Here is a 127,791-nt window from a genome sequence, read left to right on the forward strand (position 1 = left end):
ATATTGTGGCTAATCAGTGCATATTCATAATATGTTTATATAAATATTTTCTTGATATATAGCCATTTTGCATATTTAAAAAACATGATTAAACAAATGTGTGTGTATATACAGTATATATATATATATATATATATATATATATATATACACTCACCTAAAGGATTATTAGGAACACCATACTAATACTGTGTTTGACCCCCTTTCTCCTTCAGAACTGCCTTAATTCTACGTGGCATTGATTCAACAAGGTGCTGAAAGCATTCTTTAGAAATGTTGGCCCATATTGATAGGATAGCATCTTGCAGTTGATGGAGATTTGTGGGATGCACATCCAGGGCACGAAGCTCCCGTTCCACCACATCCCAAAGATGCTCTATTGGGTTGAGATCTGGTGACTGTGGGGGCCATTTTAGTACAGTGAACTCATTGTCATGTTCAAGAAACCAATTTGAAATGATTCGAGCTTTGTGACATGGTGCATTATCCTGCTGGAAGTAGCCATCAGAGGATGGGTACATGGTGGTCATAAAGGGATGGACATGGTCAGAAACAATGCTCAGGTAGGCTGTGGCATTTAAACGATGCCCAATTGGCACTAAGGGGCCTAAAGTGTGCCAAGAAAACATCCCCCACACCATTACACCACCACCACCAGCCTGCACAGTGGTAACAAGGCATGATGGATCCATGTTCTCATTCTGTTTACGCCAAATTCTGACTCTACCATCTGAATGTCTCAACAAAAATCGAGACTCATCAGACCAGGCAACATTTTTCCAGTCTTCAACCGTCCAATTTTGGTGAGCTCGTGCAAATTGTAGCCTCTTTTTCCTATTTGTAGTAGAGATGAGTGGTACCCGGTGGGGTCTTCTGCTGTTGTAGCCCATCCGCCTCAAGGTTGTGCGTGTTGTGGCTTCACAAATGCTTTGCTGCATACCTCGGTTGTAACGAGTGGTTATTTCAGTCAAAGTTGCTCTTCTATCAGCTTGAATCAGTCAGCCTATTCTCCTCTGACCTCTAGCATCAACAAGGCATTTTCGCCCACAGGACTGCCGTATACTGGATGTTTTTCCCTTTTCACACCATTCTTTGTAAACCCTAGAAATGGTTGTGCGTGAAAATCCCAGTAACTGAGCAGATTGTGAAATACTCAGACCGGCCCGTCTGGCACCAACAACCATGCCACGCTCAAAATTGCTTAAATCACCTTTCTTTCCCATTCTGACATTCAGTTTGGAGTTCAGGAGATTGTCTTGACCAGGACCACGCCCCTAAATGCATTGAAGCAACTGCCATGTGATTGGTTGATTAGATAATTGCATTAATGAGAAATTGAACAGGTGTTCCTAATAATCCTTTAGGTGAGTGTATATATATATATATATATATATATATATATATATATATATTGTAGATTTAAACTAAATATTAGTGATCAGTGCAATCTGTGGGATCTATTCTGTACACACACTATGGCAGGTCATACTGAAAAGCATCTAAGTGCACTGTTGTGAATCCATTCAAGCTGAATTTAATTTGCAGAAATAATCCTGCACTAACTATACTGTTTGAGTGAAAAAAAATACAGTTTAACCTTAGTTTAGCCAAATTACCTCAAGTTTACCAGGAGCAAAGGACAGGATTAGTAACAAATGATCTTTTAAAAATAGCACTCTCTGTAGTCATCAAGCTGCACTTTAAAGTTGGACATGTCAAAAACTGTAAAATAAAAAATGAGAGTAATACAAAGATTTGGCCTTTGGGATATGTTTATTTTATGGAGGAACATTGTACCAGAGATGACGTTTATTATTTAGTATCTCAGAAAATATAGCCACTAGCACAAGATGAACCATTCATTTGAAAATGCATCGGTGTAATGATTATCAGCTTTTACGGTATCCCACCCTCATCATATTAACCCGTATCAGCAATAAATGAGGTGTTCAACAAAGTCACCAGACTCTTCTTGTTATTTAAATTGATTAAAATGAAATCTGGTTTTATTATTAAATATTCTGCATCTTCAAAGTCAGAAGAGATGGAGTTCATGATTTCTTGACATCATCTAAAGGCTCTGGACCTTTGATAGACTTCAAAGACATCTTCAAAGACAATATAGAGTATCAGAGATTTCTAGATACACTATTGGTGTTTTGGTTGCATAACCATGATTTGTCAAAAATTTGCTGACAATTTTTAGAGGCAGTAAGTGCACAAAATGATATTCTACATCTAGATCTGGTGACACTGCAGATTCTTTCTGAAAATAAAATGTTTTTAACATGAAATGTTGAAGGGTACAAGACAAGATGTGGAGGAGTTCAGAAATCAAACTCATACTTGTCTCCAAAATACAATGTAACCATAAAATATTTCCAACATTGAAGAATCCTTTCATGTTCCATAACTGTTAAGTAATTAATAAAACCCATAAAGGAGTAAGACGTGAATTTGGACAAAAACATTTTTAATGACCAAGTAACATTTAATATAAATTATTAATGTGTAACATTAGTAGTTGGTCTGTTGGCATAAATGACACGTTAGTACAGTATTGTGGAATTTAGCTACATCACAGACAAAATACAAAAAACTATAATCAAAACTGGAAACGGTTTGTCTGCAAACCAAAGTCTAAAATTGAAAAGGTACATTGTAAATGATTGGACACAGTAGTGTGCTTCGGAGTCCTCAGGTAATGGTCAGTCGTAAGTCCGTAAATTGCATTATATACAGTATCTATGGCAATGAATGTCAACACACAAAAAACACAATGATCAGACATGCAAAACTCAAAACGGGGAGAGACTGGGTACTTTTATATTGATGTCCCCGATATTGATGTTACGGGGTATTTCAGGAAGGTTCATATTTTTCACAGCAGAAACAGCTCGTGCTGGCGCGGCAGACAGACCACCCTGCCAAAAACACCCACACAAAAATATTTATTATATGTTATTAGCCTCAAAATTCAAGTTTTTTCATGAACTGGATTTATTCAGCATTAAACTGAAGCCCAAACTTGGCCTATGAACAATATTCTGTAACCCAATCTCATAAGTCCAGTGAAAAATTTCAGGCTAAACCTGCCCCAAAACAAAACATGATACAATTAAAATAAAAGAAGCATTACAAAATTACAAACACAAACTCAAAGTTATACAAGAAAAACTACATGACCCGGCCTGACCTCAACAGAACAGCTAAACAATGCATTTTGTTGTCAAATTTCAAAGTACGGTAGAGTTTATGAACCACCACCATCCTGTTTCTTCGGTCTTTAACCAAATGTTGTGGATGGATGTTACTTTGGTTCTCTTTAATGTGTTTTGTATTGTCTTATGTAACATTTCCTCATTTTAAACCCTTACATAAGAGTACGTCTAGTGTTGTTATTATCAATCACCTCGACTCCAGATAGAATATCAGGAACACATTGACTGTGAACCACTGTTATCGGCTCAGATACCTTTCACCATTTTAGGCCTTTCATCTTTAATAAACCCAAAAGATTTGCAGGGAAAAAGAAAGTGATGCTGTACAAGATTAATGAAAATGTCTTTTGAGATATTCATGTTTTTCACAAATATTTCCAAGGCTCTGTGTCAACCATGCATCTAAAAATAAAGTTAATGTGTACAATATTATTTAACCTGATTTTTGTTTTTGTTGTTGTTAAAAATTAGCATGTATCTTTCACAGAAAACTATCTAAAAATGTCCCTTCCTGTTTGGGTTGAGGCACAGCAATGCATGTAATAGATGTCTGAATAAACTGGAGCGACTACCGGTTACTCTGTCAATGTGAACTCACCTCCGATTTCTCCATTCTGTTCTGTAGCTCCACTTGGGCAACTATTTCATTCATGTTAGTTTCCAGAACCATCCCACCCATGACAACTTCCTGGAGAATGTAATGAACCTGGAATAAACAACAAAAACATCAACCTTCAAACCTTAGTTTTTCATTAGTAATTTAACAAAATAATGACTTATGACTAAACAACCTGAGTAACAAAGCACATTTCACAATTTGATTATGTTTTATTGGGGTATATTATATTCATTTTTTAAAATATATTTATTCAAAAGAACCAGTTCGTAGGAGCCACTTGTTCAGGAATCCAGTTATACTTACTTACCTGTATGCTTTAACGTACTAAATTAAAAGAACTGCTTCAAAGGAGTCATTTGTTTGTGAATCAGATGTAAAAGGCGATACATAAAATCAATACTTTAACACAAACAGCTTAGCTGACCGAATCAGAGCACACATGCACAGGACTACTGATGCGCATTATCAAATATGTTACATATGGCGTACTCAGACAAGTTACCATAAAGCAATGCATTGCCATTTCCAAGTAATTCCATCCACTCATAAAACATTTTTACTGATTAGATAACTAACAAAAGCAATGTAGTGTACACTTCTATCATGAACAGGTTTTACAGTGGTGCCATAATCCAACAGGCAATTATCAGAAAGAGTATACTGACCAACTAGAGTTATTTTAGTATCATGATATACTATTATAATTTTTAGTAGTGTTTTATTGAATTGAAATTTGTTAGCCTGTATCTATAGTTCTTACTCATTTGTAGTTATTTTACTATTTCAAGATAGATTAAATTTTTCTAAATAAAATTTTTTTGAAATGATGCCTTGCTGAAATATGTTGATTTTTAAAAAATATATATTTTCTCTTACTTCAGTTAACATTTTATTTCAAGTAACAAAAATTTTTTTTTTTTAATGGTTTTAGTTTCATTTTATTTTTCCGTTAATGATAATAAATCTGAAAACTGACCTTATCCATGTGAAAGATTAAGTCCAGTTCACACACATTCTCAAAGCATTTGTCCAGGGTTTCCACAAAGACCTGCAGGACAAAATGATACACAATTGTGAATAACAACATGGTCTTTCAGCGAGATTTTCAAAAGTAACGTTTCAAAAAAGCAGCAAATTAACTACTCATGCAAAAAAATAAAAAGGTTCTATGGCATTACCATTCTGATGGTATTCTAATATATAACATACCAAACGAATGGTATTTACACAATACTTACAGGTGATATGGAATTAGTATGGTCCAGTGAGAACTTATGCATCCTGATATGTTAAACGGCCATTGCACTAAAACAAGTGTTTTAAACTCTGAGTTGTCTTTATGTACATCTTCAATAAAAAGTTGAAGCATGAATGGAATATGAGATGCATTAACCACCCCCTTGTGGTTGTAGGCCAGAACTACAGCATGTAAAATGCAGTATGTTCACCTGTATGAGATCTAGAATCCCCAGCTCGCTCTCTGATGAGTCCACACAAAACACAAAGTACAGGGTGGCATAGTGTCTGTAGATCAGCTTGTAGTCAGAGCCTCCGATCAAACTAAAAGTGAATAGAAAAACTATTTTATTAAGCACCTCAATATAACTTTTAAGATTTGTTGAGTATGCATCTTTATACAGTACAATATAGAGATACGGATGACAATCATAACAGTAAGCCCTTATGTGTAACATTATTATGCATATTGTCACCTTCCGCCCTCCAGAAAATTGCAGACATTGTCATCTCTTTTGGACACCAGATGAAAGGTCTCCCTAATGATCTGTTGTTGCATGTCTTCTGCCTGTGAAAGAAATATGATAAATTACACATAAACTTTTCAATTACACATTAAAATATACAGAGGAATGAATGAAACATTAGTTGTTTAACATTATATAAAAATGACTACTATGAACATTAATATAAATTATTACATTTATATAGATGTTATATAATTTACACACACACACACACACACACACACATATATATATATATATATATATATAAGCAAAAACAAAATGAGGACCTGACTTTCGAGTAAGAAGCTGACAAAACATTTATATTCTATAACACAAAATCTAATATTTATATACAATTATTTTATCTGAAGCTGTATGTTCATCTATGATATATTGAATAAAAGACAATTAATTAAATTAATCTGTATAGTAAGAATGGCAATAGCTGCCAAATGCAGTTTCAGTGTCTTTTATGCGCTCATCTTACAAAATATTGGTAGAATCTGATGAGCCTGGGTTTCCCATGGTTGTTAAAAATGAGAATAGCCTTGATCATCCTTGCCGTTTGATTATTTTTATGTGGTTACTCGTATTGTTTTATTTATTTATTTTTTTTGCTAAGCTTCAGCTTGTCAATGAAAACGACTCAAGGTACTTCCATGCCACGTGACATTTGCATTATAAAAGTATTGCACATTGCAATATTTGGCGGTATTTGTTAGCATGCATATACAAATCAGTTTTACAGATAATCCCGTTATACTTCACAAACTATGACTACCGTGGTAATTTTTGTAATAATTCATGATTTTTGTAATCAATTTCCACCTGCGTTCAATGAACTCACATTGACGAATTGATGAGCTGAGGACTTTTATTTTGACGCGTTCACAGCACGTTGCGTGACCCGGAAGTCCAGCATTTCCTCTTGTCGCATCACTCGTGTATCGTGTCTGTCAGGTAGCTCTTACTTATATAAACAACCCGAATTAAAATATGAAACACTTGACAGGAGAGTGACAGTAAACACGCACCGCATGAGGAATGAGACGGCATTAATTTGCTCACGCTTGTAAACTGCAGTAAAGAAACGCTGCTGTTTAACTTGCATGTATACAATCTGAAATTGATATTGTGAAAGGACGCTTTGTATTTGTTGGTAAGTGCATCCTCGTGAGCGTTTTTATCTTTGCTTTATCAATGCTTTAAATTTAATACCGTATAATTTTATTGTAGCCATTGTTTGCTTAATTAAATGTGTACTCAGTGCAATTAATATGATTATTTTGTTATTTATACTATAGGATGTGTCTCTAAGAGAAATAGATCCAAATGGAAGTGAGTTAGAAAACATTGTAAACGGCAAACAACAGTGGCATTTGTAATCACACTCCTCTTAACTGACCTACATTCCCTTAGTTATGATTCTTAAGAAGTTAATAACCATAATAATACTCTTAGATAAGTATTTTGGGTTGTGATTTGTAACAGGATTCATTTGAATAATTATTACTTTTGTGCTGTAAGTTAAAATGATAAAAACCTTTAGTAATGGTATCATGTGTGTCTTTATTAACCCTTTATAGGTTAAGAAAAGTAATAATGCATTGGCATTCGTCGCTGATAGCTATATGGAAGTGATTTAATCCTACTATTTTTATTATTTTTTTTATTTTTCCCCTATAGCTACAAACTGCTTAATTTCTTTTCTGTCTTTAATTCCAGCTCAGGACGGACCATCCGTGAATAATCTGCTTCATCGCTTCGTGAGTTTCATTCCTTTGTTCAAGCCTCGATTGAAGTCATATGATCTGTACATCCTGGAACGGGTTTAGTGAGCCCTTCAGTGCTGTTTGCAGTGATGGCTGTAACCAGGCGTTCGGAGGGGTGTGGCAGACATTTATGTGCTTCACCCAAGACCTATTTGTTCACTTTTGAAACTTCCTTATAACCAACAAAGCTTTTATAACTGCAGGTTCAACTCAAGTTCAAAGCACTTACAAGAGTTTAGGGCTTATGTTACTTTAAAATGGGAGCTTCTAATGTGAAAAAAGAACATAAGGTAACTTTATATTATGCCTACTACATGTTTTATAGGCACTTGTGGTCTAGTCTTAGTTGAACAGGATTGCAACAACTGTTTTGCAGGTAGAGCAGACGAAAGTTCGAAACTTTTCTTTGTAGTGTATTGGAATTTGTACTAGATGGCGCAATTGAATCACATTTGTTCATTCTCATTTCCTTCTCTGATACAACTCGTATCTATCTTTCTATTAACTAATGTATTTAAAAATTCATATTTGAGTTATCGTTGTTTTTGTTTATCCCACAGGTGTTGGGGATGTGACCCTCTCTCACATTATGGTCTCAGCCACTCATGTGATCATGATTGTCCATCCCGTCCTGGTCCTGCTGCCCATTCTGGGGCTCCTTGTGCTTCCATGTGCACCCTTGCATTTGTTGAATGGCCTCAGGATAGTGGCTAATGTGACTGTTAACAACACAATGGATTGTGACCTGAAATATTGTAAGTCTATCTCTACTGCACCTCAAATATCCTTTTGATTCATTTAAATTGCATTTCAGTAATTGTTTTTTTTTTATAAATGTAATACTTCTGAATAAATATTCTTGGATTTCAATAAAATATTTAGATAAAGGTAACTACAAAGGATGAGCCATGAGGTTCTCTAGTGTAAAAGGTATTTAAAATGTTATGCTTTTAAGAAACTGTTCTTTTTATATTGTTTAATTTATTTGAGATAGCATTTCCCAGTGATGCGTGAGACACAGCAGGGCTCAACAGAACAACACTCACAAGTGATTCTTTACAATAGCATTTTTGCTTGTCTGTCTTATTGATAGATTTTAGTAGGAAAGAAAGACAGGAAATCAAGAGTTAAGGCTACTACTCTGACAGATCTTTGCAGAAAAGAACATTTTCTCATATTTTATATTTACTAATAGGTTTTACTTTATTTTTCATTTCATGTAAATCTTTTTTTTTAACACAAAGAAACTATTTAAAAATGAATAATTTTATGCAAAATACGATGGAACCATTGAATAAATTGTATTATGTATGTATATGTGTGTGTGTATAATGTGATAAATATGTAATATTACATGGATAATTTTTCACAAAACTTTAAGCATCTTTAACTTCTACCTTTTGTCATATCTTCATCAGCACAGTATTCAATACATGAGATTGATTTTAATTTAATTAAAAAACATTTTAAATGGATAATTCACCCAAAAATAAACATTTTGTCTTAATTTACTCCCCCTCATGTCATTCAGAACCTTCTGTGGATACAAAAAAAATATTTTAAAGACTCAAACAACATTGGACCCCATTGGCTGAGTCGTTGTTCAAAGTGTTTGTGAATCTTCTTTTTTTTTTTTTTTTTTTTCTTTATGTACATGATCAACTAAGTTCTGTCTTGACCGTTCCATCAACTGGCCTGAAACTCACAGGCCATCCTTGTTGAACCCTGCACAAACATAATTGTTTGATTTATTTTTCCATTATTTCCAAGAGTTAAACCAGCATGTTTTTCTTTGTTTCTTTGAGGGCTTGAGAATGAAATGCAATCTGTGTGCTACCTTCAGAGATAAAACGGGGTACCTGTGGAATATCATATTTAAAAAAAAAAAAGTAAAGCCATATGTTGTGTTTTGTCTTTTTATACATCACATTTTTTCCTTGAAGGACGTGCGCTTTCAAAGAAGGCCATGTGTTTCGCATTTAAGATGAAAGGGAGGCCTGGGTTGGCTGTTCTGCTTATGCGCCAGGCGTTGCTTCAGTGGGCCATACCCTTCTACAGTCTTCGTCAAGACATGCTCTTTTTCTAATTAAATTGCTTTCTTTTTCCCCCTCTCGCTTTGACCACACACGTTGCACTTGACTATCTCGCCACCTCTGTAAACACGCAGACAGCCGAAATGACCCCAAGGCATGCTGGCTTTGTGTTCGGGGGTAGAGCGACTGTACGTTGTCGGTATTGAGTTTCCATCACGTTAACCGTACAGAGATCGAAAGCAAGGTCAGAATCGCCACTGCCATCTGGAAGTCTGAAATGTTTGGAATGATGGCGAGCTATAAATATATAAGCATTCCACTGCAGGGAACGGTGTGTTTTGGACACGTCAAAGACTAAACTTACTACAGGGCAACCTGTGGCGACTGCAAAATCAGGCCAGGTGCTCTACTATTTCACACCACTCTGCTTTCGCCTTTGGTTTTGTGCGTTTTCTGCTTCAAACAGCTGGAGAAGTGTTTAAAAGGAAATAAAAATACTCGCAATGCAGCTGGCCCCTCGATTTTAGTGTGTCAGCGCTGACCAAGAGATGATTCAACCGGGGGTTATCACTTCACCGAGGTTGGTTATTGATTCACCTGGAGCTCTTAAACGCTGGATGATTGTACGTTGGCAAGGTCCAAAAAGGGAAATGGGGGCATTTGAGCATTCTGCAGTGCCAGCGCAAGCAAATTCTTTAAAGCCCCGTTGGTCCTGCCGTGCTGCAGCCACCTGGCTAAGTAATCAGGGGAAGTGGGAATAAGGGAAAGAGTGGAGACGGATGTGGAGGTTGAGGTGTGCTGTACCTAACGCACACATGGCTGCTGGGAGGAGATCAAAGAGAGGTGCGGCAAGGTCTGTTTTTCTTCCCAGACGTGGCTCGTTCCTTAAGACTGCAGAGCTCAGGATATGCAGTTTGACATCCAGTAATGAGCATTCGGGGAACGACTCTGTCCTAATGAAAACAACCAACTTTGAGTCACAGATTGCACTGTTTTATTTCATATTTTAGAGCGAGCTGTAAAATATATTTGGCCATGACACTCTTAAAAACAGCCTTTAGAAACTTGTGTTTGGGTTATTTGTTCCCTTAAATTTGGGTTATGGTTGCACAAAGTGTCCAGTTTTGCTATTTGATGATTTATAGATTGGAAATGTTGATGGCTCAGAACATTTTTGTATTAGGTCCAAATTGGTGTAATATGTTTGTACCTTGAATTTCTCAACTCTTGTGAAAAATATTTGTATTCGATTTTGTTTATTACCTCCTATTTTGTCAGGATTCAGACGGATTCAAACCCTTAACTTGTCTACTTTTTTAAAAGATTAATTCAGAGCTGGCCCATAGGAGTCATTTATTTGTGAATCAGATTAGACTGGTCTTTTTAGCTCACCAGTCAATTCGGTTTAACTCTCATTCACAATCCTGTTAAAATAAGGTTTCTTTTGCCGTGGCACTGATTCATTAGCAATTGTGTCTGTTCAGCAATCTGATGTAATTTTGAAGTCCATCGAAATTGACTGCAAACGAGGTTTATTTCAAGTAACAATATTTGATTTTTCGAAGAGAAAGTCCTGTTGATTCCTTTTTTTCTTCATTTTTCAGGTCCTCAAGATGAAGTCTGTACGAAGGCTATTCCTAATATAAATCAATCTGTGTGTTTTGTGATCAGCTGCCTGAATAATACCCAGAACTATTCTTGTGAGAATATCACAAATTTCGAAGACATGTTCGCGAAACCAAGTGTGAACACAACTGGTAATACCTCTCCTTGGTTTGCCTGCTTTTTTTTTTTTTTTTTTTTTTTTTTTTTTTTTTGTGCTTTAAATTATATAATTTTTAATCTCTTGCAAGTATGTTTGTATTAGTTTAATTTAATTAACTTATCCTCTTACTTTGAAATGATTTGTCACACTGATTTTTAAAAAAAAAAGTAAATTGTGAGGTTATGTGAATATTAGCCCGCTGTCACCATTTATCAACCCAAACTTTGTTTTTGCAGACTTTATCAATGTGGGCAAAAGTCAGACTGATAAATCAGCGCTTCACCATCAGTCTGCTGGCACCAACTCTTCAACTAATGTAACACAACTGTTGCCAACTAAACTTAACATCTCAATCTCCAGGACTTCCACTACCACAGATCTGTCCACTTTACAAGTCCACTTTACAACTATAGCAACCTCCAACCTGCAGACCACTCCAACAGAGAAAGCCGCCACAACTGATGCAGTGCCAAAACCAGCGATCACCACAACCATTCCGACAACACCACCCGTGACATCCACCACCACAACTACACCTAAACCAACCACAACCAGTCCTAAACCCTCGCCAACAACTACCAGCACAACCACCACCACCATAAGAGTTGCACAAACCATAACTCCAAAACTGCCTTCACCGTCACCATCAGGGACCAATATGTCCGCCAGCATCTCACCATCAGTGCCTACAACACCATCCACTCGTTCCACAAAACCAATCCAAACTTCTGCAGCATCATCGGATGCGAAGAAGCCTTCACAGACCATGCCAAAAACCTCATTGAGCCCCTTAGTAGTGGCGTCTGCACTGCCTAAGTACATTCCCGAAGGGGACCAAGCCTTGATTGAGGTGGCCGGGGACCCTTTGACCAGCCACCTGTTGAATACAAGCTCCTTGTTGGCCGTTCTTCTATTTGGCCTCCTCTTCTTCGTGGTCACAGTAGTGCTGTTTCTCAAGCAAGCGTATGAGAGTTACAAGCGGAAGGACTACACTCAGGTTGACTATCTCATCAATGGAATGTACTCTGATTCGGGGGTCTGACCAGGATTGCGTGGTTTACATTTCAGTATATTTCCATTTTCAAAGGTTGGTAGCAGATTGACTTTGGTTTGAGACCCCTTGGTAGCACTCAAACGCTCGAAAGTCCCTTACGACTTCTAGATATGAGAATCCAGCTGGTGCTCGAGTGATTTGGTATGATGTATCTTTTGTTTCTATGCAGATTTAGCTTCCACGTAATTCTTGGCACATGGGGCTGAAGCCTTAGTATTAACTTAGCCCTCAACTTTCGTTCAACGAATGTCATTATAAGGGATTCATAGTGCAATACATGGAAATGTTTTGTCTAATCTGTCATGTCCAGTGTTTCATCTGCGGCTGATGAGTTGGCTGCAATAATTGCCTTTTTTATGTTTGTCGGAATGGTTCAGGAACATTCAAAGAATTGTCTGTGAATTAATGCCTTTTTTTTTTGTGTATGTGTGTGAGGAAAAAATGCCAAACCAGGAGTTGTGACACAGAAGCACATTATTGTAAAGCCAAGGGAATAACTCAGCCATTGTGTATTTAGTGTCTGGAACAAAGAACAGATCAGAGGAAGGGAAGAAGTATGATAGTTTGATATGTGCCAAATTGATTTTGAAAGTCTTAATAGCTGCACTGTTAAAAAGATATATAATAAAGAAAAATCTTACTTTGCACTCTGTGTTATTTTATTGCGTATAAAGTGTCTATCTCTATTTGATGTTTACTTAACTTTGATCCATGACCAGGCTCTTGTAATCTGTGCATCTGGTTTCCGCGGAAATTTTAACTTTCATCATCATGGAGTTTCAATGTGTTTCACTTATCTTAATTTAATAAAGGTCACCCCCCAAAAATAAGATGGTCAGCATTTAACGAGCACATTAACAAATGTGTCAGGGCTTTGAAAAAATTTAAATGATACGTTTAGGAGCCAAATGACAAATTTACAACCATGCTAAGCAATAGCTAATATATTTGTAAAGTATTTCAATGTGTTTTGTTTATATGTGTATATACAATGCTTAATTGACTGCAACAATGTTAATAACTGATAAACAACTCTCGGTTTAGTGAGGGACTTGGATGTGAACTCACTCAGTAACTACTCCAAACGATTCACAGATCTGTGAGTCTGATTCAAGTTGATTTGGAGACTGTTTGATGAATCTTTTTAAAGTACTCGTGAAAAAAGAACCGGTTCATATCATTTGTTCATGAATCAGCCATCACAGCTTACATTTTGTTCGTTCGTTGTCGCTATGATATTTGAAATCACACATGGACACAAACAGCCTCCCAGCTAGGTTACATTTTAAATGGTTAGTTACTTTTTTTTTTTTTTGTATTTTCGACCATTTTAGTCGCAGTTTGGGGTCGTGTAATTCTTATTCGCTATTGAGTTAATTCTTTAAATGTTTTGGCTAACTTAATGCGTACAGCTGGTCCTCTCAGCTCTTATTAACACATTTTACCATATTTACAATGGATCCAAATCAGCATGGAAAATTAGAAATAACCTGTTGATGACCAAGCAGAAAAGCATGTGTAAGTTCAAGGGGTCCATCACCTCGCTTTTGGAGCCAGTGGGCCCCAGGTTTCCCATGGTTTCAAATTGTTTTATGAGTAGTGTATATCAATCACTCTTTGGAGTAAACAAGATGCCACACATAAACAAGCCACATCTGTCGGCCAATAATTGCACCTTGGAAACATGTGATGCACATTGTCTAATTTTAAAGGTCTGGAAGTTTAATTGGCAAGGAGGAAAATAACGAGTTGGAGGGAAGGTGGGCCGACACCTTTACAACAAGCTCACCAGGGGACGGTTTTGTTTTGGGGGAAACAAAGTTATGTGAAATTTGGATTTTATTAGAGAAGCACAGGACAAAGTTTGGAGTTCATTGTTATCTTCTGCAGGCGGTTGTGCAACTAGTTGCTGACCTGATCTGGCCTTAAAAAACAAAATCCACAACCTATGATTACCACATTTCTTGTCGAGTGCTGCATTTCTGTCATTTCCAAAGGAACCGTCTCAAGCCTCAAAATTTCCCAATCTCTCGCTTTCCTTTAGCATTTGACATCCTAGATTTTTACTTCATGCCAGAACAGAAACATTGCCGACAAATTTTCCAATAAAAACGTTAATCTCACTCTCCAAACAAAACAGTGGACCTCTCATTTGTTTGGATGGTTTGGTATTGATACTAGCTATTAGCCATTTATTTGCTACAACTTTCAACAGAATATCCTTGTTTTCCTTGGTTGTGTAACTAAGTGGCAGACACATTTTTCACCACGGCTTCAGGCCGACTATGAAATCCTGACTATGAATTTCCAGTGAGAAGTAGGTAGCAACCAACAGGGTTAGAGCAAAGCACATTGACATGGTGCCTCTATAAACCCTTTGTTTTAAGAGGACTTGTTCCAGATGCGATCTGTTACGCGCAAAATATGTCTTCCATTAAGTCTTGGACACATTAATACAAAGTCTAATATTCAAAAGTAACAACAGGCAGTGGAGAAAGTGTTTTTTTTTTATTTGCGCGCAGTGCTCGGCGGATCAAAGAGAACGCTGAGAGCTATATTGCACAGGTGACTGTAAAGGCAGGTTTCATTACAGCATATTTCTCTAGGCCCGGGAATTACTGCCTGCTTCGCTCACACGCACATATGCTTTCACTTTGGATTTGGAGTCGGTTGCAGAACTTTACCATTCAGCCCAATGAGCGCTTTTAGTCCGTCAGGGGTTTCGGTTTGATCCTTGATGTTTACAGCACCTCAGGACTCATGAAAGAGGCCGAAAAGCATTTGCATATTGTATTTTTCTCTTTTATAACATAAGCTTTTATACGAGCATGAAGAAACATAACAGACTATTAACAAACAGGAAAAACTGTGCCAAGCTTGGCATGTTTAAGCTGATGTTTTTTGAAGTACAAAGAAGAATTGATCTGTCATTCACTTACAAAGAAGATTGTATGCAAATGAAAGCTTTTATCTCTCCCTAACAAAGCAATATCTTTTTAATATCTCAGTTGTTTATCAGATTGTTCTCCTGAGAAAAAGACTACAGAAGGCACCAATGTAAAGTATCATATTGTTTCAGAACTCATATTTGAGAATCTGCGTTCAGAGAACTCAAAAATGTCTGATCAGACCAAATGAGATGTCTAATATCTCATTAAATTCTCCTGCTTTTCAGATTGTTCTCCTGAGAAAAAAAAGATTCAAAACACTCATATTTGAGAATTTGCATTCAGTCTCAAGTTCTCCCAAGACCAAATGAGATATCTATAGAGATGTTATATCTCATTCATTTCTCCTGCCTTTCAGATTGTTCTCCTGAGAAAGACTTCAGAAAACACTAATCTCACATTTGTAATGTTTCAGAACTCATATTTGACTATCTGCAATCAGAGAACTCAAATGTCTCATCAAGTTCTTTCAAGACCAAATAAGATCGTTTTAATATCTCAATCATTTCTCCTGCTTTTCAGATTGTTCTATTTAAAAATAGACTTGAGAAGACACTATCTCACATTTGTCTCTTAATATGTCAGAACTCATTTGACAATCTGTTGTTAGAGAACTCAATGTGTCTCATGAAGTTCTCCCAACACCAAATTGTACAGCTCTATAATCTTTCCGCATGTTAACAACTGAATCATGTTGATCTCTTTTTACTTTTCTGATTTAAATTATTATGAAACATTGATGGTTGCTTCAACTGAAAATCCCCTGAAAAGTACTGAAAAATTCTACTGAAAAGTACCAGAATATAAAGCCGCAAAAGTTCTGAGTATATGAAATTGGAAGACTGTCTTAGTGTTAACCATAAATTACATATAGAACATAACTTCACTTCCATTCCAGTTAAATGACACAACTTTGAATTCTCACACCTTATTTTAGAAAACAAAAAACAGAAATGAAACTTTGGTGATATCATGTCCCTCACCTTCCACTGGGGTTGATGAGTATGCTATACCATAGTTAACCTATAGTAGGCTCCCTTCATCAGGACCCAGTACAAAAGATCCCATTGTCCTTCATTGTTGACAACCCATGGTGTATATATAGATGGTCCTATGATTTAAAACATCACAATTAAGCATTGTACATTATTAAATCTAAACAATAAAAAGTGAAATGCACTGATTTAACAACTATGTCCTGATCTGCTTACATTACCAGGCCAAGTTGTCACACTTTTTATTCCAGTGAAAATTTTTCTGATTTGGTGTATTCCTGAAAGCCAATTTCTTTATAGACACAAGCAAGCCTAATGTCTTGCTTACACAAAAGCAATTAGACATTTCGAACATTATTTGACAGCGTTGATGCAGGTTGACTACATTTTTTTGGCGTCTCCTGACAGTATATGTCAGTAAATCTTATAATGTTAATATTCCAGTCTGTTTGAGTGATTAAAATCTGTTTGTTACTGTAAAATCTACTGATAACAGCTTTGGCTGCCCACATGATGCAAGTAGGGCTCGCTGCAGCCCACAAGATCCAGAGGGCGTGGTTGGATCCACATCTAGGGGGTGGAGATTGGTAAGTTTAGGTATACAGGTACATCTCCAAAAATTTGAATATCATGAAAAAAGTCAATATTTTTGTCACATTTCAGAAAGTGAAACCCATATATTATATAGATTCATTACACATAGAGTGAAATATTTCAAGCCTTTATTTCTTGAAATTTTGATGATTATGGCTTACAGATAATGAAAACCCAAAATTCAGTGTCTCAGAAAATTAGAATATTACATAAGTAAACAGAGATGTCAGGCTTCTGAAAAGTATGTTCATTTCTATGCACTCAATACTTGGTTGGGCCTCCTTTTGCATGAATTACTGCATTAATACGGCGTGGCATGGAGGCAATCAGCCTGTGGCACTGCTCAGGTGTCATGGAAGCCCAGGTTGCTTTGATAGAGGCCTTCAGGTCATCTGCATTGTTGGGTCTGGTGTCTCTCATCTTCCTCTTGACAGTACCCCATAGATATTCTATGGGGTTCAGGTCAGGCGAGTTTGCTGGCCAGTCAAGCACAGTAACACCATGATCATTGAACCAGCCTTTGGTACCTTTGTCAGTGTGGGCAGGTGCCAAGTCCTGCTGGAAAATGAAATCAGCATCTCCATAAAGCTTGTCAGCAGAAGGAAGCATGAAGTGCTCTAAAATTTCCTGGTAGATGGCTGCGTTGACTGTGGACTTCAGAAAACACAGTGGACCAACACCAGCAGATGACATGGCTGCCCAAATCATCACTGACTGTGGAAACTTCACACTGGACTTCAAGCAACATGTATTCTGTGCCTCTCTACTCTTCCTCCAGACTCTGGGACCTTGATTTCCAAATGAAATGCAAAATTTACTTTCATCTGAAAAGAGGACTTTGGACCACTGAGCAACAGTCCAGTTCTTTTTCTCCACAGCCCAGGTAAGATGCTTCTGACGTTGTCTCTGGTTCAGAAGTGGCTTGGTAGCCCTTTTCCTGAAGACGTCTGAGTGACTCTTGATGCACTGACTCCAGCTTCAGTCCACTCCTTGTGAAGCTCTCCCAAGTGTTTGAATCAGCTTTGCTTGACAGTATTCTCAAGCTTGCGGTCATCCCTGTTGCTTGTGCACCTTTTCCTACCCAAATTCTTCCTTCCTGTTTACATAAGACATTTCTGTTTACTTATGTAATATTCTAATTTTCTGAGACACTGAATTTTGGGTTTTCATTATCTGTAAGCCATAATCATCAAAATTTCAAGAAATAAAGGCTTGAAATATTTCACTCTATGTGTAATGAATCTATGTAATATATGGGTTTCACTTTCTGAAATGAGTGACAAAAATATTGACTTTTTTCATGATATTCAAATTTTTTGAGATGTACCTGTATACCTAAACTTACCAATCTCCACCCCCTAGATGTGGATCCAACCACGCCCTCTGGATCTTGTGGGCTGCAGCGAGCCCTACTTGCATCATGTGGGCAGCCAAAGCTGTTATCAGTACATTTTACAGTAACAAACAGATTTTAATCACTCAAACAGACTGGAATATTAACATTATAAGATTTACTGACATATACTGTCAGGAGACGCCAAAAAAATGTAGTCAACCTGCATCAACGCTGTCAAATAATGTTCGAAATGTCTAATTGCTTTTGTGTAAGCAAGACATTAGGCTTGCTTGTGTCTATAAAGAAATTGGCTTTCAGGAATACACCAAATCAGAAAAATGTTCACTAGAATAAAAAGTGTGACAACTTGGCCTGGTAATGTAAGCAGATCAGGACATAGTTGTTAAATCAGTGCATTTCACTTTTTATTGTTTAGATTTAATAATGTACAATGCTTAATTGTGATGTTTTAAATCATAGGACCATCTATATATACACCATGGGTTGTCAACAGGGAAGGACAATGGGATCTTTTGTACTGGGTCCTGATGAAGGGAGCCTACTATAGGTTAACTATGGTATAGCATACTCATCAACCCCAGTGGAAGGTGAGGGACATGATATCACCAAAGTTTCATTTCTGTTTTTTGTTTTCTAAAATAAGGTGTGAGAATTCAAAGTTGTGTCATTTAACTGGAATGGAAGTGAAGTTATGTTCTATATGTAATTTATGGTTAACACTAAGACAGTCTTCCAATTTCATATACTCAGAACTTTTGCGGCTTTATATTCTGGTACTTTTCAGTAGAATTTTTCAGTACTTTTCAGGTGATTTTCAGTTGAAGCAACCATCAATGTTTCATAATAATTTAAATCAGAAAAGTAAAAAAAGACCAACATGATTCAGTTGTTAACATGCGGAAAGATTATAGAGCTGTACAATTTGGTGTTGGGAGAACTTCATGAGACACATTGAGTTCTCTAATTGCAGATTGCAGATTAAACTTTGCATTTAATATGCTTTGATACAGCACTCTGTAAACAGCCACACCTTTCAGTAATGACCCTCTGTGACTTACCCTCTTTGTGGAGGGCATCAATGTTCGTCTTCTGGATCATTGCCAAGTCAGCAGTCTTCTCCATTATTGTGGTTTCAAAGAACAGGAGATACCCAGAATTTATACTGTAGGGATGGTCATTAATTGAAACTCAAATGTAAATATTCTAATATTTTGATACAGATTTTTGACTTTCATGAGCTGTAAGCTCCAATCATCACAATTAAAACCAAAAAACTTTTTAAAAGTTTTACTTTACATGTAATGAATCTAAAATATATGAAAGTTTCACTTTTTGAAATAAGTTACAAGAAAAAGTAACTTTTTCATGATATTCAATAATATTTTTTTTTAGATGTACCTGTAAGTAAGATGGGAGGAGTTGGATCTGTATCCAGCCACGCCACCTGGATCTTGTGGGCTGCAGCTAGACTAAAAGTTCATCAAGATTCAAGATTCAAGATTTTTATTTGTCACATACACAGTTATACAGAGTATAACCAGCAGTGAAATGTAAGTCAGGTCCGCTCCAAGGACAGTGCAATTATATAGAATACAAATATTAAGTAAAAGAAAAGTAGAAAAAATAAAAGAATAAAATAAAAGATAAAAAAAATATAAATGTGCAGGTCAGTATGTTGTTGTTGTCAGATTGGCCTCTCCAGCAACTGTAGCCACTAATAACATAATGAAAGAGTATATAAACACAAAACATAAAACACCATCATGGAAACACACATAACGAACAAAATGCAACATGAACCCCTATAGAAAAAATACAGATTTACTCTTGAAGTAAATATAGGCAAATTTTATCCACAGACTGCATTGTTAAAATAAAATTGCGATAATGACCGGCTGACTGTACATTTATCCCCGCAGTTATCCATTTACTGTAGTATTTTACTTTTTCAAATTGACCTGCAGTTTACACTGTGCATCCTCTTCTCTTCCAATGGACTCGAGAGGCGAGCGCGCGCCACGGCGCCACACAATCCCACTTGATGACGTCGATCAGTTTCCGCTGTCAGTCATTCCCCTCCTCGTGCCTCCTCTACTATCGGCTAGAAGAGTCGCTCGGGCGAAAAAAAAAGTCCGACTGGTCGACCTACGGACTACAAACTTTCTCCTAACACCAATACCTCGAAGAAATGGAGCTGGGATTATGGAATTAAAGCAAGGAGCGCTTGCGATGGAGATTTTATTGCTGGAACTGCTGCTTTGTTGTAGTCTGACGGTGATTCGTGGTGAGTAAAATAGTTTTTGTGGAGTTTTTCCTTCGGCTCTGAGGTGTTGCAGTCATTATATCACCGCGAACAATGTGATACAAAGTACAACGCACGAGCGCGAAAAAAAACTTGCGCCCGGTCGGTTTCGCGAAACGTTGGCGTATTTTGTCGTGTTTCGCACGAGCGTGTATTTTGATCGTTTACATATTTAGAAATTCAGCTGTAGTTTTGAGAAACTTTAGAGAGTTAAGTCTGCGTAAAATTGAGCTGGTTTGAATTAAATTATAGTCTGCGGTGGGATTGTTGTTAACCGAGATGTGCACTTCTGGAAGTTGAGCTTTAAAGCTAAATATCAACTTTTTTGATAGTGTTTGACATGTTTGGTCGGAGTTTTTAAGATCACAGGACTTGTAAACTGCTCTGGTTGTGTGTTATGGAGGCCTCGGTGGTGTCGGATGTCAAACAGCTTGAAAAACAGTGCAAAATTATTAAATTGACTTTAAAAACTACTTTAAAGACGGCTATTTTACCTGACCTTCATCCGAAGTGTTGCTGACAATTTGGCGGATAAACAAACGTTGCAATTTCAACAAAAACAGTGCTGAAGTTTATTAGGAGTAAAAAATAAAGACTCCACCAGCTCAAAGACCCCCAGTATAAAGATTTTCATGGAAACACTTTATAATAACATTCATAACCTAAACAAATATTACTAGTGCTTAACAGGTAATTAGTTTGATATAACAAACATAGTAAAAGTCTATATGGGTATTTTTTGTTTATTTTTTAGATTAAAATGTAGATGTATGAATGTTATGTCTGTCATTAACTTCCACCATATTAACTAGTTTATTCAAAATGGACCTGCTAAGTAATAAATCGATTCTTAAAATTATAAAGTAAAGTAATAAATGCTAAATGCATAAAAATGACAAAAGAACACTTTTTAATTTTGTATGAAGTATATCAGCTACTATATATGAGCAAAAATAAGTATTAATGGAAATATCTATTTTAAAAACCCTACATGCGAATGATTAATATCATATAGTTTCATAGTGTTATAGGGAAGCATCGCTGAAAACTTTCCTGTGACAGTTGCTGGTGAGAAATTGCCATTCAAACAGGCCTGTGCTTAAATATTTATAGTTTTAGCACCATGTACTCATTATTGGTTTGCTGGGATGTTTGTATTCACGCCTAGAGAAAGAGAGAGATTGAACTCTGGTTTGGTGTTATTTCTGGGGCAAGGAAGCAGAACCGTGTGAATAGTTTAATTCAGATGGATTGAGTCATATTATGTGCCTTAACTCATATTTGTTTATCTTCTATTCAGAACTTTTACAAACATTTACCAACAGCTACATGGTCCATTTTGTATTAGACTAGTCTTCTAACTCAGTCCAACAAACTTTATTGCATAAATAATCCTTCTAGACTAGTCTTCGAACCCATTTTAACTAACTTTATTGTGTGAATATTTCTTAAGATGATTAGTCTGTATTAGACTGGTCTTCTAATCGAATAGTTTTTGCATAAACAATGCTAAGACAGTCAGTTAATGTGCATCGAATAGTAAGAAATGCTTAATTTATGCTTTCAGATTTGAATGTTCATGAACATTAAGCATTATTTTTATGGTTGGTGAATGAACTCACATTAAAAGTTATAATATAGTGTTACTAAGTTGTTAGAGCAACGTAAATCCAATCCAGTCCTGTAAAAAATAAAGGTTCCTGTTAAATCCAAAAAGGTTTTACAGCCTGATTCTATTGAAAAACCTTTAATAAGTTCCACAACAAACAATTTAATTGTCTTGTTCCGTGGGAAACCATTTATATACGGGTGCTTTGGAGAACAATAAACCAAATTGAAAAGCTGTAATGTGAAGAAATTACTGGCGTAAAGAACCATCGAAGAACCTTTATTGTTAAGAGCGAGGGAACAAAATATACTTCTCCCTGGATGAAATGTTCTGATTTTATATATAAATTATTGTAGGCTTGCATTGTTTGTGTGCAGCTGCTGTTGAGTTATTACAAGCTATTATATTGCAATTTTGAGAACAGACTGTCATGTTATTTCTCTTTGGAGTTTGGGCATGGTGTTCTTAAATGTTTCTTGTGAAAAACCATATTTATTTATTCAGGTCACGTCAATAGCGAGTGGTCCATTTGTTGACATGTCACTATGCAAGGTTGGAAATGTCTGCCAGCAAGCATCACTGCAAATTTCAGAGCCTTGTCTCTGGAGTTTTTCTAGCAGTATTAATACAGATTTAGAAGTTGTAACCCGGTGTTTTTAAACCTTTTTCATTTTTGTGTATTCAGAGATGAAAGTGATAGAGTAAAATCTCTTGCATGTAATGCTAATTAAACACACGCGAACCACAAAAGGCCTTGTTGAATTTTAGCATAACAAAAACCACAAAACTTTTGATGCAATTGTCAAGCTCCTACTGCCAATGTCAATCACTTCTTAAGATAATTAAACAAGTTTGCATTTGAATGAAAGGATTTTACAACCAGTCCCTTATTTTTTTTATCCTGTACTTGCAGGATTCTTTTGAGTTTTAAACTTTTAAATGTGTATAGGCAATTTGGACCTGATAGATAGATGGGTGTGAGTTATTTTATCAGGATCATAGGAAGGTGTCTCAGAGTTCACAGTTTTAACAAAATGTTTGCATACTTGTGTGTTTTGTTTAACACAATCTCTCGCTTTACTGTATGGTCTATTGCTGATAAGGGTTGGAGGAAGTGAGCGACCAGTTTTGATCGTAATCAGGTAGATCAGGTAGGTAAAGTGAGATTGAGGACAGAGGAAGAAAACGGAGATAGTGAATGCGCTGAGCAGATTTTCATTTGAAGCTCTTTTACCCACTTTACAGGACTCTTTACGTGTTTGTAGACCTCTAGCCTCCTTTGTGCTCCTCCCTTCTGAAGACGGTTAATTCTGGTGACAAGCTCAGACTCCTTCAGCTGTTTCTTTGTGCTCTTCCTCTACAAAGGAGGAGCCCGGTGGGCCCAGGTGCTCTCAACTCCCCCTCCTGGCACTACAAAAGTCAGAGAAGAGCGGAAGTTCCTAAGTCATATGGGTGCTCGGGTATAGACTGGAAATGAGTTCTCCTAGGAGCGTCTGTTTAGGGAGATTAGAGATCTTCACTCTGTGGCTGAAATTTATTGCTGGACTTTGACTGATTTTGTTTCCTCTAGTAAACCACAGTGTTTAAATGTCCATTGAAACAGGGCTCGCTTTGCTTTTGTCCTCTAGATCTCTGGCACGTTGCCTCTAAAACCATTACAATGTTGCTGGAGTTCATCTGTTTTCCCTTCTCTTTCTCTTAGTGAGCTCAGATGTGCTCTGTAAGAAAGATTCGTCCACAGAAGTTGTGAACTTGCAGAAATTTCTTTCAGGAGCCTTTGAGTGGCTTCTAATCTAATCTTCTATCTATAAATGGCATCTACCCATCTATGTGCCTGTCTGTCTGAGGTGGATATCAAGGTTCTAAGGTTATCTGTCTGTCTATCTGTCGAGCTGTCTGTCTATAAATTACATCTACCTATCTATTGGCGCTTTTCCCCACTGCGTGGTACGACTCGGCACGGTTCGGATCAGTTTGCGTTTCCACTGCAGTTTAGTACTGCTTTAGAATGGGCAGGATTATTCACATGTCGTTATAGTTGTGCCGCCTCTACTGCCGTGACTCCTGAAAAACTTTCGTTCCGCATCGCTCCATCAAGCTCTCGCTGGATCCGCTCCTCAGCTATCAACGAGGGGAACGTCTGTACTTCCTCAACAGACAACAAAATATCCATTTTTGGTTGTTAAAAAAAGGTGCGCTCATTCAAAACGGCTGCATTCAATCCTTCGCTGTCTGTGCTGATTTAAATCTGTGTCTCGTGTCGCAAGTTCAGTGACGCAGGCAGGCCAATCAGTAATCAGCAGAGTTTACACGTCACGTCTGTGTCTGTCTGTCTCTGTATTTCTGAATCTGTTTGTCTGTCTATCTATCTATCCGTCTATCTATCTGTCTGTCATTCATTCAGTCATTCTTTGTAGATTAATATGATTAGTCTATAATGAATGTCATGAAACTTAATCTTTTTTTAAAAACAATAAATTTGAAAAACCTAGAATGAACATCAAGAATGTTATTTACCTCCAAACAAACATAAAGTAATAAAAAGAAAACCCTAAGACTGAGAGTCTACTTTTCTTGAACTATAGCTTAGCTATCCATCAGCTAATGTGTTTGGTTGTAACTGTAGTGGGTAATCTGGTCTATTTGGGTGGGAGATTGTGCTGGGGGCTGCTTGTGGTTCTTCTGCATCATGCTGGTGGTGGTGGTGTTTTTTCTTGCACATTTGGGCCGTAGAGATCTGTGTGATCTCATAAAACAGTGCAGCTGTTGGGACGAGGTTATCTTTTTAATCCCCACTGCTCTGTGCTCGCCGAGGAAGGAGGTATCAGAGTCCTCTCAGGCTCTGCTGGACCATTCCAAAGGCTTTTCTGTGCAGATGGAAGCATATGCTGCAATTATGCCGCTTAAATGACATGTACTTTGCCAATAGTCCCACCAAACTGTGGAATATGTATATGCTTGAAGAACCTAGCTGATAAGAAGAAAGAATAGACCTGCATCTCCTTTTCACAGTGATTCGAGTACATCTGTCTTTGTAGTCGGAAAGATGGAAGAAAGGAGTGAAAGAAGTGGACTAAATGATTGAAGAAACAATCTGTGGGCCAGGCGGAATGAGGACAGCCGATTATTGTTTGATGTGTGGGGTCTGTTGCTTACGCAGCCTGTGTACTTCACGCCTCTGTCACTGTTTAGTAGACAGAGTGCTGTGTTTGTATGAAGTGTATACAACTGTAAATCACGCTAAAGTTGCATTTAAACCTGACAAATAATTGCAAGACACTTCTTGTGGTCATAGCTGGGCATTTAGTTTGCGATAACTGTAGGAAAAGTGGAGTTCAAAAGTTTGGTTTTGCATTTGGTAATTTGTCTTGGAACTAATGACCTTAAATAGTTTTAAATGAACCAGGAGAGAGGGAAGTATCTATGAAATCTGACTTCTCAGAGTGTTTCTATGTGGCAATTACTAAATATGCATACAGTTGTGGTCAACATTTACATTACATGCACTTTGCAGTATCTACAAAATGTTAATTATTTTATCAATAAGAGGGATCAAAATGCATTTAGTACTGACCTAAATAAGATATTTCACACAAAAGACGTTTAAACGAGGGCTGTGTGATAAATCGCATTCGATTATCATGCGCATCTCATAAGCCAGTTCTGTGATTAGTAGCAAATCTCCATCACTGACAAGCTACGCATTATCGCATTCATAATCGCCTTCAATTATGAACCCAATATTGTCATTGTCATTGAACTATGCTCGGTGTATGAAATGCCGCTCCATCTGAAAGCGCTCAATGGAGATTTGCTACTAATCACAGAACTGGCTTTACTGACGAGATGCGCATGACATTTGCATGCGATTTATCGTACAGCCCTAGTTTAAATACAGTCCACAAGAGAAGATCATAGTTGAATAAAAAAAAAAAAAAAAAAGACCCCGTTCAAAAGTTTACATATGCTTGATTCTTAATACTGTGTTGTTACCTGAGTGATTTTTTTATTTTTATTTTTTTTTATTTTTTTTGTGATGGTTGTTCATGAGTTCATGCTCCAGAAGGGAAAACCATGCATTAAGAGCCTCGAGGTGAAAACTTTCTGAATTTGAAGATCAGGGTAAATTGAAATGATTTAGTCTTCTGGGAAACATGTAAGTATCTTAATAACAAGCGTATGCAAACTTTTGAACGGGGTCATTTTTATAAATTCACTATTTGACATTTATTTAGGTTCAACCTTTTAAGCTATTTTAATAGGTCTGACAATTTTTAAGTAGGCATACAAAATGTTCATATATTTAAAATAAATAAACAGGTACTAATGCATCCTGACCTAATGTGTTTTTAGTATTGTACGTTTTACATTTTCATATAATGTGGAGAAAATAGTGGTTAAGGATGCCTTATCTTTTTTGTTTGTTTGTTTTTGTAAACTTTTTTTTTTTGGCTAATATTAATTGTATGGCCATAAAACAAACTGTTTACTTCTGAATCCACTTTTTTTTTATCAGTCACAATAATTATCTGAAATTACTTCATTTGTAATGTTTGGTGCCACACGTTCAATCTATGAATGACTTATTTATAGTTGTCTGTAGTTGAAAGACCTTGTTATATTATCTCAGCTGGCCAGTGATTCATAAAGTTAAATGTGATGACTCTTAAATGTAGGAGATCTGTGGTGGTTCGCTAGCACTTTTTTTTCCTCAGAGGATCTTTACAGGACACTTACATGCTGGTTTTCCTTCCTGGTGGTTGCTGATAAAATAACCCTCAAGCCAAAAATTGCTGCGGTGTTTGCCTTCAGATAACACCAAATCACATGTCGTGCACTGTTTAGTCTCGTAAGACTGCTTGCTTGGTGGATACCGGCCTGGGCAGAAAGCTACGATCACGTGATGGAAAATACCACTTTAGGATCGCAGAAATCTTAAAATAAGGCAAGAATTGCTGTTACTTTTGCTCATACTTTAGGTTGGCCTCTAAGCAAACCTCTAATCACAGATATTAAACTTTGGCGCGTAACTCATCCTGCAAAGTTTGTGCTACAGACATGAATGATGTCTGAAATCATGTGGTTTGTTTACTTTTCTAAATGATCATACTTACAAATTTTACATAACATCTGATACAATGGGTGAGGAAAAAATCCTGCAGACTTGCACTGAATGGCTCAAAATGTCATTAACTTCTACTAAGAGATTTGAACACTTTCTTTGAAATAAAATCAGTTTTATTTTGATACATCAGGCTCCTACAGTGTGATGTAGGAGAATATGGATCTCATAATTGATGCAGTGCAAGTTTAGAATGATACTAAAAGGTAAACAATTATAGTCTATCAATCAGATGACAGAAAGCGTGTAGTAGATTGTGTACAACAGGTTTTGATCATGTTGATAATTTAGAGCCCTTCAAAATTAGCTTACCAGATATAGTAATATTTACTATATGAGGAGTTTTACATGTTATTATTAATAGCAGCTCTGCGAGTAACAGAAAGCTGCAGTTGCTTATTGATGGTGACATGGTTCTTAGTAAAGTGGCATGCTGGTAAACCACAGCAGGACATCCCAACCCTCAGCACTCTCACCATAGTCATTGTGTCTGCATCTAATGACATCGTATATCCTCTCCCCCCCCGCACCCCCTGGAAGTTATTGACTGCAATGTGAGTGGCACTTGCTGGCACATGCGGATGGGCCCAAGGTGCCAACTGGCGTTCCCTGTGGAGATGTCTGGGTGCCAAAATGAAGGGCAGACATTTCCGTTGTTTCCTCTGCTATTCATTCCCCAGAGAGCGTCACATGTGCCTCTCATTTAGCTCGATGAGTTCATGAAAACACAGATTATTTAGAGACAGGGAGCCTGGGTTGCTGCAGACCGACGGAGTGGATTACGAAGCACGTTTTTTGAAATGGCAGATTCTTTGGTAGCAGAAATACAGAGTCATAATTTGTAACGAAAATGTTATTGTCTGTTCCTCATTTTTTTAAGGATTATTATTATTACATATAAGTGAAATGTAATCTTGCCCATATTTTTGGTCACATCCAACTTTTGCCTCCAGGTTCTCCCTTGCTGCTCTTTGCTAACCGGCGGGACGTCCGGCTGGTGGATGCAGAGGCGGGGCGGACGGAGTCCACCGTGGTTGTCAGTGATCTTGAGGATGCGGCCGCAGTGGACTTTCTCTTCTCGGAGGGCCTGATATTCTGGACGGACGTCAGTGAAGAGGCCATTAAACAGACCTACTACAACCTCTCTACTATCTGTAAGATCAGAGTTTCGTGGTTTGGAATTACTGGCAAGGAAATTACTGTAGAGGGCAGTCTAGAATTTTTTTTTTGTTTGTATTTTTTTAATTTTTTTAAAGGAATAGATTATCTAATATTTTAAATATCTGTTTATCTAATATTATTTTAAATATTTTTGAAAAATGTCTCATGCTCACCAAGGCTGCGTTTATTTGATCGAAATACAGTAAAAACATTAATATTGAGAATTATTATTACAAAAAACTATTACAAGAGGTATTTTATGTTTTCATGCATTTTAAAATGTTAAAATTTATTCCTGTGATGGCAAAGCTGAAGTTATCAGTTAAGTCACATTATCTGTTATGATCTATATATTTTTGTGATTCTGTGGTCAGGATTGTTGTTTGATGAATAGAAAATAACAGGATTTATTTGAATTGTAAATATTTTGTAACATTATTATGAAAGTCTGTCACTGTCAATTTTGATTATTTACTACATGCTTGCTAAACTTTTTATTAGGAGTGTATGTAAAATAATAATTAAAAATAATAACAAAAGTAGTGGGATCTTTGATATCCCCCAAAGTTAGCACTAGATGATGAGAAAAGTAATCTAAAAATGGGCAAAAATGTCAGCGGCGCTAGCCTCATGGGCAGCGTGCCGATATATATGCGCTTCGGCCGTCCCAAGTTCGAGTCCCAGCTCTTGGACCTTTCCCAATCCCGTCTCCCCTCTCTCTTTCCCACTTCACTTTCTGTCAACTAACTGTCCTATCATAATAAAGGCAAAAACGTCAGAAATAAATCTTAAAAAAAAAAAAAAAAAAAAAAAGTCAAAAGTGAAATCAATTAAATATCCAAAATCAGCAGTTAAATAGTTAATGTTGACAGACAGACTGATAGATAAATAAAAACAATATGGCCCGGTTTCACAGACAGGGCTTAGAATAAACCAGGATTATAGTGATTGACCAATATTGATTTTTTTATTACCGATACCAATTATTTGCATGTTTATGTGCCCGATAACCGATATGCAGAACCGATATTTATTTACTGTTATAAAGTAAATAAATGACTGCGTGAAGTAAGTCCATACTTCACTTTGGTTTTTCCTCCTTTCAGTCATCTTAACAAAAAATGTTTTGAGAATTAGCAGTCTTTCATGCAGGGCTCTAGACTCATTCTTCCCACTGATCTCACGTTTGCCACTAACTTTCTCAGTTGGTCGCACGAGCACATATTTTGGTTGTAATTTGTTTAGTTTTTTTGGGGGGGGGGGTTGCTACAACATTTGATTAACCAATGCATGCTGATGAACTTTTATCATAGTTTATTTATATGGTAATGAAAGTGTTCAACATTCAACTCGTTCTTTTTTTATCAGTATTATTTGTGATTTAAATTTTGTGAAGAGGAATTCCTTTTTTCGTGAGCTTTCACTTTCAAATTTGCGATCTTGGTGTCACATTTTACAAGAAAAGATAATTGTCCGTTTTGCTTACATCTACACACCTTTCACTTTTTAAGACTAAAACAAAAGATGGATTAATTGTTATTCTTAATTAAAAAGCACAACAACAATAAAACAGTAGGTTACAATGACAAACTAGCTTACATAACATTTATCAACAAAAACTAATAAGACCAGGCATGGCAGGACACATCACATGCTGTATTATATACGTCTAATAAATTACAGAATGCTTAGCAAACACTGAGGAATCAAATAATAAAAATATAAAAAAATTAAGGAAAGCCTCCATAGCGTTACGTGGGGTAAACAGCAAAGATAACAAGCTTCTCAAAACGAAAACAAAAAGAAAAGTAAAACTAAACTGGCTGTCGCTGACAGGACTTGCATGTCTTTTCTACAAGAATACCAGCATGTTCACCTTCTCTGGTTTAAGAAGCGGCCTTTTACTTTAGTTTGAAAACAAAATCCTCCGTTGCGCTCCGTCCGCGACGCGCACCTTTGCGCTCGTGCTGACGCGGCGAGTATAAACCAGGCACTACCCACGAAGCGCTCGCGCTGAAAGCACCTCTCTTCACATCTGACTCCTGCTATAATGTGCCTTTGCTCTGCAGCGCGCGCTGTATGAAGCAGGCGCTTTGGAGCAGCGCAGACCATGCACTCGTACAAATGCGACCACGTCAAATTTTTACTCACAAAAAATTATCATTTTGGTCGCAGTCTAGAGCCCTGTCATGTTAAATTTAATCTTCGTATTACAACAATAAAAAACATTTTATATATAAAAAGCTTTAGCAGCAACACTAATATTAGCAGAAAGCAAAATAAACATAGAATGTCTAATGTTTTCAAATGGAGAAAATAAAGGACAGGAGTCATATCAACTTCATTTTTAACTACAGTTTTAGTAGGTTTATAAGCTGTTTAATAGGCTAAAGAGTGAAGAATAATTCACTGGATAATGTTAATTCATGGAATAATATTCTCTGGAATATTGGAATATAACAAGCATTGTATTTTATTGCATTTCTCAACTGGCATGCTCTAAATTATGCTGCTGACAGCGCGGTTTATCTATGCATTTACATAGAACTATAGGCTACTCAGAATTTCCATAGAGTTGTATTAATTTAGATGTTTATAAACGAAATAATGGTTATATTGTAAGTGTTAATACAATTTAGGGTGCTTCAAAAAAGTGAATCTTGTTAAAAGTTACATGCAGTGGCCATGCTGGAGCATTGAGCATCAATCGCTGAGTGAACTGCAATATGAAAGCAGCTTCACGAGACTAATGATGAGCATATACAACAGAGAGAGAATTAAATTCAATGCTTTTATTTCCAACATGTAATCATTCATGGCTATATTATTTAATTCATGGAAAGTTACGTCTTTATTGGGAGAGGACTTGACGGATTATCTACGTAACTCCGACTTCATCAGACTAGTGATGAGCATATAAACAACAGAGAGAGAATTCAATTCAGCGCTTTTATTTCCAACATGCACTAATTCATGGCTGTGTTATTTCAGGCAAAGTTATATCTTTATAGGGACAGGGCTTGACAGAGTATCTTATTTATCGTATTTCTTAGAGCCAGTTTGCATAAACTACATATCAGACATTTATGTAATACATCTAATTTGTGCATTAATGACTGTAATATTAAATAGTTTACTAACTACAGCAAATCAAGTACCTGCACACCTTTGTTGTTATCTCGTCTTCCCTCAGATGCGCTGCAATTGCGATCCTGCGCGCAATTCTCAAAACACCCACAAATAATATCGGGGAATCCGATATTACAAAACCGATATCCGATTATGGAAAATGCTTAAATATCGGGGAAAATATCGGTACATCGATATCGGTCGATCTCTACAGGATTAGGCCATAGTTCAGATAGGACATTTAAGTACTTTTTATAAACATTCTTAGAAAATAACATTACTGGTGTCCATCTTGAGACAAAACAAAGGCACTGATATATTTTAAGATCAGTCAGTGCAAGTTTATTTCAGTTGAAACAGCTCAGATTTACATTTTAGTCTAGGACTAGGCTTAAGCCTTGTCTGTGAAACCGGGAGTATAAGTAATATTGGCAAATAAACGCAGTGTTTCCACATATTCAAACTATGCATGCATCATTTGGCGTCATTTCTTAGTCATGTAAGACTATATTTTAATATTAATTCATTTTTGAGGGCAGCAACCCTACTGTAGCACAGCAAAAATGTTGTATCATTATCTGGAGGCAGAATGAAACATTTAAGGAATGCTTAAACTGATAATACTGTTGTGGAACTGAATGGAGGCCTTGTTTTTCAGCTATGAAGGAGGCCACACTGGGCAGAGGGCAGACGGTGGTGGTATCAGGTCTGGATTCTCCCGATGGCTTAGCCTGCGACTGGCTAGGACGCAAACTCTACTGGACCGACTCTGAGACGAACCGCATTGAAGTGGCCAACCTGGACGGCACCTCTCGTAAAGTGCTCTTCTGGCAAGATCTCGACCAGCCCAGGGCTATAGCGCTAAACCCTGCTCATAGGTGAGTCCCTTCCTCTCTGCTCTCATTTCCTCTTTCTCTCGTCCCCATCCTCCATTCAGTGGGTGGTCTTCGCATGCGTCCTTCCACCCTTGACCCCCAGCGTTCATTAATGTGTGGCCTGGTTGTTTATTTATAGGCCATTAGAACTTCCCCCCCGAATGGGAGATTGGGATGCAACGTAGCATTCAGGCTGTTTCCTGTTGTTGTGCGGTGTGTAGATCCTGCATGACAAACCTTCACTCTTCTGGTGCCGTGTCCAGCCCGAAGTAGATTCCACTTGTGTGTCCGCTCCGACTTTGCTGGCGAGTTGGCGTGTTTATATGCAACATGTAACTTGAGTTCTGAGAGATCGCTCTCACTCGCATTACTTAAGCCCTGGCTTAGCTTGTACGCACATACTTGGCTTGAGACATGTTAGGTAATGTGAGTCACTGTCTGTGGTGTGTCTTATAGTTGTGGGATTGTAACAGTTTTAAGAATGATATCAGCGAATTACATTTTTAAGGCTTTTTTGTCTAGTTTTTATTGTGATTTATTCGATTTTTGTCAGTGCAGTTCACTGCTGTCATCGGTCAAATAAAACAACATCAGTAATAATAATAACAATATTAATAATTGTATTAATAAAGTAATAATATTTTATTATTAAAATATTGCATAGATTTTATTTTATATTTTATTTTATATTATTTTTAATGTATATTATATATAATAAAATATAAATTTATATAAATAATAATATAATAACACACACACACACATATAAACAAACTGATTAATTAAGCATGTATAATGTGTATATATAATAAATATGTATTGAATGTATTAAATTACTAAATATTTTATTAAATATAAATTTTATAAATATATAAAGTATAATGACATAATTACTAAAATAATCGCTAAATATAAAAGTAATAAAGATTTATTAATATATTTGTCCAATGTCAGTTCACATACAATTCTTAATTTGTGTGTCACACACACACATTCACATTTGTGTTTATATATGTATACACATCTCAATATTTAAATTTGAATCTACATTACATACTATGAGAAGGCAATTTTTTTTATATTTATAATTTATGTTCTTTAACCTTGCTTTTTTATGTTATATAGAGTATGTATACATTTAGCATACACTCTAAAGCCCAATCCCATTTCTACCCCTTAGTCAGGGGGAAAGGCCAGATAGGGGAAAGGGGAAGGGCCAGATAGCCCTTCAAACAAAGATTTTTTGGCACCACACTTCAAACGAAGGGGTATGAGGATTGTCAGCATAAACTGGCTGCAGTGGCAGCATGGCGAACAAAAAGACACATAAATGTAAGCATTATTTGCATTAACCCTCTGGGCCCTGAGGGTGTTTTGGGGGCCTGGAAAACTTTCAACATGCCCTGACATTTGTGCTTTTTTCAGTTGCTTATAAAAATATAAATGGCTAAAGTCTAATAACACTGTAAACAGCACAAACAGGGCTACACTAATATGTTAGCAGCATTTATGTACATGATTGTGTTTTTGAGAAAACAACGTTTATGCATGGTTAGTGAAAAACTAAAATTTTGAAGTCACCGAAATAAGACCATAAAACACATACAGAACAATTGTTTACAAGACTTTTGAGAACCGAATCTTGTAGGCTAGAATTTTTACTTCACAATTATGTGAAAATCATTCTGCTTACTCATTCACAGAAAACAATATATTGATTGAAATTTTTAAAGACATGTTTTGTGATCGAGAGCCAATATGCGAGGGAGTGGTAATAGTCTTGAATAGTAAGTGATTCTCACCTGAGAGACAAAGGGCCCTCCCCTAAAGGTGCTAATGGCCCATCAGTGTGACTGTGACTGAGGCAGGTAAGACAGAGAGTGTGAGGAGACTGAAAAAATGGGTTTTTAAATGATTTGTATTTTATTTACAACACAGTATAATCAAAACATACATAATGAAGGTCAAAGACACATTATTGTGCACTGATCTAACTACAGAGATGTGAACAGACTTTGACTCGTTCCTGCAACAGATTCTGAACTTCTGATGTTGCTGCAGCGAGGAAAACAGTTGGAAGAGACTGAAAGTCAGCAGGATTCATCTGTGGTGCAGGTGGCTGATTCAATAAAATACAAACAACCAAAAAAAGAGAAAAAACATTTGTGAGCATGTTTATATCAGGAGCATCTATATATATATACACATTCAATCAAACATTTTAGTCAGGAATTATAGTTTGGGGAAAACCCAACTATGATTTTGTAGTCATATAGCCATCCTGAACATCATGTATGATTTTATAGTATAGAGGATATGATTCTGCAGTCATAAACTCAAGCATGCTTTGTACTATAAAAGGATGTACTTCGTAATATAAAAAAGGATATTCTATATCTGATAACTAATTGTTATCGTTTAGCACACTATTCAAATATATTTGTGAACAGATTATTAATAATAAACATGGTCTAAACTTTCTTAGATGCGTAGCATTCATCGTGTTGTAATTTGGGAACAACCCATCTAGTGATGTGTTCAAGTTTATGTCACAATAACAGTTAACTAATGCAAAACATAAACATTACTTACTCATTAGATCGATCAGCAGCCTTTACTCAGCGCGTCTTCTTCCAGAAACTAACAGTATATCAGCGATGAACAGTCTCCGTGTTTGTTGTTGGGCGTCTCCAAGCGCGCGCGCGTCACGTGGTTATTTGCATGTGAACGCGAGGGGGCGGGATCTCATTAGAAATAATGAGTTAGACGGGACAGACTGAACATCGTGTTGGTTTCATACGGATTACTTCATCACAGAATATTTGTTTTCGATATGACTGACTTCATGTGAAAGAAGACACTTCAGGCTTTCTATAGAGATAACTCTCATGTCTGTGTGTTGAGTATTCGCTGAGTTACACTTCATTTTAGTGACGCATTTCTGAAAACAGATCGCGGAGACGGAGAAGACAGAGAGCGCACGCTGTTTGTTTTCTTTATTCTTCAAAAGCACAAAGTTTAGTTGTTATTATGAGTGAATACAAATAAAAGAAGACCCCTTACAGATTCGAATGGTGTATTGCTCTTATCTGAACGATCAAAAATGGCAGAGTAATTCAAGCTCATTTCTGCCTTATCAGGAAAATCTGCCCCAAAACGCGTATTCGCGTTTGTCGGGCTCAGAGGGTTAATAAAGATTTTAATGAAAAGTAATCATTTGTTACATACAATCTTGAGTTCATATTTACGGTCATGTTATTCAAAGAAATGTTAAAACATTATTTTCATGTCTGATCAGGGCGATAACCACTATAGACATTGAGGGGGGCTTACTTTAAAAACAGGGGTTTTATCCTCTCATTGCTGGAAAATATAATGTAGCGATTCAATATGTAAACTGTTATTAATAAAAGTCGTGGGGCAGCGTTGACAAGTTTCTTTGCCCCTGGATGTGTGAGCAGCATGATCTCGTGTGTGTGTGTGTGTGTGTGTGTGTGTCAGTAAGCAGCGCATTTATATTGAACGGTAAGGCTCTAATGCACACTAGCACACCAGTATAGGTGTGTATTGTAGGAGCTAGATGACGTGTGACTGTATCGTAGTGGTGTCCCAATTCTTAGGGGAATATTTTCAGCTCTACCCCTTGACACTCAAGGGACAAGTGGAAGGGATAGGCGGAGGGGTAGGGGAAGGGGTATAAAATAGAATTGGGATTTGGGCTTAAGACAAGTGAACAAAAACAACCTTGATAGTCAGTCTGTTTACGGTCATGACAGCCCGAGTTGAGGTTAAAAAAATCTAAATGCACTGCTGCTGAACTGTTTCACATTTTTATCGTCCACCTAGTTGCGAACACAAGGCTTTTAGCTCATACTGTATTTATGACACCCAAGAGCTGGGACATTTTTTCCCCAGAATGCATTTCACTTTGTGCGGTGTATGATGAAGACATTAAAAATGGAGCCAGACACTGTTCCTGGCCTGTAGCCTAAAGAAACACATCTATACCGGTTACTTTTTTTCAAAACATTAGCTGCCTGTTTTGTGAAGTTCATTGCATTTAAAATAAATTTTCAGACAGAGAGATCTGTTCTCCAGTTACACTGCAATCCGAAAGTTAATGTCTGGCGTTTTTGAGCAGACATACTTATTATAAGCTTCATGCGTTTTTATTTTCTTATTGTGACCGCCTGAGAGCTTTGAGTTGAGATTAACCGTGGAGATCCAAGACCACTGTCGGGCCCCTGCTTCAGATCACAGAAAGGAGGGGCTCTACTTTTTTACAACCCCCCCTCAGAGTGAGAGCAACCGCATGCAGGGGCCCCTAAATTATGTTTGTCAGTTCTCAAGACACGTTCATTGTTTTCACATTCTCCAAAAGAGGCTTGGGAGGAGTGAAAAGATGAATTACCATCAGATGAAAAGAATGGATATTTTTTATTTATTGCCGTGTTAAGTTTGCTGACTCTTCTTGAATTTTAAAGTACGACCAAAAAAAATACAGTTTTTATAGCCAGACAGGCATGGCACATCCAAATATCAGACAAAAGGGTTTTATGTGGAGTTATATAGCAAAGATATACCTGGTATTTAACGTTTGGAGACATTCTGCCATCTTCTGTAGACATTCCACAGTCTCCTTTCATTGGGTGTCTCCAGTTGATATTCTCTGTTGCGTGGCCAAGCGTCAGGTTTATATCTGTGTATAACACAGACAAAATCACAACAAACTTGCTTGCACGCACTCCAGAGATGCCAACGCTGGTTGTTTATCTCTACTGACATCTTTGCATGAGATTTTTTTCTTTAATGTGATATCTAGTTTTGGTAGCAACAGCAAAATTAGACTTAATTTGTTTTCTAGCACTGTTAAACTGCTTTGCCTAAATGTTCATATAGATTGACAAAATTGTACTCTAAACAGTAAAATATATAGAATTTTGGTTATTATGGCAAAAGTGTTAAATAGAGCTGAGTACTACACTCTTTGTGTTAGCATTAGCTTTCTGAGGAACTCTTACCTAGCTTTTAGCAGTAAAACTATGAAGTGTTTTTAAAAATGTGCTGATAATCATATTAACATGATTATATACATGTAATTTTATAAGCTAAAGTTAAAACTGTAGCTTCCTAAAGATTTAAATCTGCTGTTAGCAGTATTAGCCATTGTGTTAACTTCTGCTAGACGTAAGGTGAAATTTCTGTGAAATTTCAAACCAAGCAACTTGCTGTTGGTCAATGCAGCGAATTCATCTGACCAACTTGATCCCGTGGGGAAATTTCACCCTTTTGAAAGCAAACATTTGACAAGAAAATGATAAATATGCACCTTTAGCCATTAAATTATACCACATAATTTCTCCTGTTATCTGTAGCTGTGGTGCTTTAAAGGCTATACATTTAAACTTCTCAGAGAAGTTTCTTAGACGGTTGGTCAATTAGCCAACCATTCTGACTCATCCCTTGCTAATAAGTTGCTAAATTTGAATTCAAAGTCCCAGTTATGAACCTCGCTACTGTGTGACATTCGAAGAGTTATTGTCCTTGTTACAGCCTTCTGCAAAGCCATCTTTCAACCGTCTCTTTGTTCTGTCAGCCATCAGATTTCGGCAGCGGTGTAATGCTGAAGTTCCTAATTGAGAAAAATACAGCACAACCGTTGGAGCCACAGGCAGGCTAATAGGATGCATCTCAGGGGAGGAAGGGCTGGTTGAGTTTTCATGCTTGGTCTCCCTGCTGGCATGAGATTTGATAAGTGTTTCCGTTGGCGACACGCTTGCTGTCGTAGCTTGTACGCTACAAGTAATCACAGCTTCCCTGGGCGAATGCTTCCCCTTATGCATATTTTATTTTTGTCAGTTGTCTTTTTTCCTTTTATTTTGGTCTTCAGTCCCCATTTTTTCTCCTTTCATTTCAAAAAAGTTAGCTTTTTTGTGTTGATTAGACAACTGGATGGCATTTTGACACACAATATGGATATAGTTTAGCTACACTTCTGTAATATAATTTTTCAGTTGCGTCATATTCCCTCACAAATAGGCTAATAGGCTATACGTAACCTACAAAAACGGCTAGATTCATACACAAGATTCTTCACAGCATGAACAGGGCATTGTTCTGGTTAAGGAAGGCATAAAACAACTTAGCCATTGCTGATAAAGGCAGTCCATACCATTTAGCAGTTCACTGAAATGTCATAAAGAAAAATACAACCGTTTCTCAACTGTGCTTAAGTTACAAAACAACATGTAATTCCATTTTGCGAGTTTAGTGTGCCCTTACCTATGATAGTAGTTGTGTTTTTAAATTAGCAGTTTACTCAAATGTAAATCATCATTTACTCACTCTCATCTCTTTTCTTCAGAGGTACACAAAAGGAGAATCGAATTGCGTTTTTTTAAAATAAATATGATTTTGAGAGAGAAAAAAAAAAATCTAATTTCAACTTTTTCAAAAAATCATGTAATGTTTCTGTGCTTGTTTGTAGAGGCGCAATATAATAAGTATTATATTATATACATTTTTATTAATAATTAGCTCTCCCGTCTGTCAGTGGATCACCAGCTTCCTGACAGACAGGCAGCAGTTAGTAAAGCTTGGTAAATTCACATCCAGCACTCATACCATCAGCACTGGAGCTCCTCGGGGCTGCGTACTCTCCCCACTGCTCTTCTCCCTCTACACCAGGGGTTCTCAAAGTCTACATTCAAAGGTCCAAATCTGAATTTTCATCGGTGTCAAAGGTCCGGAACAATTGGTTATTACAAAACGAGTTTTTAATAAACATACATAACATATAACAAATAAACACTCATTTAAAAAAAAAAAAGGTTCCCTTTGCATTCAAAATACTTTAATAACAAGTGCAAAAGTGGCAAAACAATTAATTTAAGTGTGAGCAGTAGAAGTCGACCTATAATGTTTTTTCTCTGGCCAATCCTGATATTTAGAAATCAGGGCAGCCTATGGCCGATATATGATGCTGATTTTTTGGGCCGATTTTCTCTTTTTTTCCCTTAATATCAAAAGAGAGTTTGCGTAAATGGTTATTGCAGGGCACAAGATAGTAATAGTAGTAGTAGTAGCCTAATTCATAGTAATAATACATGGCTCAAAACAGTTCTGAAGCATGCTTTTTTGTTTATGTTTGCTGACAGACACCAGTGTTTCCCGCAGACTAGCAAATGCAAGTTGATTCTCTGCCAGCAGGAGGCCCTGTTGGAGCGTGATATATAGCTGTTTCCCCGGTAACGACTGTAATCAAATAAGCGCTACTTTATCAGCCAATACAGGAAAGACCAAATTAAAATTGACATCAAAGCTTTTCTGAAGAAAACGGACGGTTCTTTTAAAAGATACATTCATATAAAAACACCTGCGCAGCATTTTATTTTTGAAACGCGCAGTGCTCAGTTTATTCAACAAAGTATAAGCCTTTTGCAAAATCTATTTGTAGCGGTCAGTTTTGATATTGTGACAAGCCGCCACAAATAAATGTATACACTGGGCACTGCTATAAGACAAATTGCCATAATATAAGTGATAGCAAAACAAAACAAAAAAATTAAAATATTAGCGGTGAAATGTCGCCAGATTACGTCAAACGTCATACGCTCACTGGATGTCATGATGAAAACGTCATGAAGGAAAAGTTTCAATATCTCGCCTGCAATTTCGGACCTTCTCCAAAAGACATACAAAAATAAAAATAATAAACAAATGATTTACAAGTTTAACGTGCGTTTATCAAAGTAGGAAATGTAATTAGTGTTCTTGAAATATGAAATAGAAGCGGGTCCGGATTGAATTCCCTCCGGGTCCGGATCCGGACCGGAGTCCGGACTTTGAGAAGCACTGCTCTACACCAACGACTGCACTTCTAAAGACCCCTCTGTCAAGCTCCTGAAGTTTGCAGACGACACCACACTGATCGGCCTCATCCAGGACGGTGACGAGTCTGCTTACAGACAGGAGGTTAAGGAGCTGGCTGTCTGGTGCAGTCTTAACAACTTGGAGCTTAATACGCTCAAAGCTGTGGAAAATGATCAGGGACTTCAGGAGAAACCCGCCTGCTCTCTCCCCACTCACCATCATGAACAGCACTGTAACAACAGTGGAGTCATTCAGATTCCTGGGAACCACCATCTCTCAGGACCTGAAGTGGGATATTCACATAGACTCCATTGTCAGAAAGGCCCAGCAGAGGTTGTACTTTCTTCGCCAGCTGAGGAAGTTCAACCTGCCACAGGAGCTGCTGAAACAGTTCTACTCTGCCATCATTGAATCCATCCTCTGCACTTCAATAACTGTCTGGTTCAGCTCAGCTACCAAATCTGACCTCAGAAGACTACAGAGGGTAGTTCGGACTGCTGAGCGAATCATTGGTATAACCCTCCCCACTCTCCAAGAGCTGTACTTATCCAGAGTGAGCAAAAGCGCTGGTAAAATCACTCTGGACCCCTCACATCCAGCACACTCCCTCTTTGAACTGTTACTGTCTGGTCGACGCTACAGAGCTCTGGGCACCAGAACGACCAGACACAGGAACAGTTTCTTCCCTCAGGCAATCCATCTCATGAACACTCAACAATAAATGTGGAACACACAACTATAATACATTATCCATTCACCACACTCACTTATTTTATTTTTATTTTCTCATTTCTAATTTGCACATACTTGACCTGTACATAGGCCTACATAGTTGTCTATATTATATATTGTGTTTTTGCTGCTTCATACATTGCCTATTTGGATATTTGTATATTATTCTTTTATTATCTGTGTCCTGTCCTGTTGCTGTCTTTCTGTTGCACTGTGGAGCTTCTGTCACTACAACAAACTCCTTGTATGTGTAAACATACTTGGCCAATAAAGCTAATTCTGATTCTGATTACCAAAAAACTAAATAAAATAATAAATATTCCCATCATAATATTTCATGTGTGGAGCAGCTTGTACTGCAAACCAAGCTGCTCTGAGAAACTGAAAACAATGAATTGTGAGCTGCTTGTGTGTAAATGAATACTGTGACGTGCTTCACTCTGAAACATACAGCACATATATTTATGTATATGATTATTTGAGATTTGATAATGCCAAATCTGATAAACCATATCACAATTTTGGGTTGTGTATAAATTCATCTTGCAGCTCTAGATTTATGGGTGAACTATCCCTTTAACACTGTGTTTATATATATATATATATATATATATATATATATATACATACACATATACATACATATACATGCAAACTGGAATTGACTGATAGTATTCCTGAACACATAAAGGATTTTTGCCATCAAAAAAAGTTTGGAGTTGAGCATGTGCTTTGGTTGCTGTGTTGTGTTTCTCTCATATGAAGTGTTTCAAGCGAGACGGGCTCTGGCAAATATAACGCTGATATGGTTTGCTTTGAAAACTGCCTGCTCTTGAAACGTTTGTTTAGTCTAACTCCAAATCCATGTTGCCTAACCTTGAGCAGCTTCCAGTCAATACTTAAACCGTTGCAAACATCTCCATGTCATGCTGTACTTGAGTTTGTTTGCTCTTTGTTACTGATTGCATGTTATACTTCTTGCAAATACGGATCTGAATACTATATTTTTCATCGTCTAGTTGGAGGGTTGACTGGTTCACTAGTTTTCACTTTGTTTTCTCTGGGATAATGGGAACCAGCTGACAGACACTGTTTTTTTTTCTTCTCAGGTACATGTATTGGACTGACTGGGGGGAGGAGCCAAGAATAGAAAGGGCGGGAATGGATGGTAGCAGTCGACAAATCATTGTCCAGAAGCAAATCTACTGGCCCAATGGACTGACCATCGACCTCGAGGAGCAGAAACTCTACTGGGCGGATGCCAAGCTCAGCTTCATCCACAGGGCCAACTTGGACGGAACGGCTCGGTCAGTTTCCTCATTCTTTCACACTTATTCTCAATTCATCTCCTTGTATTTCTTTCCCATCCGGATTGAAGCCGAATGGTATGGAGTCTGTGGCCCAATCCAAACACTCCCTGCACGTAGGCCCGGTTTGAGACCCCCTCCCTACTTCTGCCCACTCTTAACTTGAGATGACCTCCGTGCCATATACCACTGTAACCCAATCCCGCCTGGCATTATGGGTATGATTCTGGCCCCCAAGCCAAAGGGTTACATTTCCTTTTGTGTGTGTAGGATTTCGTAGCAACTTCAATAAAGAAAGGTATGTCAGACCCTCTGCTATGTTAAGATTTGCATTGCTAGTCGATCTGCAGGTGTCGAATGGTGTAGATAGGCCTGTAGTCCAGCAGACGTCATTGAAGGAGGAACCTGACCTATATCTGGAGATCAGAATATCATGGAGACTTGACAATTGATTCCTTCATTGTTTTAGAGTAGAATTGAATTAAATTAAGTGTCATTCCTAGTATACCAAAAAGGCATCAGTTTAAAGCCATGTATTTATTTATTTATTTTTTGTTTAAAAAGAAAATTTAAATACAATTTTAGTTGTCTTTGAGTCTTGCATTTTTATTGGCATAGTCATTCCTATAGTTGTCAATCTGAAAAGTTTTTTTTTTTTATAATTGATTAAAATGTTAAATTAATGCATTTATAATTTACATTTTCAGAATTTCAATAAATAATTTATGTAATGATATTATAATATTAAAATAATAATTGTCAATCTGAAAAGTATTCTTTAAATTATTTTTATTTTTTAATTAATAGTTGGTTCCTTCATTTTCAAGTCATATCCAAAGTCTTCAATACAAAATTTAGTTTTTTTCTTGTTGACTGCTTGTTCACAAAGTTTCATGTTTACTCTCAAGTAATAATTTACTTTGTTTGGTTATTCTTTGCCCACATTTGTTGTGTAACCTGAAAAACAGCGCAGAGCATTAGTGTAATTCTGTCAAAGGTCTTTTGGGCTGAATCAAACGTGAGTAATAGCAGTTGTCGTACATCTGTGGATCAGTGGTGCGTATTTTATTCCGGCCTCTTAATAACACTTGTAGCATTAAGCAATTCGTTTAAGGTTCTGCTGTCCTCACACAGAATTGGCTGAAGAATAGACGCTTTGGAGGGATTCTGCTCAGTGTCACTTCGTAATGTAAATTTGTTAGCAATTTTCTTCAAACACTTACACTCGGTTGGTTTTAAAATAAAAGAGCCTCAACACCTTTGTTTAATAGCCTTTTCAGTTTGCTGGCTTCAAACATCTCCGACACTACCAAGAGTGTGTCAAAAGTTGTGAAAAATCTGTTTGTAATTACCTTTCCAGAGTGCTGACCCCCCTCCACCACCTATCCCCCATTCTGCTGTTCATCACACGCTATTAAAAATCGGGAGGGTGAACAATGTCAAGTCCAACTCTTCCATGCACGCTCACGCACACCGACTCCCCCCACCTAACCAGGAAAATGTATCCCCTCTCAACCCACTACAGCTCTGTGATTGATGAGCGACACTTCTCTGAATACTGCGGCACTACGGTTCTGAACACTTGTTGCTTCGATCCACTCCTGTTTATTTATGTCCGGTGGTTCAGAAGGCCGCCGTTCGGTCGGACAAACGCGACACGTGGCGCTCCGATGGACTCCGAGGGAACTTCACTTGATAAGGGCAGCTGTGCCGTTACAGAATGGGATGACTCCCTACTAACGATCGAAACAGATGCGGTCTTACAGGTCGATGACAGCCTGATTTGTTTAATTCCCCCCTCTTCTTGGAAAAGAAGCCTTATGGGCCCCCCAAAGGGAGTGGGGGGAGTGGGGGGAGGGGGGTTCAGTTTCGCATGAGCTCCAGATTTCCTCAAGGGTCTAAAAAAGTCCTCAGTTGATGTTGTTGGCCTGTTGTTGTGGTCTTAAATTCCCTTTCTATATGCCTTTTGGAAAGGGTAATACCTGTAGGCCTCTTATGTCTTTGAAATTAAGACATGCAGGACAACCAGAGTCCCTAACTTACATTTACTGGAATTAATTCCTATATAAAGAATTCCGACTGGATTCATAAAGTAAGCTGGCTTGGAATGTGTGTTCTCTGCTGAAAGACTAGACATTCCAAACTGGTCCAGGCTGGTTTATACCCATCAGTGCTGGTCTAATTTGTGAATTTTGGTCAACCAGAGTGATTATGAACACATGAAACCAGCTGACTGATATATTTTATTTTAGGATATTTTTGGAAACTGATAAATCTTTTCGATTCTTTGAATAGAAAGTTTCAAATAACAGTTTTTTTTTAAGTAGAATTTTTTTGTAACATTAATAAAATATCTTTACCGTCACTTATCTGTTTAAAGGAGACCTATTATGCTCCTTTGTACAATATGTAATATAAGTCTCAGGTGTCACCAGAATGTGTCCGTGAAGTTTCAGCTCAAAATACCCCACAGATCTTTTATTATATAATTTTGAAAATGCCTATTTTTAATGGAAGCAGAAACACGCTGTTTTCGTGCATGTCTCTTTAAATGCGAATGAGCTGCAACTCCCAGCCCCCTTTTCCATAATAGGGCTGTGCTTTTACAGCTCGTTCCTCAGATACTCTGCTGAAAAACACAGTCTGTTTGGTTTTGATTATCATGTATATCGCCCTGAAATCATGCGTTTTAAAACATATTTGTTTAAAATTCTTATACGGTTTTCTGAGTGCACACATCTGAAGCATTCGCTTAGAAAGCGGCGGTCAAAAGACATTTGAGTACTAGGTACTCTTTCATGTCTTATCGTGCTTAAACTGTCAAATACACACAAGTTTATGTCTGTTATGGACTGCTACACTATTGCCATTTGCGAAAACGCGTCGGGGGGGTGGAGCGAAGTTTGAGCGGCTCATTTTTTTTTACAAGCTTGCAGAGAAGGGCTTACCAAAAAAATTACTGGGGGGTTCTTGTTCACATTTTCTGGGTTGGTACATGCACTGGGGACCCGATTGTAGCAATTAAACATGGAAAAAGTCACCTTTAATGCTTCCTTGCTGAATAAAACACCTCAAAATTTTTGAGCTGTCATGCATCACTTAAAAAGCATCTAACAACCAAAATGCAACATGTTTGTCATTTAAGTGGGGTGTGTATTTACATATGTGTTGACTCTTACAGGGAGGCCGTTGTGGAGGGTTCCCTCACTCACCCATTCGCCCTCACTCTTTATGAAAAGACGCTCTACTGGACAGACTGGCAGACCCGATCCATCCAAGCCTGCAACAAATATACTGGAGAGAAACGGAGAGAAATTCTCAGTGGCATTTACTCGCCGATGGACATCCAGGTGCTGGGCCAAGAGCGGCAGCCCAACAGTGAGTCTACTCACCTCAGGAACTCACAAAACTAGTTGATAGATGGTTGGGTTTTTATCAAACCAGAACAAAATACACATTTTATCCCAGGACCCATGAGGTTTAAGTGCTGGCCCTAAGATTCAGACTGATTTGAAGCTCTAATACACATCAAATTTTCACAAACCATGTTTGTGAAGAAACTGTAATCTTCAATGTTGGGCTCAGGTCAGTTTCCCTCAAGAGATCCTTCACATTCCATGTTTAATTTTTTTAGGTCGTTCTTTCAGCACTTACTGTACTGTCTCTTTGTAAAAGTGTCAGCCTTTTGGCCCGTGAGGCAATCTGGGGAGAATAGTTATCAGGGAATGAAATATTTCAAGTGTCCTGCATTCCACTCTGAACAAATAAACACAGTTCCTCAGTGGAGACAGGGAACAGTCCCAGCACGATCCCACCCCCACCTTACTCTGTGTGTGTGAGGATGTGGGTGTGGATTGCTCCGAAACATTTAACAGCCTGCAAAGACCCCACTAGGTAAGTGTTTGTTGTGTTGGAGGTAAGAAGCAATCATCATGCAAACAAACAGTGAAGATCAAGACCAATGATTTCAACCAGGGTGGTTCAAGCAGGTTCCAGTTAAACCTAAATATCTAATATAACAGATAAAAGCAGTTATAAAATATTCATAATACTGCTAATAAATTAAAAAGACAAAATAACACATTGTGAAAATTGTTTAAAAGGTTTTTTTTTTTCTTTTTCTAAAGTCTCTTATGCTCTCTAAGGCTTCATTTATTTAATCAAAAATACAGTAATATAATAGAATAATGTGAAATATTATTGCAGTTTAAAGTAACTGTTTCTATTTTAATATGTAATTTATTCTTGTGATGGCAAAGCTGAATTTTTAGCAGCGATCACTCCAGTCTACTTGATCATTCAGAAATAATAAAATGCTGATTTGCTGCTCAAAAAACTTTTATTCTTATTAACGTTGTGAAAAACAGTTTTGTATACTTATATAATAATATATAAAAATGTCTAATATTGTCACTTTGATCAATTCAGTGCATTCTTGGAGAATAAAATAATTTCTTCAAAAAACAAAAATCAAACAAAAAAAACTCAGTAGTGTAAATGTAAATTAATTTAATCCTAAAAAACATAGCAGAATGTCATAAAAAAATTGATTAATGTTGTAATTAATTGTAGAGCATTATTTCTTTTAAGAATATTATAATGTATGAACTACGTATGTTTTGTAATTTGCTAAGATGTAAAGAAATGTTTGTGATTTATTATTAATTATTTTGTGAGGATTACACTCATAGCAGTATTTGAGTAATAATAAATAATATAATTTCTAGTTAATAATAATTAATATTTATTTTTTAAATGTATGTATTTATGAGTTGCATAGTCAAGCATTATACTTTGTCCTCACAAATGTGCCTGTATTGGTATTTTGTGAATTTCCTCATGTGTCCTTGAGCTGTGGACCAGTCATCAGTCAGTGTGCTGGGCAGACACCACATCTGCAAGCAGCATGGAGAAGAGGGGGATAACAAGCTTTGGGTCAGGGCCGCCTATGTTTTCCTGATGGAACAGATGCGTTTTCTGAGAGGCTGCGATAAGCAGAGCGTGACCTGGTGGAAATGGAAAAACCTGTTACAGGAAATAAAATGTTTTGCTACCACCTGCTTTTGTTCAGTGGATGCAGTTTTATTTAGGAACTGAGCAATGCTATTTTTTTTTTACTTATTTTCTAATCTGTTGTCTAAAGGAGTTTCGTAGGTGTTCATCATTTGGTGCCAAATAAAGCATGCGAGCGAAATCTCTAAAATAACAACATGTTAAGTCAATGAAAAAGTAAAGTAAAATCACACATTAGATCTCTTTATTTTACTATCCCCTAGACATCAGTGTTAAAAAATTAAGGTTGTCTCCTTTTGAGATTTTCAGGTTTGAAAAACTTAACTGTTAAGTTTCCTGATAAATAAAAGAGCAGGGTTAATGCGTTCAAGCTGTGGTTATTTATACACCTGACCTGTATTTACAATATAATTCAGTGCTCTGACACATTAATTACCCTATCTGATGAACTTTCTCAAATTAAGGTGGGAATTTGGTGAAGCATTCACACACTCTTTAGATCACTGTGTTTTCTGTTAATTTTTTAACCAAGAGGTCGTTGCTCTTTTCAGTAATGTCTAATAAACAGCAGTTTTATAGCTTTCCTCTTTCCCTGTCATTGCTCCACAGTTCAAACTCCATGCAGTGAAAGAAATGGAGGCTGTTCCCACCTGTGTCTCCTCTCTCCCATGCCGCCCTTCTATAGCTGTGCTTGTCCAACTGGGGTTAAACTCAAAGAGGATGGAAAGACTTGTCGACCAGGTAAAATAAAAAAACATTGTAGCTTTAATGCTTAAAAAGACCCAAAAAGTATACGATAGATAGATAGATAGATATGAAGGCTTTTCTATGAAGAGCATGGAATGGTTTTGTTGCATTTGTAATTTTATGATGTTCCTGCTCTCGAGCATAAAATTAGATTTTTATGAACTGTGGCCTTTCATGGGCTGGTTTTTGTATGAGGATTGGCATACTGTGGATTTATAAAACATTTGCATGCCGTCCTGCACAGAAGGCCATGACAGAGATTAATGTTTGACAGATGGTGGTTCATTTGAGTTTACAATTTAGTCAAAATCACTCTCCTCTGATTCAGCAATCATGAATCATAACCTTATTCCAGAACAGCTGACACATTTTACTTATTTTTCTCTTTGTAATGAGAGTTTTAGATGAAGAGCTGGTAGACCTAGTTTGGGGCTTTGGTGGTCCCATGTCAAGGTCGCCTTTTAGTGGCTGACCGGGTCAGTCCAATGTTTGTGCGTTTAGGTCCAGTTCAGTTTGGTTGAATTACTCATTGGTTTGTATACATTCCCTCATTTCCAGACTCCTCAAGGAATGCCCCTCTTCTGGTTGTAAATTGGTAGTCATTATGAGGTCCTTGGAAATACCTGGGAATTTAAAAATTACATTTGCCAGGTCTGGAAAAGTCATTGCATTAGATACAATATTAGAAGTCATGGACATGATCCTTTCAAGTCAAAAATGTAACTTTTAATAAAAATAAGTCTCTGGAATTTATTGGGGTAACTTTGTTGGGACTGTAGAAATTGTAGTAAAGTACATTGAGGACAACAGAAAGATCCAGGCATATTTGTATGTCCAAAAAGGACTTTTCTTGTACAAAAGCAAAATGCATTCGACTAATTAAATTTGAATGCATTTGTCTTTTTATTTTTGATGAGGACGTACATTAAGCATTAAGGGCTACTCTAAAATTAGGCTTCACCCCCTGGCTTGCTTGAGGTTTTTTTATTTCCCAGCCTCTCCAGAACAGAGTTGTCCATTGTATCTGTGTTCAAGTTTATTTGTGTACCGCTTTTTACGATACAAATCGTTGCAAAGCAGCTCTACAGGAAATTAAGTTTCCACAATATATTTATATATTGCAGAACCTTAATATATTTAACTTATGGCAAAATTTGGTAATTCTGTATGTATTAGAGAAGATAATGCCCATGTTGCTAGTCATTTCGTCTAGTTCATGTGTATTTATGGGTTCACCTAGCAGTTGAGATAAATCAGGCAGGTTATTTGTGAATCTGTCTTTGGTGGCTGGAACAATAGTTCTGCCCGGACGATAACGCGGAGCCATATAATTAATATCAGTAATACGCAGCATGCACGATACAAGGAAATGATCAGTAACATCATCATTTTGAGGTACGATGTCTATATCGCTAAGATCAATTCCATGAGATATAATTAAATCTAGCGTATGATTAAAACGATGAGTGGGCCCGGTGATGTTTTGCTTGACTCCAAAAGAGTTTATTAGGTCATTAAACACAAGTCCTAACGCATCATTTGTATTATCAACGTGAATGTTAAAATCTCCGACAATTAGCACTTTATCAACATTGACCAATAGATCTGAGAGGAAATCTGCAAATTCTTTTAGGAAATCTGTATATGGCCCTGGCGGTCTATACACAGTAGCCAGAGCAAGAGACAGGAGAGATTTCTTTTGCATATCTAACAGTGAAACATTAAGCAGAAGTATTTCGAATGAGTTAAACCTCCTGTATCCTGTTTTCTGAGTAACACTGAGAATATCACTATATATTTTTGCCACACCGCCGCCACGACCAGTCTGACGGTGCAGACTGTGGAGATCTCGAATCTTGCCATTTAAGCAAGTAACAGTGAAACAATGGTAATGTGTGTGAATAGAGTATTAGCAATCTAAGCGAGATTAGCGGCAGCCATGCTGCCGATGCTAACAGGCTATAAGGTAATGGCAGACTCGAGAAATCAAAATAAAACTAGTGATAACAAGGCACTCTGATTGGTTTTGTTTTAGAATGCTATAGGGGATATATTCACACGTTATAGAAACGAAAATGATAGTGTATAAAATTGTTTTTAAGATAGAAAATAGACGATAAAGAATCAACTTGATGGAGCTCAAACTCAAAACACGCAGTCAATGAGGCATCAATCTGTGCACCCAGCCTGCTATGACAGACTGGTCTTTTATTAGAAAAAAATACATTCACCCCTTCCCAAGTTGCTCTGCCTTTCTACTTGATTTTATAACTCCTTCAAATTTGAGGCAGTGTATTCCCAGGCCAGGAAACAATGAGAAGTATTCTTCAAGCTCTCATTCCAGTGGTGCAATTGAAACATGGAGCTGTTCAGTGTTGCGTTAGCAGAGGAAAGGGGAGGTTGTCTGGCCAAATGAAACATTTTCCCACTGACCTCAGGATTAAGCAACTCTCCTGAAAAGTTGACAACTAATCAGAACAAACAATAGCCCATTGTACTGGACTTTGATTAGTGGCAAGGCAAGGGCACGAGTGGGTCCAGTAGGACAAAGGATTAGCATGAGCAAACGTCCACACCTCATACTTGTTTAGCTTGGATGGCTAAATTGAAGGCATTTGTTTTGGTTTAGTCAGACGTCCACTCGCTTTGATAACATGCAAGGCAGAACGAAGGACAAATTAAAACCAAAAGAAGTAAAAAAAAAATTTAAAAAAAGCCCAAGAAACCCTAGTGGAGCTGTTTTTTCCTCCTCTTATTGGTGTCAGCGCTGATGGATGTTACTACTTATTGGGTGCCGTGGACCGCAGCTGGTGTTGTGGGTACTGGAGCGTGCTCGGTTACAAAGAGAGATTAAATAAGGACAAGGTTGGACCTAATTGCTTCCACAGATTGGGTCTAGACAGATTCTACTGTTGGTATTTAAACCTGGCATGCGGTTTTTGTAATGGAGCAATGTGATCTTGCAGTGCACTGTCTGCAGGGACAACTCTGCAATTCATGCTACTAATTGCTACTGTCAGACTCAGTTTTCTTTGACGAGTTGAATCTGTGCCCTAGGCACAGTAGTAGTCTTAATTCCCATATGTGTAGACCTTTTTGCGAGATGCTTTTAAGTTACTGCAGTTAGTCATTGCAGGTCAAAGGCCAGGCGATCTCTGGTCCATGATGGGTCTTTTGCAGTAGCAGATGTCTCTGTTGTTTTCAACCGTATGAGCAAATCTCAATCTTATTACCAGGGGCGGAACAGGTGCTTTTACTGGCTCGCCGTACTGACCTTCGGCGGATATCCCTGGACTTACCTGACTTCACGGACATCGTCTTACAAGTCAGTGACATCCGGCACGCAATTGCCATCGACTACGACCCGGTGGAAGGATATGTATACTGGACGGATGATGAGGTCAGGGCCATCCGCCGTGCCCGAATGGACGGAAGCGATGCCCAGACTTTGGTCACCAATGAGATCAACCATCCCGATGGAATTGCGGTGGACTGGGTGGCGCGCAACCTTTACTGGACGGACACTGGCACTGATCGCATTGAGGTGACTAGACTCAACGGTACTTCTCGACGCATCCTCATATCCGAGAACTTGGACGAGCCACGAGCCATCGCTTTAGATCCCATAAACGGGTATGGAAGTTATGTAATTCATTTCTGAGATCTCTAAGAAAATTCCTTCTGAATTAGCATGTAATTTACCTTTTTCTTGTTGCTGTTATGCAGATACATGTACTGGACTGACTGGGGAGAGATGCCCAAGATTGAACGAGCAAACCTGGATGGAACAGACAGGCTTGTGCTGCTCAACACCTCCCTGGGTTGGCCCAATGGTTTGGCCATTGACTATGTTGCAGGAAAGCTTTACTGGGGAGATGCCAAAACGGACAAAATTGAGGTAAGTCAACTAACATTTTACTTTAAAGGTGGTGTCACCTTGTTGCGATGTTTGCTCATTAGATTTCCTTTCTCCAGAAGCGTATGCAAGTAGCTGTGAAATTTTATGGTGTTCCATGCAGGACAATAGCTGAATTGAGACTCGAGCTTTGGTGCTGATTGAATAGTCTGAGTATGTGGAGTAATGAGAGGGAGACCTGAGGACTGCTGGAGAGTACAAGGGTGAATTCTTTGTAGAAAGTGAGCAGCTAGTCCTTCAAGTACTTCCCTGAAGTGATCATCATATGTACATTTCGCTAATGGCCTTTTAGAGGGCATTTCTCGAAAGGATCCAGTTGTTGTTTTTTTCAAAACAACCATTTCAATAGCGTCATCTTCCTGCAGTGAGCAAAATTGCAGTTTGGAAGATTCTGAGAGTCTTGAGATCCGTGAGACTCGAGTATATTGAGTGCACATTCTTCATTGACATTGAAGATTATCAAGATGTTGTTTCAGTGTAAAGTGTATATCAGAATGGAATCTGATACTGATTGTGTAAAAGGGACACCAGACATCCGGTCAGTTCCCGCACTTTTGTTTTTGCTTGAAGCCTTAACCATTGTGAAACCTCAAGTATATTTGAAGGGATTACTTGTGTAATGTTTCATATTTACATGGATTATTTTCTGTTTTTGCGTTCTAACTACAAATGTCTTGATTTATTCTGTCGTAATTTCTCTCTGTCTGTTTTTGTTTCAATGTCTGTTCTTTTGTGGCACAGGCTTCGTGGTCTGGGCGTTTTCGTGGTTTTGGCATTGTGTAATTAGTCAGCTACCTGTAGGCACAGGTCCCTGGGTGTCATAATACAGAGGTTTTTCATTCAGTCAGTATGCCTGAAAGCCTGGCGTGTAAACACACAAGAAGCTAAGGAAACATCCCCCTCTTATTTTCTCGCGCTCGTTTGCTTTTCTTCTCACGCTGACTCTCAACAACCACTCCAAACCTGGCTCTCTCAATATCTTTCTACACTTTGACTAATAATCTCTGATATGTAGACATAATTTCTACAATTCTGTGAAGAAAAAAGTTACAAATGTGTTTTTATATGTATACATTAATATTAACCTTTATTAATAAATGCTGTAAAGATGTTGTTTGTTAGCTGAGGGCCTAATGCATTGACTAATGTTTACGAATTGAACAATTTATGTATGTTATGTCTCAAACCAGAACTGCATAACAATACAGTCGATCTCGTGTTGTCTAGGTTTATGAACCTGTTAACCTAGGTGTGTCTCAAGTTTAGGTAAGAGCTCTCAAACTGTGCATTTAAAGGGTAGGTATTATTTATTGATGCTCTGAACTCACAGCGAGTTTGCGGACGGTCACAGCCAGCAAAATGCCATCACAACTAACCTGTTTGTAACCCAGGGCTTTTTTAAAATCTGCCCAGGTTCCCTGCTGTGGCGTTTAAAGAGAAGGGGCAGTAGGACAGGCGGGCCAAGGGTGAACAGCAGGGCAAGGGTGGCCTAAAAAACCACCACAACTCAGCGCGAGTCCCTGTTTGTGTGCACTCTGCTTTACTCTCTCTTTGAGATGCAGAAGTGTTTTCTCTGGCCGTCAAAGGGAGGAGCGAGGTGGTGTTTTCCTGTGTTAAAGCTGGGCTGAATGAGTTGAGGATTAGGGCACTCCTGCTGACAGATTGAGCTCGGTAAAAGGCCAGATGCTCATTGAAGTCCACGTGCAACACCTTCTAGAATAATCCTCCCCCAAACATCCCAGTGGAGGACTACAGAGCACTGGGACTCTGTTTTAAAGCTGTGTTTCCTATAGAAAAAAATACTTTCTAGCGATTTTATTTTTTGCTCATTTCAAAACTGGTTTTAGCAAAACCCTTATGTAATTGACTGACGGCGTCCTCACATTTTCCTCAAGAAAGAGAGTTGTAGAAGGTGGTTTCTGGTACATTTGCATCGTAGGTTTTGTAGTCAGTTCAGCCATCCAGCAATAGAAATCCCTTTTTTCTATTTTTTTTTTTTTTTGATGAGCAAAGTTTGGACTGATTTGAAATTCAGACTTTTCACTCACCATCACCCAGGAACATTGTATTGCTCAAAGGTTGCTCTTTCATACTTCAGGAGATTTAATGAACACCTCAGTTGTATTTCATTGAGTTACAACCTTGTCTCAGATGTTTCTCCCTAAAATTCCTGGGGAGAAATAAAAATAGTCACTGATAAGATATTTGTTGCTGTAAAATGATCCTAGATAGCATAGCTCAGATAATTCTCTGAAACTCTAGAGGAGGTACATGTGAGAATACTGGTGTGAAGTTCAAGATGCATGTTTTATTGCTTGGTTTTGTATCATGTCAGTGTCAACTGCAGCGTGAGACATTGTTGAGATCTACTCTGAAATTCTGGGTCTTTTTCTTCTCATTACTGTAACTGAGAAACATTTGAGACATTGACGAAATCTCATTTGTGGTTGTTCGGTCCTGTTGAGATTATCACCCAGAGGGGCATTGTTATTGCTCGATCAACTTTGTCTTAAATTGTTCTTCTTAGTGTAAATCCAAAAAAATTAAAACAGTTGAGACAATTTGTCAGATAATTTGATATCAGAAGAATCTGATGTTCATACTGATATTTTTGGCAGATCTGAGCACAGTTCTGAAACTCTAAAACGGACAGGGTCATTTTCTAAAGAGAAAAATCTGTTCAGCAGAAGACTACTCATTTTCTCTCCTTTTAATCTCATTACCATGTAGGAGAAACAATTGAGATATTAAAAAGCTTTATTTGTGATTTTACTGGGTTTTTGGAAGTGCTTTGAAGGGATATTTGGGATGCACTCTTTCTCCTGCCCGGCTGAGGAGGGAAGCCCTGTGGTCATGTGTTCAGAGCTGACCCCCTGCCTACTCCAGAACAAAAGCTGCACAGAATAGAGGCGAAATCTCGCGGAGGTCCTCTTCCATCCACGCACACCACCCCACCCCTGCACCAGATGCACTTTTTGGGTGGCTGCGCCGCATTCCCCAGCCTCCCAGCAGCTGACAAGTGTGTTCTGTTCTCCTTTCTCACAAGGGTTCTTCAGATTCACCTTAATGGAGGCGGAGGCCATTCTTTAGCTGGCCCACTTACCCTCTGAAAGGAAGAAAAGCCCTTGAAGTGCTAATCGCCGGAGTTGCAGCACGGCCCGGCCATCAGTAATTTCTCATTAAAGATTTTCTTTTTTGCATACTGATGCACGCTTACCTCATTTCAGCTGCCCTTTTTGTTTTGAAAGGGCCGATTCTGGACTGCCTCCGAACAGAGTCACATTTACATGTTACTGTTTGCCTTTTCGTTTTTTTCACCCGCTTGGTTCCTTTTGGTCGATGGTGGGTGTGAGGGAGGGCGGCTCTTTTTTTAGGAGCTGAAAACAACATTAAGTTTTAAATGAGGAGTTTTGAAAAGTGCCTTCTGGCATTTGGAATGTGGCTGCTCACTGCCTGAATGGTTATAAATAGAGGAATGGAGGCTTTCGGGCCCTCCTCCCTCCCTCTTGCCTTCTTGCTTTTTTTCCCCCCTTTAACACGGCTGGTGATAGGCCTTGTCTGAAAGGGCTTTTTTTACCTTCCTCCTTAAAAAGTTGAATTGCATTTGGGGCTGAGGACATTTCCATTGTTCATTTTTCATGTTTGTGAAAGGACCATGTAGCAGTTTCTCCAGCCTGTTTTTGAGACATGATTTTTAGGCTTGACAGTTTTTATTTATAGTTTAAGCCTGGTTTTATAGGGATAATTTACCCAAAATTGAATGTTCTGTCATTTACCCTGTTTTTTGTCTTCTGTTTGTTTACTTCCTTTTTCTGAAAAGTTTACTTTTTCTGAAATAATGGTAATATTAACAAAGGCATTATGAAAACCTTTTTCTTTCTGTGGCACACAGCAGGATAAATTTTGAAGAATTGACTGCCCCCTTTTTTCATGCAACTAGAAATAAATAAAAGACTGAAGCTTTCGAACATTAAAAAAAGTGCAAAAGTATTCTGAAAACTTATGGCATCTGTGTGAGAAATAGGGCTGCAACAAACGATTATTTTGATAATCGATTAATCTAACGATTAGTAGAACGATTAATCGACTAATCGTCAATTATTTCTCTTGATTAATCAGTAGACTTTGATTGATTATTCAGCTTTTGCAATTAGTAAAAATATTAAGTTATACATATTCTAACATAAAGGTCACTTCAGCTTTATAAAAGCATATTTACAATAAGGTTCGTTAGTTAACATTAGTTGATATGAACAATACTTCTACAGCATTTATTAATCTTAGTTAATGTTAATTTCAGCATTTACTAATGCATTTATAAAAGTCACAAGTTGTGTTTTTTTAACATTGGTAAATGCACTGTGTCCTACCATGAACAAACAATGAACATCTGTGTTTTTATTAACCAACATTAACAAAGATTAATGCATAAATGTAATACATGTATTGTTCATTATATTAATTCATGTTAATCAATACATTAACTAATGTTGACAAATGATACCTTATTGTAAACTGTTACCAATTCATTATACAAATAGATGTATTTGGCACACAAAATGAGATCACAGACAGAGACACTCTCTCACCATTTAATTAGCTACATGAGAAAGTAACTGAATGACACGTCATTCTGCCTAACATCTCCTTAAGTTATATAGATGAGAAAGAAAATAAAGGTAAGTGATAAGACACTTTGGATAAACTATTTTATTCACAACATAGTCTTAAAATACCTTATAGTGTTATGATAACCAAAACAGTCCTGAGCTAGATCAAGCTTTGATCTCTGTAAACCAAACTATCACTTTAATGAAATTATTTTTTTTCCCCTCCAATAAAAATATTTTATCATTTGCTAGCTCCACACTGGACTGGAGAGCTGCTTTATAACAGAAAATCAAGTTGTAATTCTAACTGAAAGTGACACTGGCTCTGGTTTTTTATGTTTAATACCGTAAAGCTGCTTGAATTAAGGCTATCTATTACAAAAAGTATTATATAAATAAACATGATGTGACCTGACTTTCCTGGAGGACTGAACTGCAGAGCTCATGCAAACATCTACATTGTTGTAATCAAATGCATATTTAACTGCAGCTTTCACACTGTTGTCAGTTTTTGTTGTGTTTATTTCGTTACTGAGAGGAAAGCACGCAATATATATTTACATATTCATCCAAACACCGCTCAGGTTCGGATGCATTTGCTCTGAACTGAGGCGCCGAACTACAGTCTTGCGCTAAAGCACCGCACTGATCAAACCGCAGTATTGCAGGCTCTTACATTAGGTCATATGAGATCAAACAACTACTCAACAACAGAAATATTGGTCGAATTTTTTGTTGTCGATAATGTCGACTAATGCAACCCTAGTGAGAAACAGACTAATAATCATTATTCACTGAAAATCTTGAATGTTAAAGCTGTGTCTCATTTCAAAGGCTTCGCATTTGTCACAATGATTTGTTCATAAATCAGAACGATTAAATTCTCGAGTTCACTTCACTCATCAGTTAACAGCTCAGTGAATATTATTTATTTTATTTATTTATTTAGTCATTTAGCAGACGCTTTTATCCAAAGCGACTTACAAATGAGGACATAAGAAGCAATCAAAACCAACAAAAGAGCAACAACGTGCAAGTGCTATTACAAGTCTTGGTTAGCCTAACGCAGTACAGATAATTATTATTATTATTGTTGTTATTTTTTAATAAAAAGACATAGATAAAATACAATTAGAATAGATAGTGCTAGAGTTAGAGGGTCAAGTAAAGATGGAACAGATGAGTTTTTAGCCGTTTCTTGAAGATGGGTAAGGATTCGGCTGCTCGGATCGAGTTGGGCAGGTCATTCCACCAGATGGGAACAGTTAATGAAAAAGTCCTTGAAAGTGTTTTTCTGTGTTTTTGGGATGGTACAATAATTCGTTGTTCACTTGAAGAACGCAAGCTTCTAGAGGGCACATAAGTCTGAAGTAAAGAATTTAGGTAAAGGGGTGCAGAGCCAGTGGTGGTTCTGTAGGCAAACATTAATGCCTTGAATTTAATGCGAGCAGCTATTGGTAGCCAGTGCAAATTGATGAACAGAGGCGTGACGTGCGTTCTTTTCGGCTCATTAAAGATTAATCTTGCAGCGGCATTTTGGATTAATTGTAGAGGTTTAATAGAATTGGCTGGAAGACCTGCCAAGAGAGCATTGCAATAGTCAAGTCTGGACAGAACAAGAGCCTGAACAAGGAGTTGCGTTGCATGTTCCGAGAGAAAGGGCCTGATCTTCTTAATATTATATAATGCAAATCTGCAGGACCGGGCAGTTTTAACAATGTGGTCTGAGAAATTCAGCTTATCATCAATCACAACTCCAAGGTTTCTGGCTGTTTTTGAAGGAGTTATGGTAGATGAGCCTAACTGGAAGCTGAGATTGTGATGAAGCGATGGGTTAGCTGAAATTACAAGCAGTTCTGTCTTAGCTAGGTTGAGTTGAAGGTGATGGTCCATCATCCAGCAAGAAATGTCTGATAGACACGCTGAGATGCGAGCAGCTATCGTCGGATCATCAGGATGGAATGAGAGGTAGAGTTGAGTGTCATCAGCATAGCAGTGATATGAAAAGCCATGTTTCTGAATGACAGAACCTAGTGATGCCATGTAGACAGAAAAGAGAAGTGGTCCAAGAACTGAGCCCTGAGGCACCCCAGTAGCTAGATGTTGCGACTTGGATACCTCACCTCGCCAAGATACTTTGAAGGACCTATCAGAGAGGTAAGACTCAAACCACTGGAGTGCGGTTCCTGAGAAGCCCTTTCTCAATAGGGTTGACAAGAGGATCTGATGGTTGACTGTATCAAAAGCAGCAGACAAATCTAGCAAGATGAGTAATGAAGATTTGTCAGCCGCTCTTGCAAGTCTTAGGGCTTCAACAACAGAAAGCAAGGCAGTTTCGGTCGAATGTCCACTTCTGAAGCCAGATTGGTTACTGTCCAGGATTATTATCTGTAAATAATAATCTAAATATTGTTCTGTTTTTCACAAAGCTATTGCATGACTTCATAAGACTCGGTATATAGTGCATGAATCATATGAACCGCTTTTAAGATACTTTTATCATGATTTTGTCTTCTTTCTGTAGCTTGAAAGCTTCAGTCTCGAGTTACTATGCATAGACCTACACAGTCTCCAGAAATTGTGGATGTGAGTAAATGATGACAAACTTAATTTTTAGGTGAACTATTTCTTGAATGATGTAAATGGCCATTAAAAAATGTTTTTATCCTTACATTTCACTACATAGACAGACATTTGCCTTTGTGGTCAACCACCTGACGTCCTCACCTTCACAATACAGAGCTCCGGTGTTTCAGGTTCACAGCCTCTTCTCTTAAATGACTGAAAGATAATTTTGAATGTGTGCCAAGAACATCCCCTTTCATCTCAAGTCCCGTACGTCTGAAAAGGAGGCTTGATTATTGGCACTTGCAATGTAAGGTTTTTTCCTTAAACAGTATGGGAATTGTGGGGCTTTCATTTCTGTCGGTCTCGCCGTGTGTTTTCGCCTCTCTTCCGAGCAGTCAAACTCACCCCCTTCTTCACCCCACCCCTTTGAACCCTTTAGAAGTCGCCGCAGACCCCTCAATTCACCCTCTCAGTGTAGAGATGTTTAAGATAACTCATTTGACTGATGTGCCGTCCCTGGTGTAGAAAGTCCCCTGCTTTGTGGGGCAATTATGTAGATTCTGCTTTCACAGAGTCTTTTGTGACCCTGATTACGAAGTGCCACGGGTGCCCTCTGGGTTCCCATAAAGACAAATATGTAGAACAGAGTGAAGCAGAACTTGCGCAAAACAGGAGGGCTTTTTTAGAGTTGTCTCAAGCAGAGATGTAAATATTGTTGAGGGAAACAGTTTGTACACTGGTCTGAAGAGGACATCATTATAGGGTAGTTTGCTCTAACTGTATTGTTTGCAATAAATAAATGTGTACTGTATATTTATTTTGCATATACAAATACACACACATGGTATATACACTCATCCGGCCACTTTATTAGGTACACCTGTTCAATTGCTTGGTAACACAAATTGCTAATCAGCCAATCGCATGGCAGCAACTCAATGCATTTAGGCATCTAGATGTGGTGAAGACGACTTGCTGAAGTTCAAACCGAGCATCAGAATGGGGAAGAAAGGGGATTTAAGTGCAATGGTTGTTGGTGCCAGACGGGCTGGTCTGAGTATTTCAAAAACTGCTGATCTAGGATTTTCACGCAAAACCATCTCTAGGGTTTACAGAGAATGGTCCGAAAAAGAGAAAATATCCCGTGAGCGGCAGTGGTTAGAGATGATAGAAAGGCAACAGTAACTCAAATAACCACTCGTTACAATCAAGTCAAGTCAAGTCTGCTTTATTGTCAGAATCTACTTTATTGTCACAAGGTATGCAGAATACCATCTCTGAACGCACAACACGTCGAACCCTGAAGCAGATGGGCTACAGCAGCAGAAGACCACACCGTGTGCCGCTCCTGTCAGATAAGAACAGGATACGGAGGCTACAATTGTTGCTGACCATGTCCATCCCTTTATGACTACAGTGTACCCATTTTCTGATGGCTACTTCCAGCAGGATAATGCACCATGTCACAAAGCTCAAATCATCTCGGACTGGTTTCTTGAACATGACAATGAGTTCACTTTACTCAAATGGCCTCCACAGTCACCAGATCTCAATCCAATAGAGCCTTTGGTATGTGGTGGAACGGGAGATTTGCATCATGGATGTGCAGCCGACAAATCTGCAGCAACTGCGTGATGCTATCATGTCAATATGGACCAAACTCTCTGAGGAATGTTTCCAACACCTTGTTGAATCTATGCCACAAAGAATTAAGGCAGTTCTGAAGGCAAAAGGGGGTCCAACCCGGTACTAGCAAGGTATACCTAATAAAGTGGCTAGTGAGTGTGTGTGTGTGTATATGTATATGTGTATGTGTATGTGTATATATGTATGTGTGTGTGTATGTGTATATATGTGTATATATACACACATATACATTAGAGTTCATCCCACTCATAGATGTCAGCATAAGTATTGGGACAGCTGAACATAAGGCAGATATAAAAGATTAAAAGCTATTATTTAGTTGAAGATCCCTTGCACACAATCACAGCAGTGAGTCTGTGACCCATAGACATCACCAGACTCTTGGTCTCATCCTTTGAAATACTTTTCCCAGCCTTTAATGCAGCCAATTCCAATTGTTGATTGTTTTGGGGAGTTTCTGCCTTTACACTCCTCTTCAGCGGGTGAAATTCATGTTCAATCGGATTTAAATCTGGAAATTGACTTGGGCAATCTAAGACTTTCCATTTCTTTGCCCTTATAAATTCCTTGACTGAACTGGCAGGGCGTTTTGGGTCATTGTCCTGATGCAATATGAAGCATTCTTGAATATTGGTAGGCAAGATGGTTTTGTATCCTTCCAAATTCATTCTGCTACTGTCATCATACATTAAGTCATCAGTAAAGATGAGCGGGCCTGTTCCAGAGGCAGCCATGCATGCCCATGCCATGACACCACCTCCACCATGCTTTACAGATGAGGCTGCATGCTTGGGATCATTGCAGTTCACTTTTTTTCTCCACATTTTTGTTTTCCCATCACTTAGATAAAGGTTCATCTTTGTCTCATCGGTCCATAAACACAGTTCCAAAACTCTTCTGGCTCACCTTTGTGCTTTTTTGCAGACTCTAATCTTGCCTTTTTATTTTTGGTGCTGGTCAGAGGTTTGCATCTTGCTGTGTAGCATCTGTAATTCTGTGTCAAAGTCTCCTGAGGACAGTAGATTATCAGAGCATCACCCCAGCATTCTGGAAGTTGTTGGTGATTTTACAGACACGTCTTTTAGGATTCATTTTCACAGCTTTTATGATTTGTCTGTCATCAACTACTGTTGTTTTCTCAGCCGATCAGGTCGTTGTTGGTTGCTGGTGTCGCTGGTGGTTTCCAAACTCTTGATTTCTCCATGCCCTTTGTTTTTGCCATAGCTCTAATTGACTTCCTCTTTTCTTTTAGCATCAAATTGCTTGCTTTTCTCTCAAAGTCAGCTCCCTCATCTTCATCCTGGTTTGTGTGTGTCATCATCGAATGCAAAATTCAGAATACAGAATTAATGGATATAACTGATACGACACATTCCCTGCTTTTAATATCTGAAGAATTAATGCAACAGGACACAGCTGATCACTTAGAAAGACCTGTGAGGCAACTGTTCCAATACTTATGCTCACATCAGATAGAGGGATGAAACTCTAAAAGTGCTGAACTTCTTAGCTGGTAAAACATCTATGTGTTGAATCACCCAATAATAAAATGTGACATTCTGTAGTTTTGTCTCATATTCATCTTTTAATCATATTTGTAAATGTCTTGACTCCACAGCCAACAGAGCAATTTTGTCTTTACTGTTCCCATACTTTTGGAGGGCACTGTATATACTCACTCACACACTCTCTCACACACACACACACGGAGCGTTGCAATCGCTTTCTTTATGTGCGCGGTTTTATCGGTACTTTCGCTTTCAAAATCGATCACGTTCAGCAAGCACAGCCCACGAGTGCCCCCCCTTGGCGCCGGCCCTGCTACTAGGCTATATCTTATGAGTTTTTTAAAGCCCCTCATATAAAGCTTGTCACATGTTAGGACAAATTGTATTAAGCACTTTCTCCGTAGCAGTTCAGTCTGTGTCCTACCTAGATATTTTTTAAGATGCGCTCGTATCAATCTGTATATCGGAATTAACGGTATTGCTTCATTCGTACAAACTCGATATACCGCCCCGCCCTAGTGTATGTGTGTATGTATGTGTATATATTTATAAATTGATAGCATATTTTTACATTATTTGTATATTTATAAATTTGTTGTTATTAGTATACATATTGTTCTTTTATTAACTTATTTTTACAATAAAAAATAAATACAATAAAATATAACAACTTAATGACAAATAGATTCTAAATAAAATCTGAAAAGTTATAGATATATGATGTATACCAGTCAGCCCTTTGTATTTCATTTTGTTTATGTAATTTTCAGTATATTTATTGTGTATTCTGTCCATTCACATTGCTTAATAGCTACATTCTTCCCTTTTTCCCTTTCCTAAAAGTCTTAATTTTCCTCTCAATAAAGCCATTTGACTACAATGAATCCTGAAGTGCATTTTGATGGCCCTTCAGTATAGCAACACCGTGACAATGAAAAGCAACAGCTTGAAAGAGGGCTTTATTTGCAGCGGAACGATGTGAGGTGGCCAAGGGCTCGTCTGCTGATGGATGCTGGCAAAAAAACATAAGTGTGAAGAGGATCAATAATGCTTTTCTCTAAAGTCCCCCCAAAGTGTTTGCACCAATGGCCCTGGCACATTGTGGCTGGCAGGAGCCGTGAAACTTGATTTGCGCAGGGTTTTTCCAGCGAGGGGCCTCTCGCTAAAACATTGGCCATGCTAATGATAGCTCCTTTGTCTATGAGTTAGCGGCACATCCAAGGCGCATCAGAGCGAGAGCTGTTTTGATTTGGACGGTAGTGGTAGAATAAGCTGCTTTGAAGAGGCTGCGAGCTTCAAATGCAGCTCCGCTTACATGCGGTTCGTACAGGTGATGGATGTCCCACACAAGTCTGGCAGACATCCAAAGAACTTCCTTCCCTTGCAGGAAGGAGGCATATTATAGTACGGTTGAATAGAATATAATGTACAACTCAGTTGCACACATACACATACATTTGTCGTCTTGTGTAATATAGGGCAGAAAAACTAACATACAGCTAGTGTCCATGACGTAGGTTCAGCGACTAGTCTCTGTTCTAGTTTTCTCACTAGAATTTGCTCAAATGCAACAGAATTGCAAGTTTGCGCCTCTGTGCAGGCCAATTCCAGCCAGTGGTAGTCCAAGCCAAACAGCACTATAGTTAATTGCCTGGTAACAGTTTGTTGCTGTTGCTGGCTGTTTCACCATGAGGTCTTAAACTTTGATGTTCCAGGCTCCAAGGATACACGGTTTCACTTGAATTATAGGGGTATAAAAGACACCTGACTTTCGTAATATTTTCCATCTCCTGTGGCCAGCGCCGCGAACACTCTCCAGCAATTCTTTCAACTCATGCAGTTTTTTTTTGTCATTTTGTTTGAGAAAACAAAGCGTACATTTTACGCTCAAATGTAAGATTTTTACAGGCCAGCAGGGCTTTGACGGACTGCAGAAATGCTTGAAATTACTGTTTAGCATGATGCATTAGAAGAATAGATAGTTGTGTGTGCATAAAGTGTTTTAATGGTTACATTTTAAAATACCATCAAGTCGGTTTCCCTTGAAAAAGAACCATTAGCATTTGTTTAGAGCACAGCGCTAGATTTGCAGTGTTGTGGCATCCATACTTATTATAATAACATCACCTTGTAGACCTCCCTGATGGTTTGGACTCCTTGGAGAAAATAATAACAAACCAAATCCAAAATCTCTTGCTTTTCTTCTAGAGGTTCGCAATATATTGAAGGCATAGTTCACCCAAAAATGAAAATTGTCATTAATTACCCTCATGTCATTCCCTTCGGAACACAAATTAAGATATTTTTGATGAGATCCAAGAGCTTTCTGACCCTGCATAGACCGCATCGCTACTATCACGTTCAAGGCCCAGAAAGGTTGTAAGTACATCGTTAAAATAGTCCGTTACATCAGTGGTTCAGCTTTTTATGAAGCTATGAAAATACTTTTTGTGCCCAAAGAAAACAAAAATGACTTTATTCAACAGTTATTTTCTCCCGTGTCAATCTCTGCCGTCTTCAGCCTCTGACTGTTCTAATAATATATAACATGACATAATTTAATTTTTATGATGTTGCTGCTATTATGATTATCATATTTTGTAAGTGAACATTTTTATCGTTCCGTGAGTTAAGATTTGATCAGATTGCTTGTAAACATTATAAAGTCCATTTTCTAAGCTTTTATGCAACACTGAACGGTTTAAAACATAAAAAGTAAATCTATCAGTTGTTTTATCAACTACAAAATGCTGTTTGTCACTTATTATTATTGCCCTAGAAATGTTATACGAGTGCTTCATGCTTTCACAAGCGGATTCTCTTTCTCTGTTTTTCTCACATTACAAGTGAGACTGGTGAAAGTGTAGCGTCTGGAACCCTCGGCCTGGTTTCACTCAGCCATCCTAGTCGTTCCTGTCCTGTAGCTCGGTTATTGCCACCACAATCCATCTCATTTCCTGAGGGATGTTTGCCACTGTCCCACATCTGTCAGTGGGACGGCAATGAAGGAGTAAGACACCCAGCTCTCCGCTCCTGTTCTGGAGATGTTCACGGATTATTAACGTAATACAGCAGTGGTTGTTCCAGTTTTTTTTGCAGCAGTGTTGTGGTAAGCAGTCACCGGCAGCTGTCGACTCACAATGCATCCCATATGTACCCCTGAGAAAACACATTGTTTCCGAATTTACAGCCAATTGAGACACCATTTCAACTTGTAGCTTTCTGGTCGGGTTAGACAAACCTTTGGCTGTCCCAGGTGGAGCAGCATCCTACTGTAGACAGATCAGGGTGGGAACATTTAAAGCTTACATGAGTCAAAGAACATTGCTTTCAGTCAGGGTGGTGCTTGATAGGGGTTTGTGAAAGTGATCCACGGTCTGTTAATGAAAGACACTCCGCTACACTACAAATAAAATATTCTGTCATTAATTACTCACCCTCATGTCATTCCAATCCCGTGAGGCCTTCGTTCATCTTTGGATCACAAATTAAAACATTTTTGATGATCCAAGCGCTTTCTGACCCTGCATAGACAGCAACACTACTAATACATTCAAGGCCCAGAAAGGTAGTAAGTACATCGTTAAAATAGTCCATGTGACATCAGTGGTTCAACCTTAATTTTATGAAGCTACGAAAATACTTTTTTTTTGCAGGTCTTGCGGGTTTAGAACGATATGAGGGTAAGTAATGATGGAATTTAAATTTTTTTGGGTGAACTATCCCTTTAAGACTTCGGCTGATCTTCAAAACACAAATGATGATATTTTTAATGAAACCTGAGAGGTTTCCGCCAATCTATTAACAGCCTAGATTACCAAAAAGGTCCAAACCCAAAATATATCAAGCAGTTTAATCCATGCATTGTGAAGAGATACGATTATCACTTTGTATGATGAACCACAATTTATGTTTTTGGGTGAATGATCCCTTCATAAACTGAGGAATTGTATGTTGGGTTATGGATAACAAAAGAATTTGTATTGCAAATTATTTAATGTAAATAATAAATTATTAGTAATGAATGTTTTTGGAATTATATCATTAAAAATAGTTCAGTTATTTAGTTCTAAATGTATATGTATGTGTTTGTGTGTGTATTAAAAGTATTTTAATAAGTTGCCAATTTGGCACCGATTTCCTTGTGGGTGACATTGTGGCGTTGCGCTGCAGGCATCCTGAGGTCGAATCCTGACTCAAGGACCTTGCCGATCCCCATTCCCGATCTCCATTCCCGATCTCTCTCCCACTTCACTTCCTGACAGTTCTAATCTGTCATATCCTAATAAATGGCAAAAATAAATAAAATAAACTTTAAGTGTTTTAATGATATTTTAATATAGTAATACACTATTTAAAAAATTATTTTATATATATCTGTGTATATATATATATATATATATATATACACATGCATGCATACATGTATACATATATATACATTGACATTTATCTCTTATATAAAGTTAAAATTACATGTTGCTTTAGTATGTGAGACAGCACACCAAAATAAGTGTACTATACAAATACATATAAACATTGACATTTATCTCTATCTCTTTTTTTGTAGAAATTTCACTAATTTTTTGTGTGAGCAAAGAGAATATTATTGATTTTTATTTGTTTTTGATGCTTCATTGCTGTCACATTTATATAAACTTAAATGCAGCATTTATGGCAGTTTAGGTTAGATGAATGCTTTCCTCTCGACTGTCTGACCTTCTCATCTTACTGCTCTTTGTCAAAACATAAGAGCTCCACTCCCCGAGTCTGGGCGTGTGAGCTTTTTATTTTTTTCTCCCAAAGAAGCGTTGGATCTCTGAAAGTAATGTCAGATATCCACCGGATGTTGATGTTTTTACTTATGTTGGCCTGTTTATGAATCGAGTAAACAGGATACCAGCATTTTTGCGAGGTTGGTCTACGTGTCTCCTTAAATGCAGAGATGGTGCCAGCAAGATTCAATGGCATTACGTCCAAATTGAAAGCGTCACAGACTCAATGAAGCTAGTGTTTAACATGTTAATTGACATGGTAACTTAATTTAAATTTCTGTTTACATTGGTCTGTCTTTTGTCTTTGTCTTCAGACCTTTAGAACATCTTATTTGGCAAGTTAAAATATTTCAAATATAATTTTAATTTCGCTTTTATCTCTCAAAACATCCAAAAAAGGTCTCAAATGTGGCTGTTATAATAAATATCAGAGCCTGACTGTTTAACATGCTGATTTCTGTTGTATGCTGTCAGTTGAGGCCATGGGAATGATAACTTCCCTCTCGTGGGAGCCGTCAGCAAGCAGATGACCTGCAGGAACATGAGTCGATATTTTTGCAATTTCACAACCGTCAAGTAGCATCTTTCTTTCACTTTTTGATCCACCAGCGCTTCTCATCAGGAACTTTCTCAGCGTTTGTCTCCACAAGCTCTTTCAAAGTCAGAGGAAGTGCAGACGCAGTGCCGAGCAGAACGGAGAGGCATAAGGATTTGGAAGAGAAGCAGCGGCCGATCATTCTGTTTGAATTAAGGCTGTGCTGTTCTTGGCCTACACAAGCAAACAACAGATAAAAAGATAATATCATCCACAGCTGAGTCGGCCTGTCAGAAGAGCTGGCTAAACCTCAGGTGAAATCGTATGATGTTTCAAAGCTCATGCAGAAAGGAGAGGTTCTTTTGCAGGATTTTATTCTTGACTGGGTAATTGAAAAAGTCTGGCAGGTGACTCCTCAGGGTTTGGCATCCAAGTGGATGTGTATATTCTATGTTACAAGGTTTCACCTGCGCCGTCCAATCATTTTGACGCATGAACACTCTTTAATCCAATAAACAACAAAGAAAACAGATGTCCCTCTCTTATCTCAAAATGTATTCTAGTTTATCTAGAGTGAGTTTCTCAGTTTATGTTGCTATGATGACAAAAAATAAGCAAAATATATAATATTTATAGAAATATATTTAATATTTATGCAAAATTTATCATTTATAAATTAATTAATATTTTGTAAATATGACTATAATAGTTTATTAGTAAACTACATTTTGTAAAATGTTACATTTTATGCATTTTATAAATTTAAAAATAGATTTTTAATAGTTTAGAATAGAATGAATAGTTTTCTATTAATTCTCTAATATATACTTGCCATTTTATGCATTTTTTTCTACTAAAACAGCTTGGCATAAATATTTTGGCATAGAGTGAGACTTTTTGTACTTACTGTAAGTGACTTTTTGCAGACACTCGACTCACACAATGAAAATGACAAAAAGCAATCCTGATGCGTTAAACAGCCTTTATGAGTTTAGTATTTCTGTATTATACATAGAAATGTTTTTTTGATGAGCTCAGCCTTCATTTAATTCTGTTGTGTCCTTCTCTCTTTTTCAATGGCTCTGTGTTTTCGGAGGCCATGCTGTCACCTCGTTTGCCTTCATATTGAATTTGCTTGGCACCCTGGTGCCAGGACACTTTTTACAATCTGGCTTTGAAGAAAGAAAAAAACCTCAGCGTCTTGACTTTTTGTCGTTATTGATGAGACTTTTTTGGGGGTCTTTGTTGGGTACTTTTTATGTTTTTACTCATCAAAATTAGGGTTTGCACTCTGTATTCTCAGCGCATAAGTCTCGGTGAAGTGAAAAAAGGCAGTCGGAGAAAAAAGACACACCCTTCTTTCAATTTCGATGGCCATGTCTAATTGTCTCTCTAAAAAATGAATAGCATTTTTGTAAGCGAGAAGAAAGACTCCTGCTGACAGGAGGACTATCAAAGTGCAAGTTTTGTGGTATTTTGTATGAATTTTCAGCATCCTTACTCCAGTCTTCTGCGTGACATGATCTTTCATTCATTCTAATATGCTGATTTGCTGCTCAAGAAACATTTCTTATTATTATTCATGTTGAAAACTGATGCTTAATATTTTTAATTAATTTTTATCATTTTTATTATAAATTATGTGCAATTATTATTATTAGTTAATGGTTTATTTCAGCGTATTGATATAATAACTGATAGATATATTCAGAAAATATAAAGAACTACTTTAACTACTTGATTTAGTTATTTTTGCACTTCTTCATTCCTGTTAGCTACGCCGCAAGCGCATTCAGCTTCTCTGTTAGTGTTCTATATACTACTAGTTTTTAGCATTGTATCGTCCTCAGTCCCCCCAGTGCCTGCTTTTGTGTGTTTGGGTGACCTCCAGAGACCTTCCTGTGTTTGCTGGGGTCTAAAAGGGGTTCGGCAGCTGGCTGCTCCTTAAACACACACAGCCTCTGTGTGTACTGGCAGCCATGCGTTTCTATGGGCCTCACCTTCCCCCAGTCAGTTTCCCCTCATTTCACTCTCCCATCCCCCTTAAACACTCCAGAAATACTCCAGAAACATCACTGGGGTTCTAAATTGATCCGCTGGAAACTTGATTCTATATGGTTTTGCGAGAGATCAGAGAATTACATTTGTAGCACTCCACCCTTTCCTTTTCACTCAACTCCCGCTGAAACGAGCAAGCTAGATTGAGTTCGTAGAACGGGATTTGAGGAATGCTGCTGGGATGCAGTGGCGGAAGTGGACAGGAGGGGTCAGTGCAAGAGGAACAATGTCCATCGCTGTGCAGAAAAGGGGAAACAGATGTCGGCAAGGTATGCCATCCAATAAAACTCCTGATTACACAAGTGGAAAGAATTCCTATTTCACTTAAAGGCGGCTATGGGAAAATTGGGCCAAACCTTGCTTTTCTTTTCTCAAGCTTCTGAAGCTTGAGAAAACAATATGTGTAGGCCTAAACCTTAAAAACAGTCTTGGGAAGGTTATTTCGGAAATATAATAGTTACACAAGATACCCTATTTAAAATGCAATAAGTAGTGTAACTATTTCATTTACTTTTATTACTTTATTATTCATTTTCAAGCATTTAAGCCAGGCAGGGTTAACCTTAAAGTAGTATTTAACACTGATTACTGTCAGTCATTCAAAATCCTTTATCACTTGAATTAAAATGATACAAATGTCATTTTAGAACACCGTCACCACAAAATCTGTTTTTAGCACCCCTTTTTTTACTTTCAGATCTTTCTGAGGTTAAATACTGATTTAGAATCATATATTGAAATCGAATAAGCATGGCCTATTGTGTCCTAAACTCCTGGACATTGGTGTCTCATATTTTAGAGCAGTCAATGCAATTTAGGAAAGAAATCAATTAAATCTGTATGTGTCAAAATATTCAGATGTAACCCCATTTGTAATTGTTAACATTTTCACAAGTAACCGTTAATAATCTGTTAATTAACAGATTACAGTTACATTTATTTTGTATTTACATAACTTTGTTACATGTTACTCCCCAACACTGTTCAAAGTTAAAATGGTAGAATCAGGTTGGTAGTGTTTATTTGATCAAAAATGCAGTACAAATGTGAAATATTTTTTCTCATTTAAAATAACTGTGTTCTGTTTTAATAGATTGTAAAATATTATTTATTCCTGCAATAGCAAAGCTGAATTTTCATCATCATTACGCAGTCTTCAGTGTCACATGACCTTTCATTCATTCTAATATGATGATTTGGTGTTAATGAATCATTTCTTTTTATCAGTTGTGGTGCTTAATATTATTGTGTCTTACTGTCCCCAAACTAAATGATAGTGAATATCGAAGTAATTTTGGAATTGGTTCATTTGTAGAGTACCACACCAGATGCCTGACAGGCCTCCGGGAAGGTCCATGGGTGTGTTTTGTGTCTCTGCTCTGCATTGGTGCCATAGAAACACCATTTTGTCACGTCATGTGTCAACGGCTTTGTGAAGGAGGTGGGAAAAACCAAACACTTTTGTAGTCTGGGGCCCCTCCTCGGTTGAAAACCCTGTCGTGGCCTTTTCGGCTGACAGAAGGCAGCTTGAAACGCATGTTCACATCACCTCCTTAGGAAAAAAAAGAAAAAGTATTGTGGTGGTACTGTGATAAAGCGATGGTGTAAGTTCTAGCCCATCTCATCATGCTTCTGCAGTGCTGTAGGCCTCTAACCTTTCTCCAGGGTTGAGAAAAGTCTGCATCCCACAGGAAGGCGCCAGACTTAAACCCTTGAGACGTCTATGTGTTAGGAGGAGTGTAAGAAAAATGTACCATTGTGGTTTCAGCCCACTGTCTGTGTCTGTTAGCATTCCTCCAGAGTGTCAGCGTCTCCGCTGTCTCAAACTGTGAGGAAAGAGGAGGCTTTCACAAGAGCTTCAACTTCCCTTCACATCTCTTTCCCTTCTCCAAGTACCAAAACACCACAATCCATCCGCAAGACCTCCTTCTCTGTTAAAGAAATCATCTGATTGTGTTCAGTAAGCAATACTAATGTAGTGTGAACTGCATGCACAGTATTATATACTGTGTACAATTGTTTATAAAAAGCTGTGTATGTACACAATGTGGAAATGTAAACTTTTTTTATTACTCTTAAGTCAATTGTGATGCAGTGTGCAAATGTTTGATCTCATTTCATGTTTAGTTGAGAAAGTTGCATCCAGATATCATCTTGGAAATGAATGATTATAGGTCCTCAAATCTTAGATACTACATATTAATACAATTCTTCTTCTTTTTTTTATTTTTAATATAAACTTAAATGTGTGTGTATAAAAATACATGTATATTCACATATATATATATATATATATATATATATATATATATATACTCCATAAATAAACATGAAATATGTGTATATATGAAGAGTTTGGTTCCAAAACGCCATTTTTAAAATAAAATATTTTTTTCCGCCAAAATCAGTATTTTAGCTGGTCGTTATTGAAAAGTAAATTTTTAATTTTACGCAAATATCTGCGATATCTGCCGTGTTATTCTGTCATGTTTTCTCCCTTTCTTTCCAAACCGCAACAAACCCCAGTCTCCCTTCTCTGCAGAATGCGATAAAACTGCTCAACCAATCACAGCGCACCATTCCACGCACTGTAGACAGTAATGGCGGTGCTTTGAATACACCCGGCATCCTAGTTTTCCTCATCTACTTTGTACTTTGTGATCAACAAACAAACAAAATTAGGGCTGCACGATAAATCGCATTTATGATTGATTGTCATGCGCATCTCGTCAGTAAAGCCGGTTCTGTAATCCGCAGTAAATCTCCTTCACGTGCTTTCAGAAGGAGCAGCATTTAATACACAGAGCTGTAGATCACTGACAAGATACACAATATCGCGTTCATAATCGCAGATGAATACAGTGTAAGTGCTTTCAGAGACTCATGTGTGGATCAACTTACTTTGTGTTTTTTCAACAGTTTCAGTATGAAAAATAACTTTTATATTGATTCAACGGATTTATTGCATTTTGAAAAAAAATATATATATTTTATTTATTTTTTTCAAAATGCAATAAATCCGTTGAATATATGTCATGGATTTATTGCATTTTGGGGAAAAAATAATCAGTTTTTATAATACATCTTTGAAAATCAAAATCTGGATTAGAATTTTTAGTGTTATTTTAACCTAAAGATGCTGTGAGAAAATTTGAAACAGAAAATAGTGGTTTCCATCTTGCCACTTTCTTGGCAAAGAAAACACATTTTTACTCAAATTAATCAAAATGGATTTATAGCGTTTTGGAACCAAACTCTTCACACACACATATATATATTCATGTTTATTTAGGGAGTATATTCTGATATTTGTTATAGTGTGTAAGATGGTATGCAATATTAAATGGAAACTTTTGGTTGTGCTTGACCTCATAACTTATTTAAATCCAGTTTTGTTTAAAAAAAATGTCTTGTTAAATGTTGAAGTCAAGAATTATTTTTTTTTTTTTTCATGTATATTTGTCACTCGAAATGGAAGTGTGTACTTGATGCAGAATGGTTCTACTCAGAATTTAATATTTTTTGCAAAAGTAGCATTGTGCTAAAATACTGTATGGTTGTATGCTCCTTCCAACATAGCCTTTGCTTTCTCAGAGGTGGCAAATATACCTGTTTCCCTCCCAACCCCCCACAAGATTCAACCATAGTGCTGAAATTATTGAGAAAGGAAGGTGCTAATTTAAAATAATGTGCACTTATTTCTTTTCCATCTCTCTTCTTGCTTTCTTTACTGAGACTGATAGTCAGCCACTCCGCAGGCCTTCATTACAGAAATAAATCAGGTGGACACTCCTCCCTGGCAGCCACCCCAAACCCAAAACCCCCTCCACCGGTCCTCACAGGAAGAACTCTGTGTTGGGAAAGACAGCGCACAGGAAGTCTTTGTTCGGAGAGCTACTTTACCCAGGAACAATATGCTGCATTAATACGCCCGTCACTCAATCTTGACCTGCTCGTTTGAGCGTTTATAATCTCATTCATCATTCAGGGAGAAGACATGATAGAGTAAACTGTCATGGGTTTCATTTGGCAAACAAAGACATCTGGCTGCAGGCGGTTTGAAAATAGTAAAAAAAAGCTTTCTGCATTTCTTAGTGTCTGATTGCACAGGTATAGGATGTCAAAAACTCCCAACAGCTTTTGCAACATAAAAAGCATGGATGCTTTCCAGTAATGACTTCATGATGAGTACGTTACATTTATTAAAAAGTCTATATATAATAAAATGGAATGCTTTTATCAACGTGAATTCAATAAATTGGTGAAAGGTGCTTTCTGGTATTGGAAAAAGAAAGCAGGTGTTTGAACTCGGATCGATTGCAGGCCTTCTTAATAAGCCTGGATAAAGCTAGTAGCTTTCAAGGTTTTTCGTTGCAATTTTTTGCCCGTTTCAAGCTTTTTCCAGAATGTATTTGATTAGGTGGGTAGCATTTACTGCAACTGACACCCGTTCTCTAAATGTGAAAAATGGAAAGCCGTCTATTTTGAGAAGTAGTAATGTCAGGACGGTTTCCAGAAATGGTAATTGCAACCTTTTCAGAAACAAACCCAATTCCCAGCAACCCACTTGGTTTCAACCTCCCATCTGTCACTTTCTCTTGCTTTCTCCCTCTCTCTTTTTTTTTGTTTGTTTTTTTTTAATATTCAGGCATGTCCTGGCTCCACTCCCTATATCAGTTTGCGTTATTTTTCTCCCTGTAATGCAACCCTTGTGACTGGAATCTTATTGTGTCACGTTCACTGAAATAGGAATGATTGTGTAGCCTTTCTTTAGTGAAAAAACACTAAATGTAGAGATTCAAAGAGTCATGCTCAAGCTTGCGTACTCTGTAATGACTTAAAATAGCTACTCTTTTGGCAGTTACATATTTGGTTGGGGATTTTTTTTTACACAATTGGGAAATCCTAGCTGGTTTGGATTAGGATACTGCAATTATGGCAGTTCAAATATCAGAGTATTTGGAGATCTGTCCAATGGTGCATGTGGTGTACAGCTGTTTGGCGAACGTAAACAGATCCAGGCTGATTTGTTAATTTGTTTCCTGTTTTCTGCTGTTAATTGAAACTGTTTGATCTGGCCACCTACAATTGTCAGTTTTCTTAAAGAGATAGGCTTAGTTCATTTAAACATAAAAACTTATCATCCTAATGTATTGTATGCATTTTCTTTCTTATGTGGAACACACAAGGAGATGTTCACGCTGTGAAAGTGAATGATGACCAGGGACAAAACCTAATTGTTGTATTTTTTCGTTCTCAGGTCATTAATGTGGATGGCACTAATAGGATGACCATTCTAGAGGACAAACTACCTCATATCTTTGGTTTTACGCTGCTGGGAGAGTATATCTACTGGACGGATTGGCAGAGGAGGAGCATCGAAAGAGTTCACATCGCCAACGCCACACGTGAGGTCATCGTCGAGCAGCTCCCTGACCTCATGGGTCTCAAAGCTGCAAAAGTCTCAGAAACTTTTGGTAAGATCTTTTACTTTTGATACTATTCTGACTTTAAATACTTTAATGGTCCTCCTGAAGCGTACAGGGATAATGAGCAGTACTGTGTAGTAACTGATTACATGTAATCTGGATTACATTTTAAAACGTTCATAATCCGATTACTTTTGTAGTTACTTTTTTATTAATTACATGATTACATATTATGATGTAGAGCTGCGAAATGCTATCTATTTATTATATCCAGTGATCTTCGCTAATTATTGATTCTAGAAATCTGGACAAAAAATGTCAAACCTGTAACACCTTTGAATTATTTAGAAAAAATATATATCTTAAGTACCTCTGAAATCTTAATAAATTACTTACTGAAATAATATATAATATGCTAAATAAAATTATTTTTATTTGTGATATTTTATCAAAAATTATTTAGTATATTTAAAAACATTTACAAGTATAATTCAGATATATTTCAATTATTTATTCATACTTATGAACAAAAAGTATTATTAATAATACAGTTGTTTATTTTTTTTAAATAATGATGTTATACTTAGAATGTTTATAATTCATTTTAATTTGTTTATAAATAATTTTATTAATAAATACCAGCGTTGTCATTAATTTATACTAATACTATACTAAAACTATTTTAATTAATTGAAAAAAGCTGATATAAAATAAAATATAAATAAACTGTTAAACTAACACTGGTAAATACAAATTATAATGAATACAATAGATTTTTTTTATTATTTGATGATGAAAATATTTGTATATTTGTGTAATATTTAATTTATAAATAGATTAATTGAATATAAAATCCGCAAGATTAACAGGAGGACTTCAGACAGCTACACTATATCACTGGCAGATCAATGCATGTCCATGAAACTGATCCTTAGATCTCCATTTGTGTGTTCAGGCACTAACGGCTGTGCGGAAAACAACGGCGGTTGCAGTCACCTGTGTTTCCATCGGCCTCAGGGTCTTAGCTGCGCCTGTCCCATGGGCTTGGAGTTGCTCAGTGACCTGCGCACTTGTGTGGTTCCAGAAGCATTCCTGCTCTTCACCAACCGCGCTGACATACGCAGCATCTCTCTGGGCACCAACAGCAACGACGTGCCCATCCCGCTCACCGGGGTCAAGGAGGTCTCTGCACTGGACTTTGATGTTTTGGAAAACAGGATCTACTGGACCGATGTCATCACCAAGGTACGGACTACTTTTGTGTGCATCGTCATTTTAACTTTTTAACTTCAATCTATTTGAAAAAAGAACGTTGTGGCGGTGAGCGATTGTGACATTTTGACTGAGTGATTGTACATTAAAATCAAAGTAAAAGTAAACCAAGGATTATGAAAAGTTTAGCTGTCAATTTTTACCTCCGCACTGGAGGATGATAAAATGATGCCATCAGCTTCTAACCCAAAGCAGCTGTTGGGCTCAGAAGTAAACCGTCAGTGGGAAAAGATCTAAAGCAGCCTGTCTTTTTCAATTTTGTGATGATTATGTGTGTATTGCAGTTTTAAGATAACATTATCTTTCCTTGTAAAACAATAAGAATGGTTATAAGAAGATATTTAGAAGTATTGTGCTGGTGAACAGTATGGCAATACTAATCCACTAACTAAACCAGCACTAACTAGCATAAACCATGTCAGACCAGCATGTAAATTCTGAGCTGTTTTTATATGCTACTGACACAAGAAAACCATTTAAAATATGATCTAAAATAGTTAGTGGCTAAATTCAGTTTCAAAAGCTCTGAAGGGCGAACCGTTTTTTAATTTTGTGACACTTATATTTTTTGAGTATGTTATATTAATGTTATATTATATGTAAATATAATGTTATACATTTTAATGTCATGTTTTTAAAGAGAAATATATATATATATATATATATTAAATATATATTTAATATATTATTTTGACATTTAAATTATATGTGTGTATGTATGTGTGAAAAAGTGTTGGCCCCCTTCCTGATTTTTTTTTATTTTTTGCATGTTTGTCACACTTTAATGTTTCAGATCATCAAACAAATTTAAATATTAATCAAAGATAACACAAGTAAACACAACATGCAGTTTTTAAAAGTTTTTTTATTAAGAAGGGAAAACAAAATCAACATTATTTATATATATTATAATAATTTAAATATATATATATATATATTATAATTTAAATATATTTATATTATAATTTAAATATATATATATATTATAATTTAAATATCTTTCTTGAGAAAAATGCCTTAAAGCCTTGATGTTAAAATAACTAATTAAATAAAAAATAAATATAAAACAAATAACACACACACACACACACACACACACACACACACACACACACACACACACATATATATATATATATATATATATATATATATATATATATATATATATATATATATATATATATACATATATATATAAAATATTTAAAAAAATTAAGTGCAACAATTATAAAGCAGTTAGCCCTTTTTATCATTTAATGTTAAAAGTTTATTTATTCATAAATAATAAATGCATTAATCAGTTAGTTAATACATTTTATTCATATTAATTCTGCTAAATGAATAAATGTAAATATTATATATTATATAACATTACATAATTATGTATATTATATAACAAAAATTACTCATAAATGAGTATTACTTTATTTTAGCAGTAGCATGTAGCAGCTTGCTTAACTTCAGTCTTAAATAGCCTTTCGGGCTTTTTTCAAACTTTGTGACAGTTGCACAAATGTGTGTGTATTTATTTATTAATGCTCTTAGCTTGAATATTTAGTCACTTCCTTGATGGCTTTTCTTGTTTAGACTATCAGCAGAGCCTTCATGAATGGCAGTTCGGTGGAATCGGTCATTGAGTTTGGCCTGGACTATCCTGAAGGAATGGCTGTGGACTGGATGGGCCGAAACCTCTACTGGGCTGATACCGGCACCAACCGTATTGAAGTGGCCCGTCTGGACGGCCAGTACCGCCAAGTGCTAGTCTGCAAAGACCTGGATAACCCTCGCTCTCTTGCTCTGGATCCTGCCAATGGGTAGGAACACTAGCTTAAAAATCTGTCCTGCTCTGACTCCTTTAGCTACAATTTCACCCTTAAATTCATTGCATATCACTTTAACCATGTTGCATGCACACGGTTTAGTGTTCACGTGTTCACCCATCCGCTTGTGGTTTGGTTAACCGTAGGCTTCCTCCATTCATGTAGCCTTCTGGAAGTATGCTAATCGATTACCACTAGTTAAATAGCTGATTTAATGCCCTCCTACTCCAACACAGACACAGTCATTGGTATTACAGCGCTTCCTCGGGGCATCAAGTTGTATGTGTGGCAGAAGACAAGTGCCAACATGCCGCAGCCGCTGCATGTGGCTCAGAGGAGTGAAGTCATGTCCTCCAGTGCCCAGCAGGCATTCCTGTGGCTTCTGAGGCACGACTGCCTCTATTAGCCAACGCATTCTTCAGCATTGTCTCTTCTCACCTTAACACTGAGAGGTGTTGACTCAGTTGACTCTTAGCCCAGTGGTGTATTGAGTGGGTTGAGGGGTTGGTTAAGTGTGCTTTTCACTGCTTGCTTACCCGATGGGGGGAAAAGTACCATTTTTGCATTGTTTAACATTGGCAGCTCAGCCTTGCTAATCTTTTAAGTTTTGACCTGTCATACAAGCTTTTGCTGAAGCTAGACTAAACATTTTATTATTATTATTTTCACAAATTAATTTATTTATAAACGAATACATATTCATATTATTATTTTTAAATATGTATAAATATGATAACCTAAGTATCAAAAACGTTTTTATCTGTTTTTGTTAATGTAACTTCATATTAAATAAGTTTATTAATTATTATGATTAATCAATATAATTAATATTGTATTAAATATGTTGCAAATAAAAACGATTTAGCTGTAGCTAGACATTAATTTATAGATTTTATTTATTAAATAGTTTATAAATTAATATAATTTTTTTATATTTTGTGTAAACATAAATATTAGTAACATCAGTATCTAATATGAATATTTTTATTATTAATTGTACATATCATTAATGCTTATTTATTGAATATATATTAATGTATGATTAATTTGCATATTAATATAATAACTATATTAATTACATAGAAAATAAAAGGAATAATAAATTAATAGCACATTTTTATTGTATTTTTATTTTATTAATTTAAATTTTTTACAGTGTCTGTAATTAATTATATTTTATGTATATATGTTGATTAATTTATAAATTAATAATACATATCACTATAATTTTTAAATATTATATATTAAAACATTTACAAATATTAGTAATCAAATCAAATATTTTTTATAGACTATTTTTATAATTTTTACTTGTTATTAAAGATTATTAATTAAATGTTTTAATGTATAATTAATATATATTATATTAATTACATAGCAAATAAAAACGAATAAATTAATAGCACATGTATTTTAGTTTAATTTGCTGTAGCTAGATTAAACATTCATTCATTTACTGTATTTTATAAATTAGTGTATTTAAAAATTTGATAATAAAAGGGTTTTAAATATTTTTTTTATACATGTAAATTAATATTAGTAACTTCAGTATCTATTAATAATTATTTTCAGAATTTTATATTATTAATGCTTATCAAATATTTATTAATGCAAGTAAATTTGGAACTATATAGTAAATTACTCATTAATTCATTGTTTTTTGTTTTTTTTCTGGTTTATCAGCATACCCAGGGTACAGCAGTTGAAAATTAGCAATTTTGGATAAATTTAGCACATATTTGTCAGTGGGTAATGTTCATTCTAGTTTTGTTAGATATGCAAACGAGTAAATGATTTTTGTTTGCAGGTACATGTACTGGACTGAATGGGGAGGTCGACCCAGGATCGCTCGAGCTCACATGGATGGCAGTAACATCGTGACTTTGGTGGACAAAGTGGGCCGAGCCAACGGACTCACAATTGACTTCATCGACCAGCGACTCTTCTGGACAGACCTGGACACCTGCATGATTGAATCAACGAACATGCAAGGTGACAAATCATAGGTTTTAAAAAAATGCCTTTTAAACCATACAATATTAGACCCTCCAATATTCTTTGTTTATCATCCTCAGGTTTGCAGAGAGAGATAGTGGCTGATGATCTTCCTCATCCTTTTGGCTTGACTCAGTATCGCGATTACATCTACTGGACCGACTGGAACCTGCGCAGCATCGAGCGGGCGGACAAACGCAGTGGCTTGAACCGAACAGTGGTGCAAGGGCACCTGGAGTATGTCATGGACATCCTGGTTTTCCACTCCTCCAGACAAGATGGCGCCAACGAGTGTTCGCAGAACAACGGCCAATGCGCCCACCTCTGCCTAGCATCACCCTCTGGAGCCCAATGCCGCTGTGCTTCCCACTACACCCTGGAGGCAAACGGACGCAACTGCAGCTGTGAGTTTTGGCATAGAGCAGTGGCCAGCAATAATATCTGGCCTGCGCCCGCAGCCAGATTGTTTTGATAGCGGCTGGTTCTGAAATAGATTTGTCATGACAGCAACAGTTACTCACAATCAGATTAGGCTATGCGAGTGGAGCATGTGATTTTGAATGGAGGGAGGAGCGGATTTTTTAAAAGTCGGAGCGTTGTGGTTTTCACTCGCTCCGAGAGCGCTCCAGTGCCGCTACATCATGAGCACAATTCATGCCAACGGCCCGTAATATAACTGCATATTCAGTAAGAATTCACGTTAAACATATTTAGCTAGCTAGATAGAGAAGGATCACTTCAATCAGAAAGAATGTGAAGGCTGATAGTTCTCAAGGAATTTGTTTGTTCCTTTTAGATACTGAATATTTTCAGTATAAAAGCATGATTTAAACAAGTAGCTACCACAACACTTATTCACACGCAATCGCGCTCCCAATACAATTATAATCTTTCAGTGCTACTTTCAGTGATTTCGAATAAGTAGAAATCTGTAAGAAATGCATCGATCTGTAGGTAAAATAACTGACGAAAACATACCATTTTCATCACAAACTAAATTTGCACCACAAAAAGTAGCAATTATACCTTTTAAAGCTGACAACCATGTTATTAGCTTGTCATGTGGTAGGGAAAAAGTTTGCACACTAGTGTTCCAATAAGCCACTTTGAAACTCTCCTGTTATTTTATTTATTTTATTTTTTAATATATAAGTTATGAACAGAACTGTGATATTTCAAACATACTGAAATACTTTAGGCGAGGAGCAAAGGCCGAGCGGTGTTTCTGGTATCAGTGAGCGAGGAGTGGAGCGGGAAATGGTGAACCCAGAGCGGAGCTGGAGCGGAGTGATTATTAAATGCTTGGAGCGCGGAGGGGAAATTGTTGCTGCTCCACTCCGCTCACATACTCTGCCGGACACCGCCACAAATGTGGCTTTTTGATAATTACTGTCCTACTACAGGATTTAAACACAGAGTAACCGCTCACTACAACTTACAAAAGACACTGTAACAGTCTGTCAGGCAATTCTAGTTGCATTTTGTATCAATTAATTTCTTAAATTATCCTTTGACTATGTTCTGGCCCACCATCTAGTGGCAATTATTTATTTATTTTTCTTGCCGACCCCTGGCATAGAGGGTTTAGAAGGGAAATGTAAGATGTTCAAAGTTGCTGCATTTTGTACCATTGTTTCTCCTTTGACTTCTAATTGTTTTAGGTCTCAACGATAAATAAATATTTAAATATTCTTCTGGCCGATATGAGCAGGTAATTTAGTTTTTTTTTTTTCTGCCTATATTTTTACAGAATTTATTAGTAGTAATAATAACAATTTTAATAAATATTTGAATTATTTACAATTTATATAATTTGTTATTAATTATAAATATAATTGCAATATGATAATCTCAACAGTGAATTATCAGGGTTCAGCAATAAGGACAACATTAAATCATTTGAATGAATAATAATAATAAATCAATAATATTAATAATAATAATAATTATTATTATTATTATTATCATTATGTAACATGTTCAGATGTATTCTACTACTATATAATAATAATAATTATTATTATATATCGGATGTTTATATGTATTATAATAATAATAATATATTAGTTTTATATGCTGTGTAATGATAATGTTGTTATTATTACTATTATTATTACTGAGATTATATATACTATATATACAGTCTTTGTGTGTGTATATATTAGTATTTTATATATATATATGTGTGTGTGTCTGTGTGTGTGTGTGTATATATATATTAATTTATATTTATATATAAATAAATATTATAAATGTAATATATGCTATTATTGCTACTGTTGTATAAACCTATGTTTATGCTTTATTATACTTATTAAAATGCAGTGTTTGGAGATTTTAGCAGCCATGAGGAGTAAAGTAATCTATGGTCTCCCAGCCATGAAGTTCACTGGGTTTTACCGACTTTAAAGTGAGTCATGGGTTTTAAAATGCAGTTGGCAGATTGAAACGGCATTAGAAAACAATGGCTCCCGGCCATGCAAAACTCAGTCATATGCATTTAATTCCTTATAAGTTTAAAAATGAGAGAACTTGGATTAAACAAGCACGCCAGGGAGCACAGTGAGAGCATTTGGCCAAGAGTGCAGAGGTCTTGGCAACACTGTGTTTCTACTTGTGTTTTTACTCCCTCTTGTTTCTTCATTCTTTCATGGCCAGAAGGGAAAGGCTGATTGCGTTTAGTTCGTATGATTGCGTTTAGCTGACCTTCGCCTTCTGATCAGAGGAATGGAGCTGGCTCTAAGATGTTCATTGTTAACCTGTGCTCCTATAATTTATTTTGGATCCTTCATTCTCGCCCTCCTCTTGTTTTGCTCAACAGCGCCCTCTAGCTTCCTGCTCTTCAGCCAGAAGAGCTCCATCAGTCGAATGGTCCTGGGAGAACAGAGTCCAGACATGATTCTACCTATCCACGTTATGAAGAACTTGCGTGCCATCAGCTTCGACCCTCTGGAACGCCTAGTCTACTGGGTGGATGGCCGACAAAACATCCGCAGGGCCCGAGACGACGGCAGTCAGGTGACTGTTCAATCAAACAATGTTGATGTTACCTTGATCATAGTAGTATACTCACTATATTTATTGTTTAGTTGATTAATTATTTGAATATAAAGTAAATAAAAAATATTAAAATATATATTATTTAGTAAATTAATATATATTATTATTATTATTATTGAAAAAATGTGTTCTGTAATACGTGTTGTAATAATAATAATAATAAAATTGACTCGCTTTTTGCATCATATTGACATGAAATTATTTGTGATTTAATTCGATCGAATAATCATTCATCTTATCGTGTAATTATATGTTGACAGTAAATTATTATAATTATCCTAAAATTAAGATAATACAAAAAGTGGGTCGGTGTTTACTAAAAAATATTTCTTGTTGCTGTTGTTAATTGTTATTAATCATAATAATATTTAACTTATTATATACATCATAATAATTATTATTAGTAGTATTTTAATTAATAATAATTATTTAGCTTATCCTGTAATTATATATTCTTATTATCCCAAAATTTTTAGTGGGTCCATTGAAGTGTTAGTAGTAGTAGTATATTGATAGTAACAAATATTGTTATGAATATTAATAATGCTATAATAATATATGACATCATTATGTTAATAATAATAGTTATTATTATTTAAATTATAATAATACATTAAAATAATTTAAAGTTTTCAATATTTATCTAAAACCATTTTCGATCCACTTTTGGTATTATTTTCATGACATTGATACATGATATGATTTTTTATTAATTTGATTAATTACTCAGCATATCATGTAATTGTATGTTAGCGGTCCTAATTTAAACTGATGTCATCTGAATTATTCAGGCGTCCACAGTGATGACCCCAACCAACCTCCACCCAAAGCAGCCTCATGACCTGAGTCTGGACCCCTACAGTCGCACCGTCTACTGGACCTGCGAGACCACCAACACCATCAACATCCATCGCATGGACGGCCATGTGATCGGGGAGGTCCTGAAGGATGACGTGGATAAGCCACGTGCTATAGTGGTGAACGCTGAGAAAGGGTACGCTTATTAATTAGCAAATAAAATGTAGGACATGTGATTATCATTACAACCTGCGTTAAATTTAACTGCTCATCCATAACCTCGGGGCCAGATTTTATTATTCAGCTTCGGTTTGGCTCCTTTCCATAAGCATAACAACACCTTATCAAATGTTTATTGATTTATGGCCGGCGGACTTGAAATTACAGCGCAGAACTGGATACTCTAATGATTGGGGTGTTTCGCCATTTCTTTCGTATTGTAGGAAAACTTTTGATTCCATCCAGGCCTCTCCAATAGACAAATATGTGGAACAGATGGTCCTCTGTGGTCCCCGTGCTGCGGCACTCGCTCGCGGGTCGACCATACGCAGGCGTTGGCTGCATGCACTGTAATTGTGTATCCCATTGTTAGTGTGACCGTCATCAGTGGGTTTTCTATTTACGTCTCACCCTCACAGCCTTGTCTGGGTGGGGTGGAGGGGACTTCTCCCACAAGAGTGGCAGGACAGACAAATTATGGCACAAAAACCAGCATATCTGAGATCAAGCTCATTGCATTTATTTATATTTATTTCCCTATATTTAAAAAATGCTTTGTTTAGGAGATGGCTAAATAGAATCATCATGTTTTAGTCTTCGTTTTTTTTTTTTTATATTTATATATTTTATAGTATTTATTAATATTTGAAATGAGGTCTTTTATTTTCCATTTATTATTATTTCAGTTTTACTCTCCGACTTTACTTCCTGTCAGTTATGATCTGTCCTATCATAATAAAAGGCGAAAATGCAAAAACTAAATCTTAAATAAAAAGGCGACATTTGTATTTGATTTCATTTCTAATTTAAAAAAAAAAATTGTGACCTTTTGCTGACCCTCTCTGAAAGTTCACATAAGCTAGTCATTAGATCTGGATCCAAAATTCTGTCAAATCCGACAACCTCTAAATGTTGTAATATTGATGAAGCATTGCTTTACCTAGTTTTTCAGATCGTTCAGGATCAAAACATCTTCAAAGATGTTCGCATAAGGATTTGTTTAACATCACAGGTGGGAAATTCAATACGCAATATGTTACATTCCCCACGCTAAAGTCAGGCATTGGCAGGCGTTTAGCGAGTACATAACACTCCATAGTGCTCTGACTCAGAGAAGGCGTCTTCAGATCCATTAGCCAAAGCAATTTTGGGGTTTATTCGTTTCTTCTGTTGCCATCTTAGCATTGGAAATGCATCACATATAATGTAGATCCCCCAAACGTTTCTCATTTTTAAAGACACTGTACTGTATGATATCAATATCAGCGTTCTGTTTTTTTTTTTTAAGCCGATAAAAATTGCTAACAGATGCAAATTGTGGGTTTCCCAGACAGCAACTGAAAACAAAGGAGAAAACGCACCTTTGAGAGTTATCACAGACTAGTCTAGACATAACATTAGGGCTAAAGGGTTTTTGGGATGTGTGAAGATATACACCAATTCTCCCACAGTCAAAACAACATGGCCCCATCAAAGATGTTCCCTCTGTTCAACAAATTAATGTTTATCCATTCCTACAGATCATGTGTTTGTTATGCAATGCAATAACATAAATTACTACAAATGTTGAAACATCTTGAAAGATGTTTGTATAATCCAATTAAAGCCACATTTTTAGTCACATTTTAATGCATATTTTTGTCTTTAGGAAAATGGTATGTAACTTCCAAACCCTTTTTTCCACAGATACATGTATTTCACTACTGTCCAGGATCGCTCGGCTAAAATCGAAGGTGCATCTTTGGATGGGACGGAGCGCGAATCCCTGTTTACAACTGGTTTGATCCGCCCTGTGGCACTGGCTTTGGACAACAAGCTGGGCAAACTATTCTGGGTGGACGCAGACCTGAAACGGATTGAGAGCAGTGACCTGTCTGGTAAATACTACTACATTTTTGCTTGCATATCTCAAGTTAAGGCCTTTATTAAAATATCTGTACTGTTTTGTCTGAGTATATAAAAACTAAAATCACTAGATTAAAATGTATAGTGGATAGTCATTTTGAGATTTATATAAAAAATAAAATAAAAAATATATAAATAAGCTATATTTACGATATGTAATATTGTATGAATCAGTGTTTTTATTTTGACTAAAACTGAAAACTTTTAAAATAGTTTTTATTTATTGAAATAGAGCTGGCATAAAATTAAATATTGGATCAAACTTAAACTTAAAAACAAATGAAAATTAGAAATGCTGCTAATTGAAATAAATTAAGTTTAAGTTGACGAAGACCTAAAATTACTAAAACTAAAATTGAAGTTAAAAAAGCTAAATATTTTCAAATTAAAAGGAAAAAAATCTAAACCTAATAAAAACGGCAAAAGTACATAACACAATTACTAAAACTTAAACTAAAATTAAAATGATAATAATAAAATAAAATCTAATAGTCATCATAATAGTAATAAATACTGTAATGGGATATAAATAATAGTAAAATAACAATATATTGTGCATACCTAATAATCGTGAAAGTTGAGTTTTAAAAATAACATGAACTGTTAACACGGAAGTAATGTAAAATAGATTTATGCCGTCATAATAATGACAATTTTGTTGTTTGTAATATTGTACCAAAATGTCATGATTTAAAACTTGAAAAACTAAATGTTCCCATGCAACTCAATGTTAGTCATTTATTTTGAAGATCAATTTTGATGTCACACATTTGCCAGAAAGATTAGATCTTTTCCCTGAACACATAACCATAAATGTCACTGAATCTCATGCTCAGAGTTTTTTTTTTTTTTTTTTCCTGTCTTGTATTGTATTGCCAGTGGGCAAATTGATTGCAATCAGTTCTGTCGTATTCTGGAATGCTATGTGAAACAAGGACAACTTTCTGACCTCTCCAATGAGATTTGATCTTCTGAACATGTCAAATGACAAAGCTATGGAAACCAAACAAATACAGGCCGAGAGCACAGGCCAGGCACTATCTATACTTCCACTGTATATTATCAATACCGTAAAGTCTAAACTAATCAAAACCGTATAGTCTGTGTTGTCTTAACCTGGTATATACATTGACAAGCTCTAATGAAAAATTTGATAGACTGTATCTTAGTTCATTCTTCTGAGGTTATTTAAGTGCCTTTGTCACAGAAACTCACTCTATCGCTTTATAATTACCAGTGAACTGCCAGAAAGCAAAGTCTCTCCAGATGCTGAGCTCTGATGTTTGATGTTAGCATAAGACAGATGATCACACCTTAAGCTACGGCTAATCTCCTTACGCAACAGAACCCCCGTCTACAGCCAAATGATCAACACAAAGGCTGTGATTTATAATGTGACACAGTGGAAAAACTTGAATTATGACTCTGCGGATCTCTTTGTTTGCTTCCCAGGGGCCAATCGTATCGTTCTCCAGGACTCCAACATCCTTCAGCCTGTCGGTCTAACTGTGTTGGGTGATCACCTGTACTGGATCGACAAACAGCAGCAGATGATCGAATGCGTGGATAAGCTGACCGGAGAGAAGAGGACCCGCATTCAGGGCCGACTCCAGTACCTGACCGGCATCCATGCGGTGGAGTACATGGAGCCAGAGGAGTTTTGTAAGTTCACACCTGTTTCTTATATTTCCACAAAAAAAAAAGCACACATTAGTTTTGTTCCAAAAACCTTGCGAACTACCTGTCTATAAAATTATTTATATATTATATCAATTAATGATATTTACATTAAATTATTATAACTTAAATATTATATATTTTATGGATATCTTATGTCATTTACTACACTACTATAATATAATGATCAACTATAGTATAAATATTAGTGCTGGGCAACGATTAATCACGATTAATCCAAAATAAACGTTTTTGTTAATATAATATATGTGTGTGTGTACTGTGTATATTTATTATGTGTATATGAAGACACACACAGAGTATATATTTTGAAAATATTTACATGTATACATTTACGTTCATATAATTTGTTATATATAAATGTTTAATATATATTTTTCTTATATGTGTGTGTGTGTGTATTTATATATACATAATAAATATACACAGTACACACACATATATTATGTACACACAAACTTTCATTTTGGATGCGATTAATCGTGATTAATCGTTGCCCAGCACTAATAAAACTATAAATATAAGATTATATTATATTATTAATGTTTTTTAAATTAATGTGTTTATTAATAGTTCAAATATTATATCCTAAATTATATATAATCAGATTATATTTCAGTATTTTAACATTATATATAATCTTGTTTGCAGAAAATTTTGCTTGCTTGTCTTGAAACCTGTAAATAGAGACTAATATCTTCTTTGTTAACTACCTAAATGAATTGTCAGACTAGTCAAAAATATCTAAAGAATTTGTACTGGTAGTTGAGTGTTTTAAACCAGCATTTAACCTCGTTTGAGTTACAAAAATCATATGTTGTCAAAATCGGTTTATATAGTTAAAGACCATGTAGCCTCAGAGTTCCTGTGATTAAAGAGTATAATTGTCCTTTCATCTTCCTAACAGCGTCCCACCCTTGTTCCCGTGACAACGGAGGTTGCTCCCACATCTGCATTGCTAAGGGTGATGGGACGCCACGCTGCTCGTGTCCCATGCACCTGGTGCTGCTTCAAAATCTGCTCAGCTGTGGAGGTAAATTTTTAAATATACACACACAGATTAATTAATTGCAATAAGAACATCGTGTAGTATGGTTGTATGTTTTGTTTGTTTGTTTTTTTTATTGTATTCTGGTTGGTCTTGTGGAGTATACAGTAACAAGTGAATTTCCCCAGTGTGAGATTAATAAAGTCTATAAAATCAAATCAAAAACGGTTTTCAAGCATATGCGCTGATCACATATTTATCCACAATCCCCCTTAGAGCCTCCCACATGCTCCAGCGAGCAGTTCACCTGCGCTACTGGCGAGATCGACTGCATCCCCATGACGTGGCGCTGTGACGGCATTGCAGAGTGCGCAGACCACAGCGACGAGATGAACTGTCCCATCTGCTCCGAAATGCAGTTCCAGTGCGACAAAGGCCAATGCGTGGACATTCAGCTGCGCTGCAACGGAGAGCCTGACTGCGCGGACGGCTCTGATGAACAGGATTGCGACTGTATGTCCAACTGTTACACAGTTTAAACCTACTGATTTACCAGAATTTCTATCTGTGACTGATTCTGTAAAAAAACACACACAATCTTGAGGTTATGAGCGTGACAAGCCAGACGGGCAGCTCTCTTTTTCAACAGGATATGCAAATACTATAAACTTGCAATATTTGTCTCCAAATTAAGTTATGATTTGCCCATGTGTTGCTGCCAACAGAAAGAGCAATACTTTTTTTTACTTTCACACAGCATTTTTAGTCTCTTAATAAAAATTGTCTCTTTTTTTCCATTAGCCATTTGCATGCCTAATCAGTTCCGATGTGGCAACAACCATTGTATTCTGAAGAAACAGCAGTGTGACTCCTTCGCAGACTGCACAGACAAATCTGATGAGCTTTTCTGCGGTATGTTTACATAACAAAAAAAGCATGAGGTGTTTGACCGTGCATGCAATAACTTGAATTATGAGACTTATTTATCCCTGTTTGGCTAATTCACAGATTTCCCTTCGCCCCCCAACGACATTCCGCGTCACACCAGCACCATTGGCCCTGTTATCGGCATTATCCTCTCTGTCTTTGTGATGGGAGGCATGTGTTTTGTGTGTCAGAGAGTTGTGTGTCGCCATTACAAGGGCCCCAACGGAGGCTTCCCACACGAGTACATCAGCGGGACCCCTCACGTGCCTCTCAACTTCATTGCACCCACAAATTCACAGCACGGTACTTTTACAGGTAAAGGTCTGCTGTTTGATAGCTGCTGCAGTCGCTTAAGGTGAAAAATGTCTCTGTCTGTGATGAATCTTTTGTGTGTGATGAGTGTAACCTCGCTGTGTCGCAGGTATTTCCTGTGGGAAGTCCATGATGAGCTCAGTGAGTCTCATGGGCAGCAGCAGCAGTGGGGCACCTCTCTACGACAGGAACCATGTGACAGGAGCATCATCCAGTAGCTCCTCGAGCACCAAAGGAGTTTTTTACCCTCAGGTACTGTGCTATTCATTAGTTTATTGTTACTGTTTTTTGTTAAATCCCATATAGAAAAAAATGTTTTTGTATTTTAAGTTAAAAGCTCCTTCATATATTTTATATTGTCTGGTTTGTTGTGGTTCATACCATATAACTGAGAATTTTTATCTTTTACTTTTCTGTGTATAGATGCTCAACCCTCCTCCATCACCAGCGACAGATCGCTCACTTTACAACGCAGAAGTCTTTTATTCATCCAACAGCCCATCGACAACCAGGTCTTACAGGTGTGTTTTAATCCAGAGATCCTAGATAAATGGATGAATGGATGGATGGATGAAATATCTGTTATGGCAGGGTAGATTTGCTGATAGGTAGGTATATAGGTACATACGAAAGTAGACAGCTCATTTCTGAACTTGAACTTGATATCTGAAATGGTAGGATAGATATGTTAATGGGTGAGAAGGTGGGTAGATGGTTCAAATATCTGGTATGGTTTGGTAAATATTTTGATATGCTTTCAAGAAGATAGCTCAAATATGGTAGGGTAGGGTAGATATGCTGGTTGGTAGGAAGTTAGGTGGATACCTAAAATATCTGGAATGGTAGGGTAGATATTCTGGTAGATGGCTTAAATATCTGATATGGTAGGGTAGATATGTTGATATCTAGTTAGGCAAATAACTCATATGTAGTATTGGTAGGGTAGATATGCTATTACATGGGAAGGTAGGAAATTGGCTCAAATATCTATTATGGTAGAATAGATATGCTGATAGATGGGGAGGTAGATAGATGGATCAAATATCTAGTATGTTAGGGTAGATAGCTCAGATATCTGATGTGGTAGGGTCAATTTGCTTGTTATTAGGTAGACAAGTTGTTCTTTAGGTAGGTAGCTCAAATATCTGGAATGGTATGGTAGATTGGTAAAAGATCGGTAGATAGCTCAAATATGTTAAGATATATGCTGATTTATGGATGGATAGTTGAATAATTGCATAGATAATAGCCAGCACTTGAAAACAAAGCCCCCATGTGTTGATTCTGAACGCGTCTCTCACAGACTGACAACGGAGTATACTTTAAAGGCTTGTGCACTCAACCGTTTGCCAAATGGGGCTTTGTGCTCGTGTATCCTACCTCTCTGATTCGGCACAAATCCAAATATTCCATAATATTTCCATATTTGCGATGTAACATATCTGAATGCTAAACTATTAGTTATTATATAAATTATAGGTTTTGTACCTCAATCGCGTTCCAACGTTGACACAGAGGCAGGTGCGCTGATGTTTGTATTTTATTTTGATAAAGTACCAACTTTAGCAATGCTGGAACTGATGTGTTTTGTGTGTGTGTGTGTGTTTGATGCGATCACTTCAACTGTTTCCTTATACCAGCAGAATCAACTTTAAACACTTATCATCTTAATAATGCATCACTGTATGAAGGTCTGCTTTTATTTGTGTCCACTCACAATGAAAACAATTGTGCTTTTGTAAAATAAAGAAAACAAATAGGATGTTGCTCTCTGCCATTTCAGTTTCCTTTCTGTGAACAAATTAAGCGTGTCACAAAAATGAACTGAAACTCAGCATATATAGGCTGTTACGTGTCGCACTGTTTTCCCCCTTGTTTATCTGTTAACTAAATCAAATATATTTCAAGGATTTATTCCTTGTATGTATTTATGCACTGCAGATTACATATATAATATAATATTTAGTGTTACTACTGTACTACTCTGTTCAAAATCAATGAAAAGAAACCGAGCATAGTAGATTTGTTGTTTTTTTCCTGTTGTACAAAAATTGTGTTGAACCGTGACCCCCGAACCGAGGTGCGTACCGAACCTTGACATCTGTGTACCATGCCACCCCTAGTAGACAGGTCAAATATGTCAAGCTCAAGTTCCTGATCTCTAACTGTTTGCCCTCCACAGGCCATATATGATGCGAGGGGTCGCGCCCCCCACCACCCCCTGCAGCACAGACGTGTGTGACAGCGACTACACCACCAGCCGCTGGAAAAGCAACAAGTACTACATGGACCTCAATTCAGACTCTGACCCCTACCCTCCACCCCCCACCCCACGCAGCCAGTACATGTCAGCGGAGGAGAGCTGCCCACCCTCGCCCTCCACTGAGCGCAGCTACTTCCACCTGTGCCCCCCGCCCCCCTCGCCCTGCACGGACTCCTCGTGACACCCAGCAAACGGCCACGCTTTGTACATATTTTTAAATAGTTTTAAAAGAAGAAACAAAGATTTTATTTTATTTTCCACACGCTTTGTTCAAGAAACATTTCAGCTTTTCAGGGAGGAACAGGAAACGGTTTTCTGGATATTTTCTTCCTGAAAAAATATACAGCGGTCGTGCCAGGACAGTGCTTGCACGAGTGAATTGTATTATGATATTTTTTTAATAAGTGCCCCCCATATTGTTACAAGCTCTTCAATATGTCAGAATATGAACATATTGTTTCAATATGATTTTAATCATCTTTCTTTTTTCATAATACCACTTAAAAAGTTTAAATGCAAACCAAATTGTCAAAATAACACCAAAATCATCCGCTGCGGAGGAGTTGTACATATTTGTAAGTAAATATTTTTTTTCGTAATGGCCATGAGGTGTTGTTTTGATTATGTTCTATGTGAATATGATACGATTCCAAGCATATGTTTGGTTTGTCCTGTTTACCAAAAGTGTGTTTGCTGCTACTGTACATACATCTTTTACTGTAAATAATGACAAATGAAAACAGCCAGCTAAAATGTTTTGTTTATATAATGAGAACTGACCATAGACCATTGTAAAATTGTTAGTAATCTCTCATAGCAAAAGAGCTTCGGTTGTGTATAGTCATATCTGAATCTACATGTGAAACGCCATTACTTTGAAGGAGATATTGTCTTGTTTAAACTTCTGTTTTAAAGGGGCAGTTCGACTAAAAATGAAAATCTTGTGGTTTCGAATCTGCATGACTGCATTTTTTCTGTAAATTATTAAAGGAGACATTTAGCAGAATGTCCCAGCTGCTCTTTTCTATAATGAAAGTGGATGGGGACCAGTCAAAAAAGCAACATGAGAGACTTTTCCGCTAAATTCCAAGTCTTCTGAAGTCTATTGACTTAGGTAGCAATGGTCACCATTCAGTTTTATTGTAGAGCAGCTTGGACATTCTGCTAAACGTTTTATTTTGTGTCCTACAAAAGAAAGAAGGTCATAAGGGTTTGGGACGACATGAGGGTGAGTAAATGATGACAAAGTGTTCATATTAGTGAACTAGCTCTTTAAAGGTCAGAAAGTCACCTGCTTTGTAGTGAACTACATGGATTTTATCACATCTCATGGACAACTCATTGTAGGTGTTTTGTAAAAAACTAAAATAATAATAATACAGTAAAACTAAGCTATGATTTGAATAAGGATATGTGGTTAATCTCACCATGATAATGTGGTAACAAACTGATTTTAATGCAATTTAGAAAAGTGTGTTTTGAAATTCAGATTCCTCCATTTTTGGTAAAGTTGAAGAATCAAACTGTATTTTCCTCTTCAAAATGATATTTCAAAAGAGTAGATTTGTTTTTCAGGTTTAAACATGTTTTGTAGCACGCAATGTATGTCTGTTTGATCAAAACCATCTTCTTCTTGCCAAATTGAGCACTTATGGAAATTAGACGTGCATGTAGAATTATAGATGTAGAAGATACAAAATGAGTTTTCCTCTTAACTCAGACTGATTACATTAGTTGTGTTTTACAGTTAGCCATGCAAAAAGACATAAAACAGTGTCTTTAAAGGCAAATATTAGATGAAATAAAATGCTATGCTAGAAAACTCAACAAAGACCAGTTTAGCAGATGCTGTTGATCTCATTACGTTGCCCTCAAGGTAACCTACTGTTCATTGTGAATGTGACTGAATGGAGTTTATTAGAATTTTTATACCACTTTGGCAGGTCAGTGGATTGACTGAATCTGTCTGGATCGTCCCATCCACTCACACCGAGGAGTTTTTTGGTGCACCACCAATGTCTTTGTTTTGTGTACAAAAATGCCTCATATTAATGCACACTTGTGACAATTTTTGTATCAAAAGCATTTTTATATATAATAAAGGTTCTATTTTAAGAAATGTAATATTATTGTCGTCTTTTAACATTATGGTTCTTGTCATTATTCTTATATTTAGGCATGTAACTTGCCATTTAAGGATTTGTTGAAGGCAAGTGTGTTATTTCCAATCTCATATTTACAGTGAGCCCTAGGCTTCAATAAAGCTCTTGTTAATTGAATTGAGCAAGGTGCTTCTCAGTCCAGTGGTAACCCAAGAACGCCGAAACACTTTGGATCACTCTAAACCGAGCATTATGAAATGTTATTGTTGAATGTGACATTGCTGTGCTGGAATTGCATGTTAGGGTAATAAAATAAATGTGTGTTTGATCATTGCCAGGAGTCCGATCAGGATTTCACGAGTTTTGTCTTCTGCTGCCCTCATGTGGAAAAAACTGAACCAAAATATATTATAAAAGACCTCCCGACCACTCACAATAATACCTTATTACTGTATTTAATCTTAGTGTCATTTTTAACCCCAAAATAATAAATAAATCTTTTCTTCTAAATATATTTTCTTTATTTCTTCTGTTTTTTGTATAATGTAATATAAAATAATAAATGACAAAAAATAACTTCATAATGTATCCATCATTTTATGAATGTATCACAAATGTCACTTCACAGAGGCCCAAAGCTTGTACAGCAGTTGGGAACTAAATGTACATTCTGCTTTCTCATTTTTCATCTTAAAGGCCTGTCTTCAGCCCCTGACAGAAGTGAACACATGTTGTGAGGCTCCTGACTGGGCCGAGGGGGAGGGGAGAGGATGTCGACACCCCTCCATGTACCCATCTGTCTGTCTTTGTTTATGATCCATGTAGTAGAGGAGCTAAAAACACGGCTTGGAAAAAAGGCATGTGAAAACACGCTTCTACATGTCAGGAGGGAAAGCATGTCAGCATGCTGGATCTTCTGATTATATGTAAAAAAAAAAAAAAAAAAAAAGTGTGTAGCTAAATGTGTTCAGGCCACGTTTGGCCTCAATTGTGGGGACCAAAGGTTCTTATAAAGACAATAAAACCTGAAAATTGTGGGGACCAGTCAATATACATAATAAATAATGTCTAATAAAATAATTTTAAAAATTGCAAAAAAGGTTTATTGGAAAATAAAACAGTATAAAATCAATAGATAAACAACATTTTATGATTTGATTATGATGTTTTTATGCTGACTACATTGTATTTAATTTAATCTTTTAATTATTAGACATATTAGTATTGTTTCTTTTTTTATATATAAGTATTATTTTAGTTGATCAGCAATCAGGCACAGCAAACCACTTCCTTTAGGTCTAGTACAATTTATTAAAAAATATATATATTATAAAAAATAAATTTCATTAATTGAAACTAAAAATTAGTGCTGTCAAACAATTAATCGCACCCAAAATAAAGGATTTTGTTTACAGAATATATATGTGAGTACTGTGTATATTTATTATGCATATATAAATACCCACACATACAGTATATATTTTGAAAATATTTAAGATACATGTATTTACATGTATATATTTATATTATATATAAATATATTTAATATATAAACAACATATTTTTCTTAAATATATACATGCATGTGTGTGTATTTATATATACATAATAAATATACACAGTACACACACATATATTATGTAAACAAAAACCTTTATAATCGTGATTTGACAGCACTATTAAAATATAAATAAAATAAAATGTAAATATAAATTAAAAACTCAAAATTGACCAGCAAAGTCCTAAATCCTATACATAATTTTTTTGAGTGTATAATTATAAAACTGAAATAAATTTAAATAGAAATATTTAAATAATAATACTAACCAAAAAAAAATTCAACTAACATAAAAACTGGAAATATAATAATAAAAGATCATTCAAAAATATTTAACATTTATATTTATAAATATTTAATATTTTTACTAAAATGACTGATTGGAGTCCAGTGTACACTGAAAAAAAAATTGTGGTGAAGCCATTTTCACTCAGAAATTGCTGAATTTCACAAATATTTACCAGTAAATTTCACAGGTAATTACAAAAGAAATGGCAAGTACACACTGAAAAGAAGTCGAAATAGTATTTTCTTATATCTTTGTTACTTACAGCTTTTTTACAGTGTATATATTCACCATGCAAAGTAGTCTGTGATTAATGAACCCAATTATATAATTGGTCCCATGATTATAATTCCCTTGCGATTCTTTGTTTGATTCCTTGGAGTGCTGTTCATCTGAGAGCTGCTTGTTTCACATTGGAGTGCCTGACGGTACAAGCAGCAGATATATGAAGAGAACAAAAAACTGGACCGTAATCGTGATAACTGCCTCTGTCTGATGAGAGAAGACATGAGAAACATCTTCCGCATGGCCCCAGAAGCCACAATACATCTTAACATTTACTTTACACACTTTTCATGACATGATCTTTGATTAGTAGAGGCAGGATTTTGTTAGACAATCATATGCACATGTTTGATTTTTCTTTTTTCTTTTTTTACAGAGCAAAACCGCTTCAGTAAAATCATGGTTTTTGTCATAGAAACCCACATGGCCATCTGTAATCAGAAACACAGTGGAATCATAGGGTTAATTTGACCCATATGAGAAAAAAATCAATCTGGCTGCTTTTGCTCTATACGATGAATCCACTGCAGATTTTGTTATGCTTATGGAACATGCAGCACAGAATAGATCTCTCATATCCGTCATCAGCTGTAACAGATCCGTTCCACTGCCTGACGCTGTAGATTTATGCATCACATTTAACATAAGGGTCACACGTCAGATCCTATTTGGCATGCTACACTAACCCCTGTCTGCACAACCGGCCGGCTAAAGAGAACAGAGATGCGCCCCGGATGCGCCAGGTTTATTTCAGTTATTTAACTTATTGTCAGTTGATTTGGTTGAAAATAAGTCAGACTAGCTGAAATAAGTCTGGCTTATATGGCAAACTTGTTTTATGAAACAGGCCCCAGGTTCTCCTAAAGAGAATGCAAAATGCACCAGATTTAGACAAACTGGCTAATTTTCAGCATAAACTTATGTTTATAATTCATATACAAATTAAACAACTGTTTTATGTAAGGCCTAATCAATTTCATGTTGGTTTGCCATTTGAAATAATGCCTTTCATTTCAAATGAATTTATTTCTAGCAACTATCCACATACATATACATATATAGTCTTTAAACACACCTAAGCTATTTCATATAGATTTATATGAACTGAACTCCTGTTTTATGTAATCGATTTCATGTTGAAATAAAGCCTTTCTTGAGGCGAACTGGATGCTCCATTCAGTAATATGTGATACAAGCACTCGAAGCTGATTGGACCACCGGAATGTCAATCACCGTGACGTCTTATTGTTGCTAGGGCGTTGCAAGAAACAAGCCATTCTGAAAGCGACACTGTGAACGGGCTGCTTTGTGCAACATTGTGAAGAAACTATAACCGCGTTGTCTTTATGTTTTGGATATGTTGAAATTTAAGGAATCCGTTTAAGGGACAGGCTCTCACAAAGAAGGTAAGATAAAGCAATATGTGCGTTTTGATATCGCCGCACTTTTAGTTTTGAAATCAGTACTTGATTGACATTCTCGTGATCCAATCAGACGAGGGATTTTAAATCCAACTACATTCTATTGGCTTTAACGGCTGTGGGCGTGTCTAATGATTCAGTTTCACTTAAATATTGCTTCTGAAATGTATAATTATGACATTTCTTTAATTCCGACAAAGAGCATACGTTTGTAAAGATCATCTATGTTTTCGTGGCGTTTATAAATCAAAGATTTACCCCACACAGTCCGAGATTAACAAACGCGACCAGCTATAATTGACACCCACTGTAGCCAATCAGCGCGCAGCAGTGTTGTTTGATTGACAGCTCCTCTACCTCAGGTGGGGGTTGGGGTTGTTGAAGTTGATAACGCCGCCATCTTGAAAAGTGAACTCTGATGGTCTCTCTTTTCGCGCCTGTCACAATCTGTTATAAACACCTCATTATATCATACCTAGCCACATTTTTCTTTTTTATTCCGGTGACCGGTTTATCCAAAGGTTCGCCAGTCTTCATGCCGGGCTTTGGCAGGATTCCGCTTTCTTAATCGGTACGTATTTGTGTTGTGTGTGTCTCTGTTAGCTTAGCGTTAGCCAGTTAACACTTCTCTGTTTTGCCGAGTCAGAACAGCATACATTTCCAGCTTTTTCTCTCATTTAACGTTAACTGAATTCTATTACGTATTTAAACCAACCCAGACTCTAAGATAGTGTCAAATTTGTAATATTGTTCCGGCGGAAGCTCAGTGTCGGCTAATGCCGGGGCCCGACATGCCGAAAAACTTCAGAAAGTGAGACACAAAGGCAAAACCCAGTGAGTTGTCCACATAGACAACGTTTTTGACAAATGTAAGTGCATATGAAGCTTTTATTGGAATGTTCAAACGCGCTTGTGGTACTCCAAAATGCTGTCTAGGTAGGTAACGTTAGTTCACTGGGGATTGAGACACAGCCAAAAACGCGTCTGGAAATGTTAATTCTGTTTTTAAGATGGTTTTTAAACCAGGACTGATGTCATATAAAATTGTGTTTTATAAGGATCATCGAAGTTTAGGTTTAAAATGTGAAGATTTTTCTAATATACTATGTAATTTCAGTATAAGTTTCAGTAGAGTTGTTTACAGCATGTACTGATCACAGATCTGTGTACTTGCTTTTATTTTGGCCCCCTCCATAGAATCACCACTCAAACCTTACAACTGTTTATTTCTTGTCTTGTGTGATGGGATTGCATCTGAAAGCTCCTAGAAGATTGTTAGCATGAGCAGATCGCTCACTCTTGTAAACAGTCTAGTTGGTTTGACATGGCAGCACATTTTTATGGTCCACTCAGGCAGATCATCTTTGCAGACTCGATTCTGAGTGCAACTGGAGGACTTGTAGTGATGGTGTTGTTCTGGCCTCTTGGATGCTGGAGAGGTTTGGCAACACTTTTTTTATTTTATTTTTTATTTATTATAGTGCCTGAGAGGGAGTCACGATGATTTTCTTCAGCTCAGAGTTACTCAAGCTGAATGGTACAGGTGATCTAGTGTAGTGTGTTGTTCTTCGACATTTTACACTAAATAAAGTTGCCAAAGTGAACCTGGAAAGACTTGGACTGAGTGTAAATGTTTGGAAAAGCTGTGCGAGGAAGGAAGAAACCAGTAAATCACAGTTTAGTTGTGGTATAAGGTGTTATATAAATGGTTGACATTCAGTGCAGGTGTCAAGATGTACTTCTCAACCAAGTTATATTGACATTGAACTTTAAATTGAGCTTTTTGCACCAGTCAATTTTCAGTGCAAGTGATATGTAATGCATACTGCTTGTGTTTGGTTTATTTTTATCCAGTCACAGAGGTTTATTTTCCCAAAGTATGCCATGTTTCTGTGATGCGTCAGTGTTAATGCATCGTCTTGATTTGGGTTGGGCGATGTCTACAAAATTGGTATCGGACGATGTCTGCGGTGAAACATTGGGGGGGCGGAGGTGGAGTTAGGGGGTGTGCCCAAATCTGTATTCAGAATGGCAAGGAAAACCAAATAACGATTGTCAACGGTTGCCTGTTACAGTACATAAAATTTCACTTACCACATAAACAGGAGAGATGACTGAAGCTGGTCGTGCACTGGATGAGAAGAGCAGCATCATGCCACATTTTTAAAATTCAAACACATTTTCTATGAGCGTACGCACACCGGCGGCGCCATTCGGCGTCTGTTCGCGGTGCCAAGCAATGATTCAAAACAATGTAAAGATGTGGTGCGACGCGGCGCTGAGCTCCTCATCCAGTGTGCGACCAGCTTGAGATGATGGCGAATGATTTGCAGATCCCGAGCACAACTGACAAACATCTGATCTTGTAAAATGTGTGGTAAGTACTGCCGCTCCATAATATAAACACGGAATCACGGCTCAAATGCAGGCTCAACATCGTGATGTCTATCAGTGATGGACGATGACATCGTCTATTGGCCCAACCCTAGTCTTGATATAAATGTAAGTCGGGCGGTCTCAGCTACAAAATATAACCTGTGGTGTCCGTGTTGTTTAATGCATGCATATAATTATGTCCTATTTGGCTCACTGCTACGTTCATTTAAAACTCCATGCGCTATGCATGCGTCACTGATGACTAGTGAGTTCAGAATCGGAGGATGTGCTGAAGATAATCATCCATCACTTTGATGGACTGTATTGTTGTTGTTTTTTTATATTTTGGCATTTTTTTTGTGGAATTTATGTAGAAATGCACAGTCAATAATATTTTAAAATATTTAATAATAATATAATATATATTTAATAATATTTTTAAGTGTAATTCATTCTTGTGATGGCAAAGCTGAATTTTCAGTGGCCATTACTCCAGTCTTCAGTGTCACATGATTCTTCAGAAACTTTTTTTTTTTTTTTTAATCAATGTTGACAAATTTGTGCTGCTTAATATTGAAATTTTTTTTTTCTTTCAGGGTTCTGATATTCTTCTATTGTTCGTTTATTTGAAACATAATTTTTTGTAACATTATAAATTCGATTTAAAAGACCTGTGTGTATATTTATGCATGTGTATGTGTAACATTATTTTTATTAACATTGCCTTTACTGTCATTTTTAATAAAATTAATGTTAAAAACTGACCCTTGACCACCATTTTTGTGTAAAGTAGTATTGTATTATTGTTATGTATTATATACCCAGGCCAGTATCAATATTATCAGTAATTAAAAATGACAATTCATAGCCTATGAGTACGGACCCCCCCCCCCCCCCCCCCCCCCCCTGAACTTTTCAATTCATTGTTGGTTAATCTTGATTTAAAGAAGTGATTTTAGTAGTAGTTTGGCTGCAGACTTTTGAATTGAAAGATTAACATTGTATCTATTTCAAACTTCAAGTTCATGTCATTGTGTAGTTTAAGGTTTTAATGCTTAGGAAGTCATAGCCTAATGGTTAGAGAGTCAAAGGTTGCGGGTTTGAGTCTCAGAAAGAGTTGGTATCTTAACCCGCTGCACTTAGTCACAGCCAATACAGCATCATCTTTTCTAGATTTTTTAATTTCTAAATGTAGGCTACTAAACAAAAGAAAAAAATCTATTAATGCTTTAAAGACAAAGTATTTTAAGATATTTAAAAACAAATAAAACCGTAAATTAAAACTAAGCTTTTGCAAAATAAAGAAAACTACTTTCTACCGTCTCGTTTTCCTTTCTGTTGGAATGCGTCACAATGAACCGTAGGCCTAACTCGGCATATATATATATTTTTCTTTAATTTTGTTAATCTGTCTATGATTTACGTGAAATATATTTAGTGTATAGATATATATTCCTTTTTATGTAAGCATATAGTTTTGTGTTTTCTCCGTTCACAGAAGCGCTGCAGGTGTGCAAGATCTGTTGAATCCATCTTACACTGTCATCGGATAAACTCTTAACGCCGGTGTTCTGACGATTTGTGCTACCCTGTCAGATTTTGGTACCTCCCATTAAAACAGATGGTAGCAGGATTCATTGACATTGTGACTAGAGTTCACAGCTGAGCTTGGGCGGGCATTTCACTCGCTGGATGCGTCAGCATCACATTTGCATAGTCTGCTCTACATGAATTCCTGATTGGTTGACAGCAAGTTTAAAATATTAAATGGAACAATAAAATAACGTTATTAACTGGTTAATGGCCATTTCAAATTTTCGATTGTGAGCACACAATTCCACGAATTCCTAGTATAGGTCACCATACTTGGTCGTATGTCACGTCACTTTCACTTTATTTTACATCTGACATTGATTGCACCAGAACATTTACAGCAAGAGCTCTTTTAGGAAGAATTTGGGGTTGTTTGTCAATGTTTTCAAAATTCTGTAAATTGGCGGAAAGCATGTTTGCTGGAGAATGGAAGTTGGCCGATGTCAAAGCTCTTTCGGATGAGCCTAGCCCAACCCCCTTTGTCTATTAATAAGCTTTCCTTCCTTTTTAGCCATTCATGATGGCTGCTTGCCAGCTTTGTAACATTTCACCTCAGTGGTGTGCGTCCATCCACCTTTTAGACTGGAAAAATAGTCTCTTGGCTACCCTTAATAATGCATAACTGCGTGTTGATGTCTCCAATTATAACAATTTGATGCCAGAGCTGTCAAATGGACATTTGGATTTAACCTGACATAACTGAGTCTCTTATGTTAGAAATGATGTGCACTTTCCTTGTAAGAAGAACCAACAAAAAGAAAATGAAACCAAAACTACTAACTCAAAACCACAATCACGTTTGAATTGAGTTAATAATAGTTACAGAGGAGTTAGTCTGGTGAGAGTGCATCTGTATTTGTGTTGCTAGGTTGTCAACGTCACAACAAGGAACTTGTTTGTTGTTTTTTTTTTTTTTTACTTTCGTCTGTTTTTCCCACTACCGTTCGTTTTGTCACTGTAAACTGTATTAAATCAGGCTCTATAGAATTAGAATAGATTCAACATTTGGAATTTGTTTGTTTTAAATGTCTATTTGAGATCCCGGCAAACTGGAAAAGGACTCTTGTTATTGTTAGCATCATGTGTTTTGTAATATGTATTTGTTTTTAATGCCGTGACTGGTAATGACCATTTGAGTGTGTAATCATCAGAATCGGCAGGTCTGTTTATAGAAGTGACTAGTATTTGAGAGAGATATTTGACTGTTCTTTACAAATGCCTAATATGTTAAGTATAACCCCCTCTTTTTCCTGTCTGTTTTCTGTTTCAGGAGTGTGTTGAGCGTTTTTGCTGTGGCAGAGGACATTTCTGCTGCATGTGTCCTTTATTTAAGGGTCTGTTCAGTTTCTACCGCCTGTGGTGCCTGTAATGGGCCAGAAGTCCCAAAGAGCACAAGCATTATTTTATTTTTAATCAGAGTTTTTACCCTCTGGTCTCTGCTTCACTCAGGTAAGCTTTTTCATAATTAGTCACATTTTAAATGTAGCATCTTCACAGTCATAATGATAATGCAGAACTCACCAAAAACTCGTAGGTGAGCAATCCTAATTTAATTTTAAAATCACCCCCTCCCATATATTCCTCAGCAGCACCATGTTTTGGAAGTTTGATCTGCACACGACATCCCACATTGACACGCTCCTGGAGAAGGAAGATGTTACGCTGACAGAGGTGATGGATGAAGAGGACGTCTTACAGGAGTGCAAGGCTCAGAACCACAAGCTCGTGGACTTCCTTGTGAGGCCACAGTGCATGGAGGATCTCGTGGGCTACATCACTCAGGAGCCCAATGACGATGTGGAGGAGAAGATCAAATACAAGTAAGAATAACATGTTTGATGCTTTCTCAACAAAAACATTTGTTCTAAAAAAAAAAACAATACTGTTCATGACTGTTCCTTTTTTTATGTAAAGGTATCCCAACATATCCTGTGAACTCCTGACCTCAGATGTTAGCCAGATCAATGACAGGCTGGGTGAAGATGAAAGTTTACTGGTGAAACTCTACAGCTTCCTACAGAACGAGCCTCCCCTCAATCCGCTGCTGGCCAGTTTTTTCAGCAAGGTCCTGAGCATCCTCATTGGGAGGAAACCAGAGCAGGTACGTCTTCAGCCAACCTGTTTTGTGTTCATATGGATGTGTAAAAGTGAACTAAACCTCCTCTGTCTTGCATTTAGATCGTGGAGCTCCTCAGGAAGAGGGAAGACTTTGTGGATCTGATGATCAAACACATAGGGACCTCGGCTATTATGGACCTCCTGCTTAGGATGCTCACCTGCATTGAACCACAGCAGCTTAGACAAGATGTATTAAATGTGGGTTTTCATGATATTGCGTCTCTGTTTTTTTGGGGGTTTTTTTGTGCATGCACGATTTTTAGTTTTAGATATGGATGTTTTTCATTTGAATACAGCAGGAAATTCAACACAGATTAGTCATTTAATCCACTCACTCTCATCATAATGCCACCTCAGTTTCCTCTTCATCTCCTCTCTTGCAGTGGCTAAATGAAGAGAAAGTTATACAGCGGCTAGTTGACATGGTACAACCATCACAAGATGAAGATGTAAGTGAAGTGCGAAGAAGCAATGTAATAGGAAAAGCAATTTAAATTTTTTTTTTTCTTTTCTTTTTTTTTTTTTTAAATGTAATTTTCAAAGTTGGAGGGAAAAAATGTGGAAAACAAGCCATTGAAGCATACATTTTTCTCTTTTTTTTGCATTGAAGTATTAAAGTATAATAAAACTATTTATTTATATATATATATATATATATATATATATATATATATATATATATATATATATATATATATATATATATATATATATATATATATATATATATAATGGTTTGTTCAATGCTTCAATGGTTTGTTTTGAAGAATAAAAAGAAACTATAAAATTATCATATGTGTAAAAATGTATTATTAAAATTATATATAATTTTTTTTTTTTTTTATAAAATACATTTTTTTATGTTTTTGTGATAAAGCTAGTGAAAATGTTGACATTGAAAGTAAAAAAACAACAACTGCACTGCATGTCTGACCGGCCTTTATTGTTGAGTCCTGATGACCCATCCCTGCTTGCTAGCTACGTAACAGTAAATGCTTGTTCCCTCCACACAGAGACACTCAAACGCGTCCCAGTCGCTCTGTGAGATCATTCGGCTGAGCAGAGATCAAATGTTCCAGGTGCAGGGCTCCTCGGAGCCTGACCCTCTGCTGGCCACACTGGAAAAGTGAGTTTGTCAATGTCAATACAATTCTTTCTAGTGACTTTCTGGAAGGTGGCATTTTTGGAAGGATTAAAGTTGAGCTCTAGTTTCAGGCACGCTAATGCTGTAGTACTGAATGGACTGTTTGTCTTCCTTTTTAGGCAAGAGACAGTAGAGCAGTTGCTGTCAAACATCTTTGACAAAGAAAAGAATGATTCTGCCATAGTCAGTGTGATCCAGATACTTCTAACCCTCTTTGAGACACGGAGACCAGCGTAAGTGCATTCTATTACTATTTTTATTTTTTCTGGCCTTCTTGGGTGCTTGTTCATATCTGAATATCATCCTTGGTTTTTCCTTTCAGGTTTGAAGGTCATCTGGAGATTTGTCCCCCTGGAATGAACCATCCTTCATTCTCTGTCAATCAGAGTATTCTAGATGCTGTCAGGCCCAGGCTGAAAGATTTCCACCAGCTTTTGCTCGAGCCCCCAAAGGTGAAAACATAGTGTTGGCAAAACTTTATATCAGCTGACCTAACTTGGACCATAATCTCCAAATTCCTAATTGCATTAAGCTTTGGACAACAACAACACTTTGTGCCTGTACAAATATAACCTGGCAGAATCTTGTCCTTTTAAAGAGCAGCTTGTCTTGCCCACACAGCCGCATATGTTGAATTAATATTGTTTTAATAATAGTTTATATTTGTTATATGCTATTTCATTTTTAGAGTACAGTTTTTGTCAAATCAACATCCAGACTCCGTTTCATTTATGTCCTTTTTTTTTTATTATTTTTTTAGAAAACTGTTTTGAATACCACATGGGGAGTGTTGGATCCACCAGTGGGAAATACTCGTCTAAATGTGGTGCGACTAGTGACCAGCCTTCTACAGACCAACACGCATATCATCAACCAGGAACTCATTGCCCTCAACACATTGGGAGTCATACTAGTGAGTGATTGAGATACAATTAAAGAGTTCTGTGACATCTATTTGTAATGAGAAAAGCTAGTTGTTAACCATGTTCTTAAACGCACCACTGTTTGGGGTCAGTTGTTTTTTTGTTTTGTTTTTTTAAAGTCTCATGCTCATCAAGGCTGCATTTGATAAAAAAAAAAGAAATCAATTGAAATATCACAATTTAAACTAACTCTTTTCTATTTTAATATTTTAAGTGTAATTCATTCTTGTGATGGCAAAGCTGAATTTTCAGTGGCCATTACTCCAGTCTTCAGTGTGACATGATTCTTCAGAAACTTTTTTTTTTTTAATCAATGTTTACAAATATGTGCTGCTTAATATTTTGATATTTAGATAAAAAGAAAAAAAAATAATTATTTCATGGTTCTGATATTCTTCTATTGTTCATTTATTTGAAACACAATTTTTTGTAACACTATAAATTATTTTACTGTTATTTTCAATCAATTTAATTCTGCTTTGCTGAATAAAACTATTAGTTTAATCTCACTGGCACATTTTGAATGGTAATGCAATCCATTGCTTTGCTTTATACTAACTACATAGACATTTTGCAATTAGTCACATTGAAACTTTATTAGCTGTGTTCCAAAAATTAATGAGCTTTTGTCAAAATATTTTGGACAGAAAATATGTTTGTATAATATAATCTGTACTTGACTCCCATAAATGTTCTAAAATAAATAATTTGTCTTTTTTTGTCTAAAGGACATGTACTTCAAATACTTATGGAATAATTTCCTACACACGCAAGTAGAAATCTGTACGGCGATGATCTTAGCAATGCCTTCAACCCAAAGTGAATCTCCTGAAATCAACAGAGAAAACGACCAAGAGCCCATAAGAGAGAACATCCTTATCAAACATGTAAGTTTATCATACTTTCCTCTCTCTCGCTTTTTGAAACAAGCTGTTTGCATCACACATCAAAGTTTAACGTGTTCTCCATTCTGACCTGCAGCTCTTTCAGAAGTGCCAGTTAATACAAAGAATTCTTGATGCCTGGGGATCAAATGAGAAGGAGCAGTGAGTAACTCCTAAATCTGATCGCTTACTTGTGAAGAAGAGTTACCATCCTTTTTACACATCTGTGACTCTGTGGTTTTGTCTGGAGAGGTCTTTACTAAATCCTCCGTCTCTCTTTCCTTAGGGCCGAGGGTGGGAGGCGGAGAGGTTACATGGGTCACCTGACCAGAATAGCAAACTCTATAGTCCACAACAGCGACAAGGGCCCCAATGGGGCACAAATTCAGCAGCTCATCTCAGGTTTGTTTAAACACGCATACATTTTTTTTTTTTTTTTTCTCAGAATGTTTTAAGAGCCATTTCCACTTACATTTGCTCACTTTCAGAGCTTCCAGAGGAGGATAGGGAACGATGGGAAGTGTTTATGTCAGGACAGCTAGCAGATACAAACAAGAAAAACACTGTAGACTTAGTAAGTGTGCTGTTTTATTCACTGTCTTCTGAAACTATTGCTTTTGTTTTACAATGCTCATAAGTGTATTTGACATCAAAACTAATTTTCTCTCCCCCTCCCCACTTCAAACATTCTCAGGTTAACACACACCACATACACTCATCCAGCGATGATGAGATAGATTTCAAAGACGGCGGGTTTCATCAGGACTCCTCCTTACAGCAAGTAAGTCTGTGCCTGGATGAGCTCACGTAAACTGCTATTAATTGTAATATCTTAATGCTAATGTTAATGGTACTGCTAAATTAAAAAAAAAAAATCTACACGTTTAAACTACATTTTATAATTGTTTTAGTCCTTTGAGCATTTTTTGATGCAAGACGCTTAAGTGCTATCAGCTGTTTTAAAATGAAGCTTCTTTGTAGTGTCAAGATTATATCATTATCATTGGTCCTGGGTTTGCCAGGCCTTTTCTGATTATCAGATGCAACAAATGACGTCCAATTTTATTGAGCAGTTTGGCTTCAATGACGAAGAGTTTGCCGATCAGGATGATGTCGGGGAGTAAGTACCCATCATGCATGACGCTTTTCAGATTTGCCGCCTTTTCTTCTGGTATCAAATCAGTTGGGTAAGGTTTAGCGTTATAAGTGGGTGCTTTGATTGATTGTCGCTTTTCAATAAACTCACAAAGTCTGTTTTGGGGGGGGGTTGTGTGTGTGTGTTAAATCATGGATCATAAAGTGTAGATTATATCTGACCACTTAAATGTCTCCGTTCTGATTATATCCATGTTTTTAATAGACTGGTGTGGTGTACATGGTGACAGTCAGTAATAGGGCTGTGCGATTAATCGAAATCGAATCGCGATTTGAGACGTTGCGATTTGCTAATAGCAAAGCCTGTGATGTGGACGCGATATTACTCTGTTCCAGAGCATTTGCATGACTGCCAGCCTTGAGTGGCGGTCTTACTAACCAAAACAGTACTTACCAACTAACCAATAGAGTGAGTGCGCCTCCGTTCTTCTCTATCAGCACTGCTCTAGCCAACTGCGTTAACGCCCACCATTTTAAAAAGGGTCAGATCGAAGTTAGGCAAATTAAAACTAAAGAAAAACGTATGTAACTTCAGCTTCAACGAACAAAAAAGGTCATTTGCATGAGCTGCGTCACAACGCACATCAAGAGCTCCCTTATCGGTTCTGCTTTCAGTACTGAGAATAAGATACATTTTTAGATGTTTTTATTAGTTTGCTACATGAATGTTATCTTACACTTTATCTCCCCAACAGATTAATTTGAAATAAGTTTATAATGCATGTTCGCTAATTCAGAAGACCGCTCACACAGCCCGTGTCTCTGAATGCTTCTCATTCATACTCGCTCCGCTCTGCCCCACGCTGCACGGCTCCCGCGTCTCACGGACGAGCCGTTTACATGCAGCCTGTCTCGTATTGCTCTTTTATACTTTTATACTCGCGGTGACATCTGTTCCGGTTCTGCTCCAAGTCTCTCACGAGCGCATCTGGCAATAAGGACGAGGCCTGATGCACGCGCGCAACCTGTGTCAACTCGCGCCTGGCTCCACGTTTAAAACGAATGTAAATTTAAGTCTAACTGCTTGCCAATTTCACTTGGATGAAATGAAACATTCAGCACATTTCCCACTTGTTCTTAAAATCCCAAATACTTAAAAATTAATAAATCAGCCTGTGTAACATACTAATACTTTAATAATTGACTAAAGAAATACAGTTCTTTATTTATAAAAAATAAACAAATCTTTCCTGTGAAATTCAGTAATTTTGTAAAAGTAGTAATACCATTATAATCTTCCCTGCAGAAAAAACAAAATAACAAAAAAACCAGTAGAACCCCTCCCAAAACACAATATAAAATGTAATGGGTTATAGAATTATAGAAAATAATTTAAGGGTTATAATGGTAATTGTATTGGTTTTAATGTAAACTATAATGGTGTCTACTGGTATTTGATGCATTCTATTGGTGGGATGTAATCTAGCAGATGGCAACCAATAGAACAACAGTAATTCCTATTGGAATAATACCCAAAACAAAAAGGAATTTTGTAATGGTTTTTATGGAAACTTAAGAGTTTTTGTGATGGTTTCTATTGTTTCTATATGCTTTCTCAGCAGGGTAACGATACTCATACTGTGCTGCACATTATTGAGCTGAAGCTTGACTTTGCAAATTTAAAATCGCAAATCAAATCGCGATCGAATATTTGTCAAAAATATCGCAATTAGATATTTTCCCCAAATTGCACAGCCCTAGTCAGTAATGCTGTGGGTGATGGTTTCTGCTCATTGTCTTAAGGGCTTAACCATACTAAAATCAATTTTTTTTTAATCTTGCAGTATTCCTTTTGATAGAATATCAGACATCAATTTTTCCTTGAATACAAATGAAAGTGTAAGTATGTCAGATATTTGCTCAAATGAATGTTTATTATTAGTTGAATTAATTGAAAAGCTCATGTTATGTTTTCATAGTTTGTTCCTGCTTTGCTCCTAGGCAAACATGGCACTCTTTGAAGCCTGCTGTAAGGAGAAGATCCAGCAGTTCGAAGACGCCGGATCAGATGAGGAAGATATCTGGGATGAGAAGGACGTCACTTTCGCTCCGGAAGCTCAGAGACGTACCAAGTATTGTAATCCTTGGAACGCACTTTTAAAGTATTTTTCATCATGCTGGTGTCTTGATTCTCCACGGCTTTCTTCCTACGCAGGAGCTCAGGAAGTACAGATAGCGAGGAGAGTACGGACTCTGAGGAGGAGGATGGGAAGCGAGACCAGTTTGATTCTGCCAATGCCACCTCTGATGACAGAATGGAGGTGGACTCTGGGGATGGTGAGAATAGAAATGATCAGCTGCTGTATCTATCGCAGTTTAGTCTTCAGCTGAAAGTCAAAGTTCACACGTCCTTGTTGTGCATCATGCTTTGGTTCAGGACTGGTATGGACGGCAAATTTTGATGACATACCTATGGACACAGGCAGCTCTTCGGCTCCCAGCGCACCTGTGTCCACCTCACCGGCTGCAGTGCCTGAACCTGCAGGCTGGAACTCTCCAAACGCAGCTGCAGAGTCGGGTTGGGCCGACTTCTCCAGCTTCACACCTGTCAGGTGAATGCATGTTTAAAATGCACTGATTTGATATATCAAATATAATATGTATGTATGTGTATATACAGTATTGGGTAAGTTACTCCAAAAAGTATTTAATTACTCATTACTTTCTAAATCATATATCTACCTTGACAAGTTAATTATTGATACAAGGATAGACATGAAATGGTTCTTTTAATTCTTTAAATTCAAAAAAATATATAACTACATAAATTATTCTGGTCACACTTTAGATTAGAGTCCATTTATCACTATAAACTAACTATACTTTTACCTCAATATACTTCAAATTACTGCTTGAAAATACTGACTGTGCGTTCACACCGCCGGCGTCGAGAGCGTCAAAATTCGCCCTGGCCGCCCTGACTGAGACGCTGTAGAAAAGATTCGTGGACGCGTTGACGCTCTGACGTAGATCGTATGCTCGTCTTGTATTTAAAGGAGCCGCAAAAGAAACAAGTAGGTTGAGCCAATGAAAAGCCATTTGTGTGGTGTGGATTTGTGTTCATGGTTAAGTGCTAGTCTAATTTCAACATTATAGGAGACATTTACTAGCCTTGGTCTTTAATTAACATTAATTTGTGTGCAGCCTACATTACAAACTGTCCAGATTGAAGTGTAGCCTTAATGTAATTGGTCAAATCAGTGTTGTTTTGAGCAAATAAATTGCATTCCCGCTGAAAAACAAACGTAGCGGGAAAATGTACCCTATAATTTTTATTTATTTATCTCCCTGTACACAAACAGGGACACGTCAAATATTATCGGGAAACCCGCCACAGCAATAACTAATCTCTCTTCCATTTTGCATGGGAACTAATGTGGTCGGAACCAAAGTTTACAGAATTGCGTTCTCTGGAACCCTCTCAAGCGGAGGACTTCTACATTCCGATTGGTTGCCGCCCAACCGCGTCATAGCTCATTACCATAAAGTTGACCTGATTTCAACTCTCCTCGACGCTCTCACCGCCCAAGACTCGCCGCGCCGCGCCGCTCTCGCCGGAGCTCGCCGCCGGCTCTCATTGAAAATGAATGACTTCCGGCCGCTTTGACGCTCTCGCCGCCGGCGGTGTGAACGCACAGTTAGTAAAGTAGTTGTTTATAATTAAGTTTAAGAGTTGGGTAGGATTAAGGATTTAGAATAAGACATTAATATGTGCTTTAATAAGTAATAATAAACAGCCAATATCCCTGTAATATTCATGTTAATAACCAACTAGTTAATATTGAGAATTGGACACTAAAGTGTTACCAATATTGTTATTAACTCACCAAAGTATTTAAAGTGAGAAGGGTACAAAAAAAAGCATGCATTTTAAAGCTAAATCCACTTCTTTACATCGTTTTGACATTAAGATGGGGATTCAGAAAAATGGCATTAATATATGTGTTTATTGTTTGATTATAGCAACTTGCATTACTGATGAACAAAATGCAGCACTGAGCAAGTAAATGTGGAAAATTCATTAGATGTTCATTTTTCTCCTTTATTTAGCCCCAAGGATCCTTTGAGGAGCAATTCCCCGGTAGCCATGGAGACCAGCATAGAAACAGTGGACCCTCTGGGAGTCAACGCGCCCATGCAGCAAGAAAGTAAGAATAGATTTTTTTTTTTTACCATTTCTCTTGTCCGTGTGTGGTTAGAATAAAACTATCTAATTGTTTTAACACAGATCAGTGGCTTCCCAATGAGACCACCCCGACCTCCCCTAGTGGGAAGGTAGGGGACGGCTCAGACCCCGAGGAAGAGCCTGTCAGTGACCGCATCACAGAAACAGTCACCAACGGCTCTATGAAGGAGACGGTCAGCCTTACTGTAGACGCCAAAACTGAAACTGCTGTTTTCAAGAGGTGAGTCCTGCTGGTTTCTCACACAGAGCCTCGCATCACTTCCTCTTCTCCTCTTGAGACTCAAGCTTCACTTCACTCTGCATGTAGACCTGATCTTTCCTTGTCACGTATCGTCCTCCTCCTCCTGCACCTAGAGCCAGCCAGGCCCTGGACCGCCCACCGTGTCTCTTTTAAACGGGGGCTGTTAAGATGCAGAGCTTTGTAACATCTGTTTTGTCTGTTTGAGAACGCAAAAAAAGAACTATCTGTCCTTCTTGAACTGCAACTCTTACAACATGAGCTTCCTCTCTCTCTTTGGTGTGCGTGTGGCTTCAGAGTGTTGAAATCGTATCGGTATGTACAGCCAATCAGGGGGCGTGTCTTGTTTTGTTTGGTTTTTCCCATGTCGGCCACTGGTTTTTGATTTGGAACCATGTTTTGTTTCTTCGGTCGTATGTTTGTTTGTTTTTTCTTTAAACAGTAATGTATCCATCACCATTTGCATGTTAATATCAGATGTGTACTGGTTGTTAACGGCATTGAATGCCCTATGCATCCTTAGATGTAGTTCCTTCTGATCCCAAAAGTTTCAAGCCCATATGTTTCCCAGTCTTTCCAACACCGCAGGTGAAGTTTTATGGATTCCCTTCTCATCCTCGGCTGCGGTCTAAATTGAGTACGAGCTGGCCCTTAAAAATCCGGGCCGTGTGTGAACTTTAATTTGTGTATATCAGTCTGATAAAGGAGGATGCATCTCTGTAGACCTTCCCTAGTCCAGAAATCCGCCATGATCTTCCTGGCATGAGACTTTAGAGGAGGTTATAATTAATTCAATGACTGTTTGTGCTGATGCCACCCTAAAGGTAAAGTTGGCTGGCATGCAATCACTTTGTAAAATTGCTAGCTTTGATTTTTACACCATTTCACATTCACATACTAAACAAGTTCGTCTAAACCAGCTGTTGTGTGGTTCATAATCACTTCCCGTCTCTGTACGTCATTCTCACATCTTACTTGTCCGCCAAACCCCATTTCAGAACATTTTCGTTTTGCCCCGTTGCTTTTAATGTGGTCCGTTCCATTCTGCATGTTTGTCCAGGGATTTAAAAAGGGGGTTTTATTCTTTAAAAGAGCAGCAATGAAAGCTCTTTAAAACGCTGTCCTCTCCGATCATCCTTTAGTGAGGAAGAGAAACAGTCTACCTCTGAAGACGCATCTGCAAAGTTGTTTGCAGAGAGTGGGGAAGTGGAGAAAAGCAATTGTCCTCCAAGCAACTGTCAGAAACCAGGGTAAGAGTCTGTATTTATGAAGTTATTAAAGTATTAACAATATGGTCTCTAGACTAAAAGCAAATGACTCATTTTATTGAGTTGTCGAGTTCCATATATTATTGAGTTGTTATTGTAAAACAAAACTGATAAACATTTTTGGTTAAAAAATGGTTCATAGGGCCTTAAGCTTCATAATTTCTGTTAATCATGTTTTTGTTTAATATTTTTTAAACCATTAAAACCTAAAAAAAAAAAAAAAAAGGGGAAAAAACGGAATCCAGAAAAAGTAAAACAAAACAAAAAAATGCAATTGGGGAAAAAAATTAAATGGGTTTCATAGGGCCTTAGTACTAGCTCCCTCTTGTGTTGTTTCCTGAATCTACTGGCTGTCTTGTTGATGAATGATGGTTTAAATATTTAAATTATATATTACATATTTTGTGTATAATACATTCATTTCAGATATACAGATATGATCTAAATATTGAAAAATTATCACTGCTGTAATGTAAAATGTTTCCATTTTGTGTATAGGGAAATTTTTTCAGCAAAATTACATTTTTAATTTTTAAACAGTCATTTAACCAACTTTTTTTTTTTTTTTTGTCTTTTTTCTCAGTCTAAAGCACTTAGAAGAGAAAGCAAAAGCCACTTGCAAAGCTCTAAATGGTCCTCTTGAGGATGCGGCTGCTATGGACGAAGCCAAGTGAGTTCTGTGCCCTCCACTTTTTCCCATTTCCTCTAGTTTGTGTTGCTTCCACCTAGGGCTGGGCGATAATTCGATAAATATTCGATATAATGTTTATGTGCCAAAAGCTAACGAAACGGCGTGACTCATTTGAATTGCACCACATTGACCATCGGCTCGGCTCATAATTCAAACTGCCGTGTGGCGCAAGCTCACTGGAGCAGATGCGTTTACTTGGTCATGCGAGCACTAAGCAACGTTGTGAGGTCCAATGTGAAATGCTTCAATTCAGCAATGAACACAAATGACTCTGATTTAAACAAGTTTAAAGCCAAACAGGAGAAACACTGCAACGAGACAGTCAGGAGACTTTTCAGTCTACGCATTGCCATCATTTACCATGGATTTACTGTAGTAACACTCACTGTACCATGGTATTGTGGCAGAAATGTGGGATATTCACATTGATTTTTATTACAGGAGTAATGGTATATAATTATAGTATGTATGTGAGATTAAGCTATAGCATGTGTGCATTTATACTGAATGTTTTTAGACTACTGTTTTTCATAAATTTAGGCTACCTAAAAATCAGTTATATTTTTACCATGGTATTGAGGTGCTATATATGTGGTTTTAACTGTTTATCATTTAAATGTATGCTACTATGGGAGACCAACGCTTAATTAAAAATAAATTTAACCCTATAAAAGTGAGGTTGCTACAATTTTTACAGATGTTACTGATTTTGATAATGAACAAAAATGTACCCCTGCATCCCAATTCAAGCTGCTGTCAAATGTGCATTTCTAAGAGACAAAAAAGTGATATGATTAATATTGTCAGGCCTGTTTCTTGATTTGAAACGATATCACTCATTAGAACATGCAGAAACTAAGAAATAATTTTTTCTGTTTGGATATTTATTTTAAGGAAAATGAATGTGGTTTCTACAACTTTCACTTTGGAGCACAAATCTGGCTTTAAAGTGGAAAGAAATAATCATTTTCTTCATATCAGTCGATATTGATAATTATCACGATAAATGTCAAATCTTTGTGATAATTTTTTTTGCCACATCACCCAGCCCTATGTCCACCCTTTGACATCAAGCCTCTCTCCTTTTCCAAACCAGATCAGAGCAGCGCACGGCCAACCCTGAGGCAGCAGTGAACGGCCCGGCATGATGAAATTAGCGCTGTCAGTCAGCTCCTGACACACGCCTCCTCCAGGACCACCCGGAAAGGCCAGTGCCAGACTGGAGCCCCTCAGAAACCACCACCGCTGCTGCTGTCTCTTACTCCAGCACTGCACTGACGCCACCAGATCAGGACCAGCAATATTCATAGTAGACAGTTGTACAGAAAATTTGAACTGTTATGAAGAGAAACATACTCTAATGATTTTTTTTTTTTTTTTTGCATTCGTTTATATACTATTGTTCTTATGAGGTGATCTGTCTGATATCTTGCCACTTAAAAGTGAATAGTAATGTTGCTATAGTTAAAAATGATTGTATGAATAAAAAATATTTTATAAAAGACATGTATACAGAAACAGAGGATTGATAAAACCGAAATATACCGATTGGAACATTAATGTGTGACCAAATCATAAGCTGTCTTTTTGATAGGATTTTCCTCTTGCACACAAATCTGCTATTTAATGTCCAAGTAAAAGCAACAGCTACCACAGAAATCTTAAATTGGCAACTTATGTCGGTCTGTTTTATTTTTAAGCTTGTTAGGGGAGACTGATTTGAGATATTCAGAAATGAATTATTTTGCCACCGGTGGTGTTTGTAAATGTTTCTTGTATCCTTTTAGCACGAGCAAGATTTGGACAAAAGAAACACTGTTTGGTATAGTTTTTAACTTAATTTATTCTCAGAGTTGGTATGTTACTTAGATGCCCCCCTTGATGAAATTCAAATCTGGAGTGAATGGACAGATGCATGTAGTTAGTAAGAGTGATTCTTACCTATGGGCCTGTGTGCAGTACAGCCCAACTTTTATAACTGTTCCTCCCCAAACAAGTCAACCTTTCTACCTGAAGAGTGATGGGAATGCAACATATTCCTGGTAATGCTACAATGATCATGCATCGACTTCTTTCTTTTTGTAATAAAACGCTATCTGTGCCAGCAAGAAGGAAAAGGTTCTGTCTGAATCGCACATATTTCTGAATGAGAATCGATCATGCTGTCGATCTGGGCAAGGCCTTACCTACTTGAGTCTGGGGGTCTGTTTCAGAAAACAAGTTTACCAAATAAACCTGGCTTGTTTCAGTTAGTCTGACTTATTCTGAACCAAATCAACTGACAGTAAGTCAGACTAACTGAAATAAGCCAGGCTTATTTGGTAAACTTGTTCTATGAAACAGGCCCCTGGTCTGTTAGGGGCATCAATATTGTTTGATTATCTACTGCTCTTGTCTGGCAACTGGGTGGTTCAGTTTCTATTTGTCAGGGAGTCTTCAAAATGGGTAATTACTAAAAATCCATTGTTTGAAGAGATAAGACTATTTAAAAACTTCTAAGTTTGCAGGGCAGTACACTGCAGTTTTTGTTTTGAAGCCAACAGGTGGCAGTAAAGTCATAGTAAAATAGAGTGCCAGTACATAAAATCCAGAACAGGACACACTGGACATGGTTATTTAAAACGACCGTAACTTCTAACTCATAATGTCCCAAACCTTTTGGATGAAATGTCCTTTTAATGATCAGCTACGAACGACTTTCATATTCTGTTATGGCACCACAAACCTTTTTCCTACATCAGGTTAGACGCCATATCGAGTCTAACAGATAAAAACGAGGCTGTGAGAGAGATACAGTTTTAGAATGGAGTGCACTGTAGAAGTCTTAGGTACGTTTCAGTTTAGTCAGCTAAACATGTCCCTTATGAAAATTAACCATTGTCTTACTACAGAACAAAAAACAAACCAACAAGATTACTAGTTGTTACACTAACCAGTTTAACCATGGTGTAGTAAAACTGGTCATACAAATGGTAATCATCAATATGCTACAAAAAAACATGGTTACTACACTTTTACTAAAAACCATGGTTAATTTTCGTAAGGTTTTGTTAAACAACATTACAATCCATGAATGCACTGTACTTAAATTCCTTAACCTCGTTAACATGATTAATTTTTTGTGGTAGTAACAAACTCGGTAGCTACTATGCTGACTTAAGGTTTTAGGTCGTGAATGATAAATCACACGAAATAACCTCCCATTACAATCCGTCGCGTGCAGTGTTGATTATAATGGAAGCGATTTAGTTCCATAGCTGCATCTTAAATCAGTCAAATCAGGTTTGTAGGTTTCATCTGGTCTCTCAGACTGGTTAAGCTCAGAATTTGTCAGTTTTTCAGTTTGGCTCTGTCTCATTAGGCCTGCTATTATTGGCACCATGACCTGAATGGAGCGAGTTTAGAGACACATGTAAAATGATTAAAACGAAATAGCTGAAAAAGCATCAATAAGAAAAGGAACCAGAATGCTAATATTGAATTTATTAATTGTCAGAATGCACTGCAGTGAATAATAAAGACTCAAATTGTAATGGTTTTGACACTAGATAAACAGATTCTGGTTCTAATAACCTAAGCATAAGAGACATCTTCCAAAAACAAAACAAATGCTCATTAATTCCAATCTTTTTACCAGTAGCATGGATGAATAGATAGATCCCTGACTTTAAGCGGTCATGACCTGCTTTTTTATTGTAATGACTGCTTTGTGAGCATTATGAAAACACTGCTAAAAATAAGTCGATCACAGGATTCACTTTTACAAAGCTTGTTGAATCCTCATGTACAATGAGCCTTGCAAAATGTTGACATTTATGCTTTAAAGCAGATGCAGTTGTAAGACACTTATTATACAGAAATATGTCTGGTGATTTACTGTCAGATTATTGAAGTGCATCTCAAATGTTATGCAACATGCATCAAACACCATCAGATTTTTTCTTTTATTTTTTTGTAGATATAAAGACTTTCCTGCTCCTGTAGAGCACAGATATGAAAGGGTCTTATACAGGGAGATGCAGTGCTGATATCATTGAAAACATACTGTATTTATTTGCTTTCAGCAGCGAGTCTCTGTCATCAGCTCAGTGCTGAGGGAGGGTGAGAGCAGCTCTTTAATGTGTGTGTGTGTGTGTGTGTGTGAGAAAGAGAGAGTGTGTGTCACACTTTCACATTCTTGAATGATACCTATAATACCATAGTCTGAGGACACATGGATAAACTGGTGTGGATAAAACTACAGATCTGAATTCACAAAATGGCTCAATCAGTATTTAGATGTTTCTTCACAATTTTATGGGGTTGATTTTGAGAAGATTGCAACTATTACAATTTTTAAAATGTATTAATTATTATTAATTTACATCTGTCTGTCTATCTGTAAAAGTTTTCAATCCTAAGCTATAAAAAGTGTCATTAAAATATTATGAAATGCATAAATCAATGCTGCAATTAAAATATTAAATTAATATTTAATATGGATACAATTTTAATTATTACATTTATACAACTTTGATAATCTAAATAAACCATAGGCTATTTTATTTCCGTATTTATTGTGGGGAAATAATGCATATGTATTTGTTAATTTTGCTTTTTATTTTTATTTATTTTTTCACCCCAAAAATTAAGTGCAGATGAAGAACAAAAAAGTTGTCCATTTTATTCCAGAAAAAAGTCATTTCCATCAGAGGATGAATAGTAATTTAATGTGTGATGGAAATCATTGCTTTTTATTTTGCATTTGTGTCTTGGACATTGCCAACAAATGAAATAAACTAGCGAGAGTGTGTTTTAGGGTAGTTTAATTTCTCAAAGTCCACAGAGCCAACAGAAACAGCCACTTCTTGTCTGTGAAAGGAAAAACACGATTTTAATAGTGAGTGATATTAAAAAAAACAAAGCTGTAAAAAAAATGGGACATCTTGAAAGCATGGTAGGAACAATAGTGTGATATAAATCACCATGGCATTGCAGCTGCACAGAAGATTATGGTCGCAGCATTTTCCTTGCATATGCTGAACTAGCGCATCACAGGCTAAGATAAACGTGTTAGCGAGTGTGTCAGCTATTATGCCCTATCTTTCCAAATAACCCATAATTGCAGCGTGGCACTATAATGTTTTGAAATAGCTAATGTTATGCTCTTTTATTACCAAGGTAGTAAATAACGGATGAATCAAGTGTAATTTGCACGTCAATGGTTTTTGCTAATATACTTCATGTCTTCTATCAGCGTTCAATGTGTGGAGTGGAGATAATTACCCTCGAGGCTACATTTAAACTCAATTCTTTAGACAAAATTAGGCACACTTATTTTGTACGAAGAAAAAAGTGTGTACAGTAGATGGCTTAAGGTAGTTTCATAAAATATATTTTAATATATAATATTCATATACTATATATATATATATATATATATATATATAGTAGTCATGGTCAGAATTATTGGCACCCTTGGTAAATATGACCAAAGAAAGCTGTGAAAATTTATCTGCATTGTTAATCCTTTTGATCTTTTATTAAAAAAAATCACAAAAATCTAACCTTTCATTGGAGAATAAGAATTTAAAATGGGAGGAAATATCATTATGAAATAAATGTTTTTCTCTAATACACATTGGCCACAATTAACGGCACCCTTTTATTCAATACTTTTTGAAACCTCCATTTGCCAGTTTAACAGCTCTAAAGTTTCTCCTGTAATGACTGATGAGGTTAGAGAACACCTGACAAGAGATCAGAGACCATTCCTTCATCCAGAATCACTCCAGATCCTTTAGATTCACAGCTCCATGACGGTGCTTCTTCTCTTCAGTTCACCTCACTCATTTTCTACAGGGTTCAGGTCAGAGGACTGGAATGACCATAGCAGAAGCTTGGTTTTGTGCTCAGTGACCCATTTTTGTGTTGTTTTTGAGGTTTGTGTTTGGATTATTGTACGGTTGGAAGATCCAAACATGGCCCATTAGAAGATTTCTAACAGAGTCAGTCACTTGTTGATTTTTTATCTGTTGGTATTTGATAGAATCCATGATGCCATGTGTCTAAACAAGATGTCCAGGACCTCCAGCAGAAATATAGGCCAATATATGTGTTGAAATGTTCACCAAACCCATCTTGAGTGTTTGCTGCTAAAAAGCTAATTTTTTAGTTTCATCTGATCATAGAAGCCAGTCCCATTTGAAGTTCCAGTCCTGTCTGATAACTGAATATGCTGGAGTTTGTTTTTGAATGAGCTAGGAGAATTTTTCTTGAAACCCTCCCAAACAACATGTGGTGATGTCGGGGCTGTTTGACTATTTTTTTTAAGGTTTTCTGACCCCGAGACTCAACTATTTTCTGCAATTCTCCAGCTGTGGTCCTTGTAGAGTCTTTAGCCACTCAAACTCTCCTTCTCACCGTGCATTAGGACGATAGACACACGTCTGCTTCCAGGCAGTTTCGTAACATTTTCTGTTGATTGGAAATTCTTTTTGTTTTTCTTAACAACTGTTTATTAAGTTTAATTTTGTGGAACAGTAGTACAAAACAAAAAGCAGCTGTACAAATTTAAACCCACCCCACCCCTTGGTAGACTCAAAAAATAAATAAAATAAAATAAATAATAATAATAATAAACACATTAATTAATATTAATAGATAAACAAATAACAATAAAATAATTTTTACAAAGATTTTAGAAAAGAAGACACAACATTAAAAGCTGAATGCCATGAATTTACAGTTTTCACGTTAGATCCATGTATAAGAGAAGTAGAGAGTTCCATTGAGATAATGTCCAACAAATACACAGTCCAGGTTCATCTGTCCATTGTGTGAGGAGGATTCCAACGGTTGACCAGCAATTGTTTTTGCTGCTGTGAGAGCAGCTAAAGATCTTTGTTGGACAGACAAGGTGAAGTCCCAAAAGTCAATCATCAAAAAATGTCTCAGTATCCAACAAATATGATAGGTTCAGTGAGAGCTGAGTCCAAAAAGGTGAGAGAAAGGGGCAATCCCCAAAAAAAGCAAAAACGTGCCTAAAACTCCTTGGGAACAGAGATTACACTTAGGAGAAGACGACAGATTCATATCAAAGCGTTTCATTGGAGTCAAGTAAACCCTATGCAGCAATTTCCAATTAATCATTTGGTGATTAGGGTTTTTAGAAGACAATTTAAACATACCCCATACCTGATCGGAAAATAAAACATCCACGTCCTCATTAAGATCCTCAGCCCAAACAGTAGTAATAGATAAAGGTTTGTTTGAATGCTCAAGAAGAAAGAGATAGATGACTGAAGCAGAGGAGGGAGATTCCTCAGAAGGAAGGATTAGTTTGCGCAAAGGGTGAACAGGCAGTTGAGAGCTCCAAGGCACCCCATATGCCCGTAGGGCCCATCTAATACGCAAATACATAAAAAAGGAGGTGCCTGGCAGATTATACTGAGTTGAAAGATTCTGGAAGGATTTTAAACCATTATCATCATAGATATCTCCCAGAGTGTTTACTTTACTATGAGTCCATTGCGGACAATGAAATAGAGACAAAAGGTTATTATTGTGGAAAATAGGTGAATGCCTATGCCAGTTTGTAACTAGTTGTGAATGTCTTTCAGCATCCCTCCATGTGGAGTTACAATGGGACCAAACCGAGATTTAAACTGCCTAAGTGGAACTCACGAAAATCAAGCTGCATCAATTTATACGGATAAACAATAGAGTCCAATAGAGACCAATTTTCCAAATCTGAGGATACTTTGGCTAGAACAACATTATAGTTTTTTGAGACTATTTACTGCAGGGAAGGAAAAAAACATCTATCCCCAAGTACTTCAAGTTTTGAATCAATGGAATAGATATAGAAAGGGACATGGAATCCACTTACTCCAATTAATTTTAAACCCAGTGAGAGATCCAAAATGGTCAAATATATTCAGCACATGAGGAATAGAATGTGACGGCTTCTCCAAAAACAATAAGATATCATCAGCAAACAAAGAGTACAGTGGCTGCTGGGTTGGCATACAGAACTTTTATCATATTTATGAAACTCCATCCCAGACCCAGATGCTGGAGAACTGCCCATAAATAGTTCCATTCTAGCTGGTCAAAAGCTTTCATCACATCTAGATATAAAACTGAGCAAGGAGAGGACAAACTATTATTTGAATTAATATGATATAACCTGCGTAAGTTATCCGAAGCTGAGTGAGATTTAATGAATCCTGTTTAGTCATGATGAACTAGCCTATTCATAAATTTCTCTAGACGATGAGATAGTACTTTAGCATATAATTTAACATCAGTCCCTATCAAAGAAAGTGGCCGGTAACTAGAACAGGAAGTCGGATCTTTATCTTTTTTTAACAAGAGAGAAATAACAGCTATATTAATGGATGGGTGAAATGAGCCTTGAGTAACTGAAAAATGTATCATATCTAACATGAGGGGGCCTAAATCTGACCAAAAAGTAGTTTTCAATTGGAATGCCATCTATGCCTGGGGATTTCCCCTTGTTCATAGATCGAATTGTTGACTCCAGCTCCTGAAGAGAGATCGGTTCAGCCAGGTATTCAGAATCTGAATCTGACAGCCTAGGTAAATCATGGTTGGACAGAAAAGATGCAAAAGAGTCAGGGTCACCATCAGCAGAAGAAGTATAGAGGTTAGAGTAAAAAGAGTGAAAGGCGATATTAATGTCTTTTGGGGCTGTCATAATGAGCCCAGATTGGGATTTCACAGCTGAAATATTAGCAAACTTTTCACTGTTGCTAATAATTCTGCCTGGATCTTTGGATCAGGAATTCTGCCCTGGATCTCAGTAATGAATTGAGTTCGGACCTAACCGCCATAATTTTACTGAGTGTATTGTCTGAGAAACAATGCTGATTATCAGATTCTGGAGCTGTGATTCCAGTTCAACTATCTTTTTGTGTCAGTTTTTCTGAAGTAAAGAGGCATATGAAATTGAGTTATTCCTTACAAATCCTTTAACTGCATTCCAAAGTGTTCGAGGATCATCCACTGAACCTTGGTTAATTTCAATAAACTCAGCAAATTTATTTCTGAATTGACTGCAAAAATGTTCATCCTGTAACAATTTAGGGTTATATCGTCATCTAGTTGCACGAGATGGCCGAGGGATCAAAGATAATCTGCACAAATTTCCATCATGCTCTGACAGAGTTAAGGAACAGATATCAGCATCACGAACAGCTGAAGATAAAGAACTAGAAAAGAAAATATAGTCAATTCGCGAATAGGATTTATGCGTAGCAGAAAAGAAAGTGAAAGACTTAGCAGAAGGGTTTAATAAACGCCAATGGTCCACCAACGAGGATGAGATTACACATTTCCGAAGTTTGTCAGAACACAAAGCTTGAGAGTGAGATTCCTTCGGTCCAGATCTATCTAGGATATGCAACATTACAGAATTCATATCTGCACCCAATACAATTTCAAAATCTGAAAACTTCAAGAGATAGGATGATAAAACAGAGAAAAAAACTAGGGTATTATATTATATTCCTATTCTCCACTATTGTTTTTATATGTGTTATTCTACCATTTGTGTCACAACCTTTCTCTAAAATAGTAATATTTAAAGTCCTCCGCACCAATATTAGGACACCCTTGGTTTTAGTATCCGAAGATGAGTGAGATGCCACTTCATAACAACCAACATTTGGCCCCATAGTCACATATTGACTAGGTAGTATTTCTATTTAAAAAAATAAATAAATAAATAGATAAGAGAGATAAAGAATACAACTAAAACAAATAAAATATCATAATCAGTAAGCGATACTGTATGCACAATGAACTATGAATTAAGAAGTGAACAGTGAAAGACCTAAAGCATTTCTTCTCAGATTAGACAGCAAATGATTAGACAGCAAAATGGCTGGAGTTCACTGAGAGTTGGTGAATGAATGGAATCTGAGAAAATCTTTTGCTTCTTCTGGGGAGTGTAGCATTTTAGGTTCACCTTGATTGAGAATGAACTTCAGTGTTGCAGGATAAAGGAGAAAAGTCTGGATGCCAGCATCTCTCATCTTCTTCCTAATTGGCGCAAATGCACTTCTTTTTCTTGCGGTGACCGGAGAAAAAACTTCTCCGTCGGACGTTTTCACTGGGGCATGAAGTCTGGCGGCCCGCAGAATGAGCTCCCTGTCCATGTACCGCAGCAGTTTAAAGATGAAAACCTGTGGTTTAGCGCGATCTGAGGAGAGCCTTGTGTAGACGCGATGCGCTCCCTCCACTTCAATCTCTTTGCCCGCCAGAGACAGGAGCTATGTCGGTAGCGATCTTTTCAAAAAGCCCATAGGGTCATCCTTTTCAGAACCTTCAGGCAATCCAACCAGACGCAGATTGCTGCGCCTATTGTGATCCTGCAAGTCCACAACCTGTTGCTCGAGCGCGGCAACGCGCCTATCGTGATCTGCAACAACTTTCTTTTGTTCTCTCATCTCCCCTGTAAGAAGATCCAGTTTAGAGCATAGCGACTGAACAACTGACATGTGAGAAGCGAACTCGTTCCGCATCGCCATCAACTCGGTTCTTAGAATCTCCTCAAAGTGTGTAACAGTGTTTACCATCTTGTCCATCATATCGCTCGTGTTCGTTGGCTTGGGTTTCTTCTTAATCAGAGAAGCCGATGGAGACAACTCCTGCTGTTTACGACTACATGCCATCAGGTAAAGCACCACCAATGAATAAAACTTAAAACAAAACGAAAAAGTCAGCAAAACGAGGCCAAACTTACGGAGCTCTACTAGGTTCATGAGCACGTCACATGACTCCTCTTGATTGGAAATTCTTAATTATTGCCCTGATGGTTCACTGCTCTAGCTCTTTTCTTAAAGCCACTTCACTAATTTGTGAAGCTCAATTATCTTTTGCTGCACATCAGAAATATATTCTTTGGTTTTTCTCATTGTGATGGATGATTAAGGGAATTTAGGTTTTGTTTTCCCTCCTATTTATATTTCTTTGAAACAGGAAGCCATGGGTGGATAATTTCATGTTCATAATCACCCTGGAGTGCTCAAAATTGTGAATATGAATGAGAATATACTTCAGAGATATTTTACTCATAAGAATTTCTAGGGGTACCAATAATTGTGTCCAACGTGTATATGAGAAAAACATTTATTTCATTATGAGATTTCCCCCCCATTTTTCAGTTGTTTTAGTTCAAAGAAAGGTTACATTTTTGTGATTTTTTTTTTAAATAAAAGATCAAAAGGATTAAAATTGCAGGTTTATTTTCAGAGCCTTCTATGATCATATTTACCAAGGGTGCCAATAATTCTGACCACGACTGTATATATACATATATATAATATAAATACATTTTACTGTCTCACTGAGCTCATTCTTGTCCTTTAGAAATACAACTTTGACCTTTACCTTTTGAAAGCTAATTTAAAACAGCACAGAAGTTTCAAACACATTGGTAAAGACTGTTATGTCGATGCTGACAGGAAGCAGACACACTTTAGGTATTCGCTCAGAATTACTGTCTGACAAAACACAATAAAGCTTTCATTAAAGTCCAGAACAAGAGGTTTAAGACACAGGCAAATACATTGTCCTGATTCAATGACAATGTTTGAAATTTCATATAGGTTACTTCCCTCGGCCATATATGGTTTATTTCTGACTAATAAGGCCAAATTATTTTCTAGCTGATCCTAAGCATGTATTTGTACTTTCATTATTTTATTAAGTGTGTTTATTTTATATGTTCTTCTACATTTTGTATGTTTCTGAATTTTGTATTTTTATAGAAAGCATTACAGTTCATAACATACAAAATAAACTCATCATGGTTTATCTACTGTAGTATTGTAAACTGTTCAATTGCATGATAAGCATCAAGTCTGATTTCATGCAGCCTTCCGTTCTGAAATGTGTCAGTGCAGTTCATTACACAACACAAATAGTGACGCACGTCACGGAAAACTAACGTTTAGGATTTCGAAGAAATTAATGGTTAAATTTCAGGACACAGTAAATGTAAAATAAACTTCTTTTTACAAAAACATTTAAAATCTCAATGATTTGAAATTTATCATTGGTATATCACTCATAAAACATATTTGTATTTTGAAAATATACAATACATATATATATATATATATATATATGTGTGTGTGTGTGTGTATGTATTTTGAAAATATATGTAACATTTATATATATAACATATTAATATATATAACATTTTATCATTCACAAAATGTATCAATGTATTTTGAAAATACAAAATATATAATAATTATATAAAATGTAAATAAAATTGTAAATATATATTATAAAAATAATAAAATAGGAATTTAATATATATATATATATATATATATATATATATATATATATATATATATACACACACACACACACACACACACACATATATATTATTTCACAGATTTTACAGAAATTATTTATTTAAATTTTTTATTAAATATAATATGTTTCTGTGACCCACTGACCTATTTGGCTCAGTTTTGTCCATTAGAAATGAAACTTTGAGCTTTTAATATATGCCTGGAAACTGTAATTGCAAATAATCTGAATGAAGAGAAATCGATACCCTAATCTTTCCTTTTTATTTGAAATGATTTATTGAATAATATTTAAGGACTGTAAGAGAAAATTTATATTTTTTACTCTCTTTTTTAGTCATTCTTAATCTCGTTGTGCTAAATCTGAAGGAAACTTGCAGTGTGCATGAAATATTGTCTCCTCATCTGCTTGTATCAGAAATCATGAGCATCCACTGAGTTGAAATCCAGTTTTCAATACATATTTCAAATCTCTAATCCCACTCCATTATTCAAATAGCTTCCATACAAGGATTGTCACCAATCTATTGAAATGCTAATACGATGCTATGTGGCTTCTGAAATGATGCACAGCCGAGTGAAATGGAGCTTTGAGGTAATGTCTCCCACCGTGTTCTTAGAGACGTCAGCTGTGTTCCTGTGCTGTTTTTCTCCTCTGACAATGGCATGGTACATTCACCCAGCCCTCCTGATCTTAAGCCTCATCCTGCCTTATAACAGACCTAATCATTTATATTTTGTGATGTGTCCCATTTCCTTTGATGGCAGCGTCGGTGGAGATTGCTCTAAAAGCACTAAAAGTCAGCAGGCTTTAGCTTGTTATTGCTGGAGTGTGTGAGAGGAGCTCTGACTCTGTGCTAGTGTGACCTGACATGCTGGAGATTTTCTGCTCCTCATCGTGCACCTAACAGAAGAAAGTGTACGGCCATGTATGTTCAAAAAATGTGCCT

At 36.9% G+C, this 127,791-nt stretch overlaps 4 protein-coding genes across 20 annotated transcripts; 3 read left to right on the plus strand and 1 right to left on the minus strand.

Annotated features, from left to right (window-relative positions):
* Nucleotides 1–1,757: 1,757 nt before the first annotated feature.
* Nucleotides 1,758–6,471, minus strand: LOC306867123 (AP-3 complex subunit sigma-2). Of its 2 annotated transcripts, none has more exons than XM_079412659.1 (6): nt 6,073–6,253; nt 5,553–5,644; nt 5,289–5,400; nt 4,817–4,888; nt 3,820–3,927; nt 1,758–2,924 (listed from the first exon to the last, which is right to left on the minus strand). In XM_079412659.1, exons 1-6 carry the CDS (start codon nt 6,139–6,141, stop codon nt 2,799–2,801), a joined length of 579 nt encoding a protein of 192 aa, XP_079268785.1. In that variant the 5' UTR covers nt 6,142–6,253; the 3' UTR covers nt 1,758–2,798. The 2 variants fall into 2 exon arrangements, with proteins under 2 accessions (XP_079268785.1, XP_079268786.1); XM_079412660.1 differs by lacking the exon at nt 6,073–6,253 and adding an exon at nt 6,433–6,471 and having other exon boundaries at nt 2,459–2,924.
* Nucleotides 6,470–12,855, plus strand: LOC306867121 (uncharacterized protein). Of its 3 annotated transcripts, none has more exons than XM_079412652.1 (5): nt 6,470–6,744; nt 7,311–7,351; nt 7,918–8,112; nt 10,995–11,147; nt 11,392–12,855. In XM_079412652.1, the coding sequence occupies exons 3-5, from the start codon at nt 7,947–7,949 to the stop codon at nt 12,195–12,197; spliced, it is 1,125 nt and encodes a 374-aa protein (XP_079268778.1). In that variant the 5' UTR covers nt 6,470–6,744; nt 7,311–7,351; nt 7,918–7,946; the 3' UTR covers nt 12,198–12,855. The 3 variants fall into 3 exon arrangements, with proteins under 3 accessions (XP_079268778.1, XP_079268779.1, XP_079268780.1); XM_079412653.1 differs by having other exon boundaries at nt 6,488–6,744; nt 7,172–7,351; XM_079412654.1 differs by lacking the exons at nt 6,470–6,744; nt 7,311–7,351 and having other exon boundaries at nt 8,029–8,112; nt 11,062–11,147.
* Nucleotides 12,856–20,169: 7,314 nt separating this feature from the next.
* LOC306866841 (low-density lipoprotein receptor-related protein 5-like) lies at nt 20,170–94,399 on the plus strand. Its single transcript, XM_079412226.1, has 24 exons — nt 20,170–20,387; nt 28,090–28,290; nt 32,085–32,304; nt 42,015–42,212; nt 45,394–45,590; nt 47,835–47,966; nt 51,209–51,605; nt 51,699–51,870; nt 74,850–75,066; nt 75,974–76,263; nt 77,881–78,107; nt 79,921–80,105; nt 80,189–80,512; nt 82,930–83,126; nt 83,960–84,162; nt 85,872–86,062; nt 87,543–87,752; nt 88,696–88,821; nt 89,053–89,289; nt 89,578–89,688; nt 89,785–90,018; nt 90,125–90,267; nt 90,439–90,536; nt 92,198–94,399. The coding sequence occupies exons 1-24, from the start codon at nt 20,306–20,308 to the stop codon at nt 92,457–92,459; spliced, it is 4,854 nt and encodes a 1,617-aa protein (XP_079268352.1). The 5' UTR covers nt 20,170–20,305; the 3' UTR covers nt 92,460–94,399.
* A 3,354-nt stretch (nt 94,400–97,753) lies between these two features.
* LOC306867062 (serine/threonine-protein phosphatase 6 regulatory subunit 3-like) lies at nt 97,754–116,619 on the plus strand. Of its 14 annotated transcripts, none has more exons than XM_079412536.1 (26): nt 97,754–97,915; nt 98,452–98,501; nt 103,170–103,348; nt 103,486–103,719; nt 103,814–104,000; nt 104,078–104,215; nt 104,401–104,466; nt 105,031–105,143; nt 105,281–105,394; nt 105,484–105,613; nt 105,922–106,074; nt 106,813–106,971; nt 107,066–107,130; nt 107,255–107,370; nt 107,457–107,542; nt 107,663–107,749; nt 107,991–108,088; nt 109,908–109,962; nt 110,065–110,195; nt 110,279–110,400; nt 110,501–110,675; nt 112,174–112,271; nt 112,352–112,529; nt 113,690–113,797; nt 114,399–114,485; nt 115,603–116,619. In XM_079412536.1, the coding sequence occupies exons 4-26, from the start codon at nt 103,493–103,495 to the stop codon at nt 115,652–115,654; spliced, it is 2,745 nt and encodes a 914-aa protein (XP_079268662.1). In that variant the 5' UTR covers nt 97,754–97,915; nt 98,452–98,501; nt 103,170–103,348; nt 103,486–103,492; the 3' UTR covers nt 115,655–116,619. The 14 variants fall into 14 exon arrangements, with proteins under 14 accessions (XP_079268662.1, XP_079268661.1, XP_079268663.1 ...); XM_079412538.1 differs by having other exon boundaries at nt 97,764–97,915; nt 103,489–103,719; XM_079412532.1 differs by having other exon boundaries at nt 97,785–97,915; nt 108,042–108,088.
* Nucleotides 116,620–127,791: the final 11,172 nt, after the last annotated feature.

Source organism: Barbus barbus (genome assembly GCF_936440315.1).
Source record: "Barbus barbus genome assembly, chromosome: 48".
Taxonomy (NCBI): Eukaryota; Metazoa; Chordata; class Actinopteri; order Cypriniformes; family Cyprinidae; genus Barbus; species Barbus barbus.

Coding starts and splice junctions, on each gene's coding strand:
- LOC306867123 (XM_079412659.1), bottom strand. CDS start 6,141: ATGATCAAGGCTATTCTCATTTTTAACAACCATGGGAAACCCAGGCTC. Junction 5,645..6,072: donor TCAGATTCTACCAATATTTT/GTAAGATGAGCG, acceptor TTTCTTTCACAG/GCAGAAGACATGCAACAACA. Junction 2,925..3,819: donor ACAGAATGGAGAAATCGGAG/GTGAGTTCACAT, acceptor TGTTTTTGGCAG/GGTGGTCTGTCTGCCGCGCC.
- LOC306867121 (XM_079412652.1), top strand. CDS start 7,947: ATGGTCTCAGCCACTCATGTGATCATGATTGTCCATCCCGTCCTGGTC. Junction 8,113..10,994: donor GGATTGTGACCTGAAATATT/GTAAGTCTATCT, acceptor TTCATTTTTCAG/GTCCTCAAGATGAAGTCTGT. Junction 11,148..11,391: donor ACCAAGTGTGAACACAACTG/GTAATACCTCTC, acceptor TTGTTTTTGCAG/ACTTTATCAATGTGGGCAAA.
- LOC306867062 (XM_079412536.1), top strand. CDS start 103,493: ATGTTTTGGAAGTTTGATCTGCACACGACATCCCACATTGACACGCTC. Junction 107,543..107,662: donor AGAAAAACACTGTAGACTTA/GTAAGTGTGCTG, acceptor AAACATTCTCAG/GTTAACACACACCACATACA. Junction 110,196..110,278: donor GAAGCTCAGAGACGTACCAA/GTATTGTAATCC, acceptor CTTCCTACGCAG/GAGCTCAGGAAGTACAGATA.
- LOC306866841 (XM_079412226.1), top strand. CDS start 20,306: ATGGAATTAAAGCAAGGAGCGCTTGCGATGGAGATTTTATTGCTGGAA. Junction 42,213..45,393: donor AACTTGGACGGAACGGCTCG/GTCAGTTTCCTC, acceptor TGACTCTTACAG/GGAGGCCGTTGTGGAGGGTT. Junction 78,108..79,920: donor GCTCTGGATCCTGCCAATGG/GTAGGAACACTA, acceptor TTTTGTTTGCAG/GTACATGTACTGGACTGAAT.